This window comes from Saccopteryx bilineata, chromosome 4 (assembly GCF_036850765.1).
Source record: "Saccopteryx bilineata isolate mSacBil1 chromosome 4, mSacBil1_pri_phased_curated, whole genome shotgun sequence".
NCBI classification, from domain to species: Eukaryota; Metazoa; Chordata; class Mammalia; order Chiroptera; family Emballonuridae; genus Saccopteryx; species Saccopteryx bilineata.
Genome location: NC_089493.1, coordinates 37263566 through 37385461, shown reverse-complemented (window position 1 = coordinate 37385461; position 121896 = coordinate 37263566). Strand labels below are relative to the sequence as shown.

The 121896-nt window shown below is 43.0% G+C and overlaps 1 protein-coding gene and 1 pseudogene across 11 annotated transcripts; one reads left to right on the top strand and one right to left on the bottom strand.

Annotated features, from left to right (window-relative positions):
- Nucleotides 1-13643: 13643 nt before the first annotated feature.
- WDR89 (WD repeat domain 89) lies at nt 13644-72753 on the bottom strand. 11 transcript variants are annotated; one of them, XM_066276347.1, is made up of 8 exons: nt 72526-72612; nt 67244-67369; nt 43641-43788; nt 24885-25124; nt 22982-23158; nt 22541-22675; nt 21608-21816; nt 13644-15227 (listed from the first exon to the last, which is right to left on the bottom strand). In XM_066276347.1, exon 8 carries the CDS (start codon nt 15194-15196, stop codon nt 14036-14038), a length of 1161 nt encoding a protein of 386 aa, XP_066132444.1. In that variant the 5' UTR covers nt 15197-15227; nt 21608-21816; nt 22541-22675; nt 22982-23158; nt 24885-25124; nt 43641-43788; nt 67244-67369; nt 72526-72612; the 3' UTR covers nt 13644-14035. The 11 variants fall into 11 exon arrangements, with proteins under 11 accessions (XP_066132444.1, XP_066132446.1, XP_066132448.1 ...); XM_066276349.1 differs by having other exon boundaries at nt 24889-25124; XM_066276351.1 differs by lacking the exon at nt 22541-22675.
- LOC136333862 (transforming growth factor beta regulator 1 pseudogene) lies at nt 34202-39715 on the top strand (annotated as a pseudogene).
- Nucleotides 72754-121896: the final 49143 nt, after the last annotated feature.

Genomic DNA, 121896 nt, shown 5'->3' with positions numbered 1-121896 from the left:
CGATGTCATCATTTCTTATGGCTGAGTAGTATTCCATAGTGTATATGTGCCACATCTTCTTTATCCAGTCATCTATTGATGGGCTTTTTGGTTGTTTCCATGTTCTGGCCACTGTGAACAATGCTGCAATGAACATGGGGCTGCATGTGAGACCCTGCTTTCAATTCTTTAATATATATACTCAAAAGTAGATTGCTGGATCATATGGCAATTCTATTATTTAGGTTTTTTGGGACCATGTTAACTTTGAAATAAATAGTCCCATTCTCACGGACACTATTACAATATGTTAAGAGGCAGCATATTGCCTCCCCTCTAATTAAATGAAGATAGCATTAAAATATGTTTAAACTTCTTACTTAACATGTATTAATTACACTGTTGGCAACTATAGACGCTTCCATTTCCTCCCAGTCTCAGTTAACACGAGGTTCTTCACTTTTAACACCCCCATACCCTAATATCAGGGTCACTAGATTAGAAGATTCAAGATAGAAGAACCGCCCTGGCCGGTTGGCTCAGCGGTAGAGCGTCGGCCTAGCGTGCGGAGGACCCGGGTTCGATTCCCGGCCAGGGCACATAGGAGAAGCGCCCATTTGCTTCTTCACCCCTCCGCCGCGCCTTCCTCTCTGTCTCTCTCTTCCCCTCCCGCAGCCAAGGCTCCATTGGAGCAAAGATGGCCCAGGCGCTGGGGATGGCTCTGTGGCCTCTGCCCCAGGCGCTAGAGTGGCTCTGGTCGCAACATGGCGACACCCAGGAGGGTCGCAACATGGCGACGCCCAGGATGGGCAGAGCATCACCCCCTGGTGGGCAGAGCGTCGCCCCCTGGTGGGCGTGCCGGGTGGATCCCGGTCGGGCGCATGCGGGAGTCTGTCTGACTGTCTCTCCCTGTTTCCGGCTTCACAAAATTTAAAAAAAAAAAAAAAAAAAAAAAAAAAGATAGAAGAACCTATCTGTCTTGTTCAATACTGTGCCTCAAGTAACTAGCACAGCAGCTGGCACGTAATATGCACTCAGAAATGGATAAATGAATGAGTGCATGAATAAAAGATCATGTTTCTGGGTACAGTTATAAAAAATTGAACTTTGGGTGTTGTCATTGATGAGAGGGAATAGTTTAGCACTTCTTATTCCAGCAAGCAGGAAGTAGAACACAGATGGCAAAATACATTCAATGACATAAATTTTGCCAGAATAATGATACCATCTTTAAGATAAATTCAAACTAAAGATCTGATAGTAACACAGAATCATACCAAACATGAGGATTTGGGGAGCTTAGGGAACCCTTGGCATTATAATAAGGTCCTACCAGATTTAATAGGACAGTGCTCTCAGTAGGAAAAGCCAAGAGAGGGTGAAAAGAGTGTAGGACTGCATTTCCATCTCTTCTGCCAGACTCTATGGTCCCTGAAAGCAAAAGCATTGTCACATCAAGTGAAAGATTCTCTGCTGGCCAGCTTGTTGCACCGTGGGCTGACTGATGCCCTCTGAATGGGGACAGGGGGTGGAAGTAAAGAGAGGATTAAGCACATTGAGAGTAGTTATTATCTCTGAGAAAGCAAGCTCTCCTGCCAAAGGCTGCTGTCCACACATCTTTGGACTTGATATATAATCTAATGAAAAGAAGTGGAGGAAATAGGAGTACATTGTATCGATAAAAATGAAATTTAGACTTAACAAAAATTGCATGAATTTTTAAAGGACATGGGCCCTAGAACAAATTGGAAATTTGCTCTGCACTTATCTGAGGAATGAATAAATTGTAAACTCTCTTCCATTCAAAGAGATGGACTTCAAGAGAAAAGTATCTTCTAATACGCATGTCTCCCCAAAAAAGATAAAAGACAAGGCTAGTTGCTTAGCGATTATGTAAAATCTTATCCCATTCCTTAATCAAGAATTTAAATTCACACTAGAAGATTAATATAATAAATAGTAGGACCTTTTATATTCTGCTCTACAGAGGAATCAGCATAGTTTAAAGGAAAATCTGCTACATTATGGTCTAAAGACTTGAGTTATGATATTGATACTGTTTTGACCGCTTTAGTCTTTTGGAGAATTACCAATTCCCATTGTCTGCACTGACAACAGAACGATACATTCAGATCATGTTAACTCTCAACATAAAATTCTTCTTGGGTACCCAATACTTATAGGGCAAATTTTGAACACCTCTGTATAGTGCATTCCTTCATTAACTGACCTCTGCTTCCCTAAACAGCCTGAACTTCTATCACTGGCTCTTCATTTCATGTCAAGCAACACTGAACAATATGAAGCTTGCTCAACATATACCAGGCATTCATGCTTCCTCTGCTTGAACACGTTTCTCTCTACTTTGCAAACTTCTACTGAACATTCCTGTCTCTGCTTAAATGCCATTACTCTGACTTTGCTCCTGGTCCTCCTGTGTGTTCACTAGCTGACCCTTATCTATACCTTCACAATGACGGTTGTATTGTAATTAATAATTTGCATGCCTGCCTCCCCATTAGACTCTTCCCCCACCATGCCTTTTTTTTTCTGACTATAAACGTTATATATTTTAATTGTGTCAATTCAAAGTGTAGAATGTAAAATGGTCCCTCAAAACCCACTCTTGAAAAGATCTTGTTAACGTAAGAGCAGAAACCGTAAGTTCTTACTTTAAAATTTTTGGATTTGCAGAACACAGTGGGACCTGGCACATAAGAGACCTCAATAAGTAGTGTTGAATAAATGAATCTTTAACTAAAGATGGCATAACTGGCTGTACCAGACAATAGTGTGCTGTAGTGATGAAATCATGCAGCATAAGGAATATGAAAGTCCTTTGAACATCAGAAAGCATCATGTGAGTACAAATTTGTGTGATCAGTGACTAATGCCCTTGGACCTCATTTTATCAGACTCCTACTACCTGGCAAATTTGGTTGCGATGAGGAGGAAGAGGAGGAGGAGGATGGCTAATGCTTGTTGAGCACTTTCCACATTCCAAGCATTATGCTAAGTGCTTCCCCCGTATTAACACCCTAAAAGGTAAAGGTTATTAATTTCTCCATTTCTTCCCAGATGAGGAAGCCAAGGCACAGAGAGGTTATATAACTACCCCCTCCCAAACCAGAGAGGTAATAAGTTATCCAGCCAGGACTTAATGCCAGGCACTCTGGAATCTGAGTCCACACTCTCAGCCATATCCCGCCACTGTCTCCTGTAGATAGCTGGGAGGATGTGCCCAGGTCGTAACAGGAACCGGGTACTGACCACTCTTCCATTGCTTCTTGCTCCAGCATTAGTCATAAGTAACTTTACCTCTGTAATCCTCTGTTCCCTCACATGCAAAATGGAGAGATTAGTGGTTGCTATCTCACAAAGTTTACCTCTAACACTGCCTCTGGTAGCAGTGCGAGATAGGGGATGAAACCTAGAACCCAGCGTCAGTGATTCATTACATTGCAACAGACACAGCAGTAATGAGAAGCGAAAGGACCACAATGCTGTAGAGAACAGGTAATCCCAATCCAGGTAGAGGTAAGCATCTATTAATGAGTACATTTGTATGACCAGACTGATGCCAAAAACCTATTGAAGACTCCATGGCCAAGTAATTAGTACAGGTTCCCTGAAGTGAACAGGCATTCACAAGATGGGACACCACTTCTTATTGATTCAATTTCTGTGTTGGCCAATAGGAATGATAGCAGTGGTTGATGGTTATACACACCCACTGGAACAGTCAGAAATGAAAAATCTGCGGTATATCATACATGTAACAGCAGAGGTATATGAGTAAAGTATAATGGAAGCAGAGAGAAAACCACACTGGCATGGCAGGTTCTTACAGATGGTGCTTGGATCTGATACACAATGTCACGATGACTCATCAGCAGGACCTTGGGCTGGCACTGAGGAACATTTCTCCAGAACAGTAATATCAACAACTTCAGTTATTACCCAGCGGTAGTGAGTCTAGAAAACAGGCTCAGGGAAAGTATCCTCAGAATACTTTGGCTTCAAGGCTTGTAGAAAACTCAGTCCAACTTTAAAAGGAGTTTCCAGTGGGTGTTGCACCTCTGTCCAGCTAAGTGACAGTAAAATCACACCAGGCTTAGGGTTCGGTTGGACTCAGTAGGGTCTCTGAGGAAACAGTACTTGGTTAAACCTATTAGGATTTCATTCAACTCGTGGGCCAAGCTACATTATTTGCAAAGCCCCTAAGAAAATATAGAGCCTTTGTTCTGTCCTAGAGAAGAGAAATAAGGCACAGACAGCAATTTCATCCATACAGACTAGTCTAATCAACAAAAAGGATACTAGAACCAAAGCCAAACAAACAAGACACAAGCTAAATTAATGCAGCATTGCCCCTAAGCTAGGGAATAAAGACAGAACGTAGAAAACCAACAAACCTGTTGTTAAGTAGAACCGAAAAGCTAAATACCAACCAGCAAGGTTTTACAAGGCAATCTTACAAATGCTCTGAATGCCAGAGAAGAGGATGAGCCTGAATATACACAATGTCACGATGACTCATCAGCAGGACCTTGGGCTGGCACTGAGGAACATTTCTCCAGAACAGTAATATCAACAACTTCAGTTATTACCCAGCGGTAGTGAGTCTAGAAAACAGGCTCAGGGAAAGTATCCTCAGAATTAAAAAAGAAAAAGAAAAAATCAAGACCTAATAGAGGCGACGAGCCATCTTACAGAGGTAATTCACCTTAAGAAGTGTTTCGTGAAAGTGTTTGCAGAGAAATTTAGGAAGACCTCAGTCCAATGCTCAGAACTAAAATTAACCATGTATTTTATGCCTCTGCACCTTTGTACATGTTGTTCCTTCTGCCCATTTCGTCTTCCCTTGCTCTTTTCTGCCCTTTCTCCAGTCTATCAAGTGAATAATTTCTTTTTTTGCAAAATACAGGCATCATCTTTTCTCAACCTGTGCCTAAAAACAGAATGAATAATTTCCTCACCCCTCCTACTCTAGCATTTCGTGCATATTATCTCCAGCATCATCTACTACAGTGACCAGCCCAAGAGATGTGTATCTCAACTGAACAGCTGCGTGGGCCCGGGGAGGGGAGGGCTACGTTTCTGGGAGGAGCGGTGTATCAGAATCTGTGCGTGGGAGAGTGCTGCTTTGCATGATTGGCAAATTGAATATTATGATCGATTTAGGGCAATGAGAATCTACATGAGCCATGAGATTTTTACATTAAAAGAGAACTCCAGTTTTGTTTTGTTTGTTGTTTTTTTTTAGTAAAAAAGGCATGGTTAGTAGGAAGACAAAAGTGTAGACAAAAATGTACAAGTTCTTTAAAAGTATACACAAGATTGCCTGACCTGTGGTGGCGCAGTGGATAAAGCGTTGACCTGGAAATGCTGAGGTCGCCGGTTCAAAACCCTGGGCTTGCCTGGTCAAGGCACATATGGGAGTTGATGCTTCCAGCTCCTCCCCCCTTCTCTCTCTCTGTCTCTTCTTCTCCTCTCTAAAATGAATAATAATAATAAAAAAAGTATACACAAGATAAGTAGTAGTTGAAAGCAAAAGGAAGATTAATTCTCCCAGATGAGGATCAGAAAATTGTCACAGAGGAGGAAGGGATTGCTTGATCTGGGTCTTATGGACAAAGAGGAGTTTTCCAAACAAACTGGCAGGCAGATGGAACAACCTTACCGAAGCATGGCCATTGAATAACATTATAAATTATTACTCTGAGCTTACTGTATTCTCAGACAGTGTTCTATGAGTTTTTACATGCATTAGCTCATCTAATGTTGTCAATAATCTTTAAAAGTTTATACAGTGTCATCAGTTAGCTACCACTGCTTGTAAGAGACCTAAAATAACAGTGGCGTAAATAGAGCAGTTTCTTTCTCCACAAAAATCTCAGGGTCCCCAGACCCTTTTAGTCAACTGCTCTGTAAGTCAGTCCTGGCCTTCATCGTCCTGGTTCAGGAGAGCTCAGCCATCGCATCCACATTCCAGGCGACAGGAGAAGGGACATCGGGAGTGCAGCAACTGTCATCTTATGGAAGTTTTACAAGTTTCACATACGTCTCGTTACCCCAACATAGTCTTATAACCACAAACAGTTGTAAAATACCCTGGGAAATACAACCTTTAATTCTGGGCCTCCTTTCTCCACCTAAAACTTGAGGGTTTTATAACTACGAAAAAGGAGAATGCGAGATAATTTGCAGTTTCTGTCACGTACTATTCTGTTTTTCAGACAACGAAACCGACGCAGAGTGGTTGCATTCTTTTCACAGTGCATCCGGGATTTCAAGTAGTTTCTTTTGGCTTCTGAGTTAGGTGTAGAGTGGGAAGAACAAAGGGTAATGGGCTTTAAAATGGTATGATTTTTAATTCTGACCACATGATCAAAAAGCTAATGGGCAGAGAAATACACAAAACCCAGGCAGCACCAAAGTGCAGAAGACATAATGCGTAAGTAATCTCAAAACTAGGTGAGAGTTGGCTTGTGGATCTGAGAGATGGATTTACTAATGGTTCAGTAATTGAACAGTAAATTGATTCAATGTGACATTGCTGATGGCAGTGGCAGATTACATAAAATTAGCCATAAGGACAACAAAAATCATCTGACACATTTTTCAGTTTCTCCTTTTAATTTTTTTCATTGTTGACTCTTCTCTAAACAATAGTCCAATAAAAGTACAAAGTTTGCATTTGATGCATACTGATTTAAGCAAAATATATGCAAGTTATTTATTACCTCACATATCTTACATTTATTTAATTCAATGTTAAAACATTTTGAAATAATATATACACATAATTGAAATCAAGTAGCACCTATAGAATACTATTCATCAACCCAACATACTTAAAAGAAGTTCTAGAATTTTTATTTACTTATTTTTTTATGATATATTCTTTCTATTGCTTTTACAGAAAGAGAAACATTGCCTCTGTTGTTCTACTTATCCATGCACTCACTGGTTGACTTCTGTATGTGCCCTGACCAGGAAACAAACCCACAACTTGGCATATCTGGACGCTCTAACCAATTTAGCAACCTGGCCAGAGCTAACCCAACCTACTTTTTGAACACATGTGCTCCAGAAAAAGCATATATTATCTCCAGTGCCATAGGTAGTGAATCATGATTGGGCCAGTCGATGGTGATTGCATTTTTTTTTCTTTATTCTTTCTTTTTTTTGACAGAGACAGAGAGAGAGTGAGAGAGAGGGACAGATAGGGACAGACAGGAAGGGAGAGAGATGTGAAGCATCAATTCTTTGTTGCAGTTCCGTAGTTGTTCATTGATTGCTTTCTCATACGTGCCTTGATGGGGAGGGGGGGAGTGGAGGGGGGTGCTACAGCAGAACGAGTGACCCGTTGCTCAAGCCAGTGACCTAGTGCTCAAGGCAGTGATCTTGGGCTTCAAGCCAGAGACCTGGGGGTCTAGGATCCCACACTCCAGCCAGCGACCCCGTGCTCAATCTGGTGAGCCCGTGCTCAGGCAGGATGAGCCTACACTCAAACTCGCGACCTTGGGGTTTCGAACTTGAGTCCTCCACGTTCCAGTTAAATGTTCTATCCACTGCGCCACCACCTGGTCAAGCATTATCACATGTTTCTTTGCTTGTGACCATTTTTTGGTAAGTGTGGATATGATCATTGGCTGATTATAGTCATCTTTTGAACTTGAAATTGACAAGATGCAGATTGGCAGAGCAGAGAAGGGGAAAAAATTTGCATTCTTGTTAACAATCAAACCCTAGAAAAGCTTCTGAATTTCTGTGAGGTAAGATGCTCCTTATTTGGTTAATTTAAATTATTTGCAGCCAAAATACCCTGATATTCTACCACAAGGTGTATATAGTATATATATGAACGTACAGTATATATATGTATATATGTACATGTAATCTACGACAAGGTTAAAGAACAATAAAAACAGCAGTCCCCTAGTCCCCACTTTTTGCTTTTCTCTCTTCTCCAAAGGGAGCCACTTTCAACTCTTAGCTGTTTTGCCAGATGATTTACTTACATGCTTCTAAATAAGATGTTTATATTGTTATTTTCTTGATTTATCCATAGAAAAAATGCTGACTTTTTCTATGGAAGATGAAAACTAAACATTTGCATACCCCTTCCCTTCCCTGTTTGCAATATAGTTTTGCAACTTTTGATTAAGTATTAGGCTTAAATTTCTGGTTTTATACAATTCTTTACCCCTTGTAGTTAAAAATTATTCCCCACCTTTTTCCTCAGCATGGTTTTTCATTTGCCTATTATTAGTTCTCAACTCTCCAAAAGAGTTGTAATGTCCTATCAAAGTGATCTTTTTTATTAAATTTTTTCATCTTGTCTTTCTCTCCTCTCTCTTCTTCTTCTCTCTCTCTCTCCCTTTTTTTTAGTGAGAAAGTGACAGGGAGACAGATAAGAAACATCAACTTATAGTTGCAGCACCTTAGTTATTCATTGATTGCTTTCTCCTATGTGCCTTGACCAGAGGGCTCCAGCTGAGCCAGTGACCCCCACCCTCGATGCTCAAGCCAGTGGCCTTGGGGTCATGTCTATGATCCCACGCTCAAGCCAGTGACCTGCACTCAAGCTGGTGAACCTGTGCTCAAGCTGAAGACCTCGGGGCTTCGAACCTTGTCCTCAGCATCCCAAGCCAACACTCTACCCATTATGCCACTGCCTAGTCAGGCCTCTCTCCCTCTTTTATTTCGAAACCCACTTTCATTCCCTTCTTCCCCCATACCAAGCAACAATTCTATGGTGATTAATACGTATAATTGTACATTCTTGCAAAATGTAAATTTTTTGAATATTTTAAATTTATACAAATGGCTTTCCCCACATGTGCATTCTTTTTTTTTAAAGTTTTTATTTTTATTTTATTTATTCATTTTTTTAGAGAGGAGAGAGAGAGAGAGAGGGAGGGAGAGATAGGAGAGAGAGACAGAGAGAGAGAAGGGGGAAGAGCTGGAAGCATCAACTCCCATATGTGCCTTGACCAGGTAAGCCCAGGGTTTGGGTTTCACCTATCCTATCTCCCATGTATAGATATCCAGGTTGTCTTCAACTCCATAACAACACAATGACCAACAATGAATCTGTATGAAAATCTCTTTAGGCTACTACACCAACGTGTACAATCACTAGGTCAGAGGGCACACAAACATGCATATTTTGCTCTCCAACTATGGCTACGCTCCCATCAGCATTGCATGAGGTATATGCTCACATACCACCACCATTTGGCATTTATTTATTTATTTATTTATTTATTTTTAGTGAGAGGGCGGGGGTGACAAACAAGGACAGACAGACAGGAAGGGAGAGAGATGAGAAGCATCAACTCATAGTTGGGGCACCTTAGTTGTTCATTGATTGCGTCTTCATATGTGCCTTGACCAGGGAGCTCCAGCTAAGCCAGTGACCTCTTTCTTAAGCCGGAAACCCTGCACTCAAGTTGGATGAGCCCACGTGCAAGCCAGCAACCTCAGGGCTTCAAACCTGGGTCTTCTGTGTCCCAGTTCGAGATTGCGCCACCACCTGGTCAGGCCATTTTCTCTAATTAGTAGAGTTTGATGATCTTTTATGTTTTGAAATTTGCCTTTTCACATTCTTTGCTTATTTTTCCACTGGCAGTTTTCTTGATTTGCAGGAATTCCTTGTATAGTCTATATTTAATCACTTGTTAATTTCAAATGTCTTTTCTCTCATTTTGTCATCTATCTAGAGATCTTTTGTGACCAAAAATATTTAATTTTAATATATTCAAATTTGTTTTTGCCTTATATGCCATATTATTTTAACTGCAATTTTTCTAAAATGTATTTTTAGCAAGAGAGGAAAGGAGAAAGACAGGAACATTGCTCTACTCCCGTGTGTGCCCTGACTGGGATCAAACCACCATTCTCTCTGCTTCGGGACAATGCTCTAACCCACCAAGCTATCCAGCCAGGGCATATGTTATACTTTTAAGAAGTCATTTGCCACTTCTAGGTCACAGAGATATTCTCCCACACTTTCCTGTACTAAATTTAGTTTTAAACCTTTTATCACTTTAGGAATCTAGTTTCATTTTTCTCTATATAAGTGAGCTAGTATCATAAATACCATGTAATATAGAACTCCCATTTCCATCCTGCCTTTATAACACTTTAAATTGCCATAACCCATGCTGTCTCCAGCCTCTACTCACTTGCATTGTTCTAAGGACCTATCAGTTTTTACTATTATGCTTTTGTGGAATGCCTTAATACCTGGTAGGAAAAATTCTTTTTATTACAGTGGACCTTATTCTTCATACAATTTTTTAAATTTTTTTATTTTATTTATTCATTTTAGAAAGGAGAGAGAGAAGAGAGAGACAGAGAGAGAGAAGGGGGGGAGGAGCAGGAAGCATCAACTCCCATATGTGCCTTGACCAGGCAAGCCCAGGGCTTCGAACCGGCGACCTCAGCATTTCCAGGTCAATGCTTTATCCCACTGCGCCACCACAGGTCAGGCACTTCTTCATACAATTTTTAAAAAGATTTTGATTGATTTTATGGAGGGGGGAGAACAAGTTTCAACTCGTAATTACTTCACTTTAGTTGTTCATTGATTGCTTGTTGTATGTGCCTTGACCAGGCAAGCCTAGGGTTTCAAACCAACCATCCGTGTTCTAGCTTGATGCTCTGTCCATTGTGCCACCACAAGCCAGACAGGGCTTTATTTTTTTCTTACTAATTTATTGCTGTTTTAGGGACAAGAGAAAGGGAGAGCGAAACATTCATTTGTTGTTATACTTAAGCATTCATTGGTTGATTCTTTGTTTGTTTTTTGTTTTTACAGACAGAGTCAGAGAGAGGAATAGATAGGGACAGAGAGAGATGAGAAGCATCAATCATCAGTTTTTCGTTGGGACACCTTAGTTGTTCATTGATTGCTTTCTCATATGTGCCTTGACCGTGGGCCTTCAGCAGACCGAGTAACCCCTTGCTCCAGCCAGCGACCTTGGGTCCAAGCTGGTGAGCTTTGCTCAAACCAGATAAGCCCGCGCCAAGCTGGCGACCTCGGGGTCTCAAACCTGGGTCCTCTGCACCCCAGTCCGATGCTCTATCTACTGCGCCACCGCCTGGTCAGGTTGGTTGATTCTTGTATATGTCCTGACTGGAGATTGATCTCCAATCAGGGGACATATAGAAACATATTGATGTTTCTGTCTCTCCCTCTGCCTTCTTCTCTAAAATCAATAAAGTTTTAAAAAATCTAAAAAAAAAATCCCTTGAAAAAACTTTAATTTTGTAAATTGTCTGATATTAGAGACCTATATTTATCTTCTGCGGTTTTTACCTTTTCTCTCACTTTCTGTCTCTTTTGAGTTCTACTTTCAGAGGTATTTCATCTGCATCTTCCAACTCTATTACTTTTAAGTATTTTTAAAAGCTCTATTCTGATTTCTTTCCTTTTTTTTTTTTTTTAACAGGGACAGAAAGAGAGTCAGAGAGAGGGATAGATAGGGACAGACAGACAGGAATGGAGATGAAAAGCATCAATCATCCGTTTTTCGTTGGGACTCCTTAGTTGTTCATTGATTGCTTTCTCATATGTGCCTTGACTGCGGCCTTCAGCAGACCGAGTGACCCTTTGCTTGAGCTAGCAACCTTGGGTCCAAGCTGGTGAGCTTTTTTTTGCTCAAGCCAGATGAGCCCGTGCCTCAAGCTGGCGACCTCGGGGTCTCGAACCTGGGTCCTTCCGCATCCCAGTCCGACGCTCTATCCACTGCGCCACTGACTTGTCAGGCTCACTTCCTGTTTTTATAAATGTAATTTCTCCAAAAGTCTTTTTAACCAGCTTTTCCCACTTAGAACATAGTCAGGGTTGTCTCATATCCTAAATATCTTGAACACATGGTTTCTTACTGTGACACAATACTCCATCAGAAGATCAGATATTTTAAGCAGCAGGAGGCATTATCAATGCTTGGCCTGCAAGCAGCGGGAGGAGGAACTGCAGGCGACTAGAGACAGTCAGTAATCTAGGTGAGAAATGATGAAAGTCTTATTAAGGCAGTAGTGGTGGGGCCAAGGCAAAAGGACAGCTGACAGATTAGGAGGTGGGATGGCACAGGCCTTGTGATTTATAGTTTAGGAGAAAAGGGAAAAATCCAGAATTACCCTCAGCATTACTGTTTGGACAACAGCAAAAATAACCAAATTAAAAAAAAAAGAATGATAGATTTTGAATATGTTTAACAGTAACTTATCTATTGTTCAGTCTCAAGTGAGTTAAGCTACAGCATAGCCTAAATGTAAACTCCAGTGTTCTGTAGAAAAATAAAAATGTTCCCCAATATTGCAGTCGCAGAAATAAGGCTTTAACACTTACAGAGAAATGTAAAAGTTCTCAAATAACATGTGTTTTTCATGACTATTTCTAATGCAAAATATGAAATATTTAAAATATTGTTACAAATGATTTAATTTATAAAAAGATTTTATTTTTAATTAAGCATAAGGAAATATAGCAAACCTTTAAAGAAATAAACTTTATAATTAAGATTCTTTGGAGAAATAATTAAAAGGAAAGATGAAAAATCAGCAGTAAACAAAAATTCAGGTTTAAAATTATTAATGAAACATTATAAAAAATAATTTTATCACAAAATACTAGGGTAATTTAAAATAAAAAGTCATTCTATTATACTTTTATTTTTGTATAGTCACTTTGAGTCTCAAAATGATTCTGCAAGATAATTTCCTCTTCATCAGTGAAATACCTGTTTACTGTTTAACCTACAATATATGTATATATTTTTTTCTTGAGGGAGAGACAGAGAGAGGGACAGATAGGGACAGACAGACAGGAAGGGAGAGAGATGAGAAACATCAATTCTTCGTTGCGGTTCCTTAGTTGTTCATCGATTTCTCATATGTGCCTTGACTGGGGGACTACAGCAGACCGAGTGACTCCTTGCTCGAGCCAGTGACCTTGGGCTCAAGCTGGTGAGCCTTGCTCAAACCAGATGAGCCCTCACTAAAGCTAGTGATCTCGGGGTCTCGAACATGGGTCCTCCACATCCCAGTCCGACGCTCTATCTACCGCACCACCGCCTAGTCAGGCTAACCTACAATATTAAAGTATAGATGCAAATATTTACTAAACACTTTTATCAAAGAGATGCAAATCATTTTATTTCTAAGATTTTAATTCTATTTAGACACATCAGAATGTTTATATTTAAACACTCTAATGTAATCTATGTGTATTAAGCAAGCAGGAGCTCCTCAAATGAAGAAAAGTCTCATTCGATTTTATAAATAATAAAGATGATTTAAAATGTAAAAAACTGAGCTTAAAAAAAAAAACACAGCCCAAACCACCTGCTTTTTTAAGTCACACCAGCCATCTACCTCTAAAAAGTCTTTATCAAAGCTATGTTTTTAAACCCAACATTTACTAACTCAACAGATGGGTTTTCAAAATGAGATAAGTAATTTTACTTTCAATTCACTGATTATATACTCAACTGGTACCTTTAAAAAAATAATTTTAGGCCCTGGCCGGTTGGCTCAGCGGTAGAGCGTCGGCCTGGCATGCGGGGGACCCGGGTTTGATTCGATTCCCTGCCAGGGCACATAGGAGAAGCGCCCATTTGCTTCTCCGCCCCCCCCCCCCCCCCCCCCCCCCCCCCCCCCGCAAAGATGGCCCGGGCGCTGGGGATGGCTCCTTGGCCTCTGCCCCAGGCGCTAGAGTGGCTCTGGTCGCGGCAAAGCATCGCCCCGTGGTGGGCAGAGCATCGCCCCTGGTGGGCGTGCCGGGTGGATCCCGGTCGGGCGCATGCGGGAGTCTGTCTAACTGTCTCTACCCGTTTCCGGCTTCAGAAAAATACAAAAAAAAAATAATAATAATTTTAGAACATATGAAGACTGAATTAAACCATTCTCAACATTTTCCCAGGACTGTTTGCTTCTGGCTTGTTTTTACATGTGAGCTTCCAACATGTCTTCCCCAGGTAATACATAAAAATAATTATTTGCAACTATAACTTCTATCAAGTAAACTCCCAATGTAATATCAGTGCTTTGTTCTTCTCTTATAAGAATCATTACTGTGAGTTCGAACTCGCTGGTAAACAGAGGATGCTATTTTCATGTTGTCTTTCTTTGTAAATGTCTTCTCTATTGCTCCAGGTTTCCAGAGTAACAGCTGGGCATCTTCTCCTCCAGTTAGCAAAGAACCATCTTGCATATTCCAACAGAAAGAACGAACTGTAGCAGCGTGCCCTCCCTGAAGGCTGGTCACATGAGTCAATCCTGATGTAGTACAACTCATTAAGTGAATAATTCCTGTGTTTGTTCCTCCAACAATAAACAGTTTGTCTAACTTTTCATGATACAGGCCCCCAACCAAATAGTCTAAAATACCTCCTTTCACATTAATTACTTCTCTAACATCCTGGATGCTCAAACGTGTAATTGGTTCATCAATATCCAGATGATTAAGATCCCACCAACAAAATCCTTCATCATGCGTCATGCAGTATATCTGTTTATAGTCTTTCCCAGACCAACCAATATAGCTTACTGATGAAACTGAGTTACAAGTTGTAACCAGTGCATCTTCTTCATTATCAGCGCTAATATCAAATACATTCACTAGGCCATCAGTTGACCCCGAGACTACCATGTTGGGATTGCTGGGATGGAAACATACTTGAGTGATATCATCACTATGTGTTTCTGAGTATGCACCAAGTGGGTCTTTAATAGATGAATCTTGAGAATTAATTCTTGCATCCCAAAATACCAACAATGCATCATCATCAACTACTTCTGTACCAGCACAAATGACATGATCATTACAGCTGATATCAAAACTGATAAATACATTGGAAGGGTAACCCTTGAACAGCTGGACAGGTTTTTCACTGGCTAATCGAGCATCCCAACATTTTACAGTGCCATCTGTACACGATGTATATACATTGTCACAAGAATTTGCAAACTTGACTCCATTAAAAAGTCCAGGATATCCACTAAATTCTCGTAGTACACTTAACCTTTCTTTATCATATATTCTGATTAATCCATCAGAACACAGAACAGAAACCAAGCGTCCTCTTTCTGCTTGTACAGTCTTTGATGTGTCTATGCCAAGCAGGTAAGCAGGCTCTTTAGTTCCTGAGGAACGTTTAACAATGTTCAGATTAGCAAATTGTTCCTCAATCTTTTCCATATCAGGAGTGGCATCCAAGGGTAGTAAAAACCTGTAACAGAAATATAAAAATTAAAATTAAATTCAGAGCTTCTCTAAAATTATAATTAAATCATGAACATTCCTTCTTAGTGCTGATATAAAACAGAGATAAAATGCATTTTAAGGTCCCCGTACGGGTCACCAAAAAAAAAAAAAAAAAAAAAAATTGTAATCATTTCCCTACCATGATGTAACTTAGTTACCTCCTTCTAAATTCACTTTTGAATATTGAATCTACCACATACACATACTTTGTGCCAGTAAGAGAATTTAAAAACATGTCTAGACACTGCTGAGTAATTTTTTGTTGCTGTTCAAATCCAATTATCTCCACTTTGGAATCATATATACCTGGTTCCAGCTGCCTTATATAACTTTAAAATCTAAACATAAATGTGTGGGCAGAAAAATATATCCACCCCCAAGGTGGTCCATGCCTTACTTCCTGGAACCTGTGAACATGTTAGGTTATATGGCAAAGAGGAACTGAGGTTGCAGATGGAATTAAGGTTGCTAATTAGCTGACTTTAAAGGGAGAAGATTATTCTAGATTATCTTGGTTGGCTCAATGTAATCACCAGTACCCCTGAAAATAGGAGGAGACAGAAGATGAGAGTCAGAAGGAGATGTTATTATGGAAGAAAAACACAGAAAGATATGTCACAGGTTGGACAAAGGAGGTAAGTGGGTAGCCTCTAAAACTGGAAAGGCAAGGAGACATCTTCCTTTAGTGCCGCCAGATAGAAATGCAGCCCTCAGGATTTGTCTACCGCTAAAGGCGGTAGACAGACATAGTGCTGTCACTCAAGTATGTTTTGTACTTCTGACCTCCAGAACCATAACACAATAAATCTGTGTTGTTTCAAGCCACTATGTTTGTAGTAATTTGTTACAGCAGCAACAGGAATAGAGATCCCCAGTACGGAATAGTCAAGCTGGAATGTGAACCGAGGCACTATGGTTTAAGGGACTATGCTCTTAACCATCACACTCGATTGCCTCTCAATGTTAGGTTGTATGTACCACAAGTACTAGGCCAGAAAAATATGCTTGCCAAGTGACTCTACCACAGATTTTTCTTTTTCATTTTTTTCTCTATAGAGACAGAGAGAGAGTCAGAAAGAGGGATAGATAGGGACAGACAGACAGGAATAGAGAGAGATGAGAAGCATCAATCATCAGTTTTTTGTTGCGACACCTTAGTTTTCCATTGATTGCTTTTTCACATGTGCCTTGACTGTAAGCCTTCAGCAGACCGAGTAACCCCTTGCTCAAGCCAGCAACCTTGGGTCCAAGCTGGCGAGTTCTGCTCAAACCAGATGAGCCCGCGCTCAAGCTGGCAACCTCGGGGTCTTGAACCTGGGTCCTCCGCATCCCAGTCCAACACTCTATCCACTGCGCCACCGCCTGGTCAGGCTACCACAGATTTTTCTTTCTTGCTTACCCTGAATATTCTAGCCTACCTCACAAATTCATATTTTCATCCTTTTTTTAAACTGAATTTATTGGGGGTGACATTATTAAATAAATTTATAGAGGTTTCAGGTAACAATTCTATAATACATCATCTGTATACGGTATTGTCACATTTTCATAAGATAAAGAGCTTTTATTCTCTTGCTTTAGTGATTTATTTTTAAGCATTTCTTTTCATCTTTAAAAGGAGAAGTGAGTACTAACTCAAGAGTTATCAGAAGGATTAACTAAAATAATGTGCTCAGCATGTCTGGCATATCATAATATATATACACTCATCAGGCATTATATAAAAATTATTAGTATTGCCTGACCAGGTGGTGGCGCAGTGGATAGGGCGTCAGACTAGGATGCGGAGGATCCAGGTTGGAAACCCCAAGGTTGCTGATTTCAGAGCTGGCTAATCTGGTTTGAGCAAGGCTCACCAGCATGAGGAAGGGGTCACTCGGTTTGCTGTAACCCCCAGGTCAAGGCATATATGAGAAAGCAATTGATGAACAACTAAGGTGCTGCAACAAAGAATTGATATGTCTCATCCTTCTCCCTTCCTGTCTGTCCTTATCTGTTCCTCTCTCTGTCTCTGTCATACACACATAAAAATTACTGGTATTACCATTACCAATAACACTAAAACGCATGGGGGAGAATTTGATCTATCAGAGTAGTCCCAAACAGCACAATTAAATTCAATGGGCAAAAAACATTAAAAGGCCAGATTTGGATTGAAAACAGGAATAAGCATCCTCTCCAACTTTTACTCTGAATACTTAAAAACTTACAAAAAAGTTGAACATACACACATAGCCTTTCACCTCGTAGGTCCACCAATTATTAACTTTTATTTATTTTTTTTTTTTACAGAGGCAGAGATAGACAGGGACAGACAGACAGGAACAGAGAGAGATGAGAAGCATCAATCATCAGTTTCTCGTTGCGTGTTGCGACTTCTTAGTTGTTCATTGATTGCTTTCTCACATGTGCCTTGACCGTGGGCCTTCAGCAGACCGAGTAACCCCTTGCTGGAACCAGCGACCTTGGGTCCAAGCTGGCGAGCTCTTTGCTCAAGCCAGATGAGCCCGCGCGCGACCTCGGAGTCTCGAACCTGGGTACTTCCGCATCCCAGTCCGACGCTCTATCCACTGCGCCACCGCCTGGTCAGGCTGCTTACTCTGTCTCTTTAGATACACATACACACATTATTTTTGAGCTATGTATTTGAAAATTAACTGCAGACAAAATATCACTTCATTCCTAAATACTATGTCATAGTGCACCTCATCAATTTCTTTTCTATGTCAATGAATTTTTTAAAAGTCCAGGCCAGATGTCTCAAAAATACCACATATTCTGGATTTCTCTCTCTTTTTGTTTTTGACTGAGAGTCAGTGAGAGGGACAATTAGGGACAGACAGGAAGGAAGCGAGATGAGAAGCATCATTTCTTCGTTGCGGCACCTTAGTTGTTCATTGATTGATTTCTCATATGTGCATCGACCAGGGGGGCTACAGCAGAACAAGTGACCCCTTGCTCAAGCCAGCGACCTCTGGGCTCAAGCCAGCGTCCATCAGGTCATGTCTATGATCCTGCACTCAAGCCAGCAACCTTGCAGCTCAAGCTGGTGAGCCCACGCTCAAGCCGGCGACCTCAGGATTTTGAACATGGGTCCTCCGTGTCCCAGTCCGACACTCTATCCACTGTACCACCACCTGGTCAGGCTGGATTTTTCTAATTGTTTCTTCATGGGTAGATTCCATGTTAACATTTTCAGCTGGGATACTATTTAGGTGAGACTGGGTACTTTTTATTGTATCACATCAGGGAGGCACACAATACCAAGTTTGGTCACTTGTTTAAAATAGTGACTGTCAGATCCCTCCATTTTAAATGTATACGCCTTCCTTTGCAGTTAGTAATCAAGGAGTCATATATTGAGATGGTATGAATATCCTATTTATTCTCCAACAACCATTCATCCAAAGATTTTAGCATCCCTGGATTATCATTGCCTAATCAACGATTACACTGAGATTTGAAAAAACAATCATTTTCTTATTTTTCTTTTTTAAATTCTTTCTCCACGTGAGAGGAGGGGAGATAAGAGACAGACTCCCTCATGCACCCGGACCAGGGATCTACCCAGCAACCCCCATCTGGGGCCATGCTGCAACTGAGTGACTTCTAGCACTGAGGCAGAGGCTTCATGGAGTCATCCTCAGCACCTGGGGCCGACGCGCTCAAACCAACTGAGCCTTGTCTGTAGGAGGAGAAGAGTGAGAGAAAGAGAAGGGGGGGCGGGTAGGGAGAGAAGCAGATGGTTGCTTCTCCTGTGTGCCCTAACTGACCAGGAATTGAACCTGGGACATCCACACCCCAGGCTGATGCTCTACCCCTGAGCCAACCAGCCATGGGTCATTTTCTAATTCTATCACTCTTTTAACCTTATCTGGCATTCTTCTATAAAGAAAAGCTTTTTCCTTTCTTTCTTTCTTTCTTTGTATATCACTAAGAACTTATGGCTTTTAAAATTGTGTTATAATCCATCACTTTGTAGTTTTTAATGGTGCTCAAACTGTCCCTGACATGGCCATTGGACAGTTTCTCTGTCTTTCTGATATGACCCCATGTTTGTAAGCCATACATGAAAAAAACTGTTTAGGAATAAGGTAAGTCTAAAAATGGTGAGCTTTCCTCAACATAAGTATTCAGAGACTAAACAGCCTTTTTTAAAATTCTTTTTTTTTTAAATTTTTTTTTATTTATTCATTTTACAGAGGAGAGGGAGAGACAGAGAAAGAGAGAGAGAGGAGAGACAGAGAGAGAGAAGGGGGGAGGAGCTGGAAGCATCAACTCCCATACGTGCCTTGACCAGGCAAGCAGGGTTTCGAACCGGCGACCTCAGCATTTCCAGGTCGACGCTTTATCCACTGAGCCACCACAGGTCAGGCTTAAAATTCTTTTTATTTTTTTTTTTAAATTTTTTTTTGCATTTTTCTGAAGCTGGAAACAGGGAGAGACAGTCAGACAGACTCCCGCATGCGCCCGACCGGGATCCACCCGGCACGCCCACCAGGGGGCGATGCTCTGCCCATCCTGGGCGTCGCCATGTTGCGACCCTCCTGGGTGTCGCCATGTTGCGACCAGAGCCACTCTAGCGCCTGGGGCAGAGGCCACAGAGCCATCCCCAGCGCCCGGGCCATCTTTGCTCCAATGGAGCCTTGGCTGCGGGAGGGGAAGAGAGAGACAGAGAGGAAGGCGCGGCGGAGGGGTGGAGAAGCAAATGTGCGCTTCTCCTGTGTGCCCTGGCTGGGAATCGAACCCGGGTCCTCTGCACGCTAGGCCGACGCTCTACCGCTGAGCCAACCGGCCAGGGCTAAAATTCTTTTTAAGATTTATTTATTTATGTACTTTTAGAGAGAGGAGAGAGAGAGAGAGAGAGAGAGAAAGGGGGTGGAGAGGAACAGGAAGAATCAACTCAGTAGCTGCTTCTCATATGAGCCTTGACCAGGCAAGCCTAGGTTTCGAACTGGTGACCTCAGCATTCCAAGTTGAATACTTTACCCACTGCATCACTACAGATCAAGCCTAAACAGACTTTTAACAATTATGCTGGAGTAGTCATCTCTGCAGCATAATTGTTGGTTTTCCATCAGATAGGCTAAAATGGCTTTTTTTCTTGAAGATGTCATGCTTGCTCTTACAATTACAGAAACAGCTGCCTGACATACTTTCGCTATTTTAATACTTCCTTTTTTTTTCTGCATGAGTAACTCCTTTATTTATCCAGGTCTCAGTATGTCACCTCGCAGAAACCCTTCCTGATTTACCAACATAAAGTAGCCCTGTCATTCCCTATCATAATTCCTGTTTTATTAATTAAAAAATTTTAAATGTTACCCTGGCCAGTTGGCTCAGCGGTAGAGTGTTGGCCCAGATTGTGGAAGTCCAGGGTTTGATTCCCGGCCAGGGCACACAGGAGAAGCGCCCATCTGCTTCTCCACCCCTCCCCCTCTCCTTCCTCTCTGTCTCTCTCTTCCTCTCCCGCAGCCAAGGCTCCATTGGAGCAAAGTTGGCCTGGGTGCTGAGGATGGCTCCATGGGCTCTGCCTCAGGCACTAGAATGGCTCCGGTTGCAACGCAGCAATGGCCCAGAGAGGCAGAGCATCGCCCCCTGATGATCTTGCCAGGTGGATCTCGGTTGGGTGCATGCGGGAGTCTGTCTCTCTGCTTCTCACTTCAGAAAAATACAAAAAAACAACAATAAAAAATTTTAAATGTTGTCTGACCTGTGGTGGTGCAATGGAAAAAGTGTCGACCTGGAATGTTGAGGTCGCTGGTTCGAAACCCCAGCTTGCCCATCAAGGCATATATGAAAAGCAACTACTACAAGATGATGCTTCCTGATCCTCAAAGAAACATAGAAAAAAGCATAACAGACACCAAAATACATATTGCCCAGATTTAACAGATGTTAACATTTTGTCATATTGGCTTCATTTTTTAAATGAAGCATTACAGATACAACTGCTATGATAAAAAATTTATTGAAATGACATCACGTTTATATGTATCTTTTTCTTGCAATTTGCTTTTTTCACTCCATATTTTTGAAAACCCCCATTTTAAACTTATTACTTGACTCTTGCATATTTCTGATCAATAAATGGTTATTGAATAAATGAATAATCGATTGAACTTCCATACATTAAGAGCTGAAGAGTTTTAGTAGAAACAGAATAAATCTAAAAGTACACTGTATGTGTCGTTGTGTTTGGAAGGGGAGCTCTGCTCATGGAAATTAGTAAAATAATGGCATTTAAATTTTTTTTAGAGAGAGAAAGAGACAGACAGGAGAGAGAAGAAAAGCATCAACTCATAGTTGCAGCACTTTACTTGTTCACTGATTGCTTTCTCATACCTGTCTTGACTGGGGGCTTCAGCTTAGCCAGTGACCCCTTGCTCAAGCCAGCGACCTTGGGCTTCAAGCCATCAACCTTTGGGCTCAAGCCAGCGACCTCAGGGTTTTGAACCTGGGTCCTCAATGTCCCAGGTTGATGCTCTATCCAATGCACCACCACTTGGTCAGGCAATTCTTTTCTTTTCTTTTTCTTTTCTTTTTTCATTTTTCTGAAGTTGGAAACGGGAAGGCAGTCAGACAGACTCCCACATGCGCCCGACCGAGATCCACCCGGCATGCCCACCAGGGGGAGATGCTCCGCCCATCTGAGGCGTCACTCTGTTGCAACCAGAGCCATTCTAGTGCCTGAGGCAGAGGCCACAGAGCCATCCTCAGCGCCCGGGCCAACTTTGCTCCAATGGAGCCTTGGCTGCGGGAGGGGAAGAGAGAGACAGAGAGAAAGGAGAGGGGGAGGGGTGGAGAAGCAGATGGGCACTTCTCCTGTGTGCCCTGGCTGGGAATCAAACCCGGGACTCCCGCACACTAGGCTGACGCTCTACCACTGAGCCAACCGGCCAGGGCCCAATTCTTTTCTTTAAGAGTACTTTATATAAATCACAAAAAGAAAATACAGAAAAAAATTTTCATTTGTGAAGAAAAACATTAACATAATTATTTACCACAAACTATTCCAATATATCTTTCTTTTTTAAGATTCTAGTTATTGATTTTTAGAGAGAGGTGGGGGGAAGCGGGAAGCACCAACTCACAGTTGCCTCTTGTATGTGCCTTGACTGGGTAAGCCCAGGTTTTTTGTTGTTAAAGGCTTTATTCATTTTAGAGAGGAGAGTGAGAGAGATAGAGATAGAGAGAGGGAGAGAGAAGGGAGGAGCAAGAAGCATCAACTCCCATATGTGTCTTGACCAGGCAAGCCCAGGGATTTGAACTGGTGACCTCAGCATTCCAGGTCGACACTTTATCCACTGCGCCTCCACAGGTAAGGCAAGCCTGGGGTTTTGGACTGGAGACCTCAGCATTCTAGGTCCATGCTTAATCCACTGCACCACCACAGGTTAGGTTCCAATATATCTGAAAATGTACATTTATTTAAAAGTGTACTGCCTACACAATCCAAGAAAGAAACTCTTTTAAATTCCAGAAAAAATAACTGCCCACTCTTGAAATATTCAAATTGTTTGAGATAAAACAAAAACAAAAACAATACAATTCTCTGCTACTACCTCATATTGGATCTCTGCATATAAAAAAATTAGACTGATGAGAATTTTAAACAATAAGAAAGTATAATGTGGCTTTTAAGCTATCAGTGATTTATAAGACTATGTCTCTGACCTGTTATACCCAAGCAGGACAGTAGTACTATATACTCTTTACCTTCATTTTGTTTCCTGGAAAGTGTTTCACATTGGAACAGGCCTGTAAGACTTTAATTCAGAGGATTCTGGTCATTGATAAGACAGGAAGAGTGGGCTTCAGATAGAAGGCTACAGCAAACTAGCACTTCCAGACTGTAGCAATGGTAACAATCACAATGGTTGCCTTCATGACACACTGTTTAAATGAAGCAGAGGGATGGAAGGAAAGAAAGGAAACAAGGTATCAGGGGTAAGGTGGTTATATCTCCCAATACTGTCAAGCTATAGAGCTTATAGTCTTCCACAGATGCAAACAGTAAAATAGTTTAATCTCTTATAGGGAAACATGGAAACCTCTAGCTAATGTTTAAACACATTAGTATGCAAGTGAGTCATAGTTGAAATACCACCTCAAAAGCTATATATAGAGTTAATTCTTAATTTTACATACTAATGAATAATTCTATAATGATGAATATACTTTTACTTCTATTGATATGTATAGCCCTCATTTCAGTTTTCTTTGCATGATCCACTTCCCAGTACTCCAGAGAAGCCACAGTCTCTCTCTTCACTACATTCTCACAGGGTAACTTCATTGATATTCATGTTTTCAAGCACCACCTATATGCCAATAACCTTATCTCTCTATTTTCAAATCCATATTTCCAACTGTCGACTAGCCATTTCTCCTTGAACGTATCCCACTGCACCCCCAAATAAAACTCATTATTTATACTTCCCCACCAAACCTTCCCCTAAAAAAATGACAAAAATGTAAACCTCTCAATTTTTTCCATTTCCGTCAATAGAAACCATAACAACACTCTGATCCATCCAGTTATCTAAGCCATAACCTCGAGGCAATATCCAACTCTCCTACTATCAGTTTCCAAATCCTACTTTTGGACTATAGGATGCTTAGGGAAGTGTTAGGTTAAATCTGTTTCTGTAACTCAAATCAATATTGACAACTTCATATGGTTCAACCTAAGAAAAACATATGAAGAGAGCAAATAAGATTAACCATAATTAAAAAAAGAAAGATTAGCCATAATTTTTATCTCTTTGTTTGTTAGATGCATAAAAGGAAGCTTAGTTAGCATTCTAGATCTTAATAGACTAGTGAGGGATGAGAATGTAGAGAGAGACTCATATTAATACACACGCACACATATTAAAAAGGGTGCAAAAGAAATGGACAGAAAAGAGTACTAAAGCAAAGAATACAGAGGAGAAAAGAAGAGTAATGAAGATAATCTAAAAGAGTAAGCAATGAATAAAAGGAGAGGCCCTGGCCAGTTGTCTCAGTGGTAGAGCATAGACCCGGTGTGTGGATGTTCTGAGTTCGATTCCCCATCAGGGCACACAGAAGAAGCGACCATCTGCTTATCCACCCCTCCCCCTTCTCTCTCTTACTCTCCCACAGCCATGACTTGATTAGTTTGAGTGCATTGGCCCTGGGTGAGAATGGCTCTGTAGAGCCTCTCCTTCAGGCACTAAATAGCTCAGTTGCAAACATGGCCCCAGATGGGTAGAGCATTTGGCCCCAGATGGGAGCTGCTAGGTGGATCCCGGTGAGGGCACATGACGGGGTCTGTCTATCTCCCCTCCTCTCACTTGGGTGGGTGGAAAAAAAGAAGATAATGCATGTATAAGAGTTCAGAAAGACACCCTAAAGCAAACAACACTTCAAGAGGGTTAGAATATTAAATTCCTGGTGAACTGCCATCTTGCAATACACTAGATAGGAAATGCTAACTAACCTTTTATCTGAATAATTGTCCTTCTATAGTTAAAAGTTGATTACTTAATAATAAATTCCTAAACATAAGTATGAATTCCTCTTGTGGCTTTGGCCTTAAGCAGATTTCCCCCCCATATAAACAAGGGACAAAAAGTATTAAAAGAAAATAACATACTTGCCTGACCGGTGGTGCTGCAGTGGATAGAGTGATCACCTGGGACACCGAGGTCCCAGGTTCAAACTTCAAGGTCTCTGGCTTGAGTGTGGGCTCATTCAGCTTGAGCGCAGGCTTGCCAGCTTGCTAGCTGGCTTGAGCACAAGATCATCAACCTGATCCCATGGTCGCTGGTTTGAGCCCAAAAATCACTGGCTTAAAGCCCAAGGTCACTGGCTTGGCTTGAGCCCTCTCCCTGACCTGTCAAAGCACATATGAGAAGCAATCAATGAACAAATAAGGTGCCGCAACAAAGAATTGATGCCTCTCTCTCTTTCTCAAGGAAAAAAGAAAAAGAAAATAACATGTATTTTACACCTATTTAGAAACAACTGATTACAAAAAGTACAATACTAAAAGTCTTCTATATATTATTTTACAAAATCAGAAATAAGCAACTATACTTAGAAATAGATATATTTCTATCTTTCAGGTATGAATATTCACCATCCCTGAAAGATTGGACAGAATAAGCATCATATACCGTTCTATTTTTTTAACTAACGAGACAATTAAAATTGGGCCAAAAAACCTGATTCCTCACAGCTAAAACTTAATATTGCCCAGTGACTATCACTAGCTATGATGATTGTGAAATGCAGAAGTCTAGCAAATGTCCCAAATGTAGGGAGATGGTTAATGGGAAAAGTCATTCAAGAACAGGCTCTAATAACTTCACAATCTATACTTATAAGTCAACTATAATAATGCTACCACATCTATCAAATTGGGCTAGGATAATTGAGTCTCACAGAGAAGAAAACAATCATAACTGGAGTTCAACAAATGATAGGTTATGGGCTAGAAACTTCTAATTTTTTTATCTTAATCACTTAACTATATAAGGTAGATATTATTATTATCATTTTACAGAAAAAATTGCAGCTCAGAGAAACTGAGTAACTTGTCAGTAATCTTCTAGCTTCTAATGGGAGGATACAGGGAAGTCTCGTTTGAAACCCAAGCTGTAACTTCAAAACCTGTGAACCTGTGTTCATTCCAATACCATGGTATTGCTCTTCCATGTAAGTACTAAAGTATTAGTGTCAACTTCAATTAAAGTACATGTGTATTATTAGGCTTTTAGAGGAGGATTTACATGTTAATTCTACATATAAGCGGAGGAGAAAGAGAGCAGGATGATTGGAAAAACAAACACCAACTAGAAAAACACTACTATAAGCAACCATCAATTTTTCTTTTTAAATTTTCCATTGCTTTGACAGAGAGAAAGAGAAAGAAAGAAAGAAAGAAAGAAAGAGGAAGGGGGATGTAGGAAGAGAAACAGTAAGAAGCATCAACTCGTTGTTTCACATGGTTGTTCTATTTGGTTGTGCACTTACTGGTCGCCTCTCGTAGGCGCCCTGCCTGGGGGTGGGACCTATGAACTCTGGTTCATCCACTGAGCCATCAGCCAGGGCCTCTTCATTTTTCTTGTGTCCCACTTTTTTTTAAACCTTTTTATTATGGAATTTGTATGGAATAGAGAATATTAAAAGAAACCCCCATGCACCCATTATACAGCACAAACAATTAAATCCTGCAAAAGACAGAATAGTCAGTTATACATCAAATTTTATTTGAAGGGCAATTAAGACACTCCAGTGGACAGTGTGATGGAACCCCTCCAATCATCCCCCCTTCTCCCTACATAGGGCTTCAGCATAATTTCAGAACTTGACCCCAGCTCCCAGGGCAGATCCCAATTAGCCTAAACTAATCAGTTATTTTATCCCTTGTAACCAGTAATTTGGTTTAGAAAGCTTACACTTTTGCTAATCCATGTATGTATTCCCTGCCCAACTACAATTTGTTCAGATGTAAAACACTAATTCTAAAGTGGATCCAATCCAACTGATGGAAAGAATTTCTATTCCATGTTTCTGAGATTCCATATTTTCTGACCATTTAAGTCAGATTGCAGCAGTTTTTGTTAATGCAACCAGAACCACCCTAACTAATTAGATATAATCAAATAAAGTCCCTGAGTATATAATCAAATACTGACTTAATGTAAGAGAGGCTCCTACAAAGAAAAATTTAGAAAACAAACTTTAAAATGTTAAATTTCATTCATACTGACAATAGGGATTTTGTCTTTGGTTCCTTTAGAACATCTATTCTCACCCCAACCCCCCATTTTTTATTTGTTTTCTGTTCCAAAATAAAAGAAAAATAGGATCCTGACCTGGCGGTGGGCAGTGGATAGAGCATCAGCCTGGGACACTGAAGATCCAGGTTCGAACCCTAAGGTCACCAGCTTGAGCACGGGCTCACCCAGCTTGAGCGTAGGCTCACCAGGTTGAGAATGGGGTGGGTGGCTGAAGTGTGGGATCACAGACATGACCCCATGTCACTGGGTTGAAGCCCAATGTCACTGGCTTGAGCAACGGGTCACTTGCTCAGCCGGAGCCCCCATCTCCGGTCAAGGCACGCTTGAGAAAGCAATCAATGAACTAAGGTGCCACAACTTTGAGTTGATGTGTCTCATCTCTCTCCTTTTCTGTTTGTCCCACACTCTCTTTCTCTCTCTAGCTAAAAAACAAACAAATAAAAAAACAAACAAAGTATACACAAAGGAATTCTCACGTCATAAAAATCTATGCTCAGTAATAACTGTGTAATTTTCTGATTCTAAAGATATCAACAACAACAAAAAGCAACTGAAATGATTCAGAATTTTAAAACTCAATATGAAACTCCATCTAGCCTGACCTGTGGCGGCACAGTGGATAAAGCATCGACCTGGAATGCTGAGGTCAATAGTTCAACAGGTTTGCCTGGTGGAGGTGCATACGACAAGCAACTACTACTAAGATTTGATGTTTCCAGTTCCTCCCCCTCCTTCTCTCTCCTCTCTCTAAAATCAATATATAACATCTTAAGCTTGACCAGGCCGTGGTGCAGTGGATAGAGCATCAGACTGGGATGTGGAGGACCCAGGTTCGAGACTCCGAAGTCGCCAGCTTGAGCATGGGCTCATGTGGTTTGAGCAAAGCTCTCAAGCTTGAGCCCAAGGTCGCTGGCTCGAGCAAGGGGTTACTCGGTCTGCTGTAGCCCCTCGGTCAAGGCAAAGGTTCCAAAACCAGTATCCTGGAACATTTGTCCTCAAGCCCCTTTCTTCTAAAAAGGAGGCAACAAATAAATACTTTCAAAGATTGGCAATTTGGAAAGAATGCAGTTAAGTATTTTCAGCTTATCAAAAAATTGTCAATGTGGTACAATAAAAAAAGCAACAGGTTTAAAAAACATCCCAATCCCAAGCCCTTGTTCTACCACAACCTAGCAAAGCCATCATTGTACAATTACCTAACCTATCTAAGTCTGTTTTCTCATCTTTAAAATGGGAATAAAAATTGATACAATATTGAGTGTTTGACAAAATATTACGTATAATGCTAAATGCTGGAGATTAAGGTGAAAAACATACTTGTAGTTTTAAGATGGGAGTTAGACATGTAAATACAGTTTATTTAGACTTTGTGCAAATTTTTTATGGTCAGTTTTTTTTTACATTTTAAATGCTAAATACACGGGGGATTCATGTGGATGTATGTGTCAGACTCTAACTTGGTTATAGTCCCACAAATAAACAATTTTCTAGAAACAAAAAAACAAAAAACCCCACAATTATAATATAGGGTGATAGGTACAAAAACAGAGGTAATTAGAATATGATACAGAAACACAGAAGTATGTAGAGAACACAATTCTTGACATAAAAAAAGCAATAAATATTTTAACTTTTTAAAAAGATTTTATTTATTCATTTTAGAGAGGGTAAAGAGAAAGAGAGAGAGAGAGAGAGAGAGAGAAAAGGGGGAAGGAGCAGGAAGCATCAACTCCCATATGTGCCTTGACCAGGCAAGCCCAGGGTTTTGAACCAGTGACCTCAGCGTGCCAGGTCGCCACTTTATCCACTGCGCCACCACAGGTCAGGTAACTTCTTTTCTAATAAATTGTCATTCAATTTGCCTTATTCATTTCATTTTATATTCCTGTTTAAGAAGACTAACATCATATTAAGCATTTGCTCCAACCACAAAGGTGTATGAAACTAGAACTCACAAGAAAAAAAAGAAAAATATACAAGCACACAGAGGCTAAATATCATGTTACTAAACAACGAATGAGTTAACAATGAGATCAAGAAAGAATTCAGTATATTTATTTAATTTTATTTATTGATTTTTATTTTTTAGAGAAAAGGGAGAGAGAGAAAGAGAAAGGTGGGAGAAGCGGGAAGCATCAACTCGCAGTAGTTGCTTCCTGTATGTGCCTTGAATACGAAAACCCAAGGTTTTGAACTGGCAACCCCAGCATTCCTGGTTGATGCTTTATTCACTGCACCACCACAGATCAGGAAGGAGGAAATCAAGAGATAAACCTTGAGACAAATAAAAATAAAAACACACCCCAAATCTACGGGGGAGGGGGACAGCGAAAACAATCTAAAGAGGGAAATTCACAGCCTGTAGGCCTACCTCAAGAAACAAGAAAAATCTCGGCCTGGCCTGTGGTGGCACAGTAGATAAAGCATTGACCTGTAATGCTGAGGTCATCAGTTTGAAACCCTGGGCTTGCCTGGTCAAGGCACTTATGGGAGGTGATGCTTCCTGCTCCCTTCCCTTTCTTCCTTTCTTCCTTTCTTCCTTTCTTCCTTTCTTCCTTTCTTCCTTTCTTCCTTTCTTCCTTTCTTCCTTCCTTCCTTCCTTCCTTCCTTCCTTCCTTCCTTCCTTCCTTCCTTCCTTCCTTCCTTCTCTTTCTTTCTTTCTTCTTTCTTTCTTTCTCTCTTTCTCTCTTTCCTGTCTTTCCTTTCTTTCCTTCTTTCTCTCTTTCTCTTTCTCTCTCTCTCTCTCTCTTTCTCTCTCTCTCTCTCTCTCTCTCTCTCTTTCTCTCTTTCTCTCTCTCCCTCCCTCCCTCCTTCCTTTCCTTCCTTCCTTCCTTCCTTCCTTCCTTCCTTCCTTCCTTCCTTCCTTCCTTCCTTCCTTCCTATCTATCTATCATCATCTACCTACCTACCTACCTACCTATCAACATCTCTCCTCTCTAAAATAAATAATAATAAAAAAAAAAATCTTTTTTTTTTTTTGGTATTTTTCTGAAGTGAGAAGCAGGGAGGCAGAGAGACAGACTCCCACATGAGCCCAACCAGGACCCACCCTGCATGTCCACTAGGGGGCGATATTCTGCCCATCTTGGAAGTCGCTCCATTGGCACCAGAGCCATTCTAGCACCTGAGGCAGAGGCCATGGAGCCATCCTCAGCACCCAGACCAACTTTGCTCCAATGGAGCCTTGGCTGCGGGAGGGGAAGAGTGAAAGAAGCAGGAGAGGGGGAGGGGTGGAGAAGCAGATGGGCGCTTCTCCTGTGTGCCCTGGCTAGGAATTGAACCCAGAATATTTACACAGTGGGTTGATGCTCTACCACTGAGCCAACCGGCCAGGGCAAATAAAATAAATCTTTTAAAAAAATAAAGAAACAAGAAAAATCTCAAATAAACAATCTAATCTTACACATAAAGGAACTAATAAAGATCAGAGTGAAAATAGAGTCTAAGCAAAATAAACAATTACAAAAGATCAATGAAACTAAGCGCTGGCTCTTTGAAAAGATAAACAAGATTGATAAACGTTTAACCACACTCATCAAGAAAAAAAGAGAGGACCCAAATAAATAAAATCAGAAATGAGAGAAGTGACAAATGACACCATAGAAATACAAAGGATTATAAGAAAGTACTATGAAAAATTAAATTCACCCTGTTACAGATTTAGGATGGTTGGAATTATAGATAGGAAAGGATTTCAAGTACTTAACATGCCAGAAATGTTCCTATGCCAAAAAGCTCATTTTATGTTATTTTTATTTTAGTTTTTTAGCAAGAGAGAGACAGACAGGAAAGGAGAGAGATGAGAAGCATCAATTCTTTGCTGCGGCACTTTATTTGTTCATTTGAATGCTTTCTCATATGTGCCTTGACAGAGGGCTCCAGCTGAGCCAGTGACCCCTTACTCAAGCCGGCAACCCCTCGCTCAAGCTGGGGAGCCCATGCTCAAGCCGGAGACCTGGGGTTTTTGAAATTGGGTCTTCAGCACCCCAGGCCTATGATCTCTATCCACAGCGCTACTGCCTGGTCAGGCAAGCTCATTTTATTTTTTGTTTATTAAGTCAACTTAAATTAAATGCTATACTATTTAGAAGAAATGTATAGATGATCCTCAACCTCTACATCTTAATAAACCCAATGAGTTGAAAATACTGTAATCGAAAATGCATTTTATCTATCTATTTATTTATTTATTTTTATTTTGTTTTTGTTTAGTGAGAAGAGGAGAGGCAAAGACAGATTCCTACATGTGCCCCAACCAGGATCCACCTGGCAAGCCCACTAGGGAGCAATGCTCTGCCCATCTTGGGCTCTTCCAAGAGGCATCTGAAATGCATTTTAAAAGAATGCACTTGCCTGACCTGTGGTGGCGCAGTGGATAAAGCGTCGACCTGGAAATGCTGAGGTCGCCGGTTCAAAACCCTAGGCTTGCCTGGCCAAGGCACATATGGGAGTTGATGCTTCCAGCTCCTCCCCCTTCTCTCTCTCTGTCCTCTCTCTCTCCCTCTCTGTCTCTCCCTCTCCTCTCTAAAATGAATAAATAAAAAAATTTTAAAAAAAGTACATCAAAAAAAAAAAAAAAAAAAGAATGCACTTAATACAACTAGCCTACTAAACATTGCTTAGCCTAGCCTTACTTAAATGTGCTCAGAATACTTAGTCTACAGTTGCTCAAATCATCTAACACAGAGTGTATTTTTATAATAAAGTGTTGAATGTCTCATGTAATTCATATTATGGTTTGCTGCCTCCATGCTGGACAATTAGCTTAAGCTTCATCTCAAAAGGAATTGCCTTCCTTTTCTTCTCATGAGAAGCAGGAGACACAATGAGCATTTTGTAGAGATCAAAACACAATATACAAGCCTGACCAGGCGGTGGCACAGTGGATAGAGCGTCAGACTGGGATGCGGAGGACCCCGGTTCGAGACCCTGAGGTTGCTAGCTTGAGCGCGGGCTCATCTGGCTTGAGCAAAGTTCACCAGCTTGGACCCAAGGTCGCTGGTTTGAGCAAGGGGTCACTCGGTCTGCTGAAGGCCCATGGTCAAGGCACATATGAGAAAGCAATCAATGAACAACTAAGGTGTTGCAACGAGAAAGTGATGATTGATGCTTCTCATCTCTCTCTGTTCCTGTCTGTCTGTCCCTATCTATCCCTCTGTCTGGCTCTCTCTCTAAAAAAAAACAAACAAACAAAAAAACCCCCCCACAATATATAAAAATGCTGGAACCACTGCATTTTTGCACTTCAGAGTATCAGCTATTTACCCTCATGATTACATGGCCAAATGGGAGCTGTGGCTCACTGTTGCTGTCCACCATCATGAGTGTCATACCACACCACATATTGCTAGACCAGGGAAAAAAATCAAAATTCAAATTCTGAAGTATGGTTGCTACTGAGGGCATACTGCTTTCACACCGGCGTAAAGTTGAGAAATCCTAAGTAAAACCATCAGAAATCAGGAAACATCTGGGCCCTGGCCAGTTGGCTCAGTGGTAAAGCACTGGCCCAGTATGTGGAAGGCCTGGGTTCGATTCCCAGCCAGGGCACACAGGAGAGTCACCAATCTGCTTCTTCACCCCTCCCTCTCTCCTTTCTCTCTACCTCTCTCTTCCTCTCCCGCAGCCAAGGCTCCATTGGAGTAAAGTTGGCCGGGGCACTGAGGATGGCTCCATGACCTCCGCCTCAGGTGCTAAAATGGCTCCGAATGCAACAGAGCACTGCCCCCTGGTGGGCTTGCCAGGTGGATCCCAGTTGGGCGCAGGCGGGAGTCTGTCAGGAGTCTGTCTCTCTGCCTCCCTGCTTCTCACTTCAGGAAAAAAAAAAAAAGAAGTCAGGAAACATCTGTATTTCACTTCAATGAAATTATTCCTGGGAGCACCCATCTACGTTGTTCGATGAAATGCTGCCCAATTCATGATTTGCTTAATTAAGACAATCAGATCTACAAAATAAAATTCCTAATCATACATGCTTCTGTTCAACCTACCTGTATATATGCACAGAAAGGTTTTTGGAGTAATATTCATAAAGTGTATTTCAAGTATCTAGAGGATGGGTGAGAATGTGTGCGTATATATGGAATTGCCCTTTTTCTAATACTTTTCTACATCACTAAGATTTTATTAACAATTAAAAACCTCATAATAACCCTATACATACTATATATTCATAAACTAATGAGAAAAATCAGAATAACCAGTAAAGTTGGTTTCTGACCTCAAGCATTTTTGTTCCAGTACCCGTAATATTAACTCCTACTCTATACCACCTCTATAGTAAGTACATATCACATACATTCTTAAAAGTTGGGCCCTGCCCAGTTGGCTCAATGGTAGAGCATCAGCCTGGCACCTGGATGTCCTGGGTTCGATTACCAGTCAGGGCACACATGAGAAGCGCCTATCTATTTCTCCAACCCTCCCCCTTCCCCTCCTCTCTCTCTCTCTCTCTCTCTCTCTCTCTCTCTTCCCCTCCTGCAACCACGGCTCCACTGGTTTGAACACCTTGGCCCAGAGCACTGAGAATGGCTCTGTGGAGACTCTGCCTCAGGTGCTAAAAGTATTAGCTCAGCTGCAAGCATGGCCCCAGATAGGCAGTGCATTGGCCCCAGAAGGGGTTTGCAAGGTGGATCCCAGTTGAAGTGCATGCTGGAGTCTATCTCCCTTCCTCTCACTTGGAAAAGAAGAAGAAAAAAAAGTTAGGGGTAGACCACGTTACCTGTATAAGAAGCATATATTATACTTAAAAAACAAAAGAGGCGCCTGACCAGGCGGTGGCACAGTGGATAGAGCGTTGGATTGATATGTGGAGGACCCAGGTTCAAGACCCTGAGGTCGCCAGCTTGAGTGTGGGCTCATCTGGTTTGAGCCAAGTTCACCAGCTTGGACCCAAGGTTGCTGGCTCGAGCACGGGGTCACTCGGTCTGCTGAAGGCCCGCGGTCAAGGTATATATGAGAAAGCAATCAATGAACAACTAAGGTGTCGCAACGAAAAACTGATGATTGATGCTTCTCATCTCTCCATTCCTGTCTGTTTATCCCTCTCTCTGACTCTCTCTCTGTCCCTGAAAAAAAATTTAAAAAAAATAAAAAAAAACAAAAAAGGAAGGAGGGGGTAAGGTGTATTAGCAGAGCACTTGGAAGCAGTAGCTACTTATGTTGAATGTCGTGTGCAAGGTCAGTAGCAAACCTGAAAAATCTAATGGTGCCACAAAAGCTCACGCACTGGATAATAAAGAAGCTTATTATTTATTAAGCATATCTAATGCCAGCTTATCTGAAGCAAAACTGCATAGGTGAAACCTAGAAACCTGGTTATTAATATTTTGGGGAAGAGTAAAATAGGAACAGTCAGTCACATTCATTACCAGTATGTCACAAACGAAACACAACTTTGGGATTAAAAGCATGTATTAGTTTACGGTAATTTTAGAAGAAAATCTCACAGAAATTTTTTATATCAAAAATTCACAGAAATTTGTGTGTATGTTTTAAACTAACACAGAATTGGCTTTTAAACAATTTGCCAAAAAACACTCATTATAATTTGGGGAAAAGTGATGAATATTTAGTGGAAGGTATGCTAAACTGACATCTGCTACAACTTCAGTGTAATTTTAAATATCATATTCATTAATGACTGAGACTTAATGTCTTTGTAAATTAATCCTGCTTTTTAGTGAGTCTGAATATGCTATTCTTATTCACGCGAATGTTCAAGATACTGGCTGCAGTAACATATGGCATCTCATGCATTAAAAATACACTAAAATTCTTACAAAAAGCACAGCCTTTAAAGTGCAGGAATCTGTTACCAAGGAAAAGAAAAAAGGTCGGTGAGAGTGATACACACCTTTTCATACAACATAAATTATCCTTTAGATGACAGATATAACATTCCAAGTTATCTTTTAAAGAATAAAGACATTTTCTTCAATAACATCCTGAGACATCCATTTTCTCAAGTAGATCTTCTACCCCAACCTCACCTTTTAAATTAAGCCTATGAATACCCAGCTTCTTTCAGCAAGAGCAACGATCTGCTTCTGCCCCTCCAGAACAACCAGCTGGCTAACCAGGGAGAAACCACACTCCCCCAGGCACCAGATGCTTAATTTTGAAGTTAGTAACAATGTGGAACAGTCCAATTCCTGAATTGGTACTATATGTTTACTACTAATTCCTTTTCTAATTGTGAATAGACTCTTTTAAAAATTAAGCAAATGTTCTCTTTAATAACTGCCATAAGAAAAGGGGGGAGGGCCTGACCAGTCAGTGGCGCAGTGGATAGAGCGTCGGACTGGGATGTGGAAGACCCAGGTTCGAGACCCCGAGGTCGTCAGTTTGAGCAAAGCTCACCAGCTTGGACCCAAGATCACTGGCTTGAGCAAGGGGTTACTCAGTCTGCTGAAGGCCCACGGTCAAGGCACATATGAGAAAGCAATCAATGAACAACTAAGGTGTCGCAACAAAAAACTGATGATTGATGCTTCTTATCTCTCTCTGTTTCTATCTGTCCCTATCTCTGACTCTCTCTCTCTGTAAGTAAGTAAGTAAGTAAGTAAATAAATAAAATGAGCTTTTCTCTATCTAGACATTCAGATCCCTTTAAAAAAACAAGGGGGGGGGCCTAACCAGGCAGTGGCACAGTGGGTAGAGCGTTGGACTGGGATGCGGAGAGATCCAGGTTTGAGACCCCAAGGTCAACAGTTTGAGTGCAGGCTCATCTGGTTTGAGCAAAAAGCTCACCAGCGTGGACCCAAAGTTGCTGGCTCAAGCTGGCTCAAGCAAGGGGTTATTCGGTCTGCTGAAGGCACGCGGTCAAGGCATATGTGAGAAAGCACTCAATGAACAACTAAGGCGTCGCAACAAAAAACTGATGATTGATGCTTCTCATCTCTCTCCGTTCCTGTCTGTCTGTCCCTATCTATCCCTCTCTCTGACTCTCTCTGTCTGTAAAAAAAAAAAGGGGGGGGGAGGGAGGGATAAAAAGAAACATGGCTTATAATACAATGATAGAGCATTATAAAAGAAACAGTCCGTGCATATGGTGGTATAGCTAGAAATTGATAAGTTATATCAAAACTCAATCTACTGGCCCTGGCCAGTTGGCTCTGTGGTAGAGTGTCAGCCTGGCGTGTAGAAGTCCTGGGTTCAATTCCCAGCCAGGGCACACAGAAGTGCCTATCTGCTTCTCCACCCTTCCCCCTCTCCTTTCTCTCAGTCTCTCTCTTCCTCTCCCACAGCCAAGGCTCCTTTGGAGCAAAGTTGGCCTGGTTGCTGAGGACAGCTCCATGGCCTCTGCCTCAGGCATCAGAATGGCTCTGAATGCAGCGTAGCAACGCCTCAAAGGGGCAGAGCATCACCCCCTAGTGGGCATGCCGGGTGGATCCCGGTCAGGCACATGCGTCTGTCTTTCTGCCTCTCCGCTTCTCACTTCAGAAAAATTAGAAAAAAATAAAAATAAATAAATTAAATCTACTCAGATTCCTAAAGAATTACCCTATCCAATAATTCAAAAACAAGTCTCAAAAAGCTGATGCAACAGGCCTAGAACACACTGGATTGAGCAGATAGCATAATCCCTGTTCTCATGGAGGACAGATAGATACACAGACAACTAACTAATTCTAATAATGAAAATAGTCAATTGGTAAGAATTATAAAAATAATATTGGGTAAGGCAAGAAAAATACAGCTAAAAAGGCCTTTTACATTCCATCATTAAAGGAAAGCCTCGCCTACAAGGTGACATATGAGCTGAGACCAGAATGAAAAGAGGGAACAAGGAACTGGACTAAGAGCCTCCTGAGCACAGAACTAGCAAGTGGGCCCAAGCAGCTAAAGCTAAGTCAGAGAAAGAACGTGATGCACGAAATAAGGTTAAATAGGTAGCTGCGGGCAGACAGGAGCTATGAACTGCTATTCTAAAACACAAAAGCAAAACAAAGCAAGTGTTGGCAAGATTGTAAAGAAACTGAAACCCTGCTGGTTTGATCCTGGTCAGGGCACACACAGGAACAGATTGATGTTCCTGTTCACGCCCCCTTCCCTTCCTCTCTCTAAAATCAATAAAATAAACATAAAACATAAAAATAATAAACTTATACAATGCTGGTGGTAATGTAAAATGTAGCAGCCTCTATGAGAAAGTTTGGCAGTTTCTCACAAAGTTAAATACACTCATGCAAAAAATACACTAAAAAAAACCCCTGTATACTAATGTTCAGAATAGCTTATTCATAATAGCAAAAATGTTGAAACAACTCAGAAGTTCCTTAATAAATGGACAAATATATGATATATCCAATCAATGGAAGATAATTCTGCCAGAAAAAAAGGAATAGCCTGACCAGGCGGTGGCGCAGTGGATAGAGCCGTCGGACTGGGATGCAGAGGACCCAGGTTCGAGACCCCGAGGTCGCCAGCTTGAGCGCGGGCTCATCTGGTTTGAGCAAAAAGCTCACCGGCTTGGACCCAAGGTCTCTGGCTCAAGCGAGGGGTTACTCGGTCTGCTGAAGGCCCATGGTCAAGGCACATATGAGAAAGCAATCAATGAACAACTAAGATGTTGCAATGCAAAACGAAAAACTAATGATTGATCCTTCTCATCTCTCCGTTCCTGTCTGCCTGTCCCTGTCTATCCCTCACTCTGACTCTCTGTCTCTGTTAAAAAAAAAAAAAGGAATAAAGTACTACAAGGTGTCTGAAACTTGGAAAGATTATGTGAAGTGAAAGAAGTCACACATAAAAGACCACGTATATTGTACAATTCCATTCATATAAAATGTTAAGAATAGGCAATCCTGTAAAGACAAAAGATTAAAGGTTGACAGGGCAGGCAGTGAGGGGAATAGAAAGGCAAGTTGGGAGGAACTGCTAAAAATTAGTACAGAAAAGTTATGCAAGTGAGTGAACAAGGGAGTAGCATTTTTAAAGCACTGAAAGAATAACATCAACACAAAACTCTGCAGTCAGCAAAAATACCCTTTCAAATCAGAGTAAAAAAAAGAATAATCATACAAGCAAAAGCTGAAAAGAATTACTGTCAGCAGATCTGTGAAACAAATGTTACAGATACTCAGCCACTAGGAAGGAGTATTGGAAAGAGCACTGTAAACGGTCAACATGAGAGTAAATGTAAGACTTTTTCTTTCAAAAACTTCCTTGAGGGTTACTTCCCAGCAGAGGCAGACCAGGAAGTGTGGGAGGCCTGACGCTATGGCTAGGTTGTAGGATGTCTGGCCCAGCCCTGCACCTTGAGGGCATTGGGAGAGGTGGGTTCCTCAGAGCCTGGTTCCACCAGTGCCCAGGAGGCCCCGCCACGGGGCATGCCATGACCCCCTCACCCCAGGCCACAGAGCAGTCCTGCAAAGCCAGGATGAAAAATCTCCCAAAGGAGGATATCCCACCCAGCTCAAATGCTAGCGCTGCACAAGGCCGCCAAAGCCACTGTGTTTGAAAATGGTATTTGAGATGAAATTGTTCCTCCTGAGGGAAATTTCTTAAAGCAAAAGAAGGAAAGAGGTACTTACTATAGAAGCCCCGCCAGCCCAACCGGTGGTGGTACAGTGGATAGAGCATCCACCCCAATGATGAGGTCCTCGGTTCAAAACCCAGAGGTCACTGGCTTGATCTAGGATCCTCCACATGATCCCAAGGTCACTGGCTTGAGCCCTGTTCCCCTCAAGGCACGTAAGAGAAGCAATCAAAGGACAACTAAAGTGAAGCAACTATGAGCTTATGTGTCTCATCTCTCATACCCCCTCCCTCCCTGCCTATCCCTCTCTCTCTCTCTAAAATCAATAATAGTAATAATAAAAGAACTAAAAAAAAAGCCTCCTCCGACTTTAGGCTCTAACTGAAGCGCAAGTATAAATATAAGCTGCAGCTCCTTCCCACAGCTCTGATCTGCCCTGACTTATGGTGCGGCCAGGTCTGTGGGAACTCTATGGGGAGCTGGGCTCATTTCTGGGCCAAGAAGAAGAAAAAAGAAAAAGGCAAGGAGTACAACAAACTGTAAGACTGTCACCAACCTGACTTCCATGGACAGTGCTACCTACCCTGTGGGCTACTGCAGTACTCGAATATATGCCAACATGAAGCTCCAGACCAGAAGTGTCTGTGTACCTGTCAGATTGGAAGGTGGTATGCAACCTCAGTCTGAAATTGTTCCAGAAGATGACCCCCAAAATGCTGTTGTCAGTTCTTCTGCAAATGCTTCATGCCAAGCAGCTCAGGCCATAAGTACCACTATGGGGAAACTAATATTTAACCAGCTTCCTTCTGGAGTGACTTTTTTGGGTTTTCTCATCCAACCATCCACAATCTGATCCAGAGTTGTACAGGAGCTCAAATATGTGCAAATATGTGTCAATTACCAATGGGTGACATTTGATGTGTGCCAACCTGAGTTGGAGATGGCCAACTACCCCAAGGACCAATAGAGAATGTGATGTAGCTTTAAGCTCTGAAACCTTCCAGAGACAGTTCTTTGATGAAGATTATAATGATCCCTCCCATTCTACAAGGATGCTTGGGTCTTCGAGAGCTTCAGCCTATAGCCTTTGTGTCTTCTTACCAAACCATGTTCCTGACACATGAACCCTAAACAGATAATCGCCTACAGCACCTGAACTCTCCACTGCAGAGTACCCCAAGATAGTCTTCAGACTGAACAAGAAGGGATCATTTTCATAATGATGATTTTCCTCAAACTTAAAACTAAAATTTAGACTATATGGAAGGAGGAAGAAATTCAGAAGGGAAGAAGATGTTAAATTAACACATTCTGTTATGGAGGTTCCCATGGTTACAGTTTTCCCCGAGAAAAACTTCACCTGCTTTATTTTTAGTAATAAATTTCTTTTGACAAAAAAAAATTTTCCCTAAAAAGTCTGACTTGTGGTGGCTCAGTGGATAAAGCATTGACCTGGAATGCTGACGGTCACTGGTTCAAATCCCCAGGCTTGCCCAGTCAAGGCACATACAAGAAGCAACTACTACTAGATGATGTTTCCCATTCCTCCCCTCCTTCTCTCTCTCTCTAGCTTCTCTCTAAAATCAATAAATAAAATCTTAATAACTATATATTTAAATGGCTAAAGCAAAAAAACCAGTAACTATATATTGAGGGGTTACTAAAAGTAAAATACATGACAGCAATAGTAATAGGAGGAAATGGAAAATGTTGCAAGATTCTTACAACATAAAATAGCATTATCTTATTGAAGGTAGATGTTGACAAGTTAAAAACAAACATTGTAAACCTAGAGGAACCCTGGGTTGGCATCGGCCCTGCGTGCGGCAGTCTCAGGTTGGATCCCAGGTCAGGCACACGTGAGAAGCAACCATCTGCTTCTCTTCCCCAGCCTCTCCCCCTTCTCTTCCTCTTCCCCTCTCACAGCCAGTGGCTCAACTGTTTTGAGCGTAGGTACTGGGCGCTGAGGACAGCTCAGACAATTCAAGCATCAGCTCCAGATGGGGGTTGCCAGGTGGATCCTGGCCCAGGTGCATGTGGGAGTCTGTCTCTATATCTTGCCTCCTCTCACTTAAAAATAAACAATAAACAAACCTCGGGGAACCACACAAAAAAAAATACTTTTTTCAAAAACAGTTTAAGAAGTAAAATTAACCAATAGTAGAGATAAAATGTAATCATAAAAAACACTCAATCCAAAAGAAGGCAAGAAAATAACAAAAAAGGAACAAAGAACTGATGAGAAAAATAGAAAACAAGCTAGAAAAAACTAGCAAACTAGTAAATTTAAATTCAACCATGGCAATAATTACATTAAATATAAATGGTCTGAAACACCTCAAATGAAAGGCAGAAATTTTCGGATTGGGAGAAAGGGGAGAAGTAAGACCCAATTATAAGTTATCTAAAAATAAAAAGAAAAACTATTTAAATACAAAGTAGGCTAAAAGTAAATGAACAGAAAAAGATATACCATACAAACACTAATAAGAAGAAATCTCTAATGGTTTATTAATACCAGATAAAGAATAAATCAGAATAAGGAATAAAAATTCACGTAAAATTAATTGTGAGAGCAAGAACTACAAAACTTCTAAGAAAAAAACCCCAGGAAAACTAAGGCCCTGGGTTAGATAAAGATTTCTTAGAATGCCAAAAGCATTAATCAGAAAAGAAGAAATTGATTTCATTAAAATTGAAAATTTCTGGCCCTGGCTGGATAGCTCAGTTGGTTAGAACACAGTCCCAAAGTGCAGAAGTTGCTGGTTCGATCCCTGATCAGGGCACTGACTTAAACCCTAAGGATTGTTCAAGGTTTCCCCAACCAACAATTCTAATTCAGCCTGACCAGGTGGTGGCGCAGTGGATAGAGCATTGGACTGGGATGCGGGGGACCCAGGTTCAAGACCCTGAGGTTGCCAGCTTGAACGCTGGCTCATCTGGTTTGAGCAAAAGCTCACCAGCTTGGACCCAAGGTTGCTGGCTCCAGCAAGGGGTCACTCGGTCTGCTGAAGGCCTGCGGTCAAGGCACCTATGAGAAAGCAATCAATGAACAACTAAGGTGTCACAACGAAAAACTGATAATTGATGCTTCTCATCTCTCTCTGTTCCTGTCTGTCTGTCCCTGTCTATCCCTCTCTCTGTCCTTGAAAAAATAAAATAAAAAACCCCCACAAAAAACAGTGTTAAACAATCCAATAAAAAAATGGGAAGAGGATATGAACAGACACTTCTCCCAGGAAGAAATACAAATGGCCAACAGATATATGAAAAGATGCTCATCTTCTTTAGCTATTAGAGAAATACAAATCAAAACGGCAATGAGATACCACCTCACACCTGTTCGATTAGCTATTATTAGCAAGACAGGTAATAGCAAATGTTGGAGAGGCAGTGGAGAAAAAGGAACCCTCATACACTGTTGGTGGGAATGTAAAGTAGTACAACCATTATGGAAGAAAGTATGGTGGTTCCTCAAAAAACTGAAAATAGAACTACCTTATGACCCAGCAATCCCTCTACTGGGTATATACCCCAAAAACTCAGAAACATTGATATGTAAAGACACATGCAGCCCCATGTTTATTGCAGCATTGTTCACAGTGGCCAGGACATGGAAACAACCAAAAAGCCCGTCAATAGATGACTGGATAAAGAAGATGTGGCACATATACACTATGGAATACTACTCAGCCATAAGAAATGATGACATCGGAACATTTACAGCAAAATGGTGGGATCTTGATAACATGATACGAAGCAAAATAAGTAAATCAGAAAAAACCAGGAACTGCATTATTCCATACGTAGGTGGGACATAAAAGTGAAACTAAGAGATATTGATTAAGAGTGTGGTGGTTGGGGGGGGGGAGGGAGGAATGGGAGAGGGAAAGGGGGAGGGGGAAGGGCACAAAGAAAACAAGATAGAAGGTGACAGAGGACAATCTGACTTTGGGTGATGGGTACGCTACATAATTGAACGACAAGATAACCTGGACTTGTTATCTTTGAATATATGTATCCTGATTTATTGATGTCAGCCCATTAAAAAAATAAAATTATTATAAAAAAAACAACAGTGTTAAATGAAATCCAAGTGGATTAACTGATAAAGACTGGAGAGATCAGTTTGGTAAATTAGGGTTACAATATTGAATTCCTCCGCAAATCTATGGGGATCCTCAATCCCCTTTGGAAAATCTTTAATTACAGCCCTAAGTTCAGCCTTTGTTTACAGGATGTAGGAAATCTAGGGTGACTTAGTAGGATCCTCAGAAGGTCTAATTTTGAAAGGAAAGTTTTAACAGACTTGCTTAGTGAGGTTTAGGTAATAGAAAAGGAAGCTAAGATAGAGGGGAGGGTTTAGGAGGGCCCTTGGTTAGAGGAGGTGGCAGAAAGGGACATAGAGGAAGAGGAGCAGTAGGGTTAGGAGGGCCCTTGGTTAGAGGAGGTGGCAGAAAGGGACATAGAGGAAGAGGAGCAGTAGGGTTAGGAGGGCCCTTGGTTAGAGGAGGTGGCAGAAAGGGACATAGAGGAAGAGGAGCAGTAGGGTTAGGAGGGCCCTTGGTTAGAGGAGGCGGCAGAAAGGGACATAGAAGAAGTGGAGCAGTAGGGTTAGGAGGGCCCTTGGTTAGCACAAAGGAGACGCCTGTGGCTTTTGGTTGTTGTTTTTTACCCATATTTAGTTATTTATTTACTTTAGTCAATTGGGAAAAAGTATATTCTAAGGAAGCAATTTAGAAATCCAACACCTTTAGAAGCCTCCACATACCAATTAAAATAACTTTTCCATTTAGATTAATTTTGTAGCCAGATCTCTTAGTTCAGAGAAGAACAAGTTTGGGGACATCAAAAATTCTCCATAATGCCCACTGGAGTTCTAAGTTACCCTGTAAAACTGGCCCTTTAGTAAAAACAAAAGCATGAGAAAGGATGAGCATAATTTTAAAACATAACTAGCAAGAGTCCCCCTAAGATGGGCACCCTTAGAACATTCACATGACTGAGATTCCAATATCAGAAACAAAGAGTGCTCACCAGGACAATTTGTCTCTATCCAAGACCTAAATAAAGTCAGATCTTGACCAAAAGGAGGAAGCTCAAGACCTGAGAAGAGACTTACCGAACCAGAAGTTATGGTGACTTGTGGGAGCCAACAGTACACAGGGCTCAAGTGCGGGTGCCTGACTCAATTCCAGAGACTGTCATTCCTTGGTGGTCTCAGGTGGTTGCTCCTTTAGATCCCACTTCTGACACAATGTAATGTCAACCTTAAAAAAAAAAAAAAGGTAAACTGAAATAAGCCCGAATAACCAAAAATTGAGGAAATTTATTCAGGAATAGCAGAGGAACTGCAATTCTGGACAAGCAAACCACAGAAAACTAACTACAGGCAAGACTATTGATGGCTTAGGTCTGGTTGCTTTTATGGGCAAGAAGGGCAAAAGGGGAAAGTTCAAGAAAAAGCCAGGTAGTGAGCTCACTAAGTTCAAAGATCAAGAGAGCCTGACCAGGCGGCGGCGCAGTGGATAGAGCAGGGGTCGGAAACTTTTTGGCTGAGAGAGCCATGAACGCCACATATTTTAAAATGTAATTCTGGCCTGACCAGGCAGTGGCGCAGTGGATAGAATGTCGAACTGGAACGCGGAGGACCCAGGTTGGAGACCTGGAGGTCGCTGGCTTAAGCGCGGGCTCATCTGGTTTGAGTATAGCTCATCAGCTTGAGCCCAAGGTTGCTGGCTCGAGCAGGGGGTCACTTGGTATGCTGTAGCCCCCTGGTCAAGGCACATGTGAGAGAGCAATCAGTGAACAACTAAGGTGCCACAACAAAGAATCAATGCTTCTTGTCTCTTTCCCTTCCTGTCTGTCCCTATCTGACTCTGTCTCTGTCACACACACACACACACACAAAATAAAAGAATATAATTCCGTGAGAGCCATACAACGACCCATGTACATTATGCATTACCCAATAAAAATTTGGTGTTGTCCCGCCCTGGCTGGATGGCTCGGTTGGTTAGAGTGCCATCCTGAAGCACCAAGTTGCTGGCTCTGTTCCCTGTCAGGGCACATACAGGAACAGCTCAGTGCTCTCTCTCCCTCTCCCCCCTTTCCTCTCACTGAAATCAGTAAGTAAAAAAACTTAAAAAAAAAAAAAAAATTGGCCTGACCAGGCGGTGGCGCAGTGGATAGAGCGTCGAACTGGGATGCAGAGGACCCGGGTTCGAGACTCCGAGGTCACCAGCTTGAGCGTGGGCTCATCTGATTTGAGCAAAAGCCCACCAGCTTGAACCCAAGGTCGCTGGCTTGAGCAAAGGGTTACTCGGTCTGCTGAAGGCCCTCAGTCAAGGCACATATGAGAAAGCAATCAATGAACAACTAAGGTGTTGCAACGCGCAATGAAAAACTAATGATTGATGCTTCTCATCTCTCTCCGTTCCTGTCTGTCTGTCCCTGTCTATCCCTCTCTCTGACTCACTCTCTGTCTCTGTAAAAAATATAAATAAATAAATAAAAATTAAAAAAAAAGTTTAAAAAAAAAATTGGTGTTGTCCTAGAGGACAGCTGTGATTGGCTCTAGCCACCCGCAACCATGAACATGAGCAGTAGGAAATGAATAGATTGTAATACATGAGAATGGTTTATATTTTTAACATTATTATTATTTTTTTATTTTTTTTATTTATTCATTTTTAGAGAGGAGAGAGAGAGGGAGAGGGAGAGATAGAGAGGGAGAGAGAGGAGAGAGAAACAGAGAGAGAGAAGGGGGGAGGAGCTGGAAGCATCAACTCCCATATGTGCCTTGACCAGGCAAGCCCAGGGTTTCGAACCGGAGACCTCAGCATTTCCAGGTCGACGCTTTATCCACTGCGCCACCACAGGTCAGGCAACATTATTACTATTTTTATTAAAGATTTGTCTGTGAGCCAGATGCAGCCATCAAAAGAGCCACACCTGACTCACGAGCCATAGGTTCCCGACCCCTGGAAAAGTGTTGGATTGGGACGCAGAGGACTCAGGTTTGAAATCCCAAGGTTGCCAGCTTGACCACAGGCTCATCTGGTTTGAGCAAGGCTCACCAGCTTGAGCCCAAGATTGCTGGCTTGAGCAAGGGGTCACTCGGTCTGCTGAAGGCCCATGGTCAAGGCACATATGAGAAAGCAATCAATGAACTACTAAGGTGCTGCAACAAAGAACTGATGCTTCTCATCTCTCTCCCTTCCTGTCTGTCTGTCCCTATCTGTCCCTCTCTCTGTCTCTCCGTCTTTGTCACAAAAATAAAAAAAAAGATCAAGAGAGATTCTTGGCAGATTCTCATTGGTTGGAGGAAAAGCTTCAATCTTTTATAAATTAGATATTGCAGGAAATCAATCTCCCAGTCTTTCATTTTTCTGAAGGCACATGCTCGATATTCTCCATTTCCTATCTTTCAGTTCCATTTTCGATTAAAAATCCTTTCACACTTTTACCCATAACAAGCCTAAGGAAAGTGTGTGGATAGCCAAGGGCAGATGTACAGCGGACACTTGGATATATTAGTCTACATACAGCTCAGGGGGGATAGTATGAGATTGGGTCATCAGACTATACAAATTAGGCAGTAGTTAAAACCTAGGAAAGAGGCCCTGGCTGGATAGCTCAGCTGGTTAGAGCAGTGGTCCCCAACCCCCGGGCCGCTACCGGTCCGCAGAGAAACAATAAATAACTTACATTATTTCCGTTTTATTTATATTTAAGTCTGAACGATGTTTTATTTTTAAAAAGTGACCAGATTCCCTCTGTTACATCCGTCTAAGACTCACTCTTGACGCTTGTCTCGGTCACATGATACATTTATCCGTCCCACCCTAAAGGCCGTTCTGTGAAAATATTTTGACATTAAACCGGTCCGTGGCCCAAAAAAGGTTGGGGACCACAGGGTTAGAGTATTGTCTGTAAGCACAGAGATTGCTGGTTTGATCCCTGGTCTGGGCACATGCAGGAACAGATCAATGTTCCTGTCACTCTATCTCCATCCTTCCTCTCTTGCTAAAATCAATAAATAAAAATTAACAACAAAAAATACCTAGGAAAGTGGATGAACACCCTGACCGGGAATTATACAGAATGATATAAAACAGCAAGCAGGTCAACTGTGTTCATGGACAGGGAGAATTACCAGCATTAAAATGTCCATATTACCCAAGGCAAATAGTCAACATAATTCCTATCAATCAAGATACCAATGATATGTTTCAGAGAACTAGAACAAATATTACCAAAATGTAGATGGGACCACAAAACTCTAATAGCCACACCATTTATCACCCCACATATTGCTCCACCATCCTCTACCACCCTGCCCCTGGCAATCACCACGCTGTTGTAGTTTTTTTCTTTCTCTTTTTTGCTCAATCCCTCCACACCCCAACACAGCTGTCCGCCTGCTCTCTATCTATGTGTCTGTCTCTATTTTGCTTTGTTAATTCATTTTGTTCATTACATCCCGCATCTTAAATGTAATTGGACCTTTGCAAATTTTTTTATTTTAGATTTTATTTATTGATTTTTGGATGGAGGAGTGAGAGAGAGAAAGAGGGAGAGTGAGAAAAAGTGGGAAGAAGCAGGAAGCATCTACTCACAGTAGTTGCTTCCTTTATGTGCCTTGAGCAGGCAATCCCAGGGATTTGAACTGGCACCCTCAGTGTTCTAGGTTGACACTTTATCCACTGCATCACCACAGGTCAGGCGCAGCTTTCCAAATTTATTCTGAAGGCCCTCAGAGTCTTGAAGAATTTCATGAACATCATATTCCTGGTGCTATTTGTTAGACATTAAAAAATCTCTTCTCTGAATTTGGAACCTGAGTGGTAACACTTAGTGAAGCACCTGCTCCTCTTATGACCACCTTCCATAGGTTTTCTCAATTCTAGTCATGGAGTAGCTTGGCAGTTTGTTACTTCTGCTTTTGATCAAAATAGATGCCAATTGAGTTAACTTCATCTTTGAAGAGAGAAATCTTAAGTCAATAAGCTGTTTTTTACTGAATTCTGAAAAATAGGTTTTATTAATTCCTTGAACTATTTTTTATTAAAAATCATTTAAAAAGCATTGTGAAATAGATTTTAATAAATTTTCCTTTTATCTATTTGTAAGAGAAAAGTCATCTTTAAAAAAATTTTTTTTAGAGAAAGAGAGAGAGGGGCAGAAAGGGAGAGGAAGAGGGGGAAGGGAGAGGAAGAGGGGGAAGAGAGATGAGAAACATCAACTCATAGCTTCACTTTAGTTGTTCGTTGATTGCGTCTCACGTGCGCCTTGACTGAGGGGGCTCATGCCAAGCCAGTGACCCCTTGCTCAAGCCAGCAGCCTATAGGCTCAAGTCAGCGACCTTGGGATCATGTTAATGATCCCATGCTCAAGCCACTGAGCCCTTCTCAAGCTGACACACCCACACGCAAGCTGGCAACCTCGGAATTCTGAACCAGGGACCTCAGCATTCTGGGTTGATGCTCTATCTTCTGTGCAACCGCTGATCAGGCTAAAAATCATTTTAACTTCACTTTTTCCCCCAGATATTTTCTCCTTTTTATAAGCAGTTTAATGTATTAGAGTCAAAGCTGTAAAACCATTTGTTCAATGCTTTGGACATTTGGTTGTAATTTCTTTGTCTGCCAAGCATTTTTCAATAAAGCAAAATTTTGGCTCTGAAAAAAAAATAAAAAAGAACAAGCAGCATATTAAGAATGAAACCCTGGAACACCACTGTTTAAGAATGAGTAGTACAAGCCTGACCAGGCGGTGGCGCAGTGGATAGAGCGTCGGACTGGGATGCAGAAGACCCGGGTTCAAGACCCCGAGGTCGCCAGCTTCTGGTTTGAGCAAAAGCCCATCAACTTGAACCCAAGGTCGCTGGCTCCAGCAAGGGGTTACTTGGTCTGCTGAAGGCCCGCGGTCAAGGCACATATGAGAAAGCAATCAATGAACAACTAAGGTGTTGCAACGCGCAACGCAATGAAAAACGAATGATTGATGCTTTTCATCTCTATCCGTTCCTGTCTGTCTGTCCCTGTCTATCCCTCTCTCTGATTCACTCTCTGTCTCTGTAAATAAATAAATAAATAAAAATAAAAAAATAAAAAAACAACTTAAAAAAAAAAAAAAAGAATGAGTAGTACAAGAATAAAAACTAAAGGAGAACAGAAAAAAAAAGTAGCCAGCAGCTAATATTACATTATTAATATCTAGGTTTCAAATTAGTCTCTTCAAACCTACTGCCTCATTTAACCCTAAAATAACCCTAAAAAATAGGGTTTTTATATCAATACTGCTTTTTAAATGAGAAAACTGAGGCTTAGAAAAACAGGTATTTCATGATAATTAAGAAATGGGTATATAGCCTAACCTGTGTTGGTGCAGTGGATAGATTGTCAACCTGGAATGCTGAGGTCCCAGGTTCGAAACCCCCAAGGTCTCCAGCTTGAGCATGGGCTCATCGGCTTGAGCTCTGGCTCACCAGCTTGAGCACAGGGTTGCCGGCTTAAGCATGCGATCATGATCCTTAATTGCTGGTTTGAGCAAAAGGTGGCTGGCTTGAGCCCAAAGTGGCTGGCTTGAGCAAGGAGTGTTTAGCTCGGCTGGAGCCCCCTGGTCAAGGCACACATGAGAAGCAATCAATAAACAACTAAAAGTAATATAACTACGAGTTGATGCTTCTCTCTCTCCCAAAATAGAAAAAAAAGAAAATGGGTAAACAGCCAGACTGCGAGGGTTAAAATCCTGGGTTTAGTACGTATGTGTTTCAGCTTCCTATTCTTTAAGCAGAGGAGAACAGTTCTAACCTCACAGGGTTGTTTTAACAAATAAATTACTATATCCTAAATGCTCAGAATGATGCCTGGCACGAAGAAGAAAAAAAAAGACAAATGTCAGCATAGAGAATTTCATAGAAATACAACAGTATCGCCTGACCTGTGGTGGCGCAGTGGGATAAAGCATCGACCTGGAACGCTGAGGTTGCCTGTTCAATACCCTGGGCTTGCCTGGTCAAGGCACATTTGGGAGTTGATGCTTCCTGCTCCTCCCCTTTCTCTCTCTCTCTCTCTCTCTCTCTCTCTCTCTCTGTTTCTCTCTCTCTCTCTCCTCTCTGAAAATTGAATAAATAAAATCTAAAAAAAAAAAAAAATTAAAAAAAAAATATTAAAAAAAAAAAAAGAAATACAACAGTATCAAATAATAAACTTGTAGAATAAACTATCAGATATAAAATCTAATATATATCTATTGTATACATATATCTCCCAAGTTGTTAACCATGAGAACAGAGAAATATATTTACATAAACATTATATTGGGGTTCAGGCCAACTAAATATTGTCAAGTGGGATTCACATAACAAAATGGTCCTGGCCCGTTCTGTTATGTGAATTCAAGGTCCTGGCCTGTCAGCTCAGTCGGTTAAGAGCATCATCTGAAACAACAAGGTTGAATGTTCAATCTGTAGTCAGGGCTCACACAGGAAGCAACCCATTAATGCAGTGGTTCTCAAACTTTTTGAAGTCGGGCGTATTTAAAATCCTACAAATAATTGTAGGCGCACTATATACAAATTTCTGAGAAATATGTTATAATAATTAAGTCAAATATTAAAGAAAAATATATAAAATCCAAGCGTGCTTTTATGGTAATTAAACGAAATATGACAAAATTCAATTTATTCTGACATTAAAAAACATTTAAAAAATTTTTGTTATATTTTTTGAGTTATGCTTTTTAGAATTCATAAAAAAAGGGTTAAAAAATTTAAAAAGACAAAAAAGTTTTCTTTTTATATGTATAGATACATTCTTAGTAAGATTTAGTAAATTTGGCAGGTCCTGGCATGAATGTGTTAAGTTTTTTTCATTCTTGTGTTTATGAGAAACATAAGCCTGATGTGTCTGAGTGATTTCTTCAAAGTTTGGGCATACATTTGAAAGGCAAACTCTCATTTCCTCATCAATACATTGAAAAATTCCTTTCTTTTTACTCTTAATTGTGTTGAGTGCAGAAAACCCCCACCATACATATCATCTTAACTTTACACCAAACAAAGGATAGAAGAAACTTGCCTCCAGTCTTTCCGGGGAACATGGAAGGTAGTGTAAACAATCCAGCACCACAGCTTAACAGCCTTTTGTAACCTAATCAGGCAAGTGAGGAGGGGGGTTGGGCAGACTGTCAGCTTACAGCCAATTCCCCACACCTCTGTCTCCCAAAAATCTAAACTCTGGAATACCATAGAAATGTTGGGTAGCTCAGTTGGTTAGAGAATTGTTCCAATACATCAAAGTTGCGGGTTTGATTCCGGTCAAAGCACATACAAGTACCAACCAATGAATGCATAAATAAATGCAAGAACAATCGATGTTTCTATCTCTCTCTTTCTCTCTCCCCCTCTCCCTTACTCTTTCTCTAAAATCAACAAATAAAAATTTTTTTAAAGGGATCTGCTGAAACAAATAAAACAGTGGTAAAACCCTTAAACATAAATGTTACAGCTTTATACTCTAGATATAGTAGGACACATCAGCTCTCTCAGCCTCTTTGTGTCACATCATGGGAAGATCAGAATCTAGTTAAGTTCTAAATTAATTTCCTCTATTCTGAACACAGTGAAAGATCCTAACATCAGAGAAATAACCAACAAAAGGCATAATTTTTGGACCATCCTGCAAAAGCTGGATATTAAGAGAAAAAATTTTACACTTACTTTATAGAGCATTTTATAAGTACTTCAAAATGTAAAGGATAAAAAGGAGCAGAAATAATGTACTGCTGATTGTAACTTTACTAAACATATAAAAATGCTTACCTTAGACTTAACTATCAAACTCCCTTTAAATAATTGCGTGCCTTGCCCTTGGCATTGATTACTACTGCTACCTAGTGACAGGTCCAAAAATTAAACACAACTCATCTGAGACACAAAGTATCTAGACCAGGGGTCCCCAAATTACAGTCCACGGGCCGCATGCGGCCCCCTGAAGCCATTTATCCGTCCCCCGCTGCACTTCCAGAAGGGGCACCTCTTTCATTGTGGTCAGTGAGAGGAGCATAGTTCCCACTGAAATACTGGTCAGTTTGTTGATTTAAATTTACTTGTTATTTTAAATATTGTATTGGGTTGGGGAATAAGTTCGTAGCGTTTTTATATTTTCTTTTATTTTACAACGATTTGTTTGCTGTTTGGCAAAGGGTAAGTATTCATTCGATAAAACTCTTTCTGCTCTACAAAACTATGTTAATTGTATTTTTGAGTTATTTAATTTTTTACTAATTTTGAGGCTTAGAAATGGAATACCCAGGAGGCAAAAATCAACATTTTTGACACCTGCTCTTCTTTGCTTTTCATCGAGGTCAAAAAGCTGCCAAAGCAGCCCGGGATGTTTGCGACATGTATGGAGAAGGTGTCATGGGCGAGTCTACAGCACAGAAATGGTTTGCAAAGTTCAAAAATGGCGACTTTGACGTCGATGACACGTGCCGCAGCGGAAGGTCTTCTGAATTCGATGAAGAACTGGGAAATGCTCGAAAAGAATGCCACGGTCAACAAGGAGCTCTACATTGCCCAGCTACACCGCGTGAATGAGGCTATTCGACTGAAAAGACCTGGTCGACATGGTCAAACCATACTCCTTCACGACAACGCCAGGGCCCATGTTGCACAAGTCGTCAAAGCCGCACTCCAAGAGCTCGAATGGGAGGTCCTTCAGCATCCGCTGTATTCTCCGGACCTTGCACCGACCGATTACCATCTTTTCAGCTTCCTGTCAAACTATATGAAGGGCGTTACCTTCCATAACAAAGAGGTCCTTAAAAACTGGCTCAACAACTTCTTTGACACCATACCAGGCGATTTTTGGCGGAACCGCAACAACAAATTGGTCGAGAGGTGGGAAGAGGTTGTAAATAGCAACGGCGAATATATAATTGATTAACTTATTGATATAATTATTGTTTTTTGTTTAAATAAAAGTCTTCGGTAAAAACACTACGAACTTATTCCCCAACCCAATATTTGTTCCCGTTTTGTTTTTTTACTTTAAAATAAGATATGTGCATCAGAAAACCCCCACTCCAGGAATTACTAAAGGGGGTTCTCCAATCAGATACAAAGAACAAAAAAAAACAGAGCCACAAGTAAAAGCTCCAAGAAGAACACAATAAAACCAAATTTAAACTGTGACAACAACAAAAAGAAAGAGGGGGAGAAGATGGAGATTAACAGTAGCAAAGGACGATGGAGTGCAAAAGTACTCACAAAATAGTTCGCTACAATGAACAGGGTAGGGACCCTTTTCATTACTCAAAGGTAACCACCATTGAAAAAACCACCACAGAAGCACATGAGATAAAAAAGATAGCAACAGAGGAAAGATGTATGGAATACAACCAAATAAAAACAAAAGATAGAAAAACGAAAGAGAAGGATCAAACAAGACACAAAACTAACAGAAAGCAAGATATAAAATGGCAATAGGGAACTCACAAGTATCAATAATTACACTAAATGTAAACGGATTAAACTCACCAATAAAAAGGCACAGAGTAGCAGAATGGATTAAAAAAGAAAATCCAACTGTATGCTGCCTACAGGAAACTCATCTAAGTAACAAGGATAAAAACAAATTCAAAGTGAAAGGCTGGAAAACAATACTCCAAGCAAATAACATCCAAAAAAAAGCAGGTGTAGCAATACTCATATCGGATAATGCTGACTACAAGACAGGAAAAGTACTCAGAGACAAAAATGGCCATTTCATAATGGCTAAGGGGACACTGAATCAAGAAGACATAACAATTCTTAATATATATGCACCAAACCAAGGAGCACCAAAATATATAAGACAGCTACTTATTGATCTTAAAACAAAAACTGACAAAAATACAATCATACTTGGAGACCTCAATACACCGCTGACGGCTCTAGATCGGTCATCCAAACAGAATCAACAAAGACATAGTGGCCTTAAACAAAACACTAGAGCACCTGGATATGATAGACATCTACAGGACATTTCATCCCAAAGTGACTGAGTATACATTTTTCTCCAGTGTACATGGATCATTCTCAAGAATTGACCATATGTTGGGCCACAAAAACAATATCAGCAAATTCAGAAAAATTGAAGTTGTACCAAGCATATTTTCTGATCATAAAGCCTTGAAACTAGAATTCAACTGCAAAAAAGAGGAAAAAAATCCCACAAAAATGTGGAAACTAAACAACATACTTTTAAAAAATGAATGGGTCAAAGAAGAAATAAGTGCAGAGATCAAAAGATATATACAGACTAATGAAAATGACAATACGACATACCAGAATCTATGGGATGCAGCAAAAGCAGTGATAAGAGGGAAGTTCATATCGCTTCAGGCATATATGAACAAACAAGAGAGAGCCCAAGTGAACCACTTAACTTCCCACCTTAAGGAACTAGAAAAAGAAGAACAAAGACAACCCAAAACCAGCCGAAGAAAGGAGATAATAAAAATCAGAGCAGAAATAAATGAATTAGAGAACAGAAAAACTATAGAAAAAATTAATAGAACAAGGAGCTGGTTCTTTGAAAAGATCAACAAAATTGACAAACCCTTGGCAAGACTTACCAAGGAAAAAAGAGAAAGAACTCATATAAACAAAATACAAAATGAAAGAGGAGAAATCACCACGGACACCGTAGATATACAAAGAATTATTGTAGAATACTATGAAAAACTTTATGCCACTAAATTCAACAACCTAGAAGAAATGGATAAATTCCTAGAACAATACAACCTTCCTAGACTGAGTCAAGAAGAAGCAGAAAGCCTAAACAGACCTATCAGTAGAGAAGAAATAGAAAAAACCATTAAAAACCTCCCCAAAAATAAAAGTCCAGGCCCTGACGGCTATACCAGCGAATTTTATCAAACATTCAAAGAAGACTTGGTTCCTATTCTACTCAAAGTCTTCCAAAAAATTGAAGAAGAAGCAATACTTCCAAACACATTTTATGAGGCCAACATAACCCTCATACCAAAACCAGGCAAGGATGGCACAAATAAAGAAAACTACAGACCAATATCTCTAATGAATACAGATGCTAAAATACTAAACAAAATACTAGCAAATCGAATACAACAACATATTAAAAAAATAATACATCATGATCAAGTGGGATTCATCCCAGAATCTCAAGGATGGTTCAACATACGTAAAACGGTTAATGTAATACACTATATCAACAAAACAAAGAACAAAAACCACATGATCTTATCAATAGACGCAGAAAAGGCTTTCGATAAAATACAACACAATTTTATGTTTAAGACTCTCAACAAAATGGGTATAGAAGGAAAATATCTCAACATGATAAAGGCCATATATGATAAACCATCAGCTAACATCATATTAAATGGCACTAAACTGAAGGCTTTCCCCCTTAAATCAGGAACAAGACAGGGTTGTCCACTCTCTCCACTCTTATTTAATGTGGTACTAGAGGTTCTAGCCAGAGCAATCAGACAAGACAAAGAAATAAAAGGCATCCATATCGGAAAAGAAGAAGTAAAGGTATCACTTTTTGCAGATGATATGATCCTATACATCGAAAACCCCAAAGAATCCACAAAAAGACTACTAGAAACAATAAGCCAATACAGTAAGGTCGCAGGATACAAAATTAACATACAGAAGTCAATAGCCTTTCTATATGCCAACAATGAAACAACTGAGAAGGAACTCAAAAGAATAATCCCCTTCACAATTGCAACAAAAAAAATAAAATACTTAGGAATAAACATAACAAAGAATGTAAAGGACTTATATAATGAAAACTATAAACCATTGTTAAGGGAAATCGAAAAAGATATAATGAGATGGAAGAATATACCTTGTTCTTGGCTAGGAAGAATAAATATAATCAAGATGGCTATATTACCCAAAGCAATATACAAATTTAATGCAATTCCCATCAAAATTCCAATGACATTTTTTAAAGAAATCGAGCAAAAAATCATCAGATTTATATGGAACTATAAAAAACCCCGAATAGCCAAAGCAATCCTAAAGAAAAAGAATGAAGCTGGGGGTATAACAATACCTGACTTCAAACTCTATTATAGGGCCACGACAATCAAAACAGCATGGTATTGGCAGAAAAATAGACACTCAGACCAATGGAACAGAATAGAAAGTCCAGAAATAAAACCACATATATATAGTCAAATAATTTTTGATAAAGGGGCCAACAACACACAATGGAGAAAAGAAAGCCTCTTCAATAAATGGTGCTGGGAAAACTGGAAAGCCACATGCAAAAGAATGAAACTGGACTACAGTCTCTCCCCCTGTACAAAAATTAACTCAAAATGGATCAAAGATCTAAACATAAGACCTGAAACAATTAAGTACATAGAAGAAGACATAGGTACTCAACTCATGGACCTGGGTTTTAAAGAGCATTTTATGAATTTGACTCCAATGGCAAGAGAAGTGAAGGCAAAAATTAATGAATGGGACTACATCAGACTAAGAAGTTTTTGCTCAGCAAGGGAAACTGATAACAAAATAAACAGAAAGCCAACTAAATGGGAAATGATATTTTCAAACAACAGCTCAGATAAGGGCCTAATATCCAAAATATACAAAGAACTCATAAAACTCAACAACAAACAAACAAACAATCCAATACAAAAATGGGAAGAGGATATGAATAGACACTTCTCCCAGGAAGAAATACAAATGGCCAACAGATATATAAAAAGATGCTCATCTTCTTTAGCTATTAGAGAAATGCAAATCAAAACGGCAATGAGATACCACCTCACACCTGTTCGATTAGCTGTTATTAGCAAGTCAGGTAATAGCAAATGTTGGAGAGGCTGTGGAGAAAAAGGAACCCTCATACACTGTTGGTGGGAATGTAAAGTAGTACAACCATTATGGAAGAAAGTATGGTGGTTCCTCAAAAAAATGAAAATAGAACTACCTTATGACCCAGCAATCCCTCTACTGGGTATATATCCCAAAAACTCAGAAACATTGATACGTAAAGACACATGCAGCCACATGTTTATTGCAGCACTGTTCACAGTGGCCAGGACATGGAAACAACCAAAAAGCCCATCAATAGATGACTGGATAAAGAAGATGTGGCACATACACACTATGGAATACTACTCAGCCATAAGAAATGATGACATCGGAACATTTAGAGCAAAATGGTGGAATCTTGATTACATGATACGAAGCGAAATAAGTAAATCAGAAAAAACCAGGAACTGTATTATTCCATACGTAGGCAGGACATAATAGTGAAACTAAGAGACATTGATAAGAGTGTGGTGGTTATGGGGGCGGAGGGGGGAATGGGAGAGGGAAAAGTGGTGGGGAGGGGCACAAAGAAAAGATAGAAGGTGACAGAGGACAATCTGACTTTGAGTGGTGGGTATGCAACATAATTGAACGACAAGATAACCTGGACTTGTTATCTTTGAATATATGTATCCTGATTTATTGATGTCACCCCATTAAAAAAATAAAATTATAAAATAAAAAAAATAAAAAATAAGATATGTGCTGTGTGCATAGGGATTTGTTCATAGTTTTTTTTATAGTCCGGCCCTCCAATGGTCTGAGGGACAGTGAACTGGCCCCCTGTGTAAAAAGTTTGGGGACCCCTGATCTAGACAAAAAGATGCTTTAACTAAGTAACTATTTAAATTTCTCTAATTAACCATGATAATTAAGATTGAATTGCATTTTCCTTAGTTGGTCTTTTCCTTTCTTTCTCTAAGTGAACTCATAAATTATTACCTCTATGTGAATTCACAGATTTTATCCTCAACCCTGATCTTTCTCCAAAATTCCAATCTCGTATTGCTTTTCTTTTTCTTTTATGAGACAGACAGACAGACAGACAAGGAAGGGAGAGATGAAAAGCATCAACTCATAGTTGTCGCACCTTAGTTGTTCACTGACTGCTTTTTCATATGTGCCTGACCAGGGGGCTCCGGCTGAGGCAAGGACCCCTTGCTCAAGCCAACAACCTTGGGCTGAAGTCAGCAACCTTGGGCTTTAAGCCAGTGACCTTTGGGTTCAAGTCAACAACCATTGGGTCATGTCTATAATCCCATGCTTAAGCCGGCAATTCTACACTGAAACTGGTGAGCCCACACTCAAGCCAGCAACCTCAGGGTTTCAAACCTGGGTCCTCTGTATCCCGGGCCGACGCTCTACGCACTGTGCCACCACCTGGTCAGGCTCGTATTTCTAATGTCTCCCTAGATTCCTACCTCTGAATATGCTGCCAAAACTTAAATTAAATATATCCAAAATATAACTCAAATACCCATATTCTTCATCTGTTAACTGTACAAACTTCTCAGTTATCTAGGCTCAAAATCTCAGAATCATCTAGTGATTAAAGGCAAAAAACAAGATTCAAATGAGCTAATAAATCCCATCTTGAAAGTCATCCTTTACATTTATTTCTTCAATGTTTGCTCTGCAATTATCCTCAGATTTTTCATTACCTCTCATCTGCAACTGTAATAACTTTCCATAGCCTGACAATGAGCAAAACAGGAAACAACCCCACATCTCACTGACAATGATGGCAAAACAAGAGAAAGTCTTACTTGCCACAGGAGAAATATCATATACAAAAGCTTGTATATGATTTCATAGATATTAAGTACAAATAGTCCTTAAATGGGATGCTTATTTTTTATAAGGTAGCATACATTTTTTTGTTGTTTCTGCACGGGCAGCAGATATTTGAACATGAGAATTACATATTATTTTATAGCAACCCCAGACTCTAAACTATTTAGTGAGTAAAACATTTTTCCCACGATAGAACTAGGAAAAGGGTTGCTAATCTCTCCAAAAACTCTACATCATTTACTTGAGTTATGTATATCCTATTAATGCTTCAAGATCTAACTCAAATGCTACTAGCACTACAAAATCTTTCTTAACCTAGCCTAAAATTTGTTTCTACTCCTCTTGAGTGCAAAAATGCTCCATTATTCATACAGCAATAATCGTATACTAAATATATTGAAGTGTATTTATATCTAGATATATGCTTTACATGCTCATACTGGTTTATCTGCACTGTAAACTATAAAACTTAAGGACAGGTACCATGTTCTCCAATTCTCTAAAATCAATCCACAGGCCCTCGCCGGTTGGCTCAGCGGTAGAGCATCGGCCTAGCGTGCGGAGGACCCGGGTTCGATTCCCGGCCAGGGCACACAGGAGAAGCGCACATTTGCTTCTCCACCCCTCCGCCGCGCTTTCCTCTGTATCTCTCTCTTCCCCTCCCGCAGCCAAGGCTCCATTGGAGCAAAGATGGCCCGGGCGCTGGGGATGGCTCTGTGGCCTCTGCCTCAGGCGCTAGAGTGGCTCTGGTCGCAACATGGCGATGCCCAGGATGGGCAGAGCATCGCCCCCTGGTGGGCAGAGCTTCGCCCCATGGTGGGCGTGCCGGGTGGATCCAGGTCGGGCGCATGCGGGAGTCTGTCTGACTGTCTCTCCCTGTTTCCAGCTTCAGAAAAATGAAAAGAAAAAAAAAATCAATCCACAACAAGCCCAGCTCATAAAATCCTACTTCCCGTGAGGAGTATAAACATACAAACATGAAACAAATTAATAAAGGAAGACAAAAAGGCAAAGATAAGAAAGTACTCGTATGGCCCTGGCCAGATGGCTCAGTGGTAGAGTGTCAGCCCGACATGTGGAAGTCCCAGGTTTGATTTCCAGTCAGGGCACACAAGAGGAGTGACTATTTCCTTTGCCATCCCTCCCCCTTCTCTCTGTCTCTCTCTCTCTCTTCCCTCCCACAGCCATGGCTCAAATGGTTCCAGCAAGTTGGCCCAGGTGCTGAGGATGGCTCCATGGCATCACTTCAGGCACTAAAATAGTTTGGTTGTTGAGCAACAGAGCAGTGGCCCCAGATGGGCAGAACATTGCCCGGTAGGGGACTTGCAGGGTAGATTCCAGTCGGGGTGCATGTAGGAGTCTGTCTCTCTGCCCCCCCACCTCTCACCCTCTCACTTAAAAAAAAGTACTCATATATGTAAAACAATGTCAAAGACAGGAAAAGACAAACACACATATACCCTAAACCAGGGGTCCCCAAACTTTTTAGACAGGGGGCCAGTTCACTGTCCCTCAGACCATTGGAGGGCCAGACTATAAAAAAAACTGAACAAATCCCTATGCACACTGCACATATCTTATTTTAAAGTAAAAAAACAAAAAGGGAACAAATACAATATTTAAAATAAAGAACAAGTAAATTTAAATCAACAAACTGACCAGTATTTCAATGGGAACTATGCTCCTCTCACTGACCACCAATGAAAGAGGTGCCCCTTCCGGAAGTGCAGCGGGGGGGGGGGGGGGGGGGGGGCCGCATGTGGCCCGCGGGGGCCGTAGTTTGGGGACCCCTGCCCTAAACCTTAGAGGCAGCAATCCTTTTTCTGGAGGAAGAAAAGTTCCTATATAAGAAATAAATCAATTAGTAACAACATGGATGAAACACCGGTATCACAGCTTTGAGGTTAATTCACCCCAACCACCTAACATCAAGGAAAGTGTCAAAAGGCATAACTGAGGAAGCTTAGGAAAGTTAGGATTTGCGAACATCGCCTCACCGTTTTTCACCTCACCGTACTCTATATACAGAAAGCATTCAATACACACCTGTTGGTTTCAATGCAATATAATAGCTAGTTCTATATACCCAAATTCTGGAATTAAACAATATGTTCAAAATGCTCTTCCAACAGAAAATACTTTATAGGATCAAATTATCTAAAATTTCCTGCAAATACAGTTAATACTATGTGCATTTTATGACATAAACCATGCTTTTGATGCCAAAAAAAAAACATATCCACATTTTAATCATTCAAGACTTTCAAAAATAACCCAATGACTCATAAATTGTATTCATAATCTATTTTTGAATGGCTCAGGGGAATTGTGTGATTCTCAAATTCCTTTCTTAGTTCTTAAGAAAAACTTCAACTTTATTTTATAATCTCAGTAAAAAAAGGAAAAGTTTGAATGAAATAAAATAACTACATAAAAAAAATTTAGTGCGGGCCCTGGCCGGTTGGCTCAGTGGTAGGGCGTCGGCCTGGCGTGCAGAAGTCCCGGGTTCGATTCCCGGCCAGGGCACACAGGAGAAGCGCTCATCTGCTTCTCCACCCCTCCCCCTCTCCTTCCTCTCTGTCTCTCTTCCCCTCCCGCAGCCAGGGCTCCATTGGAGCAAAGATAGCCCGGGCGCTGGGGATGGCTCCTTGGCCTCTGCCCCAGGCGCTAGAGTGGCTCTGGTCACGACAGAGCGACCCACGGAGGGGCAGAGCATCGCCCCCTGGTGGGCAGCGCGTCGCCCCCTGGTGGGCGTGCCGGGTGGATCCCGGTCGGGCGCATGCGGGAGTCTGTCTGACTGTCTCTCCCTGTTTCCAGCTTCAGAAAAATACAAAAAAAAAAAAAAAAAAAAAAAAAAAAAAAAAAATTTAGTGCAACAGCCTGACCTGTGGTGGCACAGGGGATAAAGCATAGATCTGGAATGCCGAGAACGCCGGTTCAAAACCCTGGGCTTGTCCAGTCAAGGCTCATATGAGAAGTAACTACTATAAGCTGATGCTTCCCACTCCTCCCTCCTCTCTCTCTCTAAAAAATCAATCAATAAATCTTACAATTCAGTGCTATATGAAATACAAACTAATGACAGGTTAATAAAATCACAGCTACAGGAGTGAGTGACACAAAGGCTCAAGGACTCATAAAGAAAGAAAAGGGCTGAGATAGAATCAGAACCAAGAATAAAACATGTACCCGAACAACAATATCCAAGAACTGGAGACACACGGGAATGAAGGAACCTGTGTCTGGGATGAATTCAACCAATATGAGTGAGCGGAAGAGGGGTTATTGTAGAAAAGGGGGCAATGGGTTTTTTTTGTTTTTTATATTTACTGAGAGAGAGTGAGAGAGAGAGAGAAAGAGAGAGGAAGAGAGAAAGAGACAGGGAGAGACAGGAAGGGAGAAGATGAGAAACATTCAACAAATAGTGTGGCACCTTAGTTGTTCATTGATTGCTTTCTCATATGTCCCTTTACTGGGGGGGCTCCAGCCCAAGCCAGCGACCTTCGGCTCAAACCAGCAACCTTGGGCTTCACGCCAGTGACCTTCGGGCTCAAGCCAGTGACCATGAAATCATGTCTATGACCCCACACTCAAGCCAGCAACCTCGGGGTCTCTAACCTGGATCCTCAGTGTCCCAGGCCGATGCTCTCTCCACTGCGCCACTGTGTGGTAAGGCAAAGAGGCAGTGTTTTTAAAGGAAAGATCAGCATTAGAAGTGAGAGTGCTTACTTTTTTATTTTTGTATGGCCCTTCAGTAAATCACAGATTCAATCTGAATCTTGGTTTCCTCACATTTCCACTTTTTCTATTACTGGTTCTTTTGTGTGCAACAATGACCTAACAGTAACTAAGGTGTACTGAATTTGCCAGACCTGTGGTGGCACAGTGGATAAAACATCGACCTGGAATGCTGGGATCACTGGTTCGAAACCTTGGGCTTGCCTAAACAAGGCACATATGGGAAGGAACTACTACGAGTTGATGCTTCCCACTTCTCCCCTCCTTTCTCTCTCTCTCTCTCTTAAAAAAAGAGAAACAGCCTGACCTGTGGTGGCGCAGTGGATAAAGCTTCGACCTGGAAATGCTGAGGTCACCAGTTCGAAACCCTGGGCTTGCCTGGTCAAGGCACATATGGGAGTTGATGCTTCCTGCTCCTCCCCCCTTCTCTCTCTCTGTCTCTCCTCTCTCTCCCTCTCTGTCTCTCTCTCCTCTCTAAAAATAAATAAATAAAATAAAAATAATAATAAATTAAAAAAAAAAAAAAAGAGAAACAATCAAAAAGGTGTACTGAAATTTTGCTGTATGCCAGGCACTGTTCTAAATGCTTTATATGTATTATATCTCATTTAACATTCTGGAAAGCCTTATAAAGTACCGGTAGGTACCTTTACTTTCCCAATTTTATAATTTGAAAAGGTAAGTGGCCTGACCAGGCGGTGGCGCAGTGGATAGAGTGTCGGACTGGGATGCGGAGGACCCAGGTTTGAGACCCCAAGGTCGCCAGCTTGAGCACGGGCTCATCTGGTTTGAGCACAGCTCACCAGCTTGAGCCCAAGGTCGCTGGCTCAAGCAAGGAGTTACTCAGTCTGCTGTAGCCCCCCGTCAAGGCACATATGAGAAAGCAATCAATGAACAGCTAAGGAGCTGCAACGAAGAATTGATGTTTCTCATCTCTCTCCCTTTCTGTCTGTCTGTCCCTATCTGTCTCTCTCTCTGACTCTGTCTCTATCACAAAAAAAAAAAGAAAAGGTAAGTGATTTGCCAAAGGTCACTCACTGGACTCAGAAATGCATAGCTGTGACTGGAACTCAAATATGATTCAAGAGCTCACTCTCTTAAATGTTTTCTTAAACTGACTCTCAAATAATATAAAGTACATATTTTAAGAAGCATTTTTAAATGGCCATTCAAATGTAAAATGGTGTTATTATAAATCGTATTTGCACTAACTGAAATGGATCATCATCAATTAAACAGCCAAGCAACATAGATCTAAAATATGTAAAGCATATACATGTGGAAAGTCTTAACACTAAAAAAGATTTTAAGATGATGGCAATATAAATGATGTAACGTACCGTGCAGGGGGGAGGTGGAAGAGGGTAACGGGGGATAAATGGTGATGGGAGGAGACTTGACTTGGGGTGGTGACCACACAGTACAGTGAACAGATGAAGTGTTGTGGAATTGTGCACCTGAAACCTGTATAATTTTGTTAAACAGTGTCATCCCAATAAATTTAATAAATACAACAATAAAGCCCAGTGCAAATTTTGGTTGTCTGTGATAAGCATTTACAGCCTTAAAAAAGATTTAGATACAGTATTTACTCATTTAATTCTCATAACACCCTATGAAGTGCTTACAGTTATCCCATTTCACAAACAGGAAATTGAAGCACAGAAGGGTGACATGTAACAGCTTAAAATCACAGAGCTAGTAATTGGAGCCAGTACTCAATTCAGGCAGTTTGGTTAAAGAATCTGCTCTTAACTACCAGTTCTGCTGCAATTAAGGGAATGGTGAAACTTTTCTTTTAAAAGTCAACAAGCCTGGCCTGTGGTGGTGCAGTGCATAGAGTGTCCACCTGCAATGCTGAGGTCACTGGTTAGAAACCCTGGGCTTGCCAGGTCAAGGCACATATGACAAACAAGCAATGAACAACTAAAGTGAAACAATTATGAATTGATTCTTCTTGCTCTCTCTCTATTCCCCTCTCTCTGTAAAAATCAATAAAATAAAAAGAGAATAGTCAATAAAAATTATAATGATCTACTTGTGGTGGTGCAGTGGATAAAGCACCGACCTGAAACACTGAGGTCACCAGTTCGAGGCCCTGGGCCTGCCAGGTCAAGGCACATACAGAGAGAAACTCCTACGAGTTGATGCTTCCTGCTTCTCTCTCTCTCTCTCTCTCTCTCTCTCTCTCTCGTCTCTCTAGAAATCAGTACATAAAAAAAAATTTATAATGATCTGGATGAATGCCTACAAAGCCTGACCAGGTGGTGGCGCAGTGGATAGAGCATCGCCCTGGGATGCTGAGGACTCAGGTTCAAAACCCTGAGGTCACTGGTTTGAGCATGGGATCATGGACATGAGCCCAAAGGTCACTGCCTTGAAGTCCAAAGTCACTGGCTTGAGCAAGAGATCACTGGTTCAGCTAGAGCCCCCAATCAAGGCACATATGAGAGAGCAATCAATAAACAACTAAGGTGCCACAACGAAGAATTGATGCTTCTCACATCTCTCTCCCCCTGTCTGTCCCTCTTTCTCGGTTAAAAAATAAATAAATAAATAAATATTGCCTGACCAGGTGGTGGCGCAGTGGATAGAGCGTCGGACTGGGATGTGGAAGGACCCAGGTTCGAGACCCCGAGGTCACCAGCTTGAGCGCGGGCTCATCTGGCTTGAGCAAAGAGCTCACCAGCTTAGACCCAAGGTCGCTGGCCCCAGCAGGGGGTTACTCGGTCTGCTGAAGGCCCCCGGTCAAGGCACATGTGAGAAAGCAATCAATGAACAACTAAGAAGTCGCAATGCGCAACGAGAAACTGATGATTGATGCTTCTCATCTCTCTCCATTCCTGTCTGTCTGTCCCTGTCTTTCTCTGCCTCTGTAAAAAAATAAAAATAAAAAAAATAAAAAAAGGCCCTGGCCAGTTGGCTCAGTGGTAGAGAGTCGGCCTGGTGTGCAGGAGTCCCGGGTTCGATTTCCGGCCAGGGCACACAGGAGAAGTGCCTATCTGCTTCTCCACCCCTCCCCCTCTCCTTCCTCTCTGTCTCTCTCTTCCCCTCCTGCAGCCGGGGCTCCATTGGAGCAAAGTTGGCCCGGGTGCTGAGGATGGCTCTGTGGCCTCTGCCTCAGGCGCTAGAATGGCTCTGGTTGCAATGGAGTGATGCCCCGATGGGCAGAGCATCGCCCCCTGGTGGGCATGCGGGGGGGGGGGATCCTGGTTGGGCGCATGCGGGAGTCTAACTGCCTCCCCGTTTCCAACTTCAGAAAAATACACACACCAAAAAAATATATAAAAAAACAAAAAAGATTACCCACAAAAATAATGGAGATAAGGAGTCACCTATCTCAGTATACATATTAATACTAAAGGAACACGTGAAAGAAATATCTTAACTGTCCCAATAACCAGACGAAGCTAAATTATTAGGAAAATTTTCATTATAATGGCACACCAAACTTATTCATCTTTGGAAGAAGAGGTTTCTTTTAATTTTCCTATGACCCTGACCAGGAGGTGACACAGTGGATAGAGCGTTAGCCTGGGACACTAAGGACCCAGGTTCAAAACCCTAAAGTTGCCGGCTTAAGCATGGGATCATAGACATGACTTCATGGTCGCTGGCTTGAACCCAAGGTTGCTGGCTTGAGCAAGGGGTCACTGGCTTGGCTGGAGCCTCCCCCCGGCCCCCCATCAAGGTATTTATGAAAGCAATCAATGAACAACTAAGGTGCCATAACTCTGAGTTAATCCTTCTCAAATCTCTCCCTGTCTTTCTCTCACTAAAAAAATAAAAATAAATAATAATAAAATTTCTATGTATTGTAAGCAAAGGAAATGTAATTTGGAGACTAATATTATTTATCCCTAACATTAACTTAAAAGACTTGATAGACAGGATTTTTATCATTTTTTGATCCAGTCAACTTATGAAGAGGCAAACAGCTGTGGTAATAAAATTGCAAGAACTAGTGGAGTCCACAACAGAATTAATGGTAAATCTGAACCTTTTTTTTTTTTTTTTTTTACAAGGACAGAGAGAGAGTCAGAGAGAGGGATAGATAGGAACAGACAGACAGGAATGGAGAGAGATGAGAAGCATCAATCATCAGTTTTTCGTTGCAACACCTTAATTGTTCATTGATTGTTTTCTCATATGTGCCTTGACCACGGGGCTGGTGAGCTTTTTTTTTTTGCTCAAGCCAGATGAGCCCGCGCTCAAGCTGGCGACCTCGGGGTCTCGAACCTGGGTCCTTCCGCATCCCAGTCCGACGCTCTACCCACTGCGCCACTGCCTGGTCAGGCTAAATCTGAACTCTTTTCAGGTACAATAGACACTCAATATAACTTTATATTTTGTTTAAAAAAGAATCATATTTTGCAAAGTACTACAGTATTTGCTGTTTCATCTGATTCTCACAACTCTGAGAGTTAAATAGGATAAGTACTATTTTATTCTTATTTTACAAATAAGTAAACTTAAGCTCAAAAAAGCCAAATATTTTGCATAGTATAGCTAGAGTGCTCCTCTGACTCCAACTGCTCCTTCTATTATATCATGTTGCCAATAATTTTATTCTTTCCAAGTTGTGTCATATTTAATGTTCAGGTCAAGAAATTTGGAAAATATACAGAACATATAGGCAGTTTTATGATCTTTAAAATGTGAAGAGTTTTGATAAAAATCTCATTATTTTATGATGTACAGTTTATCTAGCTGAAATGAACCAATTAAATCAGTGTGACTCAAGAAAAACCTGCACTTATTAAAGCTAAGTGAATCCAATTTTAAATGTTAAAATGTGAAATAATGTGACATTATTATAGTACTATTTTACAAGAGTTTTTAAAAAATCACTTCTAACTAGATTCATCTCAATCACTGGAGTTTATTCTAAACCAAATAAGACAAATTATAAGATCAAACAATTATGCACAATAATGGGGAGACTTAAGAAATTTGTTGTCACTGAGAAATGCTAGCTTCCCAGAAATCATAAGCTTCACAGATAGTTTTCTAAATGTTCATTCATCTATACTTATTTTACCCAGATTACTAGCCAACTGAGGAACAGAGAGGGTTGGTGAACCAAATGGGAACATTTAACAAATATATGAAATAACTGGTTTGGATAACTGGGAGAATTTTTTTTATCAATTGAACAACTAATCATCAAAAGTCCAATAAACTATACTTTAAGTGTATAAAAATGAAAACTTTGCAGCCTGTAACTACATACTATACTCTCACATCCTAAAGATAGCTGGTAGACTAGCTACACTGGGCTTGCAAAGACGGCTTAAAACTAGTTTTGTAGGCCTGACCTGTGGTGGCGCAGTGGATAAAGCGTTGACCTGGAAATGCTGAGGTCGCCGGTTCGAAACCCTGGGCTTGCCTGGTCAAGGCACATATGGGAGTTGATGCTTCCAGCTTCTCTCTCTCTCTCCTCTCTAAAATGAATAAATAATAAAAAAAATTTAAAAAACAAAAACTAGTTTTGTAATTAGCTTGTCATGCATTTTGAGGGAAAAGGGCCGAAGTGACAAGATTGAAAAAAGAATTCCTTTGGAAAAGTTGTTTGTGGAAAAATATTGTGGAATCCTTTTCCTCATTCCCACTTTACCAAGCATGAGAGTAGCTCTCACTCAAAGGTCTTGATCTGGTCCTTTGTAGACTGCTGACAGAGGACCCATGCCTGGAAAAGCCTAAGAGACTGTGTGTGGATACCTGCTCAAACAGAACAAGAATAGCTGCATTGCATTGTTATTGGCCTGTCTACCCACAATTTGCTGGGGCAAGAAATGTGAGGCTTTTTCCTGTGGAACTGAGGAAGAACAGGTATGAAGCCAGCTAGAGGAGACTTTGTCCACTAGGACAATGGTCCCCAACCCCTGGGCCGCGGACCGGTACCAGTCCGTGGGCCATTTGGTACTGGTCCGCAGAGAAAGAATAAATAACTTACATTATTTCCGTTTCATTTATATTTAAGTCTGAACGATGGTTTATTTTTAAAAAATGACCAGATTCCCTCTGTTACATCCGTCTAAGACTCACTCTTGACGCTTGTCTCAGTCACATGATACATTTATCCGTCCTACCCTAAAGGCCGGTCCGTGAAAATATTTTCTGACATTAAACTGGTCCGTGGCCCAAAAAAGGTTGGGGACCACTGCACTAGGGTTGTCTAGAGAAGCATCTGGATGCCAACAGAGTTCAGAGATTAAAGAAACTAAAAGCTGGAAACTAAGGACTGGGGACAAGTCTTAAGCAGCTGGCCCATTATAGCAGACTGTTAACTCATCAGCAGATAACTAGCTAGCCATATAAACTATTTAGATGTGACTACGTGACAGAGTTCTAGCCAAAAAAAATGTGAGAAAATGTAATGTAGGTCTGAACCATAGAAATGTTTCTCCTTGCCCTTTCGTCTTCTAACTCCATACAAAAAGCATAGAAGCCTGACCTGTGGTGGCACAGTGGATAAAGCGTCGACCTGGAAATGCTGAGGTCGCCGGTTCGAAACCCTGAGCTTGCCTGGTCAAGGCACATATGGGAGTTGATGCTTCCAGCTCCTCCCCCCTTCTCTCTCTCTGTCTCTTCTCTCTCTCTCTCTGTCTCTCCCTCTCCTCTCTAAAATGAATAAATAAATAAATAAAAAAGCATAGAATAGTTATATACTGAATGCCTACTTGGAGCAGGTTTATTACAACTCATCAGGTCTTGTCTCTTAAGAAATATTCATTCTAGCCAGAAAAGAGAGGAATAATTATCTTCTTTTGAAGAAATGACAAAAAACTGAAGTCATCAAAAGCTACTGTCTTCTTGCTAAAAGGAGGAGGATTGCAGGATATTAGTAATGAGTAAACTATCAGTCCAGTTCTCCATGAAGCCTAGTGCAGTCCAGCCTTGGGAGCAATGGGACCTGGAGTCTTTATTTGTTTACATAAAAGGCTTCCTTGTAACAAATCTCCATCACCTGAGTTCATGCAAGTGAAGCATTTATTGGCTGTGTAGGAAATCAGAGAAAAGGGGCCTTGGACACAGGTTCAGGGGTTAGGCCCAGGACTAGCTGCCGCTGCCCACTGCTCCACTGACTGCAAGTCTTGTTGGGTCTCCTAGAGCTTAGGAGAGAGAAGCAAGGAAAACATGCCTGGAGGAAGAAGATGAAGAGAAGGGGAAAAGTGCAGACCTGCTCCCAGAAGAGACAGGACGCTGAGTTCATGTTTCTTAAACTAGGTGACACATACCTACAACTCTAGTAAACTGACTATTATAAGAAGCAGATCAGCCTGACCAGGCGGTGGCGCAGTGGATAGAGCGTCGGACTGGGATGCGGAAGTACCCAGGTTCGAGACTCCGAGGTCACGCGCGGGCTCATCTGGCTTGAGCAAAGAGCTCGCCAGCTTGGACCCAAGGTCGCTGGCTCCAGCAAGGGGTTACTCAGTCTGCTGAAGGCCCACGGTCAAGGCACATGTGAGAAAGCAATCAATGAACAACTAAGAAGTCGCAACGCGCAACGAGAAACTGATGATTGATGCTTCTCATCTCTCTCTGTTCCTGTCTGTCTGTCCCTGTCTATCTCTGCCTCTGTAAAAAAAAAAAAAGATAAAACATTTAAAAAAAAAAAAAAAAAAAAAAAAATAAGCAGATCAAAAACAGTAGATATTTATTGGGGGAAAAAAAAACACAACTGTGTATAAGAGGACTAGCGCAAACCAAACCCGTGTTATTTAAGGGTCAACTGTATACCCTCTGAACAGCTTAACAGTGATTTACACGCAATTGGCCCTAAAATATTAAACTATATTAATACAAATAGCACTCCAGTTCAGAAAAATAGAAATTCTCTTGTTTTCAAGAGACCAGTCCGTGGGCCATTTGGTACTGGTCTGCAGAGAAAGAAAAAATAACTTACATTATTTCTGTTTTATTTATATTTAAGTCTGAATGATGTTTTATTTTTTAAAAATGACCAGATTCCCTCTGTTACATCCGTCTAAGACTCACTCTTGATGCCTGTCTCGGTCACATGATACATTTATCCGTCTCACCCTAAAGGCCAGTCCATGAAAATATTTCCTGACATTAAACCAGTCTGTGGCCCAAAAAAGGTTGGGGACCACTGCTTTAAAGCATACTAAAGAACAGCATTATCCTCGGTCCTATCTGTAACTGATCATAGATGTTGCAGATACAACTCAAAAACTGCATGGGTAACAATACCAAGTGAGAGAAAAGCAGCAATGTGGGCTAATGTACTTTTGCTTTATGCTATATACAGCAGCCTAAGATAAGCGTGTAAACCAGACAAAAGCAAGACTTTTGCACTTACAGTACTGTCCTCAACACTATGTAAGTAAGCAGGTTAAGTGGGGCAAGCAGACTTAAAGGGGCAGTAGGCTGCAAGTTACTATCACTGGTTTACATTCATTCTATGCACTAGTTTCAAATGACAGTCTAGACCAGGGGTCCCCAAACTATGGCCTGCAGGCCGCAGGCGGCCCCCCGAGGCCATTTATCCGCCCCCACCTCACTTCCAGAAGGGGCATTTCTTTCATTGCTGGTCAGTGAGTGGATGCATCCTGTGTTCCTGGAGTACTGTATGTGGCGGCGCTCACGTACAGTACTACTTCCAGCGACACGGAATGCACGCGTCAGGGCTCCGGAAGCCCGTCATATCACCTGCCACAGCTAGCAGTGACAAATATGAAACCAGACATTGACCAACTCATTAGCCAAAAGCAGGCCCATAATTCCCATTGAAATACTGGTCAGGGTCCTGGCCGGTTGGCTCAATGATAGAGCCTCAGCCTGGTGTGCAGAAGTCCCGGGTTCGATTCCCGGCCAGGGCACACAGGAGAAGCGCCCATCTGCTTCTCCACCCCTCCCCCTCTCCTTCCTCTCTGTCTCTCTCTTCCCCTCCCGCAGCAGAGGCTCCATTGGAGCAAAAGATGGCCCGGGCGCTGGGGATGGCTCCATGGCCTCTGCCCCAGGCGCTAGAGTGGCTCTGGTCACAACAGAGCAACGTCACCGATGGGCAGAGCATCGCCCACTGGTAGGCGTGCCGGGTGGATCCCGGTCAGACACATGCGGGAGTCTGTCTGACTGCCTCCCCGTTTCCAGCTTCAGAAAAAAAAAAAAGAAATACTGGTCAGTTTGTTGATTTAAATTTACTTGTTCTTTATTTTAAATATTTTATTTATTCCCATTTTGTTTTTTTTACTTTAAAATAAGATATGTGTAGTGTGCATAGGGATTTGTTCATAGTATTTTTTGTAGACCGGCTCTCCAATGGTCTGAGGGACAGTGAACTGGCCCCCTGTGTAAAAAGTTTGGGGACCCCTGGTCTAGATTCTACAGTAAAGAATTTGAAAAACAGAAATAGTGATAAGTAGTTAACATCAGAAATTTATATTTTAGATCCATTATCTCGTTTGATCCTCACAACTCTAGTAAGTAAATAAGGCTGGTACTGATTTTAATTCTGAGCAAGTGCACTCCCCCAAAGGTTAGGAAGTGGCTCGTACTCCGATGCCTTTCTACTAGATAGACATTGGTAACAATTTACTTGTAGGTATGTCGTATTCTAAAATAAATTCAAGTTAGATAACAGGAGCAACATTTTACAAGAAATACCACATTTTAATTTTACGTCCATGAAAATCGAATGCTGCCTGACCGGGCGGTGGCGCAGTGGATAGAGCGTCGGACTGGGATGTGGAGGACCCAGGTTCCAGACACCGAGTTCACCAGCTTGAGCGTGGGTTCATCCGGTTCGAGCAAAGTTCACCACCTTGGACCCAAGGTCGCTAGCTGGAGCAAGAGGTTACTCGGTCTGTTGAAGGACCACCGTCAAGGCACATGTGAGAAAGCAATCAATGAACAACTAAAGTGCCACAATGAAAAGCTGATGATTGATATCTCTTATTTCTCTGCGTTCCTGTCTGTCCCTATCTATCCTTCTCTCTGACTCTCGCTCTGTCTCTGTAAAAAAAAAAAAAAACAAAAACAAAAGATCGAATGCCACACTCCTTTTAAGTTGTCAAAGCAAGAGAACACGTGGCTAGTAATTAAATGAAGTGTTTCTAAGCGAGAAATGAAAACAGTAACAGCACCTCTTTAGACGGCTATGTGGACTAAATGTGATAATAACATAAAGTGCTTAACGTAGTGGCTGGTCTCGCAGTTTGTGCCACGCCTTTCCCCAAATGAAAACTTGCTTTCTGACCTCGAAACTGAACCCAGGAGGTGGGTAGGAAAGAATGCAAGAGGACCGAGGGAGAAGCCGCGGAAATCCAGGTCCTGGCTACCCCTCCTTGAACATCTGGAGAAAGGCGCGTTTTTTTTAATGAAGAATGACCCAAAGGAAGCGCTGGAAGCGGCGGCGGCCCTGGAGGCAGGACTGGCGGGATGGACCGAGGTTCGGACGGCGGCACCACAAGCCTCAATGCGGGCTCCCTCCTTCCAACTCTTTCCATTACCCTCAGCTCTAGATGCTCAGCGACCCGGCCTCCCAGGATCAACCCGAACTGCCACCGCCAATGGAGAGAACTGCCCAACCACTCGACTCGCATGGCCCCACCCAGCCCGGCCCTACAAAATGTACCTCAGCTGTGAGCCTCCCACTGGCAGAAGAAAGCACGCGAGTCCAGCCACGGCGCAGGACGGTCGACCGGAACTCCACCCTCTAACTCTCTGATTGGATGAACGCGCAAAGGAAAATGAAGAGGATTGGCCAGCAACAGACAGGGTAGTGAAAGAGGCGGGGCGGGGAGGTGCGAAGAATTGCCCGGAGCTGACCTTCCTTCCGACCGACGAAAACAGCAGGTCTGCGCCTGTGTGGAGCCAGCTTGCGTAGATCGCCGCACACCACCGCCCCTTACGTTACGTTAAGGGAAGTTTCAACGACTGATTGGTTGTGATAAAGAATTGCCTCTTTCTTCCGTGGCCAATAAAGAAAGGCAAGAATAAAGAGAGTTCCGCCTCTTCCTCCGGCAACTGAGTCCTTCCGTTGACTTGGGGCTACGGCAGTTCCTTTTGGCATTTAGGTGTTAGGACTCTCACCAGGCCAAAATTGGGTGGAGAATTGTTACACTATCTCGGAAATTTCTATTTCACGTGAGAAGTACTTAGTAAGAATCGGGCCCTAAAACACCCACATCGGCTCAAAACGCTCTAAGTAGCTAAATATGACTCAAAGGAACCGGTCTTACTTCCTTTTTGGCGTGGCTGTGTCATTGGCTGTAAAAGTTGTCCGTCTGAGGTAGCTATGTTCGCCTCCGTTTGGAATTTCTGATTTGTAAACCCTAACGCGCAAGTCCTGCGTCTTTGAATGTGATTGTTGCTCCAAAGTTGTTCTTCATGGACTCCTGCTGAATTCTGATGTGCTGCGCTGTGCTTTTTATCCTTACTTTCATCAGCACCATCAAAGCCAAAGGATACTTAGCAAAACTGGAAAGAGTTCATGTATTCTGCTCACAAAAATTAGGGGATACTTTGTCGCTTCATATTTATTTTGAAATATCTAATTTTTGTAAGCAGTATATATGTTTGTGAAAGAAATATTAGTGTTTCAAACATTTTACTGCTGTGCCTGGCGCTCTGCTAGTTGTTCGAAATTACCATACTAGGGTGGTTTGGGTTTGTCAAGTTCTTGCTATTGTGACAAAAACTGCCTTTGATTTTCATATTAGTGTCCATTTAAGGTATTTGAAAAGTACCTTAAATTTAGCAATGATACACAGCTGTTTATATAAATCAAGTGTTGATATGATGTGGAGCAGAACTGGCTGCTGTCTTGACAGGAAAATAACAGTCAAAATGTCAAGCATGAACAGTTTCAGGAGGTACATACATTGCATATTAGTCAACATTACTATGAAGTTCATTTTCAGCCTTTATGGAAACATGTTGGCTGAAGGCAGAGCTTCCCTGCCTTTATTGAATGATGAATTCCTTTTCCTTCTTTGAATCCATTTAGTAGTATTTCATCACTTTTGTGTTCAGCAAAAGTAAAAATGAATCCATAAATACCAAAACTTGTCTTCAGCGGACTTTCTCTTTTGACAAATTTTCTCTATTTAACGTGTAATACTATTGTGTAAGAAAAAAACAAGATTTTAGGTATATATAACAGCCTCGCATTTCTAGGTTGAAAAATAAATACATTTTATAGGATTGAAATAAAGTAAAACCTGCTTTTGTGACTGGTTTTGGAATTATTGCAGTTCTGTTTAAAAATATCAAATTATAATTTTTTGTTTTTGTTCCTAAATGAAAAGTTCAGACTGTTATTCATAAATGAAATGGAAGATATAACTTCCTTTGTTCTCAATAAATTAAGAGCCACATTGAGTATTGTAAAGCCAGTAGCCACGGCCACCATCACAGCTGCCCGGCTCATGAAGGTTCACATTTAATTCAGACAGAGGGTAATGAAACAACGGAGCCAAGAACTGGTGGGTGGTTACCTTTAATCCTAGCTTGCACTCGCCGGGCAAGAAATACACACAGTGGGAAAACATTTCCCTTTCCATTATGGGCTTCCAAAGCCACTGACTCATCTGACTATTCCTAGAATCAAAGGGACCACCAGCCTTATTCACCTCTGTTCCCCATCTCCTTCTCTCTGCACAAACTCTGCACAAACTAGCTTCTCCTTCAGCACTCTGCCATCTTGGCTGCTTCTCCTCTACAATGCTGATGGCAGGATCTGGGCGACCAAGAACCCCCCGCCCCCAAAGCCTGCTTCATTTTATAGTGTAGAAATTAAAGTCTTTAAGCCAATATACAAATAAGGAAGTCTGATGCAAAGCCACTTCTCTGAGGCATAAATGAGATGGATTCCTTATAAGTGCACCACCCCACATCATGCAACAGGCAAGCGTGTGGGGAAAATCTCAGTTTTTAAAAGATCTTAGTATCAAAAGGGTGGGAAAGGCTTATTCTTAAAACCAAGCCTTAGGCCTGACCAGGCGGTGGCGCAGTGGATAGAGTGTTGAACTGGGATGCAGAGGACCCAGGTTCGAGACCCCGAGGTCACCAGCTTGAGCGCGGGCTCATCTAGTTTGAGCAAAAGCTCACCAGCTTAGACCCAATGTCTCTGGCTCGAGCAAGGGGTTACTCGGTCTGCTGAAGGCCCGTGGTCAAGGCACATATGAGAGAGCAATCAATGAACAATGAAGGTGTCGCAATGAGAAACTGATGATTGATGCTTCTCATCTCTCTTCGTTCCTGTCTGTCTGTCCCTATCTATCCCTCTCTCTGACTCTGAAAAAAAAAAATGCTGAGACAGGTCAGTAAGCCAGTACAAATAGAACAGGGAAACTGAGATGATTAAACAGCCAAGCAAATCATTTGCTAGATTAAACATCTAGCAAATCACAAAATCATATCTCTATAATCAAGGACACTTAAGAGCATATGGTTTAGCCTGACCAGGCGGTGGTGTAGTGGATTAGAGTGTTGGCCTGGGATGCTGAGGACCCAGGTTCAAAACCCTCTGGTCAAGCCAGATGAACACCACAGGGTTGCTGGCTTGAGCATGGGATCATAAACATAACCCCATTGTCGCTGGCTTTAGCCCAAGGTTGCTGGCTTGAGCCCAAGGTTGCTGGCTCGAGGAAAGGGTCACTGGCTTGGATGGAGCCCCGTGGTCAAGGCACATATGAGAAGCAATCAATGAACAACCAAAGTGCTGCAACTATGTGTTGATGCTTCTCATCTCTCTCCCTTCCTGGCTGTCTGTTCCTGTTTATTCTTATCTCTCTCTTTAAACAAAAAAAAAGTAAATGGGCTTGCCTGGTCAAGGTGCATAAGAGAAGCAACTACTATGAGTTGATGCATCCTACTCCTCCTACTTTCTCTTTCTCTCTCCTCTCTCTAAAATCAACAAATAAAATCTTTTTTAAAAAAGTAAACGGTTTATGTCACGCGGGAGACCGGGGTTCGATTCCCCGACGGGGAGCCAAAAAAAAAAAAAAAGTAAACGGTTTATACTGCTCCCCAACCTAAGGGTAAATAGCTTAAATCACCCTACTAAGGGAGGTAAATAGGAGAAAGCCAATTAGTACCATTTGTGCCAACTACACCCAAGGATAGATGAAGTTAAAAAAGTAAATCTCATAAAGCTGATGAATATTCTGTTGAGATCCTCCTCTAAGACCAGCTCTAAACTCCCAGTCTTTAAAAACACTCAAAACAAAGAGGCCAGTGTGCTCTCCCTCCTGGGAACATAAGCATGGCTTTCTCTTCTCCCTTCTCCTCTTCTCTCTGCCTCCCACAGGCATGCATTTCTTAAACTTTTAGGGTCCTCATGAGACTCGCAACAAGGGGAGCAGTGGACAGAGAGAGCTCGTCCTGGGCTAACCCCGGAACCTGTGTCCAAGGCGCCCTTTCCTCCACTTATTTTTTCCCACAAGGTGTCTGGAGAGCCAGGGAAGCCTCACCTAGGCTCTCTCTGGTTGCCTCTTCTACTAGACCATTCCTTGTTTTACTGTCCCCAGCTTTGATAAACTTACTCTCAAAATCACTGGACTCGGCCTGACCTGTGGTGGCGCAGTGGGATAAAACATCGACCTGGAACACTGAGGTTGCTGGTTCGAAACCTTGGGCTTGCCTGGTCAAGGCACATATGGGAGTTGATGCTTCCTGCTCCTCCCCCTTCTCTCTCTCTCTCCCCTCTCTCTAAAAATCAATAAATAAAATATTTTTAAAAATCACTGGACTCATGTTGTAAAATTTTTCCTGCACAAAGTCAAACCCCCACATTACAGGCTGGCCCTAAGCAGACCCACTGGACCAGATCCCCTGTCTGGTAAAAAAAACTGCCACTATGGTTAGCAGTCTTCAGCAGACTGATAAACCTGTGGAAGGAGGGGCAGGCCCCCTCTTGGCTTAGAAGGAAGAAACAAAAAGAATACAAGGGAAAGGAGCCAGCTGGGGTAACCGAGTTAGCCAGTGATAAATTATCTATATCCCATAGTTACAATACAAAACAAGAACAGCAAGATCTGAATGTTACTATGGTCACTGATCTGGAAACTGGTTCCCCCTTTCTTACCCCACTGAAGCCTTCCCTCCCCTCTTCTGGAATCCTGGGAAACCTTAGGCAAAGAAATCACATGCTCATTGCTTAGATACTGTAAAGGTATATAACCTGTAAGAAAGTCATCTTCAGGGAGCCCATGTGTTGGTCAAATAAGTTTGAAAATATGATATATATGTTTGCTTGCTAATAGTTTGCATTGAGTGTGGGGGACAGGCTGTAAGCAGCCAGGGTCATTATGGCCTAAGGCTTAGTTTTAAGACTAAGCCTTTCCCACCCTAAGTGACTTTGTATCAGAGACTTCCTTGTTTGTAAATTGGATTAAAAGTTTTGATTTCTACACTATAAAATGGGGCAGAGGAGCCCATGCTGGAGGAGAGCAGAGAAAGGTCACGTAGAGGAGAGGAGAAACAGCCAAGATGGCAGAGTGCTGAAGGAGAAGCCATTTTGTGCAGAGTTTGTGTAGAGAGAAGGAGATGGGGAACGGAGGTGAATAAGGCTGGTGAGGCAGAACCTTTGATTCTAGAAAATTCAGATAAGTCAGTGGCTTTGGGAGCCCTGAATGGAAAGGGAAGTGTTTTCCCACTGTGTGTATTTCTTGCCCGCCAGGTGCAAGCTAGGATTAAAGCTAATGGCCACAAGTTCTTGGCTTTGTTGTTTCATTACTGTTTGTCTGAATCAAACCTGAACCTGCATTGGCCAGGCGGCTGTGATGGTGGCTGTAGCTACTGGCTTTACGTGTTTTAGAGCTACAATCTCCAAGTGCTCCACCGGCTTTTTTTTTTTTTTTTTTTACTTATTGATTTTTATTTTTTTATTAATTCATTTTTAGAGAGAGAGTAAGAGAAAGAGAAAGAGAGAGAGGAAGGGGAGGAGCAGGAAGCATCAACTCCCATATGTGCCTTGACCAGGTGAGCTCAGGGTTTTGAACCAGCGACCTCAGCGTTTCCAGGTCAATGCTTTATCCACTGCGCCACCACAGGTCAGGCTCCACCGGCTTTAATAAATTCTACTTTCTTCATCAAGTTGTCTGAGCGTTTTGTCCTCCTTTGATTCCTGCAATAAACCAACTGAAGTAATGGAATCACAAGTACATTTGGCTAATCTATACTAACTATCCTAAGTGCTTAATCTTTTGGAATCTCGGACTCCCAAAATGTTCAATTTTAAAAGGAAAAACAGTTGCCTGACCAGACGGTGGCGTAGTGGATCCATCTGACTGGGATGCGGAGGACCCAGGTTCGAGACCCCGAGGTCGCCAGCTTGAGCGCGGATTTATCTGGTTTGAGCAAAAGTTCACCAGCTTGGACCCAAGGTTGCTGGCTCAAGCAAGGGATCACTTGGTCTGCTGAAGGCCCGTGGTCAAGGCACATATGAAAAAGCAATCAATGAATAACTAAAGTGTCGCAATGAAAAACTGATGATTTATGCTTCTCATCTCTCTTCGTTCCTGACTGTCTGTCCCTATCTATCCTTTTCTGACTCTCTCTCTGTCTCTGTAAATTAAAAAAAAAAAAAAAGAAAGAAAGGAAATACAGTTATGTGGACAGAAAAGAGGCCACATACTGAACCCGACAAATTGAGGGAGGGACGCTGTATATAGGCCTTATATATTCAGAGACCTAAGCCTGACCAGGCGGTGGCGCAGTGGATAGAGCATTGGACTGGGATGCAGAGGACCCAGGTTCGAGATGCCGAGGTCACCAGCTTGAGCGCGGACCTATCTGGTTTGAGCAAAAGCCCACTAGCTTGAACCAAAGGTCGCTGGCTCCAGCAAGGGGTTACTCGGTCTGCTAAAGACCCACGGTCAAGGCACATATGACAAAGCAATCAATGAACAATTAAGGTGTCGCAATGAAAACCTGATGATTGATGCTTCTCATCTCTCTCTGTTCATGTCTGTCTGTCCCTATCTATCCCTCTCTCTGACTCTCTCTGTAAAAAAAATAAAAATGAAAAATTCAGAAACCTAAAGTAACCACCTAGGATGGTCTGAAATTAAAATTCTGACAAAAAACAATTCTTGGCAGGTAGTCATGTCCTAAGGCTGTGACTGTGAACCTTTTTTTTTTTTTTTTTTTAATTTTTTTAATTTTATTCATTTTAGAGAGGAGAGAGAGACAGAGAGAGAGAGAGAGAAGGGGGGGAGGAGCTGGAAGCATCAACTCCCACATGTACCTTGACCAGGCAAGCCCAGGGTTTCGAACCGGCGACCTCAGCATTTCCAGGTCGACGCTTTATCCACTGCACCACCACAGGTCAGGCACTGTGAACCTTTTTATAAAAACCGCCCACCTTTGCAGTGTGGTCCCTCCTACCCACTAGTGGGCTGTCCAGCTTTTATGGTGGGCGGTAGTGGAGCAATCAAATGCGCTACAATTGGCCCACCATGAAAGCTGGACTGCCCACTAGTGGGTGGGAGGGACCAGGTTGACCAGCACTGCAAAATTGGGCGTTTTTGTCCCCCCCCAAGCCAGAAATGGGGAGGCCGTCAGACAGACTCCTGCATGCACCTGACCGGGATCCACCCGGCACACCCACCAGGGGGCAATGATCTGCCCATCCGGGCATTGCTCTGTTGCCACCAGAGCCACTCTAGCGCCTGAGGCAGAGGCCACAGAGCCATCCTCAGCACCCGGGGATCTTTGCTCCAATGGAGCCTTCGCTGCGGGAAGGGAAGAGAGAGGCAGAGAGGAAAAAGAGGGGGAGGGGTGGAGAAGCAGATGGGCGCTGCTTCTGTGTGCCCTGGCTGGGAATCGAACCTGGGACTCCTGCATGCCAGGCCGAAGCTCTACCACTGAGCCAACCAGCCAGGGCCAAAATTGGGCGGTTTTTATAAAAAGGTTCGCCATGACGGTCCTAAGGCATTATTCTTCCCTAACCAAGGTCAATGTTTATCTGAACTGAGCCTATTATCTTTTTGCATCTACAATGACATGCCTGATAACATACCTTTAAAATATAGAGTAACACATACTTTTGAAACTTAAGAGTAATCCTTTCAAGACCTGTGGGTCAAATAAATTTGAAAATATGATGTATATGTTTGCTTGCTCGTAGTTTGCATTGGGTGTGGGGGACAGGCTGTAAGCAGGCAGGATCCTTATAGCCTAAGGCTTAGTTTTAAAGCTAAGCCTTTCCTACCCTTCTAATACTAAGATCTTCTCAACACTAAGCTTTTCCCCACACACTTGCCTGTTGCATAATGTGGGGTGGTGCACTCTTATGAGGAATCCCATTGATGCCTCAGAAAAGTGGCTTTGTATCAGAGACTTCCTTATTTGTATATGTAAAGTCAGTAGTCAGGGCCACTATCATAGCCGCCTGACCCATGCAGGTTCGCATTGGATTCGGACAGTCAGTAAAGAAACAAGGGAGCAAAAAACTAATGGGCCATTATCTTTAATCCTAGCTTGCACCTGACAGGCAAGTAAAAACACACACTGGGCTCCAAAACCCACTCACATTCAGTGCTCACAAAGCTACTGACTTATCCGAGTTTCCTAGAATCAAAGGTTTTTAGCTCACCAGAATTATTCACCTCTGTTCCCCATCTCCTTCCTTCTCCCAGATACAAACTCTGCACAAACTGACTTCTCACTCAACATTCCGCCATCTTGGCTGTTTCTCCTGGCCTCCTCCACATGGCCTTTCTCTGCTCTCTGCTCTCTCTTCTCTCTGTTCTAATGTTAACCTCAGGAACCAAGAGTGCAAGCTCCTCTTCTGCCCACATTTTATAGTGTAGATTCATAACTTTTAATCCGATATACAAAATAGGAAAGTTTCTAATACAAAGTCACTTATCTTGGGCATGATGGGATTGTACCACCCCACATCAAAACGAGTAGGAAAGGCTTAATCCTAAAATCAAGCCCCAGGCTACAAGGATCCTGCCTGCCCACAGCCCACAGAGACACACATTAATATCACCTGGGCAATGGCCTCCATGTGGGCAGTGCCATCTTTAACAAAGTGAGCATAATACATTTTATCTGCCCAACAGTATACTGGCTTAAAGGCTTTAATTTCTGCACTATAAAATAAAGGAGAAAAGAGGCTCTCTCTTGGTTCCTAAAATTAGCACTGCAGAGGAGAAGCAGCCAAGATGGCAGAGTACTGAAGGAGAAAACAGTTTGTGCAGAATTTATGCAGACAGTGTGGTAAGGTGCCAGAGAACTGTAAAGCTTAGTATTGGCAACGCCATTTTAAAGAGGAAAAGTCAGGCTTTCTGTCGTGTCTTTTCTTTGGAAAATGGAGGGAAAAGAATATAAAAGTCTCCTGACTTACAAGGATAACTGGATCATTTAGTTTTAGTTCTCTGAAAGGATTCAAGTTATCTAAAGAGCTTCCTTTCCCTTTCAATAAGAGACAAAATTTACATACCAGTCTACACTGATTTTTAGCTCTCCCTCCCTTCCTGGAATTCTGAGATTAATGTGTACCTCTAGGGCAGGGATCCCCAAACTACGGCCCATGGGCCACATGTGGCCTCCTGAGGCCATTTATCCGGCCCCCGCCCCACTTCTGGAAGGGCACCTCTTTCATTGGTGGTCAGTGAGAGGAGCATAGTTCCCATTAAAATACTGGTCAGTTTGTTGATTTAAATTTACTTGTTCTTTATTTTAAATATTGTATTTGTTCCCGTTTTGTTTTTTTACTTTAAAATAAGATATGTGCAGTGTGCATAGGAATTTGTTCATAGTTTTTTTTATAGGCCGGCCCTTCAACGGTCTGAGGGACAGTGAACTGGCCCCCTGTGTAAAAAGTTTGGGGACCCCTGCTCTAGGGCTAGAGTCTAGGCAAAGGAGGGGAGATAGACACTGTTGGTCAAATAAGTTTTTAAATATGATATATGTTTGCTCACTTATAGTTTGCATTGGGTGTGGGGGACAGGCTGTAAGCAGGCAGGGTGGTTATAGCCTAAGGCTTAGTTTTTAAGACTAGGCTTTTCCCCACACCCTTGACTGATTGCATGATGTGGGTGGTGCACTCTCATGAGGAATCCCATTATGCCTCAGATAAGTGACTTTGTTTCAGAGATTTTCTTTTTGTATATTGTATATTGTATTAAAGGTTTTGATTTCTACACTATAAAGTGGGGCAGACCGGGAGCTTGCTCTCTCCATTCCTGAGATTAGCATTAGAGGAGAGAGCAGGGAAAGGCCACGTGGAGAAGAGGAGAAGCAGCCAAGATGGCAGAATGCTGAAGGAGAAGCCAGTTTGTGCAGAGAGAAAGAGATGGGTAACAGAGGTGAATAAGGCTAGTGAGCTAGAAACCTTTGATTCTACGAAACTCGAATAAGTCAGTAGCTTTATGAGCCCTGAATGAGTGGGTTTTGGAGCCCAGTGTGTGTTTTTACTTACCCACCAGGTACAAGCTAGAATTAAAGCTAATAGCCCACCAGTTCTTGGCTCTGTTGTTTCATTACTGTCTGTCCGAATCTAATGCAATCCTGTACGGGCCAGGCGGCTGTGATGGTGGCCACATGTTGGGCAGATAAAATATATTATGCTCACTTTGTTAAAGATGGCACTGCCCACGTGGAAGCCTGTCGACCACGTGATGGTATTGGTTGTCCTTCTTGCTTGAGATGGATGTGATTATATTAATGTGTGTTGGGGGTGTGCTGTGGGCAGGCAGGATCCTTGTAGCCTGGGGCTTGGTTTTGGGACTAAGCCTTTTCCACCCTTTTTGATGTCTGGTGGTGCACTCTCATGAGGAATCTAATTATGCCTCAGATAAGTGACTTTGTATCAGAGACTTCCTTTTTGTATATTGGACTAAAGATTTTGGTTTCTACACTATAAAGTGGGGCTGACCGGGAGCTTGCTCTCTCGGTTCCTGAGATTAGCAGTAGAGAGGAGAGCAGAGAAAGGCCACGTGGAGGAGGCCAGGAGAAGCAGCCAAGAAGGTGGAGTGCTGAGGGAGAAGCCAGTTGGTGCAGTGTTTGTGCAGAGAGAAAGAGATGGAGAATAGAGGTGAATAAGTCTGGTGAGCTAGAAACCTTTGATTCTAGGAAACTCGGATAAGTCAGTGGCTTTGTGAGCACTGAATAAGTGGGTTTTGAAGCCCAGTGTGTGCTTTTACTTGCCCCCCAGGTGCAAGCTAGGATTAAAGCTAATGGCCCACCAGTTCTTGTCTCCGTTGTTTCATTACTGTCTGTCCGAATCTAATGTGAACCTGCATGGGCCAGGCGGCTTTGATGGGGGCTGTGGCTACTGGCTTTACACCGCAGCTACTGGCTTTATAGACACTAAAAGGTTTATGAATGTATTTTGATGTTAAATGACATCCCCATTGTGTTACCTGGGAAGTTTTAACTTTTTTTAAATTCCCTAGACAAATGTTATAATCTTATTAATGTTTGTGTCATGCTGTCATGCTCCCCCCAACCAGTGTGTGGTCAAAGGGTATATAACAAGTCTCTGAGATGTATTAGGGCAGAGGTTCTCAACCTGTGGGTCGCGACCCCGGCGGGGGTCAAACGACCAAAACACAGGGGTCACCTAAAGCCATCGGAAAATACATATTTCCGATGGCTTTAGCCGCTGAGAAGCCGCGCTACCGTCTGCAGCAGCGCTATTCAGCTTGAATGCATGCCATTATGGACGTGCATTCCAAACTGAATGCCTGCAGTCATGCGCAGACGTGATTGCATCATCCGTCCGGGGCCTAAGGGACAGGGGAAGCGGGGGGAATGCTCCACAGTCCATAGCAGCGTGGCTGCTTGTCCATAGCAGCGCATTACATGTGTCCGGTGCTTGCTGACATCATCAGTGGGCGGGTGCAGCAAGCTCCGAAGGACAGAAGCCTAGGAAGTGGAGAGGCAAGAGGCAGAGAGCCAAGAGAGCCTGCAAGACAGCCTGCTGGTGTAAAAAAGGTTAATAATGTAAAAACAGTACACATACCATACACACAATACTGTGTAAGTGTAAGGTGCTTTGTGTGTAATCATTACACAGTACACAAAGCAGCTTACACTTACACAAAGCACCATACATTTACACAGCGTGAACTACATCAGTCTTTTTTTTTTTTTAAAGGGACAATCTTTTATTTATTTATTTATTTATTTTAGAGAGAAGAGAGAGAGATAGAGAGGGAGAGAGAGACAAGAGGGAGGAGCTGGAAGCATCAACTCCCATATGTGCCTTGACCAGGCAAGCCCAGGGTTTCGAACCGGCAACCTCAGCATTTCCAGGTTGACGTTTTATCCACTGCGTCACCACAGGTCAGGCCTACATCAGTCTTATACAATAAGAGACCACTATAAGATGTAGTTCACACTGTTCCCCAATGTATAATTATCTCCCACTATTGTCCCATATTCTGAATGAGGAAACTGCTGAAATCAGCGGTTTCCGGCATTGAATCCGCCTCCTATTGATTTCATTGGGAGTGCAGCGGATTTTGTGGAAGAGAGCTCCCGAGAATCTCGGGTTACCACACAATCTGCCGCAGCCTCCTTTTGATTTCAATAAGAGGCGGAGAAATGACAGTTTCCGACACATTTCTCCCTCTCCTATTCAAGTCAATGGGAGGCCGCAGCAGATTCCGCTCAAATATAGAGCATGTTGCTTAATTTTTTCCATGCTAGAACTTTTCCTAGAGCAGAAAAATTTCAAAAGTGGAATCCACCACCCCCAATAGACTGAAAGAGGCCTCACACTGAGGAATCTGCTGTGCGGATTCTGCAGTGTAAAAGATCTGCCTCCTATAGAAGTCTATTGGGGGGGGGTGGATTCCACCTTTGGAATTTTTCTGCTCTAGGAAAAGTTCTAGCGTGGAAAAAATTAAGCAACATGCTCTATATTTGAGCAGAATCTGCTGCGGCCTCCCATTGACTTGAATAGGAGAGGAAGAAATGCGTTGGAACTGTGTTTCTGCCGTACAGGGGATCTCTCTTCTGCGGAATCCACGGGTCTCCCATTAAAGTAAATGAGATGTGAATTCCACCACAGAAACTGCTGCTTTATAGTGTGAAAGAGCCCTGAAAGATACCATGCTGTGCAGAAACTGCAGTGTATCCTATGATGTAGTTCACACTGTTCTATATAGAAAACTTGCCACTAATCTGGAAAAAACAGATCCATTAGTTAAGCAGCTATTTACGGAATGGTAGCCCCAATACACTAGGTAAGGAGGTCCATTAGTAATAAATATTTCTCAATATATAATTAAATATTGTTTTTGTGATTAATCACTATGTTTAAATTATGTTTGATTTGTAGCAATGAGAATACATAATGCATATCAGGTATAACTGTAGCAAAATTACAGTTATGAAGTAGCCACCAAAATTATTTTTTGGTTTGGGGTCACCGCAACATGAGGAACTGTATTTTGGGGTCACGGCATTAGAAAGGTTGAGAACCACTGTATTAGGGGCTGCACGATTATGGGTCAGATATGCCCTGTGTTAGTCATATGCGGCTGGCATATTAATAAATCTCCTCCTTTTAATAAAACCCTTCAAAATTCATCTGGACTTGGTGTCTCTACATGAAGTCACAGAAGTAAGGTATGGTACTTTACAACATTTGAGGGTATGGTACTTTACAACATTTGGGGGCTCATCTGGGATCTGGTGTTCTGCGTCACTGGGCAGAGACACCCAAATTGGCTGGTCTCTCCAGGGGACTGCCCAACCTCTCTGGAATCTCAAGGAGAGGCACCACCTGAGACATTTTCAGGGCTCCCCATTTTCCGGTGGAGTTCGGACAGTTCTTTGGTAGACACCCCTCAATTCCCAAAATCGACGATTTGGACAATTTGGTAGAGAAATCAAGGAGGTAGGTAAAGCAACTCTTTTGCTTTACTGAATTCTAGCTTTTCTGTTTGGGACTGGTCAATTTGGGCCATTGTGTAGAGGACCAGACGCGGTCACATTCTTGCAGTGGGCTCTCCAAGACCGAGATGTCGGTGGAGAGTTTTTAGGTTCACCTTGGGCTTTGCTGGGAGACGTTTGGTTGCACTCTGGAAGGACATTAGTGGGGACTGAGTTCTGCCTTGGGCTTCCGGAGATGTTCATTTGTGTTTGCACATTTATTCGTGCTCTAGGAAGACAATTAGTGGGAACTGAGTTGACCAGGTTGATCAGTTTTGCCTCGGGCTTTCAGAGGCACCTATTTTTGTTTCCACATTTGTTCATGCTCTAGGAAGACATTAGTGGAGACCAGATCCAGCCTTGGACTTCCAGAGGCATCTAGTTTGCTCTGAGTAAAAGACATTAGTGGGGACTTCATTCGTGCTCTAGGAAGGCATAGTGGGAATTTAATTGACCAGAATTAATCAGTCTCGCATCGCATCAATGGAAACTGACTTAACCAGGATTGATTGGTCTCGCCTTGGACTTTTAGAGACATCTGTGTTTGTCAGATCTCGTTCTTTGCTTTTAATGTTTCTGTCTGAACCTCCTGAGTGATTGGTGTATGAGTGAAAGTCTCTAGTGCCTGAACCTAAGTTCCAGAAACACACCTACTAGAGCAGGGGTCCCCAAACTTTTTACACAGGGGGCCAGTTCACTGTCCCTCAGACTGTTGGAGGGCCGGACTATAAAAAAAACTATGAACAAATCCCTATGCACACTGCACATATCTTATTTATTTTTTATTTTTTATTTTTTTTGTATTTTTCTGAAGCTGGAAACGGGAGAGACAGTCAGACAGACTCCCGCATGCGCCCGACCGGGATCCACCCGGAACGCCCACCATGGGCGATGCTCTGCCCACCAGGGGGCAATGCTCTGCCCATCCTGGGCGTCGCCATGTTACGACCAGAGCCACTCTAGTGCCTGGGGCAGAGGCCACAGAGCCATCCCCAGCGCCCGGGCCATCTTTGCTCCAATGGAGCCTTGGCTGCGGGAGGGGATGAGAGAGACAGAGAGGAAAGCGCGGCGGAGGGGTGGAGAAGCAAATGGGCGCTTCTCCTGTGTGCCCTGGCCGGGAATCGAACCCGGGTCCTCCGCACGCTAGGCCGACGCTCTACCGCTGAGCCAACCGGCCAGGGCCACATATCTTATTTTAAAGTAAAAAAACAAAACGGGAACAAATACAATATTTAAAATAAAGAACAAGTAAATTTAAATCAACAAACTGACCAGTATTTCAATGGGAACTATGCTCCTCTCACTGATCACCAATGAAAGAGGTGCCCCTTCCAGAAGTGCGGCGGGGGCCGGATAAATGGCCTCAGGGAGCTGCATGCGGCCCGCGGGCCGTAGTTTGGGGACCCCTGTACTAGAGCATATGATGAGTAATTAATATATAAGTAGAACTCGCTGATGCCTGAGCCTAAGTTCCAGGAACACGGCTAGGAAAACACCTAATGAGTGATTAGTGTGTGAGCAGGAATCTCTGGTGCCTGAGCCTAAGCCCCCCTGCCAGGATGCAGCTGAACAGACACCCGAGAGGCCCCTAACAGGTTAACCCCTTTCTTTGTCTATTGAGCTGTGTGACCTGATCTGTTTGGTCTCTTTGTTTGTCAGAGAAAAAAAAATCTCTAGTATAATTTTAATTGGAATAATTAAAGAGTGCTCATTTAAATTTGATTTGTGATTTGTGTATGTAAAGTCTTTGTTTAATGTTTTATGTCTTATTTTTCTTGCATTTATTGGTGTGCTAATTCCTGCATTTTCCTGGATAGTTTCAATTTTGTAAATCAGAGCCCCAGATATTAAATATGGGGAAAGAAGGCTGGTAAGGTAGAAACCTTTGATTCTAGGAAACTCAGATGAGTTAGTGGTTTTTATCAGTCCTGAATACAAAGAGAAGTCTTTCTACAGCCTCTGGCGAAGGGCTGGCAAGTAAGCGGTTTGGGTAAAAAAAGAGTGAAAGGTAAGGTCAGGACATGCTGTGTGTGGAACAGTGGGGGAAGGGCGCTCTATTAAGGTGCCAGGGACAACTAAGGGTTAAGTGACTGGAGAAAATATAGAATAGAAACTGCCTGACCAGGCGGTGGTGCAGTGGATAGAGCATTGGACTGGGATGCGGAGGACCCAGGTTCGAGACCCCGAGCTTGCCAGCCTAAGCGTGGGCTCATCTGGTTTGAGCAAAGCTCACCAGCTTGGACCCAAGATCGCTGGCTCGAGCAAGGGGTTACTCGGTCTGCTGTAGCCCCACGGTCAAGGCACATATGAGAAAGCAATCAATGAACAACTAAGGTGTCGCAACAAAAAACTAATGATTGATGCCTCTCATCTCTCTCCATTCCTGTCTGTCTGTCCCTATCTATCCCTCTCTCTGACTCTCTCTCTGATTCTGTAAAAAAATAAAATAAGCCTGACCAGGCGGTGGCGCAATAGATAGAGCATCGAACTGGGATGTGGAGGACCCAGGTTTGAGACCCCGAGGTCGCCAGCTTGAGTGCGGCTTATCTGGTTTGAGCAAAAGCTCACCAGCTTGGACCCAAGGTTGCTGGCTCAGGCAAGGAGTTACTCAATCTGCTGAAGGCCCATGGTCAAGGCACATATGAGAAAGCAATCAATGAACAACTAAGGTGTCACAATGCGCAACAAAAAAGCTAATGATTGATGCTTCTCATCTCTCCATTCCTGTCTGTCTGTCCCTGTCTATCCCTCTCTCTGACTCTTTCTGTCTCTGAAAAAAAACATAAATAAAAACAAATAAATAAATAAATAGAAACTAATTTCAGATATTCAGATAGCCACCTACTGACCAAGGAAGTTTTACCCATTTGGAAGATACAGGGTAGGAATAGTATTAAAAATTAGAACTTTGTTTTAGAAAAATCTTAAAATAAGAAAACAGGGCCAAGTAAAAAATTTAGAAATGAACAAACCACGGGTGTGGACCTTGCTGGTAATCAGTTTCTTGAAATAAATTGCAACTCCAGAATGAGTAATGGGATCATGAGTAACAGGATTATAGGGGATGGGATTATCAGAGACAGGCCCTCCAGCTGCCTCTCCCCTTCCCCTGCTTAGGACATAGGGGTAGCGCGGGCCCTCCATGGGTTAGGATTAATGGCTTATTGCCCTCCACTGGTTGTGAAGAAAGTTATAGAAGGAAAAATAAGTATAAAGTGTACAAGACTATCACTGAAAGAAGGGTGGCCCCCTCTCTCCCATAGGGCCGAGGCAAATGTTAGGTCCCCTCCAAGTTTTCCTTACCCTTCCCCAGTTCCTTCGTGTGGCATGATTGTTGTCTGATGTGGGAGGCATGGAATTCACCAGGGAGACCCACTGCTTTAGTCATAATAGTACCCCCTTGGGCACCAAGAATTCCAGGCACCCCGACCCTTAAATTGACTTAATGGTATAAAGCACTGTAGGTCAAAAAGAAGATTAGGCCTGACTGGGCGGTGGCGCAGTGGATAGAGCGTCGGACTGGGATGCGGAAGACCCAGGTTTGAGACCTTGAGGTCGCCAGCTTGAGCACGGGCTCATCTGGTTTGAACAAAAGATCACCAGCTTGAGCCCAAGGTCGCAGGCTCCAGCAAGGGGTTGCTCAGTCTGCTGAAGGCCCGCAGTCAAGGCATGTATGAGAAAGCAATCAATGAACAATTAAGGTGTTGCAATGCACAACGAAAAACTAATGATTGATGCTTCTCATCTCTTCGTTCCTGTCTGTCTGTCCCTGTCTATCCCTCTCTCTGACTCTCTGTCTCTGTAAAAAAAAAAAAAGAAGAAAAAAAAAGAAGATTAGTATCTCTTTGCCAGCTGGGTAGTTACAAAATAGTGAGTGCATTTTATTTTTCTCAATAGTCCATTGGGGTGGTAGTTTACAATCCTCTTATTGTGAACTGTACTAAAACTATACTAATAATAAGGCCTATAGAATTGTATAGTCTGCTGTAAAGCCAGTAGCCAGGGCCACCATCACAGCAGCCCGGCCCATGCAGGTTCGCATTGGATTCGGACAGTCGGTAAAGAAACAACGGAGCCAAAAACTGATGGGCCCTCATATTTAATCCTAGCTTTCACCCAACGGGCAAGTAAAAACACACACTGGGCTCCAAAACCCACTCACATTCAGTGCTCACAAAGCTACTGACTTATCCGAGTTTCCTAGAATCAAAGGTTTCTAGCTCACCAGACTTATTCACCTCTGTTCCCCATCTCCTTCCTCCTCCCTGCACAAACTCTGCACAAACTGGCTTCTCACTCAACACTCCACCATCTTGGCTGCTTCTCCTGGCCTCCTCTACGTGGCCTTTCTCTGCTCTCCTCTCTGCTCTTTCCTTTAATGCTAATCTCAGGAACCAAAAGAGCAAGATCCCGTTCTGCCCTCATTTTATAGTGTAGAAATCCAGACCTTTAATCCAATATACAAAATAGGGAAGTCTCTAATACAGGGGTCCCCAAACTACGGCCCGCGGGCCACATGCGGCCCCATGAGGCCATCTATCCGGCCCCTGCTGCACTTCAGAAGGGGCACCTCTTTCATTGGTGGTCAGTGAGAGGAGCCTAGTTCCTATTGAAATACTGGTCAGTTTGTTGATTTAAATTTACTTGGTCTTTATTTTAAATATTGTATTTGTTCCCGTTTTGTTTTGTTTTTTTTACTTTAAAATAAGATATGTGCAGTGTGCATAGGGATTTATTCATAGTTTTTTTTATAGTCCGGACCTCCAACGGTCTGAGGGACAGTGAACTGGCCCCCTGTGTAAAAAGTTTGGGGACCCCTGCTCTAATACAAAGTCACTTTCTGAGGCATGATGGGATTGTACCACCCCATATCAAAAAGGGTGGGAAAGGCTTAATCCCAAAACCAAGCCCCAGGCTACAAGGATTCTGCCTGCCCACAGCCTGCCCCCAACACACATTAATATCACCTGGGTGACAGCCTCCACGTGGGCAGCGCCATCTTTAACAAAGTGAGCATAATATATTTTATCTGCCCAACATCTGCCAAATCCAAAATGTAAAAGGAATTTGTGATTAAGTAAAATATAAAATTTATTGGTCATTCCAATTGGTGCTTGTAAGTAAATCTTTAAAATTGAGACATAAATATAATAGGAAATAGTTTAAATCCTTTTCCTAAGTGAGCTATAGAATTAGAAAGCTCAGAATTCCCTTTATGGGGGAAGTCTCAAGCCCTAGCAGTACTGTTAGAATCTGTAAAACAATCGAGACTACCTCAAGAAAATGTTTCTAATTGCTTAGCTTAAGTAAGATTCTAGCTCCCAAGCAAGTGAGGAAATTTTAGACATTTTCCCTCAGTTTCTGTTAGCCAGTATCAGAAAAGATACTAAGGCAGTCAACTTAGCCTTTACATAACAATCAGCTCTAGAAATTAAAAAAATGTATTGTAAATTTCAAAAAGGGTTGCATCATCAGCTGCTAAAAATAAATAAGTGAATAAAACTAAGCATTTCAGAAGGGACATTACTCCTCCCTCAATCACATAACTCTGCCTGGCTCCCAGGATGGCTGGTTAGTCAATGATGGGTAAGATTCCTAAAAGAAGAAACAACCTAAGACAGGCACAGTCGGCGGGGGGCCATAAAGAGAAAGCTTAAAACTAGCAAAAGTGAGGCTCAGGCCTTCACCCCAACAATGCAAGAGCCTGCTCCCTTAAAATAGTGGATTTTTTTGCCTGACCTGTGGTGGCACAGTGGATAAAGTGTCAACCTGGAAGCGCTGAGGTTGCCGGTTCAAAACCCTGGGCTTGCCTGGTCAAGGCACATATGAGAGTTGATCCTTTCTGCTCCTCTCCCCTTCTCTCTCTCTCTCTCTCTCTCTCTCTCTCCTTTCTATAATGAATAAATAAAATCTTTATAAAAATAAATAAATAAAATAGTGGATTTTATCCACTAACCAGGACACCAAAACAAGGGAGGCTCCCTAAAAACTCAGGAAAAACCAGGCAGCTGAGGATGCTACCTAAAACCAGTGGGGGTTTCTAGAAAATGTTAGTAACTTTACTAAAACCCCTGTTGCGAAAGGTTTATTCTCAACTGTAAAGCCAGAAGCCACGGCCAGGGCCACTATCACAGCAGCCTGGCTCATGCAGGTTCACATTGGACTCGGACAGTCGGCAAAGAAACAGCGGAGCCAAACACTGATGGGCCATAGTCTTTAATCCTAGCTTGCACCCGGCGGGCAAGTAAAAACACACACTGGGCTCCAAAACCCAGTCACATTCAGTGCTCACAAAGCCACTGACTTATCCGAGTTTCCTAGAATCAAAGGTTTCTAGCTCACCAGACTTATTCACCTCTGTTCCCCATCTCCTTCCTTCTCCAGCTCCAAACTGCACAAACTGGCATCTCACTCAGCACTCCACCATCTTGGCTGCCTCTCCTGGCCTCCTCCACGTGGCCTTTCTCTGCTCTCCTCTGCTCTCTCTTCTAATCATCTAAGGAACCAAGAGCCCAAGCTCCCGCTCCATCCCCATTTTATATTGTAGCTTCACAACCTCTAATCCAATATACAAAATAGGGAAGTCTCTAATACAAAGTCACTTCTCTGAGGCATGATTGGATTGTACCACCCCACATCAAAAAGGGTGGGAAAGGCTTAATTAATCCCAAAACCAAGCCCCAGGCTACAATGATCCCCAACACACATTAATATCACCTGGGCAATGGCCTCACATGGGCAGTGTCATCTTAACAAAGTGAGCATAATACATTTTATCCGCCCAACATCAACCAATTAGAAAAAGATTTTGCCAGCAGGAAAGGAATAATTAAAAAGGCCAGACTTAGAATCCATTGCAGAAGATATAATATCTGAGTGTTTAGTTTATGTCCAAGTAAATACTAAGCAAAGTAAGGAAATTATGGGGAAAAAAAAAAACAGGGAAAGAGGGACTTGCCCAGGTGTTGGGCAGATAAAATATATAATGCTCACTTTGTTAAAGATGGTGCTGCCCATGTGGAGGCCGTCGCCCAGGTGATATTAATGTGTGTTGAGGCCAGGCTGTGGGCAGGCAGGATCGTTGTAGCCTGGGGCTTGGTTTTGGGATTAAGCCTTTCCCACCCTTTTTGATGTGGGTGGTACAATCCAATCATGCCTCAGAGAAGTGACTTTGTATTAGAGAGTTCCCTATTTTTTATATTGGATTAAAGGTCTGGATTTCTACACTATAAAATGGGGGCAGAACAGGAGCTTGCGCTCTTGGTTCCTGAGATTAGCATTAGAGAGCAGAGAGCAGAGAAAGGCCACGTGGAAGAGGCCAGGAGAAGCAGCCAAGATGGCAGAGTGTTGAGTGAGAAGCCAGTTTGTGCAGAGTTTGTGCAGGGAGGAGGAAGGAGATGGGGAACAGAGGTGAATAAGTCTGGTGAGCTAGAAACCTTTGATTCTAGGAAACCTGGATAAGTCAGTAGCTTTGTGAGCACTGAATGTGACTGGGTTTTGGAGCCCAGTGTATGTTTTTACTTGCCCGCTGGGTGCAAGCTAGGATTAAAAATGATGGCCCATCAGTTTTTGGCTCCATTGTTTCTTTACCGACTGTCCGAATTCAATGTGAACCTGCATGGGCCAGGCTGCTATGATGGTGGCCGTGGCTTCTGGCCTTACACCAGGTAAACATTTAGAAACAGATCTTAATGAAATAATTAACAGATAAATTAGAAGCTTTTCGTACTGGGAGTGGGTCCACAGTGACAGTTGTTAGGAAGTTGCTGTGTGGAATTATTTCCAAATATAGCTTGCCCATTCTAATGTTAGACCTGCATTTGTGTTCAAGATCTCACAGCTGGTGGGAAGGGAACCCAATATTAATTAGAAACTAATTTGAAATTTTATTGTGTACTGTAAGGCCAGTATCTAAGGCCAGGACCACCACCATCACAGCAGTCTGGCTCATGCAGGTTCGTATTGGATTTGGACAGTCGGTAAAGAAACAATGGAGCCAAACACTGGTAGGCCATAGTCTTTAATCCTAGCTTGCACCCGGCGGGAAAGTAAAAATACACACTGGGCTCCAAAACCCACTCACATTCAGTGCTCACAAAGCCACTGACTTATCCGAGTTTCCTAGAATCAAAGGTTTCTAGCTCACCAGCCTTATTCTCCTCAGTTCCCCATCTCCTTCCTTCTCCCAGATACAAACTCTGCACAAACTGGCTTCTCACTCAGCACTCCGCCATCTTGGCTGCTTCTCCTGGCCACATGGCCTCTTTCTGCTCTCTGCTCTGCTCTCTCTGCTCTCTCATGCTAATCATCCCAGGAACCAAGAGAGCAAGCTCTCGTTCTGCCCCCATTTTATAGTGTAGAAATCCAAACCTTTAATCCAATATACAAAATAGGGAAGTCTCTAATGCAAAGTCACTTCTCTGAGGCATGATTGGATTGTACTGCCCTACATCAAAAAGGGTAGGAAAGGCTTAATCCCAAAACCAAGCCCCAGGCTACAAGGATTCTGCCTGCCTTTAGCCCACCCCAACACACATTAATATCACCTGGGCGATGGCCTCCACGTGGGCAGCGCCATTTTTTTTTTCTTTTTCTTTTCTTTTTATTCAGTGAGAGGAGGGGAGGCAGAGAGAGACTCCTGCATGTGCCTTGATTGAGATCCACCTGGCAAGTCCACTAGGGGGTGATACTCTGCCCATCTTGAGTGTTGCTCTGCTGCTCAGCCATGAGTTCTTAGTGCCTGAGGTGGAGGCCAAGAAGTCATCCTTAGCACTGGGGCCAACATGCTTCAATTGAGCCATGACTCTGTTCTCCATCTCCTTCTCTCTGCACAAACTGTACACAAACTGGCTTCTCCTTTAGCACTCCACCATCTTGGTTGCTTTTCCTCTCCTCCATGTGGCCTCTCTCTGCTCTCCTCTCTACTCTTTCCTCTAATGCTAATCTAGGAACTGAGCGGCAGCGCCATTTTTAACAAAGTGAGCATAATATATTTTATCTGCCCAACATGTACAGACCCCAAAAGGTTCAGGACAGGTAGAATGCATGAATCAAATCATGAGGTAAACTTTAACCAAATTTATTTTTTGAAACCGGTGAAAACTGTCCAACCTTACTCCCACTGGCCCTCCTTAGGGCAAGGTGTACTCCCTATAGAGAAGAATTTATGCCTTTTGAAATAATGTTTAGAAGACCCCCTCCCTTACTACCAAAACTCAGAAGAGATAAAAGCTGAGTTAAGTAACCACTCCTTTTTAAGTACTTGCAGAATCTTCAAATTACTCAGCAGGCTGTTCAAAAGACTGTCCAAGAGGCACTTCCAGCACTGCCAGGAGATACAGTACATTCTTTTCAGCCAGGGGACTCAGTCCGAGTAAAGAAGTAGATCAGCCAAGGACTGACTCTCACGTGGATGGGTCCACAAACCATGATCCTGACCACTGCCACTGCTGCCAAGGTAGAAGGCATGCCTGCCTGGGTCCACCATAGCCAATTGAAACCTGCAGTCCCAGCGGAGACACCTTTGTGGACAGCGGAGACTGCTGACCCACCAACCCTTGTAAATTAAACCTAGGAAGGACAGCATGCCCTGCTCCAACCACAAACCAGAAGCTGGTTGGGCCTGACCAGGCGGTAGTGCAGTGGATAGAGCGCTGGACTGGGATGCGGAAGACCCAGGTTCGAGACCCTGAGGTCACCAGCTTGAGTGCGGGCTCATCTGGTTTGAGCAAAAGCTCACCAGCTTGGACCCAAGGTCTCTGGCTCAAGCAAGGGGTTACTCGATCTGCTGAAGGCCAGCGGTCAAGGCACATATGAGAAAGCAATCAATGAACAACTAAGGTGTTGCAATGTGCAACGAAAAACTAATGATTGATGCTTCTCATCTCTCTGTTCCGTCTGTCTATCCCTCTCTCTGTCTCTAAAAAAAAAAAAAAAAAAAAAAGAAGAAGCTGGTTGGTTTATGCACAGTTAATGCATGAAGAAACTCACTGAGGACCTCTTTTAATTAGACTTTGGGGAAGAAGGGAAACTGAGGTAAAAGAAAAGCCAGCTTGGTTGTCACTAAAGGTTAAATTTTTTTAAGAGTTCTGAATAAAGGAATTATATAGTAATAAAAGGTATAAGGTACAACAACACTTTTTGAAAAAGAAAGGAAGAAAGTAAATTGTTATAAAAGCCAGTGTATGGCCCTGGCCAGTTGGCTCAGTGGTAGAGCGTTGGCCTGGCGTGCAGAAGTCCCGGGTTCGATTCCCAGCCAGGGCACACAGGAGAAGCGCCCATCTGCTTCTCCACCTCTCCCCCTCTCCTTCCTCTCTGTCTCTCTCTTCCCCTCCCGCAACCGAGGCTCCATTGGAGCAGAGATGGCCCGGGTGCTGGGGATGGCTCCATGGCCTTTGCCTCAGGCGCTAGAGTGGCTCTGGTCGCAACAGAGCGACGCCCCCTAGTGGGCGTGCCACGTGGATCCCGGTGGGGCGCATGCAGGAGTCTGTCTGACTGCCTCCCCGTTTCCAGCTTCAGAAAGATAAAAAAATAAATAAATAAATAATAAAATAAATAAAAGCCAGTGTATGGCCAGTAACTGCGGCCACCAACATAGCCGCCTGGCCCGTGCAGGTTTGCATTTGATTCAAACAGACAGTAATGAAACAATGGAGCCAAGAACTGGTGGGCCATTAGCTTTAATCATAGCTTGCACCCAGTGGGCAAGAAATACACACAGTGGGAAAACACTTTCCTTTCCATTCAGGGCTCCCAAAGCCACTGACTTATCCGAGTTTCCTAGAATCAAAGGTTTGTACCTCACCAGCCTTATTCATCTCCTTCTCTCTGCACAAACTGGCTTCTCCTTCAGGATTCCCCCATCTTGGCTGCTTCTCCTCTCCTCCACGTGGCCTTTCTCTGCTCTCCCCCTGCATGGGCTCGTCCTAGAACATAATCACTCTTCCCTTTAAAACTTTTTGGTGCGAAAGCCCTCCCCAACACACAATAATAAGTGGGCAGTAGGTATAAAAAAGTTGACTACCCCTGGTCTGTCCGAATCAAAGGTGAACCTGCATTGGCCAGGCAATTGTCATGGTGGCCGTGACTACTGGCCTTACACGAAGTGTTTTCCCACTGTATGTATTTCTCACCCACCTGGTGCAAGCTAGGATTAAAGGTAATCGTCCGCCAGTTCTTGGCTCCGTTGTTTCATTACCGTTCGAATCAATGTGAACCTGCATGGGCCAGGGGGATGTGATGGTGCTGCAGCAACTGGCTTTACAAGACCCTTCAAAGCACTAGAGCAGAGACCACAAATCCACTCATTGTTTTTGTCATGTTAACAGTTGCCTCTCCTATATGTTGATAAAAAGTAAAATGTACAAACAAGTACTTCTTTTATAAGCAGGTATAGTGTTGGAATCCATGGAAGTCCGAAAGACCAGAGTAACAGGCTTTATTGAAAGGAAGAAAGGAACTCTGCCGGGCACTCCTCCTGGGGGAGAAGAGCACCGGTTACAGACTAGGGGCGAGTTATATAGTGTTTGGGAGAGCCTGAGGGGATACTGAGGCAAAAGTCCTGGTATGTCCAGAATGCTCCTCCTTGGGGGGCTTCGAGCATGTGGGTGTTGAATCAAAAGTCCTGGTGTGTCCAGAGCCCCTCCTTGGGGCGGCTTCTCAGCTTTTTGGAATTTCTCTGTCTCAGGGTCAGTAGTCCAGTAAGGGTGAGGTCTGACAGATAAGCGGAACATTAAGAGGGCAGTTTGGAATTTACGTATCTATCATGTCTCAAATTCACGGTTCTAGACCTCAAGAATGCCTTCTTTACCATTCCTCTACACCCTGACTCTTACTTTCTGTTTGTCTTTACCCGGACATTAATGCAACCCAGCAGTTTACCTGGATTGTCTTACCCCAGGGGATCAGAAACAGCCCACACCTGTTTCGGCAGGCACTAGCTCAGGATTTAGCAGCACGCAATCTCAAAACTAGTACTCTCTTACAATATGTAGATAACCTACTCCTCTGCAGCCCCTCCCTGCCTGCCTCAAGGAGACTCACCACCACCATTCTTAACTTCCTCGCTATGAAGTGTTATCCTGTCTTCTCTGCTAAGGCTCAATTTTATTCTCAGTCCCTAGTCTATCTAGGCATTACTTTAACCCCCACCACCTGAAGTCTCACCCTAGATCAAACTCAGACCCTCCAGTCTCCAACCACCTACCACCACAGATCAAATCTTTCCTCAGTCTAATAGGCTTCTTTAAACACTGAATTCCCAATTTTGCTCTCTTAGTCAAGCCCCTCAGTGAGATCTTCTGAGCATGGCTTTTAAGGTCTATAATGACCAAAGAAGTAACAGAAAAGGCAAATGTTGGGCAGATAAAATGTATTATGCTCACTTTGTTAAAGATGGTGCTGCCCACATGAGGCCATCGCCCAGGTGATATTAATGTGTGTTGAGAATCCTTGTAGCCTGAGGCTTGGTTTTGGGATTAAGCCTTTCCCACCCTTTTTGATGTGGGGCGGTACAATCCAATCATGGCTCAGAGAAGTGACTTGTATTGGAGACTTCCCTATTTTGTATATTGGATTAGAGGTTGTGAAGCTACAATATAAAATGAGGGTGGAATGAGAGTTTGGGCTCTTGGTTCCTGAGATTATCATTAGAAGAGAGAGCAGAGGAGAGCAGAGAAAGGCCACGTGGAGGAGGCCAGGAGAAGCAGCCAAGATGGTGGAGTGCTGAGTGAGATGCCAGTTTGTGTAGAGTTTGTATCTGGGATAAGGAAGGAGATGGGGAACTGAGGAGAATAAGGCTGGTGAGCTAGAAACCTTTGATTCTAGGAAACTCGGATAAGTCAGTGGCTTTGTGAGCACTGAATGTGATTGGGTTTTGGAGCCCAGTGTGTATTTTTTACTTGCCCGCCGGGTGCAAGCTAGGATTAAAGACTATGGCCCATCAGTTCTTGGCTCCGCTGTTTCTTTACCGACTGTCCGAATCCAATACGAACCTGCATGGGCCGGGCTGCTGTGATAGTGGCCCTGGCCTTGGCTTCTGGCTTTACAGCAAATAAGACCCAAAAGAAGTCAGGAAATACCAGCTTTTGGCTCCAGCACCCTAAGGGGTTTCATAGCATTTCATCAAGGCCCTGCTCCAGAGTGGAAAGAAAGGTCATTGAACTGAAGCCTACCAGGCTTCCCGGTCCCACCGGTTGACACACCTGTGCTGTGGAAAGAGGGACATGAGAAGGTAAGCTGCCCCCTTGCTCCATGGAGGGAGGGTTCAGTCTCTTCTAGCCCTGCTCCAGCTACCTGTGACCTGACCTTGCCCAGCGTGCTGGGAATTGCCACTGAAGGCCCAAGGACATCGTTCAGGAGCCTAAGGTACCTTCCAAGTAGCAGATAAAATGATCTCATTTCTTGTAAACACAAGGGCCATCTACTATGCCTTGCCTGAATATTTAAGTTTTATTTATCCCTCAAAGATCTCTACTGTGGATATTGACAGTCTGATTTTATTGCTTTATTTAATATTTAGTATCTCCTTTGTTCCTCTTATCTCAATGCCCCATGCCTATTATAGGCTGGGACCTGCTGGTAATTCCAGCTAGAAGCAGTGGTCACTAGGACTTAAACTCTAACTACAAAGTGTAGAAATGTAACACCCTTTTCCTAAGTACTTGCAGGTTTTATAGGTCACTCAGCAAACTGTTCAACACTGTCCAAGAGGCACTTCCAGCATTACATCACCCAAGGACTGTGTAAAGCCAGCAGGCAGGGCCAGGGCCACCATCAGAGCAGCCCAGCCCTTGCAGGTTCGCATTGGATTCGGACAGTCGGTAAAGAAACAACGGAGCCACAAACTGGTGGGCCATAGTCTTTAATTCTAGCTTGCACCCGGCGGGCAAATAAAAAATACACACTGGGCTCCAAAACCCACTCACATTCAGTGCTCACAAAGCTACTGATTTATCCGAGTTTCCTAGAATCAAAGGTTTCTAGCTCACCAGACTTATTCTCCTCAGTTCCCCATCTCCTTCCTTATCCAGCATCAAACTGCACAAACTGGCATCTCACTCAGCACTCTGCCATCTTGGCTCCTTCTCCTGGCCTACTCCACGTGGCCTCCTTCTCTGCTCTCCTCTGCTCTCTCATGCTAATCTCAGGAACCAAGAGACAAGCTCTCGTTTTGCCCCCATTTTATAGTGTAGAAATCCAAACCCTTAATCCAATATACATAATAGGGAAGTCTCTAATACAGACACTTCTCTGAGGCATGATTGGATTGTACCACCCCACATCAAAATGGGTGGGAAAGGCTTAATCCCAAAACCAAGCCCCAGGCTACAAGGATTCTCAACACACATTAATATCACCTGGGCAACGGCCTCTTTAACAAAGTGAGCATAATACATTTTATCTGCCCAACAGACTGACTTTCACATGGACAGGTCCACACACCATGATCCTGACAACTTCCACTGCTGCTAAAATAGAAAAACGGAAGGCCAATCACAAACCTGAAGCTGGTTGGTCTACGTATGGCAAATATATGAAAAAACTAAGGACTCTTGTAGTCAGGCTTTGGGTAAAGGGAAACTAGGATAAAAAGAAAGTCAACTTGATTGTCACTAGAGGTTAAAATTTTTTAAATCAAGAGTTCTGACTAGAAAGGAATTGTATGGTGTTGGGCAGATAAAATGTATTATGCTCACTTTGTTAAAGATGGTGCCACTCCCCCGTGGAGGCCGTTGCCCAGGTGATATTAATGTGTGTCTCTGTGGATCATTGCAGCCTTGGGCTTGGTTTTGGGATTAAGCCTTTCCCACCCTTTTTGATGTGGGGTGGTACAATCCAATCAAGCCTCAGATAAGTGACTTTGTATTAGAGACTTCCCTATTTTGTATATTGGATTAGAGGTTGTGAAGCTACAATATAAAATGGGGGCAGAACAGAGTTTGGGCTCTTGGTTCCTGAGGTTAGCATGAGAGAGCAGAGCCAGCAGCGGAAGGAGGCCACGTGGAGGAGGCCAGGAAAAGCAGCCAAGATGGCAGAGTGCTGAGTGAGATGTCAGTTTGTGTAGAGTTTGTATCTGGGATAAGGAAGGAGATGGGGAACAGAGGTGAATAAGGCTGGTGAGCTAGAAACCTTTGATTCTAGGAAACTTGGATAAGTCAGTAGCTTTGTGAGCACTGAATGTGAGTGGGTTTTGGAGCCCAGTGTGTATTTTTACTTGCCCGCTGGGTGCAAGCTAGAATTAAAGACTATGGCCCATCAGTTTTTGGCTCCGCTGTTTCTTTACCGACTGTCCGAATCCAATGCGAACCTGCATGGGCCAGGAGGCTGCTGTGATAGTGGCCCTGGCCGTGCCGACTGGCTTTACATATGGTTTTGATAATAGAAGGTATAAGGTATGGAAATACTTTTGAAAGAAAAGGAAAAGCAAGTTGTTATGAAGGCCAGTTATTTCTGGATAAGAGAGTGCATGAAAGTTGAAGGTTTATGTAAGTTGTAGAAGGTTTGTGCAGGTTGTAGGAGATTTGTACCGAGAAAAAAGAATTTGTACAGTCAGAAAACTGGTTTTCAAAGAATGTTTAATCAGTCACCCTAGCTAACAATCCTCTACCCTCCCCACTTATTAGGACGACTCTTTCCTCCACCCTGACCATCTGGAGCTCAGAAACAGAGAAACAAAACTGACCCCTTGTCCTTCTATTCTCTATTCACCTCTCAGCCTGCCTCACCAAATCAGGAAATTTCTACTCGTGTGGGACCAACACCTATCTGCGTCTCCATACTAATTAGACAAAAACTTGTACCCTAATCTATCTCACCCTAAATATCAACCTAATCCCACCCCATGAGCCTCTTCCAGTTCCTAATACACTATCCATCAGTGTAAGGCTATACAGGTAATCTCTCCTCTTATTGCTTTAGAAATCTCTACAAAAGTAGATCTAGGGACAGGAGGAGTAGCCACACTGCCCTGTCTTATTCCTATTTACTCTCTCTCTCTCTCTGAAGCCCAGCAAATTCGTAAACATGGAATCAGTGGTTTCACACAAACTGGGTGTTGGGCAGATAAAATGTATTATGCTCACTTTGCTAAAGAGGCCATTGCCCAGGTGATATTAATGTGTGTTAGGATCACTGTAGCCTGAGGCTTGGTTTTGGGATTAAGCCTTTCCCACCCTTTTTGATGTGGGGCGGTACAATCCAATCATGCTCAGAGAGGTGACTTTGTATTAGAGACTTCCCTATTTTGTATATTGGATTAAGGGTTTGGATTTCTACACTATAAAATGGGGACGGAGAGGGAGCTTGCGTTCTTGGTTCCTGAGATTATCAGCAGAGGAGAGAGCAGAGAGGCGAGCAGAAAAAGGCCATATGGAGTAGGCCAGGGAAAGCAGCCAAGATGGCGGAGTGCTGAGTGAAAGGCCAGTTTGCGCAGTTTGACGCTGGTGAAGGAAGGAGATGGGAAACTGAGGAGAATAAGGCTGGTGAGCTAGAAACCTTGGATTCTAGGAAACTCGGATAAGTCAGTGGCTTTGTGAGCACTGAATGTGAGTGGGTTTTGGAGCCCAGTGTGTATTTTTTACTTGCCCGCCGGGTGCAAGCTAGAATTAAAGATGACAGCCCATCAGTTTTTGGCTCCGTTGTTTCTTTACCGACTGTCCGAATCCAATGTGAACCTGCATGGGCCAGGAGGCTGCTGTGATGGTGGCCCTGTTCGTGGCTTCTGGCTTTACACTGGGCATCTTATTATTGCCTTTCATTAGTCCACTCACTCTCCTATTTATTTTTCTAACTTTTAGACCCTGCCTCTTACGTTTGTTCACTAGTTTCTTACAAAACCGCATGCAGACCTTCGCCAGTCAGAAAACTGGAAAAATCTACCTAACCCTACACATCAACCCTGAAACCTGCCCTCAAGAAACAGAAGAATCTGAAGCCCTATATCAGCAAACCTCCTAAATCCTATCTTTCAACTCGTACAGGTCCCCTAACTCTAAAGCTCTCCCATATCCCTAAAGAACTAGGATAATAAATAGCAACACCTCTTAACGCTTCTCAGTCTTTTTCCCTTCACATAGTAAGGGGACAAGATCATTGGGTCTTCTTGGAGCCTACAAACGGACATGAAACATTTCTTTTAGCTCAAGCTAACTGCTCTCTCCAGGTCTGCCAGTAAAAAATATCTCTGACTTTACCATGGAAGAACTTTCACACACACACCCCCTATACAACCCTCCTTATCTCTGCATTGCTAATCTCCAAATACCTGCCTCTTTCTTTATTAAGTTCCTACAGGCCGGGATGAGAGAAATCTCTAGGATTACCTACAATCAAATGCTCCTACACTCCTATTCCCCAGTACCCGAAGGAGAACTTCATGAGGGAAATATCAAATAGGTAGGGATGACAGCAGGAAGAAGCCGCTCCTCAGCCCGAGAAGTTCCCTCCTGAAGGTTCTCCAAACCCTCTTCCTTTTTAACCACACATACGCAGTCCTTCTAAAAAACATACACCAACAAGTTTCCTGTCTCTTAAAATCTCCACATGTCCTCTCATTCGAGAGGAACCAGACCAGCATGTCTCCTGAGGCTCATCCAGGAGACCATGGATCACCATGTCACTCTGCCCACTTGGCACTCGCAGCAAGCAACTGACAATTATTACCCCGCAAATTTTTTTTTTTTACTTCCTCACTCAGGTTTTCAGAGACATCACCTGGTTCAGACCTTACAGCATGGAAATTGATGACCTCCTTAACTGGATGAGGGACTTGGCTTGGCAAAATTCCCTTCTTGAGTTCTCTCCAGAAGAAGAAATAATTTTCTAACTTTTTCTCCTCTTTCTCCTCATCACCCTTCACCATATATTATAAAATTAATAACTGCCTTTCTTTTATATGTAAACACAGAGTTGAGACATGATAGATACGTAAATTCCAAACTGCCCTCTTAATGTTCTGCTTATCTGTCAGACCTCACCCTTACTGGACTATTGACCCTGAGACAGAGGAATTCCAAAAAGCTGAGAAGCCGCCCCAAGGAGGGGCTCCGGACACACCAGGACTTTTGATTCAACACCCACATGCTCGAAGCCCCCCAAGGAGGAGCATTCTGGACATACCAGGACTTTTGCCTCAGTATCCCCTCAGGCTCTCCCAAATACTATATAACTCGCCCCTAGTCTGTAACTGGTGCTCTTCTCCCCCAGGAGAAGTGCCCGGCAGGGTTCCTTTCTTCCTTTCAATAAAGCCTGTTACTCTGGTCTTTCGGACTCCCATGGATTCCAACACTATACCTGCTTATAAAAGAAGTACTTGTTTGTACATTTTACTTTTTATCAAATTCCAGAGATTTTCCCATTTGCTTTCTCCTATCTCCCTAATCTATCACCAGAGAATTTCATTTAACCCCCTGATGTGTTCCTCTTTGATAATGATGTATAAAATAGGTGGTGAAACTGCCATTTTCTGGAGCACTCTCTCAATCCATTGAGACTTTGCTTCCTCGCAATTGTCACTTTGGCTTAAATTGTAGTAAGGTACCAAAAAGCTGAAAAATTAATATTGACATTCTAGAAGGAAAGGTCCAGCTTTCCTGTCCCATCCTTCCTTTGGGGAGGAGGGAGAAGAATGCAGAAGTTTTGGGCTTGCTAGAACAATGGGTCATTTAGTTTTAAATCTAAAATAAAGGTTAACCAAGAAACTTCTTCTCTTTCAATGGGAGACAGAATTTACATACCACCTTACATTGATTGTAGTTCCTCCCCTTCCTGGAATCTTTCTTTTTCTTTTTTTTTTTTTTATAGAGACAGAGAGAGTGTCAGATAGGGACAGACAGACAGGAACGGAGAGAGATGAGAAGCATCAATCATTAGTTTTTCATTGCGACACCTTAGTTGTTCATTGACTGCTTTCTCATATGTGCCTTGACCGTGGGGCTACAGCAGACCGAGTAACCCCTTGCTCAAGCCAGCGACCTTGGGTTCAAGCTGGTGAGCCTTGCTCAAACCAGATGAGCCTGCGCTCAAGCTGGCGACCTTGGGGTCTCGAACTTGGATCCTCCACATCCCAGTCTGATGCTCTATCCACTGTGCCACCCCTGGTCAGGCCCCTTCCTGGAATCTTGAAAGTAACATACCTCTAGGTTAGTGAGGGAAGATGAACCCTAAAAGATTTGTAAACATCTCTGATTTTATTACCTTGAAAGTCTTAATGTTTCTGTGTATCCCCTAAACAAATGTTGTAAGCTTATGCCATGATGTCATGCTCTCCCCTGTCCGTGTGTGATCAAGGGTATATAAACAGCCCCTGAAATGTATTTGGGGCACGTGATTTGGGTTTGCAACTGCTCCATGAAAGCCATATGTGGCCAGCATATTTAATAAATCTGCTCCTTTAATAAAACTCTTCAAAACTCATCTGGAGTCCTGGCCAGTTGGCTCAGCAGTAGACTGTCGGCCTGGCGTGCGGGGGACCCGGGTTCGATTCCCGGCCAGGTCACATAGGAGAAGCGCCCATTTGCTTCTCCACTCCCCCACCCCCCTCCTTCCTCTCTGTCTCTCTCTTCCCCTCCTGCAGCCAAGGCTCCATTGGAGCAAAGATGGCCTGGGCGCTGGGGATGGCTCCTTGGCCTCTGCCCCAGGCGCTAGAGTGGCTCTGGTCGTGGCAGAGCCACGCCCCGGAGGGGCAGAGCATCGCCCCGTGGTGGGCAGAGCATCGCCCCTGGTGGGCGTGCCTGGTGGATCCCGGTCGGGCGCATGCGGGAGTCTGTCTGACTGTCTCTCCCCGTTTCCAGCTTCAGAAAAAAACAAAAAACAAAACAAAACAAAAAAACCCAAAAAACTCATCTGGACTTGGTGTCTCTATGTGAACCCACAGAAGTGAGGTACAGTACTTTTCAGCATCTGGGGTGCAGGTACTTTACAACAAAATAAACTCATAAAAAAATTCTTCTAAGTTTGATGTTTCTTACAGTGATAGTTATTTTATTTATTGAGAATTTAAAAAGGAAAAATTTAACAAGCACCTTTCTGCCTTTTTTTTTTTTTTAATTCTTTATTTATTCATTTTAGAGAGGAGAGGGAGAGACACAGAGAGAGAGAGAGAGAGAGAGGAGAGAGATAGAGAGAGAGAAGGGGGAGGAGCTGGAAGCATCAACTCCCATATGTGCCTTGACCAGGCAAGCCCAGGGTTTCGAACCGGCGACCTCAGCATTTCCAGGTTGACGCTTTATCCGCTGCGCAACCACAGGTCAGGCACCTTTCTGCCTTTTAAGATATGAACTCTGGTCTGGCCTGTGGAGGCACAGTGGATAAAGCATTGACCTGGAACACTGAGGTCACCAGTTCAAAACCCTGAGCTTGCCTGGTCAAGGCACATGCCACAAGCAAGCAAGGAACAACTAAAGCGAAGCAACTATGAGTTGATACTTCTCATTCCTCCCACCCCTCTCTCCTCTCTCTGTAAAATCAATAAATAAAATCTTTTTTTAAAAAATGTTAAAAAAGGTCTGACCTGTGGTAGTGCAGTGGATAAAGTGTCGACCTGGAAATGCTGAGGTCACTGGTTTGAAACCCTGGGCTTGCCTGGTCAAGGCACATATGGGAGTTGATGCTTCCTGCTGCTCCTCCCTTTCTCTCTCTCTGTCTCTCCTCTCTCTCTCTCTCTCTGTCTTTCTCTCTCCTCTCTAAAATGAATAAATAAGGCCCTGGCCAGTTGGCTCAGCGGTAGAGCATTGGCCTGGCATGCAGGAGTCCCGGGTTCGATTCCTGGCCAGGGCACACAGGAGAAGCGCCCATCTGCTTCTCCACCCCTCCCCCTCTCCTTCCTCTCTGTCTCTCTCTTCCCCTCCTGCAGCCAAGGCTTCATTGGAGCAAAGATGGCCCGGGCGCTGGGGATGGCTCTGTGGCCTCTGCCTCAGGCACTAGAATGGCTCTGGATGCAACAGAGCGATGCCCCAGAGGGGCAGAACATCGCCCCCTGGTGGGCATGCCGGGTGGATCCCGGTTGGGCGCATGCGGGAGTCTGTCTGACTGCCTCCCCGTTTCCAGCTTCGGAAACATGAAAGAAAAAAAAAAAGAATAAATAAAAAAAAATGTTAAAAAAAAAAAAGACATTGTAAGGCCAGGGGCTGCCCACCACTGTGGACATGCAGGTTCACATTGGATTCAGGCAGAGGGTAAAGGGACTGTGGAGCCAGAAAATGGTGGGCCATTCTGTTTATTAAAGTCTCGTATTGGCAGATGAACAAAAAAACATGGAAGAATGCTTGCTTCTCACTCAGGGCTCCCAAGCTCCAACCTCCTCCCGACTCACTGGCCTCACAGGCCCTCACCAGCCTCACTAGGGCTCCCAAGCCCCTCAGCCTCAGCACTCTCTGCCAAAACAGGCCAGACGGAAATACCCCTTCTCTGGCAAATGATAGCAAACAATTGCCCCACCCCATGGAGGTAGGCAATCCATAATTTACCATCTGCCGCCCTGAGGGCAAGCACTCGCAGCCTTCCATAGACTATACACACATGGCGCTGCCCCAACACAAGTGAGCAGACCTAAAAAACACTTGTTACAAACTTGTTTGCCCAACAGACATGAACACTGAAATCATATTTGTGTTAGGGAAACTCAAGAGTTAGAAATTTGGCTTCAGTAATAGTTGCTTTTAGTTATAATCAATAGGAAATATGTAAGGTTAGGAAATAGTTAATTGGTACATTTGCTCTCTATTCTCTCTTAGTGACTCCCTGGCCTTCCCTTTTGAGATGTGGAGAAAAGTTTATCCTTGCAGGAGGCTCTGGGAAGCATTTTGGGAAGCACTTGGGAGGAGCCTGGAGATTAGAAAGGAGACCAGGAATGCAAAGATAAAGAAAACAGAGGGTTCTTTATCTCAAGAACAAAGCATCTCACTACCCCCTTGTCTATGTGACTAACTGCATGGACTTTGCCTCCTGCAACATTACCAACAGCCTCTGAACCCTATAAAAGGAGCCAGCACTAAAGGAGTGATAAGGCAGTTCTTTGAACCTGAAGTTTTCTGCGTTCTCAGGTTGCTGGCAATTTGATTAAAAACGCTCATATTCCACTTGTTCCTAATCTCTGTGTATTGGTTCTGTGGTAAGGGACAACTCAAACCCTGGCTTGTTCCAGTAACATTTGTATACCATCTTTTGGCAAATTGTTTGAGGAATGACCTCAAAGTGAGATAAACACAAAATGACTCTTTTTTTTTTAGGCGAGAAGAAGGGAGATAGTGTAAAGCCAATAGCTGCGGCCACCATCACAGCCACCTGGCCCATGCAGGTTCACATTAGATTCAGACAGTTGGTAATGAAACAATGGAGCCAAAAACTGGTGGGCCATTAGCTTTAATCTTAGCTTGCACCCAGTGGGCAAGAAATACACAATGGGAAAACACTTCCCTTTCCATTCAGGGCTCTCAAAGCCACTGACTTATTTGAGTTTCCCAGAATCAAAGTTTTCTAGCTCACCAGCCATATTCACCTTTGTTTCCCATCTCCTTCTCTCTGCATAAACTCTGCACAAACTGGCTTCTCCTTCAGCACTCCGCCATCTTGGCTGCTTCTCCTCTCCTCCACGTGGCCTTTCTCTATTCTCCTTTCTCTGCTCTCCTAGAACATAATCACTCTTCTCCCTGAACAACAACGTGATCGCTCTTCCTTTTAAAACCTTTTGGCACAAAAACCCTCCCCCAACACATATTAATATAATCACGCCCATCCCAAGCAAGAAGGGCAACTAATATCATCACCTGGGCGACGGGCTTCCACGTGGGCAGCGCCATCTTTAACAAAGTGAGCGTAATATGTTTTATCTGCCCAACAGTGAGGCAAGCGCCCCAACCAGGATCCACCCACAACCTCACCTAGGGCCAATGCTCAAGTACTTAGCTATTTTTAGCACGTGAGGCTTACATGCTCAGACCAACTGAACTTTACTTAGTGCCCAAGGCCACACTCAAACCAAAAGAGCCCCTGGCATCAGAAGGAGAAGAAGTAGAGAAGGGGGAGAGGGAGAGATGGAAAAGCAGATGGTCACTTTTCCTGTGTGCTCTGACCTGGAACTGAACCCAGACATCCATATGCCAGGCCGACACTCTATCCTCAGGGCCAAGATGACTCTTGAGATACAGAAAGAGAACTATAACCCATATTTGTATTTGTTTTATTTTATTATTATTTTTTATCGAGAGAGAGAGAGAGGAGGGACAGATAGGGACAGACAGACAGGAAGGGAGAGAGATGAGAAGCATCAATTCTTTGTTGCAGTGCCTTAGTTGTTCATTGATTGCTTTTTCATATTTGCCTTGACCGGGGTGTGGGGGGGGGGCTCCAGCAGAGCCAGTGACACTTTGCTCAAGCCAGCTACCTTGGACTTCATGTCAGTGACCTCTGGGGTCAAGCCAGTGACCATGGGGTCATGTCTATGATCCCACGTTCAAGCCAGCAACCCCGCACTCAAGCTGGTGAGCCTGTGCTCAGGCTGGATGAGGCTTCGCTCAAGCCAGTGACCTCAGAGTTTCGAACCTGGGTCTTCAGCATCCCAGGCTGATGCTCTCTATCCATTGTGCCACCACCGAGTCAAGCTGTAGTATTTTTAATCTCAACATTTTTCATGTCTGTTGTTTTAAAAAATTGTATACATGATATAGTAGTATAAACTTTTTAAAATCTATACATATACTTGTTAAAGATGGTAAATCAGATTTAAGGGGTGCTATTACGGTGGAGTTTCATAATAGGGGAGAAAAATTGGGCTCAGCAGTGAACATAACAAGATAAGTGGGAATTTTTAATCAAGGATCAAGTTGTTGGGGTCAGTGAGTGAAAAATTACTAAGAGAAGATGTCACAGGGAGAGCAGCAAGACCTTGATTCTTGTCTTCTTTTTTTTTTTTTTTTTTTTTTTTTACAGAGAGAGAGAGTCAGAGAGAGGGATAGACAGGGACGGACAGACAGGAACAGAGAGATGAGAAGCATCAATCATTAGTTTTTCGTTGCGCATTGCGACACCTTAATTGTTCATTGATTGCCTTCTCATGTGTGCCTTGACCACAGGCCTTCAGCAGACCGAGTAAACCCTGGCTTGAGCCAGCGACCTTGGGCTCAAACTAGTGAGCTTTTGCTCAAACCAGATGAGCCCTCACTCAAGCTGGTAACATCAGGGTCTCGAACCTGGGTCTTCCGCATCCCAGTCCGACACTCTATCCACTGCACCACCACCCGGTCAGGCGATTCTTGTCTTCTTTTTTTATTATTTATTTATTTATTTATTTATTTTATTTTTTACAGAGACAGAGAGAGAGTCAGAGTGAGGGATAGACAGGGACAGACAGACAGGAACAGAGAGATGAGAACCATCAATCATTAGTTTTTCATTGCGAGTTGCAACACTTAAGTTGTTCATTGATTGCTTTCTCATATGTGCCTTGACCATGGGCCTTCAGCAGAACGAGTAACCCCTTGCTCGAGCCAGCGACCTTGAGTCCAAGCTGGTGAGCTTTTTTGTTCAAACCAGATGAGCCCGCGTTCAAGCTGGCAACCTCGGGGTCTCGAACCTGGGTCCTCCGCATCCCAGTTCAACGCTCTATCCATTGCGCTACCGCCTGATCAGGCGATTCTTGTCTTCTTGAGAGAAAAATTCAAACAAGAGACAAAGTGCAGCAACTAAAGAAGAATTTATTGGCTATGCAGGTAGAAAGTCAGACGTTACTGCTGCCCACTGCTCCGCTGGTTGCAACTCTCGTGGGATCCCTAGAGCTTAGGAGGAACAGAGGGGCAAGGAAAATGCACCTGGGGGCAAGAGGAAGGCACAGGCATGCTCCCTGAAGAGGGAACCCTCTGGAACCGCTCTCCTAAGGGACTTTAAAGGTGGGAATTTGAGGGGAGGACCTTAATAGAATTTTTTTTTTTTTTGGTATTTTTCTGACGTTTGAAACGGGGAGAGACAGTCAGACAGACTCCCGCATGCGCCCGACCGGGATCCACCCGGCATCCCCACCAGGAGGTGATGCTCTACCCATCTGGGGCATTGCTCTGTTGCAACCAGAGCCATTCTAGCGCCTGAGGCAGAGGCCACAGAGCCATCCTCAGCGCCCAGGCCAACTTTGCTCCAATGGAGCCTCAGCTGCGGGAGGGGAAGAGAGAGACAGAGAGGAAGGAGAGGGGAAGGGGTGGAGAAGCAGAAGGGCGCTTCTCCTGTGTGCCCTGGCCGGGAATCGAACCTGGGACTCCTGCACGCCAGGCCGACGCTCTACCGTTGAGCCAACCGGCCAGGGCTACTCATATCTGTCTAACTCCCCACTACAGAACCATCAGAAGTAAGGGGGATTATTGCTAGATCAACTCAAAGGTTCTTAATGAAACCAGGCTAGGGTAATCAGACATCACCTGGGGGTAATGTAGGGAGATGAACCCAATCAAATATTGAGGGAGAGGGATTCTAGTTATAATGACTTAACAGGATACTTCCTAGAACTGGACACTACAAGGAAGGACATGGGAACCCAAGGTCGGACCTAGTTGAAAAGAGAACACACAAATGTGTTTACTGCGCCTCTACCCATATATATATATGTGGGTTTGTTATATATATACTATATTTGGGTTTGTTATTATTAAAATACAGCCCTGGCCGGTTGGCTCAGCGGTAGAGCGTCGGCCTGGCGTGCGGGGGACCCAGGATCGATTCCCGGCCAGGACACATAGGAGAAGTGCCCATTTGCTTCTCCACCCCCCCCCCTTCCTCTCTGTCTCTCTCTTCCCCTCCCGCAGCCAAGGCTCCATTGGAGCAGGAGATAGCCCGGGCACTGGGGATGGCTCCTTGGCCTCTGCCCCAGGCGCTAGAGTGGCTCTGGTCGCGGCAGAGCGACGCGCCAGAGGGGCAGAGCATCGCCCCCTGGTGGGCAGAGCATCGCCCCCTGGTGGGCGTGCCGGGTGGATCCCGGTCGGGCGCATGCGGGAGTCTGTCTGACTGTCTCTCCCCGTTTCCAGCTTCAGAAAAATACAAAAAAAAAAAAAAAAAGCCCTGGCTGGTTGGCTCAGTGGTAGAGCGTCGGCCTGGCGTGCAGAAATCCTGGGTTCGATTCCCGGCCAGGGCACACAGGAGAAGCGCCCATCTGCTTCTCCACCCCTCCCCCTCTCCTTCCTCTCTGTCTCTCTCTTCCCCTCCTGCAGCCAGGCTCCATTGGAACAAAGATGGCCCGGGCGCTGGGGATGGCTCCTTGGCCTCTGCCCCAGGCGCTAGAGTGGCTCTGGTCACAACAGAGCAACGCCCCGGAGGGCAGAGCGTAGCCCCCTGGTGGGCGTGCCAGGTGGATCCCGGTCGGGCGCATGTGGGAGTCTGTCTGACTGTCTCTCCCCGTTTCCAGCTTCAGAAAAATACAAAAAACAAACAAACAAACAAAAAAAACCAACTATTTTCATTTGTTATTATTAAAATATGAAGCCCAAGTTGTATGTTATACTACATGGAAATACTCATGCTCAATCACTGTATCAGGGCTCAATCAAACCAGAGTGTCAATCTAAGAAACGTTTAAACCTGTAGAGAATTTTTTAAATTTTATTTATTGATTTCAGAGAGAGGAATGGAGAGAGAGAGAGAGAGAGAGTCAGACAGACAGACGGAAACATCCATCTGTTCCCACAGATACCCTGATCGGGGATAAAACCCATAATCTTTGCACTTTAGGACACTTCAACCAACCAAGCTACCCAGCTAGGACTAAACCTGTACAGAATTTTTATGACTTTATTTGAGCCGAACTGATGACAATTGCCAGGAAGCAAAATCTCAGCAGAATGAGAATATGCTCTGGAAAACGGCAGTTTGACCACTTATTCTGCACATAAGAATCATAAGGATCAGGGCCCTGGCCGGTTGGCTCAGCGGTAGAGCGTAGGCCTGGCGTGCAGGAGTCCCGGTTCGATTCCCGGCCAGGGCACACAGGAGAGGCGCCCATTTGCTTCTCCACCCCTCCCCCTCTCCTTCCTCTCTGTCTCTCTCTTCCCCTCCTGCAGCGAGGCTCCACTGGAGCAAAAGGTGGCCCGGGCGCTAGGGATGGCTCTATGGCCTCTGCCTCAGGTGCTAGAATGGCTCTGGACGCAACAGAGCGACGCCCCAGAGAGGTAAAGCATCACCCCCTGGTGGGCATGCCTGGTGGATCCCAGTTGGGTGCATGCGGGAGTCTGTCTGACTGCCTCCCCGTCTCCAGCTTTGGAAAAATGAAAAAATTAAATTAAATTAAAAAAAAAAAAAGAATCATAAGGATCAGAGGGGAAGATGTAAGGGGGTTACATGGAATCCACTGGTGAGAGATTAGGGAGAAGTGAGAAAGCGAATTAGGGAAATCTCTGGGACTGGATTAAAAAGTAAAACAAATAGAGCTTGGTCTGTGCTGGCACAGTGGCTAAAGCGTCAACCTGGGGCACTGTCGCCAGTTTGAAACCCTGGGCTTGCCTATTCAAGGCACATATGAGAAACAGCTGTGGGTTGATGCTTACCGCTCCTCTCCCACTGCCTTTCTCTCTCTCTCTCTCTCTCTCTCTCTCTCTCTCCCCTCTCTAAAATCAATTCTAAAAAAAGTAAAAGGAAAACAAATAGGCCCATACTTTTTTTACCTTTGTGAGTATAGGATAGTTAGCTGTTAACAATGAACACAATAACAATAACAATGAGGGGTTTTGTGGTCTCTGAGTTTGGCAGGCCTCCCCTGAATTTTTCAGGTTTAGTATGTGCCTCCATTTTCATCCACAGGAGAAATAGAACCAGCAGAAGATGTACATTAAGGGATGTTTGAAAGGAATTGACTTGCACAGTTGTGGGAGCTGGCTAAGAGTCAAGTCTGAAGCAGTGGTGGGATTTAGCTGGTTCGCACCAATTCGGCAGAACCAAGATCTAATTTTTTGTTGAGTTTGGTGAATTTGTTGTTAAAATGGCACTTGTAATCAGGGTTCTCTCTAAGGTGGGCGCCTGGGCAGCTGCCCAATGTGGAAACCACAAATTTATATTCCTTACTCTTTTTTTTTCTTGTGTTTTTCCAAAGTGAGAAGCAGGGAGGCAAGCAGACTCCTGCATGCACCCGACCAGGATCCACCTGGCATGCCCACTAGGGGGCAATGCTCTGCCCATCTGGGGCGTTGCCTCATTGCAACTGGAGCCATTCTAGGTAGCGCCTGAGAAGAAGGCCATGGAGCCATCCTCAGCACCTGGGCCAAGTTTGCTCAAATGGAGCCTTGGCTGCAGGAGAGAAGGAGAGAGCTAGAGAGAAAAGAGGTGGGAAGGATGGAGAAGAAGATGGGCACTTCTCCTTTGTGCCCTGAACGGAAATGAAACCTGGGACTTCCACACACGGAACAGAGGCTCTACCGCTGAGCCTACCAGCTAGGGCCTTACTTGTTTTTAATGTTCATCTGCACAACAGCCTATTCTAAGTGTCCATAGTAATGTTCATTCCATCCATAAGTGAAAAAAATTGCAAATGAGGACACCAATTAAGAAGCAATATGGAGCCTGACCAGGCGGTGGCGCAGTGGATAGAGCATTGGTCTGGGATGCGGAGGACCCAGGTTCGAGACCCCAATGTCGCCAGCTTGAGCGCAGGCTCATCTGACTTGAGCAAAAAGCTCACCAGCTTGGACCCAAGGTCACTGGCTCAAGCAAGGGATTACTCGCTCTGCTGAAGGCCTGTGGTCAAGGCACATATGAGAAAGCAATCAATGAACAATTAAGGTGTTGCAACGAAAAACTGATGATTGATGCTTCTCATCTCTCTCCATTCCTGTCTATCTGTCCCTATCTATCCCTCTCTCTGTCTCTCTCTCTGTCCCTGTAAAAAATAAATTTTTAAAAAAGAAGCAATATGGAAATATCTTAAATAATAATTTTATTATTTTTGACAGGTATTATTTAAATTTTTTTATTGATATTTTAAAACCCTATTGGGCAAATAAGTCTGTAAAATTTGTGTTATTTGGTTTTGCTCACTTTTATTAAAAATGGTACTGCCCACGTGGAGCAGCTGATTACCTTCCTGCTTGGGAAGGGGTTTGGTTATGCTAATGTGTTCTGGGGGTGGGCTTTTGTGCTGAAAAGTTTTAAAAGAAGGAGGTAGGAGGCCATTTTAGGAGAGATCACATTGTTACAGAAGAGAGAGGCCACATGGTGGCAGAGGAGGCTGACAGCAAGGTGGCAGGGAGCTGAAGGAGAAGCAGTTTGTGCAGAAAGAAGAAGATAAAGAACAGAGGTAAATAAGGCTGGTGGGGCCTTTGAATCTAGGAAAACCCAGATGTGTCAGTAGCTTTGTGAGCCCTGAATGAGTGGGTTTTGGTACCCAGTGTGTTTTTACTCGTTTGCCAGTACAAATCTAGAATAAAGGAAGGCCCACCAGTTCTTGGTTCCATTGATTCATTACCATCTGTCCAAATTAAATGGGAACCTGCACAGGCCAAGCAGGTGTGATGGAGGCCACAGCACTGGCCCTACAAACTCGTATAACAATCTAGTTTTGTGTACCTCTTTTATTGTTCTTACTTAAGTATTAAATACATAAAATAATAAACTACCTTTTGTATTTTTCTGAAGCTGGAAACAGGGAGAGACAGACAGACTACTGCATGCGCCCGACCGGGATCCACCCGGCACGCCCACCAGGGGCCATGCTCTGCCCACCAGGGGCCAATGCTCTGCCCCTCCGGGGCGTCGCTCTGTTGTGACCAGAGCCACTCCAGTGCCTGAGGCAGAGGCCACAGAGCCATCACCAGCGCCCGGGCCATCTTTGCTCCAATGGAGCCTTAGCTGCGGGAGGGGAAGAGAGAGACAGAGAGGAAGGAGAGGGGGTGGGGTGGAGAAGCAGATGGGTGCTTCTCCTGTGTGCCCTGGCCGGGAATCGAACCCGGGACTTCTGCATGCCAGGCCGACGCTCTACCACTGAGCCAACCGGCCAGGGCCAATAAACTACCTTTTGGTATATCATTTTTTTATACTTAAAACAATCCGGCCAGGGCCAATAAACTACCTTTTGGTATATCATTTTTTTATACTTAAAACAATCATTAGGACAGAGAACCAGCTGTTAAGTTATTTGAATCCCACCACTGGCCTGAAGTCTATATAGCAGGCCATCAGAAAAGGCAAGCTAGAACTCTCAGGCATGAGAGGAGTTTCAGTCCAGAGGTAGAATTTCACCTAAGACACATCAGCTCTACTCTTCCGGGCTTTCAATTAATTGAATCACATCCACCCAGATTATGTAGGATAATCTCCATTATTTAAAGTACCCTGATTATGAACATTAATCACATCTACAAACTACTGTCACAATAACACATAGAAGAACTTTAGATCAATAATTTGAGAGAATAGGGTGTTTGAAAGGCAGAAACTGCAGGCTGAATCAAAAACACAAGGCTAGTGTATCCCAAGAGGAAAATTTATTTTAAAAACACCTGGGTGCAGGTGGGCTGAGACCAGCAAACGGTGTCAGCCTGAGGGAGGGGACGGGGCAGGCGTTATATGGGTTTGTCAAAGGGCCTTGGGCAAAGGCGGCTGCAAGATCTCTTCCTCTGTTTGTGGTTGGGAGTGGCGCCACAGTTCCTCAACATTGTCTGCACCCCAATCCAATCGTCTCTTTGCAGCATCCAGCTGCAAGGGAGGTCTGAGCAGGATTACTGAGTAGGCAAGTCCTTCTTCCTCCTTCAGGCCTGCATTGTTCTTAAGGAAAATAGTGGCTGAGTAGCCATTTTATCTATCATTTTCAGGCCTGGAAGTCATTCCAGAGAACCATATTTGACACTGTCTTATATATGGGGGTGTGGGTTAGTATGAACACAAAGGATATACAGATCAATCCCCTTTTCCACTCTGGTAAAATACATCTGAAAACAAACAGTCCTGGCTTCCAACTCCAGTGTAGCCTGCCTTCTAACTCCCCCATTCATTTGGCTGGCTAGTCCTTGAGACCTTGGCCTAACAGCCTACATTTGAAGTTTCTGGCTCCATTCCTAAGCACATTTTCCTTTGCTTAACTCTTGAATCCCAGAAACCATCGAAGGTTTCCCAGTAATGAGGCCCACGCCTACATATGCATACCTCTACTATGTAAGGAGTACTTCTGGCACACTATCAGCTATGGAGCTTTTGAAAATGTCTACAAGACTGCCCTTGAAGCCAAGTGTGGGGTGATGTTAGGTTCAGGTCCAGGGCCCCTTATCAAAACCTCAATTAGCCAGGAAGAACTTTAAGTGATTTGGCTCCAGGGCAGTTCCCGTAGCTCTCCTCCCATCACTGACCTAAATGTTCCGTTGCTCAGTTCCATTGCTCATCACTCCACCCCAGAATTCACTGTCAAGGCTAACCTCCTGGCTAACCTTGCTCACTAATTCTATAAATGCTTGAATCCTCAGACGCTCGGTGCTTATGTCACTAGGGTCACAGCCCATGTGTTCAGAGATACATAAATAAATTTATGTAAAGCCAGTAGCCACGGCCACCATCACAGCCGCCTGGCCCTTGCAGGTTCGTAATAGATTCAGACAGTTGGTAATGAAACAACGAAGCCAAAAACTGGTAGCTTTAATCCTAGCTTGCACCCGGTGGGCAAGAAATACACACAGTGGGAAAACACTTCCCTTTCCATTCAGGGCTCCCAAAGCCACTGACTTACCCGAGTTTCCTAGAATCAAAGGTTTGTACCTCACCAGCCTTATTCACCTCTGTTCCCCATCTCCTTCTCTCTGCACAAACTGGCTTTTCCTTCAGCACTCCGCCATTTTGGCTGCTTCTCCTTTCCTGCATGTGGCCTTTCTCTCCTCTTCTCTAGCATGGGCTCCTCTGCCCCATTTTATAGTGTAGAAATCAAAACCTTTAATCCAATATACAAACAAGAAAGTCTCTGATACAAAGTCACTTATCTGAGGCATAATGTGACTCCTCATGAGAGTGCACCACCCCACATCATGCAACAGTCAAGGGTGTGGGGAAAAGCTTAGTCTTAAAACTAAGCCTTAGGCTATAACGACCCTGCCTGCTTACAGCCTGTCCCCCACACCCAATGCAAACTATAAGCGAGCAAACATATATATCATATTTACAAACTTATTTGACCAAAAATTTATCATAAAACTCATCAGGTCTTGTGTATCCCTCCTTTGGTGGCCTGACAGTAAGGACATCCTGTGACAGGTGCCAACTGGTTTATACCCAGCACCACCAGGCTAAACATTTTTCAAGACAGTGGTGGTGTTTTACCTCCTTCTGTTTTAAGATAGACTTTACTATTACCCCTTTTAGTTTACCAAATGAAAGTTGGGGAAGAGGCAGAACTAGTTCTGAAACCGACAGTGGTGTTGATCAAAAACACCAACTACCTCTAGAAAACCTCTTCACAGAGCAGAGCTGCTCAAAAGTGGCAAATGGACTAGTTTAAGCTGCATGTCCTCTTCCTGCCACTGTGACGTTAAAAAGAATGAGCAAATAGTAACATAGGTGCTTCAAATGGAGTTAAGAGGAGAAGAGAAAAAGGTTCAAGTATTTGATAAACTAGTCTCTGGGTCTTCTATTTAATTAAGAATTATTAGGCCTAACCAGGTGGTGGCGCAGTGGATAGAACATCGGACTGGGATGCGGAGGACCCAGGTTTGAGACCCCGAGGTCGCCAGCTTGAGAGTGGGCTCATCTGGTTTGAGCAAAGCTCACCAGCTTGGACCCAAGGTCGCTGGCTCGAGCAAGAGGTTACTCCGTCTGCTGAAGGCCCACGGTCAAGGCACATATGAGAAAGCAATCAATGAACAACTAAGGTGTCGCAACAAAAAACTGATTGATGCTTCTCATCTTTCTCTGTTCCTGTCTGTCTGTCCCTATCTATCCCTCTCTCTGACTCTCTTTCTGTCTCTGTACAAACAAAAAAAAAGAATTATTAGGACCATAGTTTATTTTAAACAGAGAAGTATGATTATGACCAAAAGGAGCAGCTTTGGATCTTGATAATTGCTATAAAAGGAAATTTACTTCTTTCTTCAATTAGATATAAAAGGATCTCTGCCCACACATGTGTAGTTGACTCAGGGCACCTGCTACAAGATTGGTTCCAAATGGACAAGCTGTAAGTTACTGAATTGCTAAAGCAAATGCCACTATGAATTTATACCCTCCTTTTTCTCCTCAATCCTTGTACCCATTATGTCCCGATTCTACTTGTGACATTGTACTTACTTTTAAAAACTGTTCAGTATGGAAAACTTTCATTACACACAAATGTAGAAGAAAATGATAGCATGGATTTTTATGTGTATGACCTTATCACTTAACTTTAACATATGGCTAAACTTCTATCTATACTCACCACTATCCCACCACATCTCCTTTTAGGTTATTAATAAACAAATCCCAGGTGTCATTTCATTTGTAAGTATTACTTCTTTTTAATCTCTAAATGATAAGACTTATTTCCCAGAAAGAATCATAATAGGAAGCCATTTTTATTTTCTATTTTTTAAGGTAGTTAAAAAAAATTTTTTTTTTGGCCCTGGCTGATTGGCTTAGTGGATAGAGAGCATCAGCCCAACATGATGACATCCTGGATTTGATCCCCAGTCAGGGCACACAGGAGAAGCAACCATCTGCTTCCCTCCCCTTCCTCTCCCCCTTCTCTCTCTCTTTCCCTCTTGCACCCAGTGCCTTGACTGGTTAGAGCATTGGCCCTGGGCACTGAGGATAGCTCAGTTGATTTCAGCATCAGCCTCAGACAGGGGTTGCCAGGGGGATCCCAATCAGGGCTCAAGCAGGAGTCTATCTCCCCTCTTCTCACTTAAAAAAAAATTCTTTTTCATTGATTTGAGAGAGAGAAAGAGAGAGGAAGGGAGAAAGTGAAAGGTAGGAAGGAGCAGAGAAAGAAAGAAGTATCAACTCATTGTTCCTCTTAGTTGTTCCATTTAATAGTGCACTCATTGGTTGCTTCTCGAATGTGCCCTGACTGGGAATGAAACCCACAGCCTTGGCCCAGTGGACAATACTCTATCCACTGAACCACTCAGCCAGGGCAAAAAGGACTATTATTCAAAACTAGATGTTTGATTTTGAACAAATTATGTAATCTCTGTAATCCTCAAATTACTTATCAGATGACATTATCTCCCTTTCAGGGGTTTTATAAAACTTAACATGTAAATAAAACACATAGCACAGGGCTTGTCACATTGAAGACATTCAAGAATTATTAGTTCAAGTTTCAACCTTTGATCTACTAACAACTCTTGCTCTGAGAGATTATAGGAAGGATGACACAAAAGATGTTTGCTGAGCTTTTTTTTTTTTTTTTCATTTTTCTGAAGCTGGAAACAGGGAGAGACAGTCAGACAGACTCCCGCATGCGCCCGACCGGGATCCACCCGGCACGCCCACCATGGGGCTACGCTCTGCCCACCAGGGGGCGATGCTCTGCCCATCCTGGGCGTCGCCATGTTGCGACCAGAGCCACTCTAGCGCCTGAGGCAGAGGCCACAGAGCCATCCCCAGCGCCCGGGCCATCTTTGCTCCAATGGAGCCTTGGCTGCGGGAGGGGAAGAGAGAGACAGAGAGGAAAGCGTGGCGGAGGGGTGGAGAAGCAAATGGGCGCTTCTCCTGTGTGCCCTGGCCGGGAATCGAACCCGGGTCCTCCGCACGCTAGGCCGACGCTCTACCGCTGAGCCAACCAGCCAGGGCACTTTTTTTTTTTTAATTGATTGATTTTAAGAAGAGAGAGAGATCAGAGAGACAGGAACACAGATCTATTTCTGTATGTACCCTGACTGAGGATAGAACCAGCAACCTCTGCGCTTTGGGACAATGCTTTAACCCAGTGGTCCCCAACCCTCAGGCCGTGGACCGGTACTAGTCCATGGGCCATTTGGTACTGGTCCACAGAGAAAGAATAAATAACTTACATTATTTCTGTTTTATTTATATTTAAGTCTGAACAATGTTTTATTTTTAAAAAATGACCAGGTTCCCTCTGTTACATCCATCTAAGACTCACTCTTGACGCTTGTCTCAGTCACGTGATACATTTATCTGTCCCACCCTAAAAGCCAGTCCGTGAAAATATTTTCTGACATTAAACCAGTCTGTGGCCCAAAAAAGGTTGAGGACCACTGCTCTAACCAACTGAGCTCTCGAGCCAGGGCTTGCTGAGGTTTTTAATTGTTGAAAATGATCCTTGAAAGAAAAGGAAGAAAATTAAATGATAGTGCTAGGAATTTACAACAGCCAGGAAATGGAATTATGGAAATTTAAATGAAGTACATATATCAAAGTTAGACAAAGTGGAACCCAGTATTATAAGAGAATTGATGTGAACTTATGTGAAACACAGACTATTTAACAACCTGATAGCCTTAAGAGTTTTATTTTTTTCATGTAATCTCCAACTGATGTATGTGACAGTATAATACAAAATCATCTATCTGAGCTGTAAAAGAAATGTGAAAGCCTTCTGTTTTCTTTTGTAAGGGTTCTGGAAATTTAGCTCCCAGACTCAAATACCAATGGTATCCCTACTCATTATCTTTTTTTTCTTTTTAACACATTGCCTGACTCTCTCTTATCTCCTATCCTAGACAAATATTTAGCAAGGAGGTTGGATTGAATTTTCTAAGAATTATAGTAAATATGTAAATTTTCTTGGCAGAATACACAATATCCTAAATTGTGCCAAGCAGAAAGATGAAGTGGATCGTGACTGCCAGCATTTTATCATCTGAGCAACAATATCACATTGCAACAGAGCCCTGTTTTCTTTCACTTTAAAAAATACATTATGGTGATGAAGGAGATAAAATAGGCAGTCTCAGTGGGAGTTGACAGCTTGAATAAATTTTACAATCAGATGATTGCTCTCAGGCTGATGAAGTGAAAATTTGGAAGATAAAAGGAACATTAAGTAGATTAAGTCTTGGTCATGAATATATTAATCTAATTAATTAGCATTTTTCATCTTTAAATTCAAGTATTGAAAATTGATACCTGCTAGTTTTTGTTTTGTACTATAAAATTTACTACTTTTGATAATCATGTCTGACCTGTGGTGGCGCAGTGGATAAAGCGTCAACCTGGAAAC

Bases quoted from the DNA above. Each gene is read 5' to 3' on its own strand.
- WDR89 (XM_066276355.1), bottom strand. From the start codon at position 15,196: ATGGAAAAGATTGAGGAACAATTTGCTAATCTGAACATTGTTAAACGT.